The 144,179-nt window shown below is 40.9% G+C and overlaps 3 protein-coding genes and 1 long non-coding RNA gene across 8 annotated transcripts in view; 1 reads left to right on the top strand and 3 right to left on the bottom strand.

Moving 5' to 3' along the window:
* Positions 1-11,955: 11,955 nt before the first annotated feature.
* Positions 11,956-19,943, bottom strand: LOC124869943. The gene is made up of 2 exons (XR_007038692.1): positions 19,806-19,943; positions 11,956-19,673 (listed from the first exon to the last, which is right to left on the bottom strand). It is a non-coding gene; the product is annotated as an uncharacterized LOC124869943 (long non-coding RNA).
* Positions 19,844-85,710, top strand: zswim5 (zinc finger, SWIM-type containing 5). Of its 2 annotated transcripts, none has more exons than XM_047368208.1 (16): positions 19,844-20,506; positions 65,043-65,230; positions 65,752-65,920; positions 67,271-67,419; positions 68,947-69,097; positions 70,539-70,715; positions 70,845-71,021; positions 71,465-71,611; positions 71,714-71,851; positions 76,442-76,593; positions 78,308-78,410; positions 78,503-78,638; positions 79,271-79,428; positions 80,512-80,675; positions 82,549-82,630; positions 84,108-85,710. In XM_047368208.1, exons 1-16 carry the CDS (start codon positions 19,987-19,989, stop codon positions 84,968-84,970), a joined length of 3,474 nt encoding a protein of 1,157 aa, XP_047224164.1. In that variant the 5' UTR covers positions 19,844-19,986; the 3' UTR covers positions 84,971-85,710. The 2 variants fall into 2 exon arrangements, with proteins under 2 accessions (XP_047224164.1, XP_047224165.1); XM_047368209.1 differs by having other exon boundaries at positions 76,445-76,593.
* An 18,822-nt stretch (positions 85,711-104,532) lies between these two features.
* On the bottom strand, positions 104,533-115,620 carry urod (uroporphyrinogen decarboxylase). 2 transcript variants are annotated; one of them, XM_047367341.1, is made up of 11 exons: positions 115,432-115,620; positions 113,557-113,669; positions 113,324-113,403; positions 113,092-113,154; positions 111,201-111,398; positions 110,950-111,111; positions 108,920-109,054; positions 108,498-108,598; positions 108,142-108,208; positions 106,799-106,979; positions 104,533-106,278 (listed from the first exon to the last, which is right to left on the bottom strand). In XM_047367341.1, exons 1-10 carry the CDS (start codon positions 115,452-115,454, stop codon positions 106,815-106,817), a joined length of 1,107 nt encoding a protein of 368 aa, XP_047223297.1. In that variant the 5' UTR covers positions 115,455-115,620; the 3' UTR covers positions 104,533-106,278; positions 106,799-106,814. The 2 variants fall into 2 exon arrangements, with proteins under 2 accessions (XP_047223297.1, XP_047223296.1); XM_047367340.1 differs by lacking the exon at positions 104,533-106,278 and having other exon boundaries at positions 106,728-106,979; positions 115,432-115,619.
* Positions 115,621-119,238: 3,618 nt separating this feature from the next.
* lyn (LYN proto-oncogene, Src family tyrosine kinase) overlaps positions 119,239-144,179 on the bottom strand; it is a 39,721-nt gene continuing 14,780 nt past the window's right edge. For all 3 annotated transcript variants that reach the window (XM_047368044.1, XM_047368045.1, XM_047368043.1), the window contains 6 exons: positions 143,711-143,863; positions 133,788-133,970; positions 129,664-129,740; positions 122,069-122,222; positions 120,850-120,981; positions 119,239-119,912 (listed from right to left, as the gene is read on the bottom strand). In XM_047368044.1, coding sequence (XP_047224000.1) covers positions 119,710-119,912; positions 120,850-120,981; positions 122,069-122,222; positions 129,664-129,740; positions 133,788-133,970; positions 143,711-143,863 — 902 coding nt within the window. In that variant the 3' untranslated portion in view covers positions 119,239-119,709. The remainder of the gene's footprint in view (positions 119,913-120,849; positions 120,982-122,068; positions 122,223-129,663; positions 129,741-133,787; positions 133,971-143,710; positions 143,864-144,179) is intronic.

Consider the following 144,179-nt stretch of genomic DNA (forward strand, 5'->3'; position numbering starts at 1 on the left):
TGCTGGTCTTGTTATAAATGTCATTTATAACTCACAGTCATGCCCTTACTATTACTGGTCTCACAGATTCATATGATCTGTTCACAGTAATTCATCGCTTCACAGGACTTATAGTATGTGCTTTGTGTATTATTACATCTGTAATCTGGTTTTATCGAGGCAGAACTCGCATAAAACACAGCATTCACACCCTTTTGTTTTTTGCCTGGTCTCAGCGTATAATCTTGGCTTATATTTCACACAGCATTTGCAGCTCCCAAGACTACGGGCCTCAAACCCAGCACAATCATGAATTTTCGTCAAAAAACATGTGGAGTTGCCAAACTCAGGAAAAAGATCTTCAACCTCTTTTAGAACATTATTGTTATTATTGACCTCGTTCACTTTTTCTTACATTTCCTCTTATTAATAAATTTTGCAGAGTTTTCCACTTACTTGGACATAAGACAACATTTAATTTAGGCATTTCGAAAAATGCCAAAAGCAGAGTTTGATTAAACAGGTTCTGCTTACCTTATTTTGTAGTTTAGATGGGTACCCGGTGTCAGATGTCCATTGGTGGATCTCTGTTTTATCCGAATCTCTCTGCTTTTCCCAAAATCACGTCGGGGTCACCAAATTGCTGGTGTTTGTCAGAGAGAAACACTGCAGCCCCATTGCTGCTCACCACGAATGCCTCTGACCTCCTCTCCAGCTTCAGCAGTTTTTATTCAAAAGCAAGGCGTGTATATGCAAAGAAAAAACATACACTTTATCAGATGTCAGTTGAACTGTCTGATATATCTTCACTGTTGCCGGGCAAATTTGATCTAAGTCAAACACACACAGAGGCCTGTTTAGGCAGGCCACTAAGTTACACAATACATTTTATTTCACACATTATTAAACATAACTTGAGCATAGCAATTCAGACCCTATTAAGTATTTTAAATGTTTCCAACAGATGACATAGAATAACATCCATTAAGTCCTTTGCTGCGTCCTCATGGGGACTCCGTACTCCAAGTAATTCCACATCTCCTAGGTCAGTCTTTTGCATTAAAATAAAAAAAAATGGATATATTTATGCTTTTATAGCCTCCCTTTTCTTGGAATTAATATTAAACATAAAGAAAACACCGGAGAACTCCCTGTTTAAATAGAAAACATTAAACATGATTTGATTATTTTCTGACAGAGTTGAAACAATATACTAATAATAAACTAATAAATCATTACCAATATCAGTATAACTCTCTACACTTTTATGTAGCTCAACTTAAGACCTGCCTTTCATTTCAATTCATAAACCTACTTTAGGTAGTTAATGTTAACATATGCTAATAAAATCAGATAGCTAAGCAAAAATCTTTCTATTTATTCATCCATTTGTGTTTGCTGCTCTATATCATAGAACATTATATTCAACCTTCAGCACATATTAGTCTATAATGTTAACTAGCTAGAAAATTTATTCCTCAACTGTTTGAGTAGAAATGCTTGCATGAAAAGAGCTCATTGAGTTAAAGTGATTTTTACCTACACAGAACAGAATTTGGCCAGCATGTTTGTTTCTATTCTCAACACTTTATTGTGAGACCTAGGCTACTAGACATTAAGAAAAAGGGTCGTGGTCATGCTTTTTCTTTTCTTCTTCAGACCTTACCATCAAAGTAATTAAGTAAAATTAGTGAAATGGTCTAATTTGTCTTTTTGGTTGTATATCTCCCTCTCTGTCTCTTCATTAAACCTGAAAAACATCAGTCAACAGCTGGATTTTAAGAGTACAAAACATGTAGGCAATGCATTATGCATGGTTGCTGATTGGAAGACAATGCAAGCGTTTTTCAGCAGGTGTGGTGCCAAAATGCCCCCCTCTCCTGCCCTTTCTCTAAAGAAACTTCGGGCCAGAAGCCACGTAATGTTTTCAGCAGCGCTATAATGTTAAGCATTACATCGCGTGCGCGGTTGTGGAAATTGAGCTTTGTGCGGACATGTCCGCGGAGTCAAGTAAGTGCGACTGTGTTTTGCCCTTAATTGTAGGAAGAGGAGGGAGAGGCAAAGCGGGGGTTTGTGCTTGTGTGATTGAGAACTGATTTGAGGGTGGCAGGCATTTCTTCTTTTGGGGGGGCAATTCATGGTTCTCCCCCTATGCCCACAAGGCCAATTGTCCCACACCCCGAGGCACTCCCCAGAAATCCCCAAAGACACTATAAAGAAGCCCCTCACCCACCCCTGTCCGGTCCACTACGCGAAGGGAGCACACCACCGGCAGCCCAAGACCCAGAGATCCACCAGACCAACCAGGACCGTAGGCACCATGCAGGCCCCTACTGTTCACCCAAACACAGCCAAATCCCTCAAACCCCTCCCAGCCCCAGACCTTATTCTGACGCACCCATGGCCTCACAACCCCAGTCCACCAAGCCTTCTCAGTACCCATGCGTTGGGCCAGGGACACCAAGGAGACACCCCCCACCCGACTCACAGGCAACCACACCACTGGGAGCGACAGCGGACCCCAAGCTGCCTGGGGACCCAGGCCCAGACCCACCCACATAAGCCAGGAGTGGAGGCAGGCCAGACAAGAGGGCATAGTGGCCCACAGCTCAGCCCCACCTCCATGCGGGCAGCCGCAGCATCCCCACCACCTACACCTCCATGCCAGACCCACCGCCATCTCCAGGTACCACCCAAATGCCAAGTCTTACTAGGGACAGCCCCAGCTCCAGCATCCCCATACCCTTATACCCCCAAAGCCACTAGGTGATGTATTCAATTATTTGGAGACCAAACCGAATGTAGTTATTCTGTTGTTTTTTCTTACAAGCAGACATTCTCTCCATAGAAACAAATCCTAATTACATGTTTTTAAAACGCATTATATTTAAATTCCTTTTATCCCTCCAGTTCTTAAGTATTGTTTTGTTTTGTAATGGTTAGAACTGCAAGAAGGATGTGGCATTTATTTGTTTCCAAATATATTTGTGAGATGTCACCAAGAAGGCAAAGTGACAGGCAGACTGGAAATGTCTACTCTTGGCATTTTGATAGGTCTTCAAATACTTTCAGGCAGAAGCCACAGACAGGCAGAGCCTTTAGATAGTTAGGTAAATCTCCAATGCAGTTTGGACAGTGAAAACCCCATTTGAAAAATCCTTTTTTTCTGTGTAGTGTGTTCTATGAAAGATTTTGTATTTTGAGTCATTCTAAAAGCATAGTTAATAGTTAATATCTGTACTGATAGATAAATAAGCATCCCATTTACTGATAGCAAGTGAGACTGTTGAATCTACTTCTGAATGTTTTCTGTAGGTTTTGGAGAGAAGCTTTGGGGTTGAAGTTAAAATAAGCTAGAGGATGTTCTATGTTAATTTGTCAGTCAGTGATTCTCTACCGCTTCTTCCATAGTGGGTCACGGGGAAGCTAGTGCCTATCTCCAGCAATCTTTGAGCTGGAGGCGGTGTGCACCCTGGACGGTTGCCAATCTATCGCAGGGCAACACAGACACACACTCATTTACACCTAAGGGCAATTTAGAGAAACCCGGAGTACCCTGAGAGAACCCATGCATCCACAGGCAGACTCCATGCAGAAAGACTCCCGGGAGTTGAACACGTGACCTTCTTGCTCCAAGACAACAGTGCTACCAACTGTGCCACTGTGCAGCCCAAGAGTTTATTGTTATCAAGATAAACTCGATTTGTCTAAAAGATTAAAGAGTATGAAATCTTTTCCATCAAATTTGTCCTCTAAATTATTTATTCCTTTACTGTTCTATGTTGCAAAGTCAAGAGCCCTTTTATTTTGCAGGATGTCTTGGTTGTTCCAAATGGGTGTTCGTCTACATGGGAGAATTGAAAACCAAATTATTTTAAGATATTCCCACCAGGCTATCAGAGATGTTTTGAAATTGATGCTTTTAAAACAGCTGAGCTATTTAATTAAAGGTCTGGTAAATTGAATATCTGAGATACCGATTTCCTTACATGGCATTTCTTCACTTTCTATCCATAGAATGTCAGATGGATTTCTCCAAATCCACTTTAAGATTCAGGGGGTGGACAATGAAACTGAAACACCTGTCATTTTAGAGTGGGAGGTTTCATGGCTAAAATGGACCAGCCTGGCTGCCAGTCTTCATTGATTGGACATTGCACCAGTAAGAGCAGAGTGTGAAGGTTCAATTACCAGGGTAAGAACACAGTTTTGCTCAAAATATTGAAAGGCACACAACATTATGGGTGACATACCAGAGTTCAAAAGAGGACAAATTGTTGGTGCACGTCTTGCTGGCGCATCTGTGACCAAGACAGCAAGTCTTTGTGATGTATCAAGAGCCACGGTACCCAGGGTAATGTCAGCATACCAACAAGAAGGACGAACCACATCCAACAGGATTAACTGTGGACGCAAGAGGAAGCTGTCTGAAAGGGATGTTCGGGTGCTAACCCGGATTGTATCCAAAAAACATAAAACCACCGCTGCCCAAATCACGGCAGAATTAAATGTGCACCTCAACTCTCCTGTTTCCACCAGAACTGTCCGTCGGGAGCTCCACAGGGTCAATATACACGGCCGGGCTGCTATAGCCAAACCTTTGGTCACTCATGCCAATACCAAATGTCGGTTTCAATGGTGCAAGGAGCACAAATCTTGGGCTGTGAACAATGTGAAACATGTATTGTTCTCTGATGAGTCCACCTTTTCTGTTTTCACCACATCCGGGAGAGTTACGGTGTGGAGAAGCCCCAAAGAAACGTACCACCCAGACTGTTGCATGCCCAGAGTGAAGCATGGGGTTGAATCAGTGATTGTTTGGGCTGCCATATCATGGCATTCCCTTGGCCCAATACTTGTGCTAGATGGGCACGTCACTGCCAAGGACTACCGAATTATTCTTGAGGACCATGTGCATCCTATGGTTCAAACATTGTATCCTGAAGGCGGTGCCGTGTATCAGGATGACAAAGCACCAATACACACAGCATGACTGGTGAAAGATTGGTTTGATGAACATGAAAGTGAAGTTGAACATCTCCCATGGCCTGCACAGTCACCAGATCTAAATATTATTGAGCCACATTGGGGTGTTTTGGAGGAGCAAGTCCGGAAACGTTTTCCTTCACTAGTTTCACATAGTGACCTTATGACATTCTTGGTTTGGATCGGACCAAAGTGCAGATAAGAGCTTTGCAGCCGCATGATGAGAGGAAGACTTTTCTTTAATTAAAGGTCTCCAAAACGTAACATAATCCAACAAGTACAAACATGAGTCGAGCCAAAAACTTACATGTGTACATAGTTCTGTAACATAGCAAAACTGAGCATAAACAGGGGTAGTGAACGAGGAATAGTGACGGAGGAACCAGCGGGGAACAAAGAACACAGACCAACTAATATACAGGGAGAAAACAAAGGCAGGTAATCACAGGAACTATGAACAGGTGTGGCAAGGAGACATGGAGGCATAAGGGACAGGTGGAACTAATTAACAATAAAGGAAACCATAGACCTAAGAACAGTTAATACAAAAACACAAACCAAGTCCAAGGATGTCATACCATGACAGACCTGGCCACTATCCTGCAAGAAGAATGGCTCAAATTCCCTCTGACCACTCAAAAAAATAAAGGGAACACTCAAATAACACATCCTAGATCTGAATGAATGAAATACTCTCATTGAATACTTTGTTCTGTACAAAGTTGAATGTGCTGACAACAAAATCATACAAAAATCATCAATGGAAATCAAATTTATTAACCAATGGAGGCCTGGATTTGGAGTCAAACACAAAATTAAAGTGGAAAAACACACTACAGGCCGATCCAACTTTGATGTAATGTCTTTAAAACAAGTCAAAATGAGGCTCAGTATTGTGTGTGGCCTCCACGTGCCTGTATGACCTCCTTACAACACCTGGGCTTGCTCCTGATGAGACAGTGGATGGTCTCCTGAGGGATCTCCTCCCAGACATGGACTAAAGCATCCGCCAACTCCTGGACAGTCTGTGGTGCATGGAGCGAGACATGATGTCCCAGATGTGCTCAATCGGATTCAGGTCTGGGGAACGAGCGGGCCAGTCCATAGCTTCAATGTCTTCATCTTGCAGGAACTGCTGACACACTCCAGCCACATGAGGTCTAGCATTGTCCTGCAATGGGAGGAATCCAGGGCCAACCGCACCAGCATATGGTCTCACAAGGGGTCTGAGGATCTCATCTCGGTACCTCATGGCAGTCAGGCTACCTCTGGTGAGCACATGGAGGGCCGTGCAGCCCTCCAAAGAAATGCCACCCCACACCATTACTGCTGGAGGACATTTTGCAGGGCTCTGGCAGTGCTCCTCCAGTTCCTCCTTGCACAAAGGCGGAGGTAGCGGTCCTGCTGCTGGGTTCTTGCCCTCCTATGGCCTCCTTCCACGTCTCCTGGTGTACTGGCCTGTCTCCTGGTAACGGCTCCAGGCTCTGGACACTACACTGTGTTGAGGTGAAATAATGCTATCACTGATATCCTTAATTTGGAAGATAATAAGTCCAATGATTTCCAATGCAAAATGAATACTCAAAGAAAGAAAATTTACGTAAGGCCTTATGGAGAGATTGTAGGTTTCAGCAAAGCATGGCTGTCTCTACCCAGATGTCTACCTCATTACAAATGCCAGCCCATCTTATACCCTCAACTTCAAAGCTTACTGACTGTGCCTCCCCCTTATGCAGTCTGATGCTGTAAATCAGCCAAGCTCCCTTGTGGTATCTATACCATGCCCAAAAGTCAAGATTTATTGCTTTATTGTCCATACAGCCAGCATTTACTGCTTGCAATTGTTGAGAACTTCCTAACCTCTGTTTCACCCTTGTTCCATCCTGACTCCTGCTGTAATCTGTGATTCCTCCTCAAGGCTCACTCATGTTAAATCTCAGTTTAATGTTCCCACATGCAAACTAAACTAATAGCATGAAAGTACATGATTTTAATTCTCAACAATTGACAGACACAGCAAACCTTCTTGCCACAGCTCGCATTGATGTGCCATCCTGGATGAACTGCACTACCTGAGCCACTTGTGTGGGTTGTAGAGTCCGTCTCGTGCTACCACGAGCGTGAAAGCACCACCAATATTCAAAAGTGACCAAAACATCAGCCAGAAAGCATAGGTACTGAGAAGTGGTCTGTGGTCCCCACCTGCAGAACCACTCCTTTATTGAGTGTGGTTTGCTAATCGCCAAAGATTTGCCTCTGTTGTCTATTCCATTTGCACAACAGCATGTAAAATTGATTGTCAATCAGTGTTGCTTCCTAAGTGGACAGTTTGATTTCACAGAAGTTTGATTTACTCGGAGTTATATTGTGTTGTTTAAGTGTTTCCTTTAGTTTTTGAGCAGTGTAGTTTATTTTAGGGAGTATCATCATTTCAATTGCAGATACTCTTCCCATGAGTGGGAACAGAGTAATATGAAAGAACTGATTTATTAGAGTTATTGTCTCTCTTAGAGAGGGGTTTGCATTTTCCAGAAAGAGCAATACATGATCAGCATTGTTGGGACCCACAGCCATGGTTACAACAGGAAATGCGGTACGGACTTTTCTGGAACTTTCACAATAAATTGCAATAACCGACTTCCAGCAATTTAGGAAGGGGGGCTTAACAGCGGACTTCCCATGATGCCACTGCCCGTATGAAACCCCCACCTTCCCAAGGAACCGATCTCTTCCATCCGGACCCCACTGCGGAGCTGGCAGGAGAGACAGCCCGCTAATGTCTCTTTGCTGGCAAACAGACACAACTCTTCAACTGGATCCAAGAGTGTCATACGATCACCGATCATATGCACACAGTTAAGTACGAATGAATTACTGTTTGTGTATCCAGTATTTCATTCATGAACGGGATAATTAAGGTACAAGTGTTGCTTGACTTTCTCTCTGAGGCCTGCCGAAGCAAACTGTGTTCCAGAGTTCCCAGCAGAGACGCTGTCTCTACAACACCAAGTGAAGCAGTTTCCCGGTCTGAAAGGAGGACAACAGGGACGACAGGGAAGCTCTGAGAAATCCAGTCATTTGTTTTTATACAAGCATTAGGTGAGTTGGGGGAGGGATGGGGGGAACAGGAGAGATGCCGCTATCTTAAATGTACCAAAGTTTGCCTAAGGAATTATGAATTTATGAGGTTTTTGTCTCAGCCATGGCAATAATGAGGACAAGGATTTTAAAACTCAAAACCACAGACTTTTGACCACAGTGAAGTTAGTATTAGATGGGACATTGGATACTAGTGCTCCGCAGATTTAGTGAGGTCTTCCTCCTGTTTGATCCGATGCAGATAGTCTGATTACAGGGAGCTGCTCTCTGCTTGCTCCCTCCTCCTGCAGACGTTAGTTCGGTTAAGGACTGAACCAGTGTTCAGTTTAATTTCCCAACCAAACACTTGTTGGTATATTGTTTTAGCTGAAATATAAAGTTTCATATGTAGATGTGTCAGATATTATTATTTAGTTGCAATGGTTACTGTTATCAACAAAAAAGGGGGTTTCTTGGCAACACCTGTCGAGTCATGTCAGATGCAAAATTTTAAATAAGATTGTAAGTAATGTCCAATGTGTCAGGGTCTGGGAGTTTTTGTTTGTTTTTGTGTTTGTTTGCTATTTACTTTACTTAGTCCATAGATGGAGCTGAAGCTCATGGGTGTGGAGGTGACAGGTGTTCCACATCTACTGATTGCAACTGGGAGTATTTAAGCAGGAAGCTGCCAGCACCTGATCGCCTGAGTGTTAACCATAAGTGGTAAACTCTAGCCCTCTGTAGCACTTGTTATTATCTTGAGAAAAGTACTTAGGTTCTTGTGTACTCCTCTTCAGGTGACTGCTGTGTATTTTCCTTCCAGTTTGCTACCTGGTTTCCAGCTGACTGCAAGTATTCCAGAAAACCTTCAGACACACTTCAAGCTGGCAGCTTCCTGGCTCCTCGATCAAACAGCCCCAGTCATAAGTGAACCCTGTTCACCCTCCAACGTGCTCTCGTGCAAATACCTCCTCCCTGTGCTCCACATCTCCATCTCACACACCTTGGATGGTGCTAGACCTGACTCCCTGAGAACCACCTTCAAGTATCTGAAAACCAACTTACCTTGGATAAACTTACCTCCTCAAGACGTCTCTGGTGCAGTGCTCCCAGACTCCACATCTCTCTTTCCCCCTTGGCGGTTCAGTCATCTCTCCCTGTAAGCATCATATACAACTTAAGTAACAGTATTCATATTATCAGTCTGGACTTACCTGTTCTTCCCTTCTCTGTACAGTTGGTGATCTACCGGTCCTGGATCTCTTGCCATAACCACTCCTGTGAAAATGAAACCCTTAAAATCTGTCAACTTCTCCTGATTGTATTTCTGCATGTGGGTCAGATCTGTACCTAAAATCATGACACACTGTCTTTGTCACAACAAACATAGGGATTAATGCAAAATTGGAGGACATGAAACATTTTACCATGTTTATAATAGTTCTAATGACCCAAGTAATGTCAATATTTTCATAAAGTGTCCTGTAATTTTCCTCATAATATGCCATTATTCAAAGCTTAGAAGTAATCACCTCTTTATTTTGTTTAGTCTCAACTCTCATATCTGATGGAAATTTAAAAAAAATTAAACGTTTGGTTCACTTTTAGTTAACAAGTATAAAGCTGAAAATCCCTCATGTTTTCTGAGTACTGTTACTTTGCTGTTTGATGTTTTTCTCCCACCACCTGTCCAGTCAACTTCTTCTACATCTTTAGCCACCATGCAGTCATGTGACCACTGTTACATTCAGGACACAGGCTGATCTGGGAACTGTTGCAGGGGTAATGTATGTGACATTATCAGTCTTTGAAACATCATTGTTTTTGATGCAACATATTCTAGAACCCTATAGTCTAGATCTGTAGACATTCCAGTCAATTTCCCTCGTGAACTGTTTGAGAGAACATTTGCACTGAGCGAAAATTTTGTAAATTCTGTAAATTCAAGACAATGGAGAATATTGGAGCTTATGAATCATCTAACATCTTCCAATGGTGAAACAGGTGCTAAGCCAAAAGAATGAGGCTTTGCAACAGGAAATCAGCTATCTGAAGGACAAACTTCAGCAAGCTGAGGCCAAGATCCAAGAACAGGTGAGATCAGCCTGCTGCCACACAATGCGAGAACACCAACAGGAACTTAACAACTTGAAGAAGAAACATGAGGCTGAAACTCACCGGCTCAATATTAACTACGAATTTGAAATGGATCTGGGTGAACGGAAGCTGAAGCAAGCCCAGAAAGAGCTCCGGGAAGAAAAATACCTTAGATTTGTATGAAAAAATGGAAGGTATGGAGATCGCACAGACATTTCATCACAAACTCAAAAAAAGTGAGATGTCAACAAGGCGTTCAGCAAATCATGAAACGCCTTGCGAAATCGCAAAGCTGCAAAAAATGCTTCGAAAAGAAAGAAAGCTGAGGGTCCTGGCAGAAACTGAAAACATTAAACAGTTTCGAGCATTGGAGGCTTTGTCTGAAGAAATGGACCAATAAATTAAGAGAGAACAAGATCTTAGAAACAATGCAGAGTCAGGCAAACAGAAGGCTGAGGAGATCGCACAGACCTTCCTCCAGAAACTAAAAGATATGGACAAAACATTGAAGGAGACTTCAGCTGCCACCAAACTGGATGACTGGGACATCATAACACCAGACATCCAACAGCTGGAAGAAATGCTCCAAGGACAGAAAAAACTGGGGCTCCAGGCAGGGACTGTAAACCTCAACCAGTTGCAAACAGTTGAGGCTGTCCATGCAGAGATGGACCAAGAACTGAAAAAAGAACGGAAACTTAGAGCTCCAACCGAGGCAGAAAAACAGGAGGCAGTGAAAATTGCAGAGACCCTTCTCCGGGAACTGGAAGAAATTGAGGAAACATCCAAGGAGAGCTCAGCTGAGGTCAAAGTGGATGATCAAGAAAAAGTTCAACATGACATCCAGCAGCTGGAAGACCTGCTCCAAGAAGAGAGAAGGTTGAGGCTTCAGGCAGAAACTGAAATCTCTAATCATGTTGAAAGCGTCAGCACTTTCTGTCGGGAAATTTACCAAGAAATTAAAAGAGTACGAGACTCTTTAGCCCAAACCGAGGCAGAAAGACAGAAGGCTGTGGAGAAAGCCCAGACCCTCCTCAAAAAACTAGAAGAAATCCAGAAATCATCCAAGGAGCGTTCACCTGAGATCAAAGTGGATGATCATGAAAACCCTCAACATGACATTACGCAGCAGCAAGAACTGCTCCAAAAGGATAAAGGGCTCAGGACCAAGGCAAGCTCCTGAGTAGGACACTGAGCAGGAAAAACACAGCTTGCCTGCCAGGACAAATATTCCCTGGGTTGGAGCTATTTATTAAGGCCTTAGTTGATGTTTGGTTTAAAGGTTCAAAAACAAAACAAAACAAAAAACACTAAAAGATAACAACAACAAAAAATGCAAAATGTTGATGTTTTAAATGTTTATTTCGAATGTTAATGTGTTATGTGCAATTTGTTTGTATTTCTGTTGTCTGTTTAAATGTTTTAAAAGCTTAAAAAACACGAAACAAAATCTAAAAAAAAGCTATCAAAAACAAATTAAATAAATAAAAACCAAAGAAACAACTAAAACAACAACAAAAAGTGGCTGTTTTAAATCTCATTTGTCCTAAATGTTAGTGTGTGCAGTTTAATGTTTCTTCTATGTTCTGTTTGTATAAAAAGCTTAAAACAAAAAACAAAACAAAAACAATCAAAAAGATTTTGTTGTGGAATTATTTTTTCTAAGGCCTTGTTTACAGGACAACGTTCTTTGATAAAAAACTTAAAAGTTTTGCTGTGTTTCTACTGTTCGTTTACATGAAAACTGCACGTCTTTTCTGAAAATGATTTAATCCGCGTCTGAACAATGGAGCAACTGTTCCAATTGCAAAAAGGGCTAATGAAGTAAAACTGCTTAGATAATAAAGACTGCCCAATAGAGCTGAGATGACCCCATACCTGTGATGTGATTAACTAACTGTCTAACTGATACTTTTACTGTCAGGTGTTTCCTTAAATTGAAGAAAGCCATGGTTGTTTTTTGTTTTTTTTCATTGAGTCTATTTTATGAATCCTTCATGTTTTCATTGGTAATGCTGTTTAATGTTTGTCTCCCACCACCTGTCCCGTTAACTTCTTCTGCATCTTTAGCCACCATGCAGTCATGCGACCACAGTTACATTCAGGACACAGGCTGATCTGGGACCCGGAACTGTTGCCGGGGTCATGTATGTGACATCATCGGTCTTTGACGCAACATATTCTAGAACCCTAGTCTAGATCTTTCAACATTCCAGTTACTTTCCCTCATGAATTGTTTGAGAGAACATTTGCACTGAATGAAAATGTTGTAAATTCAAAACAATGGAGAATATTGGAGCCTGTGAACCTTCTAGCATTTTCCAAAGGTTGAACAAGGTGCTGAGCCAAAAGAATGAGGCTTTGCAGCAGGAAATCAGCGAGCTGAAGAACAAACTTTAGCAACCTGAAGCCAAGATCCAAGAACCGGTGAGATCAGCCTGCTGCCACAAAATGCAAGAACACCTTATTTTATGTTATGTTAAATATTCATAAAGAAAAAAAATCAGAAAACAAGAATATTTTGTTTATTCCTGTTATGTGCAGTTTATTGTTGCATCTGTGTTATTTTTATTTAAGCTCAAAATCAAACACAAAAATATAAAAAACAATTAAACAATTGTGTTTTTAACATTGTTAATTCAAAATGTTGATGTGTTGTGTGCAGTTTATTGTTACTTCCGTGTTCTGTTTAAATGTTAAAAAGCAAAAAAAAAGAAAACAATACAAAAGAAACTAAAAAAAAACTCATTATAACAAGGATGTTTGATTCATTTGTTTTATATATTGTAAATTGCAAATGTTTATTTCAACGTGTTTTGGTACTAGATATTGATCGCTATACTCCGGTTGATCCTAAAAGGAGTTTTTCTTTGTTAATATAGCTTTAAACATTGTAAATTATAAATCATTACATTGATGTGTTGTTTGGCATGTTAAATGTTAGTTTTCTTGTTTAACTTTTAAAAGTTAGAAAAAGGAAACAAGACAGAAAATAAATCATAAAAAGGGTGTTTAAGCATTCTATTAAATGCATATCTTTTATATATTGTAACTGTTTATTTCAAGTGTTATAAACTAGAACAGCTTTGGTTCTAGAAAATGATTGTTATTGTCAGGTTGATACCAGCAGCAGTACCCAAAACACTAAGAGGAGACAGCGACTAAGCTCCTGCTTTAGTGCTTAATTTGTGTTGTTTAAAGTATTGCAAATTCTAAATGCTTACATCAAAATATGGTTTTGCATTTTAAAAATTCATTCTCAGTTCTTTTTATTTTTAAAAAGGTTGAAAAAGATGAAAACAAAACAGAAAAGAAATCACAACAAGGATGTTTAAGAGTCTTGTTAGATTGTTTTGCCTTAAAAATTGTAAATGCTAATTGTTTATGCTTAAGTGTTGTGATCCAAAAATGTTGTGATACTAGAAATTGATAGGTACAGTCAGCTCGGCCCCAGCAGGAGTTTCCAGAACACTAAACAGAGACGGAGACAAAACCCCTGCTTCAGGCTTACAATGCTACTTTTCTGTTCTTTGTTCTGCTTTTATTTTTGAAACATAAAAACACCCCTCCCTGGGCTGCCACCTTACCGTGGTGAAGGGGTTTGAGTGTCCCAATGATCCTAGGAGCTATGTTGTCAGGGGCTTTATGCTTTATGGGTGGCGGCCGAAGGCGGAGACCTTGGCGGTCTGATCCTCGGCGGCAGAAGCTGGCTCTTGGGACGTAGAATGTCACTTCTCTGGTGGGGAAGGAGCCTGAGTTGGTGTGCGAGGTAGAGAGGTTCCGGCTAGAAATAGTTGGGCTCACCTCGACGCACGGCTCTGGCTCTGGAACCAGTCTCCTTGAGAGGGGTTGGACACTCTTCCACTCTGGAGTTGCCCTTGGTGAGAAGTGCCAACCTGGGGTGGACATACTTATTGCCCCCCATCTTGTCGCCTGTACGTTGGGGTTCACCCCGGTGAACGAGAGGGTGGCCTCCCTGTCCAGGCTGTTCAGGCTCCCTGACTGTTGTTTGTGCTTATGCACCAAATGGCAGTTCAGACTACCCATCCTTTTTGGAGTCCTTGAAGGGGGTGTTAGAGAGCGGCCCTCCGGGGGGCTCCCTTGTTCTGCTGGGGGACTTCAACGCTCATGTTGGATTTGACAGTGGAATTGACAGCGCCCTCCTGTTCTGAACCTGAGTGGTGTTTTGTTATTGGACTTCTGTTCTCGTCATGCATTGTCCATAACTAACACCATGTTCAAGCATAAGGGTGTCCATATCTACTCTTGGCACCAGGACACCCTAGGCTGCAGTTCGACAATCGACTTTGTTGTTGTGTCATGTGATCTGCGGCCGCATGTCTTGGACACTTGGGTGAAGAGGGGAGGGGAGGGGAGCGGAGCTGTCCACTGACCACTACCTCGTGGTGAGTTGGCTCCAATGGTGGGGGAGGATGCCAGTCAGACTTGGCAGACCCAAACGAACCTTGAGGGTCTGCTGGGAACGCCTGGCGAAGTCTCCCGTGAGGGGGAACTTCAAGTCCCACCTCCGGGAGAGCGTCAAACACATTCCGGGTGAGGTGGGAGATATTGAGGCCGAGTGGGCCTTTAGGCACCAGCTCCCCCGTGACCCACTATGGAATAAGTGGTAGAAAATGACTGACTGACTGATGTTTGCAGGGCTGTATCTAGTATTGTGGGGTCTCTATGCATGATGGAGTTTGGATGCTCCTAGTTTGTCAAACTACAATGGAGAGATTCCTGATCCATTAGATAATCCATGCCACAATCTGTTACACTTTACACAAGATAACTGATAAACAATTATATTACAAGAAAAACAACAGCCCTCCACATGTTAATGAATAAAACAAATAAGTATTTTCAGGAGGAGCAGCATAGTTTTGGTGCCAGCCGTGGAACACTGGACCACCACTTCACCCTCCACAGGGTGAACAAGGGTTTATGGAAGTTTGCACAACGGGTCCCTATGTGTTTTGTTGACATGGAGAAGGCCTTGTGTCCCTCGAGGTGCCTTGTGGGGGATACTCCAGGAGTACGGAGTCGAGGGCCCTTTATTAGGGGCCATCCGGATTCTGTACAAGCAGAGCAGGAGTTTGGTTCGGATTGCTACCCAGTGCATGTTGGACTCCTGCAGGGCTGCCCTTTGTCCCCGGTCCTATTCATAACTTTCATAGACAGGATTTCTAGGCGCAGCAAAGGGCCAGAGGGGGTCTGGTTTGGTGATTTCTCCTTTGTGCAGATGAGGTGGTATTTGCTGGTCCCCTCTAGCCCAGACCTTGAGCATGCACTGGGGTGGTTTTCAGCAGAATGTGAAGCAGTGGGAATAGGGATCCAAGTCTGAGGCTACAGTTCTTGGGCTCTCTGGGTTGGAGGGGAGCTCCTGCCTCAAGTGGAGGAGTTCCAGTATCTCGGCGTCTTGTTCATGAGTGAAGGCAGTGCGGCTGCTGCAGTAATAAGGACACTGTCCATTGTGGTGAAGAGAGAGCTGAGCCGAAAGATGAAGCTCTCAATTTACTGGTCGGTCTACAATCCTACCTTCACTTATGAGCATGAACTTTGGGTCATGATCGAAATAATGAGATCCCAGATACAAACAGCTGAAATGAGCTTCCTCCCCAGGTTGGCCGGGCACACCCTTAGAGATAGGGTGAGAAGTGAGGCCATCCGGGAGGAGCTCATAGTAGACCTGCTGCTCCTCCACATCGAGAAGAGTCAGTTGAGGTGGCTCGGGCATCTGTTATGGAAGCCTCCAAGAAACCTCCCCCGGGAGTTGTTCCAGGCACCTACTGCCGGGAGGAGACACGAGGGACAACTTGGGACACGCCGTTCTCTCGGCTGACCTAGGAACGCCTCAGGCTTCCCCCAGAGGAGCTGAAGGTGTCTGGGGAGAGGAAAGTCTGGGTGTCTCTGCTTAGACTGTTGCCCCTGCGACCTGGTCCTGGATAAGTGGAAGACAACGAATACAAATGTTTTCTAAAATATGCACTTTAAAGTCTGAAAGGAAGAGGATAACTGAAGTTGTAACAGCAACAACAAGTTACCAGCCAACACAATAAATAAATAAATAGAGCAGGGGTGCTACTTACACATCAATTTGCAAACAAAATCCTCTCATCCACCCACATTACAGACAAACTGAATTCACTTTATCCTTTGATTGTCCTCCGTTTTCTTCTATATATGTTTTCCACCCAACTGTCTCCAGCTGTGTGGAGTGATGTATCTGAGTGATGTACCTGCCTCTCTCTAATGTTTTTTCTTTAAAATGTAGGTTCACGGCACTTTTTGGGTCTGGATGTACATTGCAGACGATAAAAGACAACTTGGGGACTGTTCCAAAAAGATTGGCAAATCCAACAAGATTGGCAATTAAGCCAGGATTTCCCTGTAATTCCTGTTTAGTCAACACACTGTTTTTAACTTCACCAAAACAGTGGAAAATAGGTTACTGTGGAAATTATTTTAAATGTATTAAACCTGCTCCAATAGCTTGGCAGAGTTAATACTGAAGTGTTTTTATTATTACCCAGTTTGGCTTCATCCTGATCTGTATTGGAAGTTTTTGCATGAATAACACTCTGGGTAAGTGTTTCTTGTTGGTGCCTGCTATAAGGTTTCCCTGATTCAATTAATACACAATAATTTATTCTAGGTTTGATATTCTAGACGTTGCTGTTTTTTATGATTTTGTCAATATAAAGTTTGCTAAAAAGTATAGAAAAATGCCCTTCCTTTGTTTTTTCATAATCATAATAAAGGTTAAAAAAATATTAGGCTTTATTTTAAATAATTTTTCTTCAGTGAGGAATAATACAGTTTAGGTTTGATTAGTCAACCCAGTTTAGATTTTAAAGTACAAATGATACATTGCATCCAGTCCCAGTTCAAAGCTTTGATGCCTTCTTTACTCCTCACAACCCAGTCATGGTTGACAGGCATACTTTTTTTACGTTACTCCCCATTGACTGGATATGCAACTGAGTAATAGGAAAGATGTTCAACCAGATCTAAAATGAAGCTTTTTTCTTTCCACTTTGAGCATTTGTGTCATTCCCTGGCAGAAGAACGCCTTGAGGGGAGAGCCATATCACCCATATCACTGCTGATCTTAAATGTTTTTTGCACAGTTGTCACATAGCCAAAGTTTTTAATTACTTTATATATGTGGTGTTGCATTAAACATGTAACATTTTACTACAGTCACTATTTTCATGACTTTCACAGCTGTAGGGATGTTCTAAATGCAGGTTTTCTCTCATCATTCATTTTCTATTGCATTTAAAAGTTGTCTGACCGACAGCTTTTGCTCAAGTCATGGCAAAAATTATTATTTTGCTTCAGTTGAAGGAAAGTTATGCAGGGATAAAGCAATATGCCACAGTTCAAGCATTTCTGTAAACCCATTTGCTTTTTGACCTTTGCTCCACAGAATTGCTTAATTAGATTAAAAGTCTTTAACATTCAGATATAGCCTCAGGTAAATGAGCTGTGGGTTCCAGTCTGATGGGGGGAAAAAGCTGTAGCCTGGCTATTAGATTAAACCCTCTGTGTCCTGCTGTGGGAAGCAGACTCAAAATTGCATGCTGCAGCCATTCATGTCAATGTGTATTTGCTGAGCAGATGTAATTGATATTTATAGGCCACATAATGGTGTGAATTAAATTAGCAAAACAATAACTATGTTATTCATGAGGAGAAGCTTACTCCATAAGTGCTTTTGCTCATGTCAAAGACTGCCAAGAGGAGTTAAGTAAGAGTTTTAATTTTAAACATGAGAGCTGCAGACCCTATAAGACATTTTTATAGAACATTTACAGAAAAAACTCACTCTGACCTATCGCTTTTATCGTCGGCCTTCCTTGGATCCTGTGATTTTTTGCATTGCGTGATTCTCTGGCTCTTTATTGCTCATAGCCATTACTGTCATCTACAGAAAACACTGGGGAAAGTGAGAACAAATCTGAGTTTTACCTGGCATTCATGCTGATTTGATTATAAAGAGGTTTGGTTTTGTGATAGTCAGTGTCAAGCATCATTCTCGACCTCCTTTCAGTCCACAGAGTTCCTGTTCTCTCTCTCTCTCAGCTCTAGACTGTGGTTCTCTCCACCTGCTCAGTGCCATTAAGTCACAGGCATGAAGACAGGGGGACAGGAAATACAGACAAAGACATTTGAAAATAAAAGATAAAAAGAAATATGCACCATTTAACCAGGGGTGTGCAAACTTTTTGACACAAGGGCCAAAATCAAGTCAAAAGTGCTTGCGGGCCAAAAAACATATAATAAAAAAAGAATATCACAAAAAATGTAATAATGAATTTTTTACCAGCTCAACAATAAATTAGGGATGCAACATTTTAAATATAAAAAAAGTAGTCTGATTTTTTTGTAGTAAAGGGATGTGTAAATCATTGTATCTCCAAAACCTAAAAAAGGGTTTTGCACGTTTGCCCTATTCAAAGACAGGCATCCACTTTGCAAATTTGGGCATGACGGAAATTTTTTTTTTTTTTAAAGTTTAGTCAATTCTCAGCAATAAGAACAGGATAGGATTTGGGTCACTTTTTTTGAGTCACATTTGTTGCAATTAGCCAAGGTTAATGAATAAAATAACAGCAGATTTGGGTGAAGTCTGCTTTTGAGTAAAACTCAACTCACTGGCTATAGTGGTCCTGTCTACTTGGAAATAAAAGTGCAATGAGTGGGATAATTAAAAGACAAATACAGTGTGTTGTACCTAACATGATCCCTTATAAGGTTTTAATTGGTCAGTAATAATATTGCCCTGATTCATAAAATGTCTTTGTCTGCATCAACCACCAGTGCAAACAAGCCAAATTTGTATCATTCCTGAATTAAAGTCGGAGGCCACTCAAAATCAGGTGCTGCAAATGGCCATCGGGCCGCACTTTGGACACCAGTGTTCTAAACAGTATTCAGAGATCTATCGTTAACAGAAATTGTATGACACACACATTTTATGGGGGTACTGAAGTTGTATTTCTATAGAGAAAATCTATAGTCAATATAGGTGTAATTCTCCAGCAAGCTCCAACAGATTTAAACAAAAACAGTTGTGGTTTCTGTGTAAACCAAAGTATTTGGCACAATTAGATGTGTAAATATTCAACTCAAATATAAAGTTTCAAACTCAGCATCACAAAAAGAACCTTTAACAGAATTTTCATTATGTTTTCATGTCTAATGTTGCAACTACAAGTCCCTTTTGCAGTTTGCTTTAAGCCATGTAGGGAGCACAGCAAGTATTTGGAAGAAAGCTTTCTGGTCAGATGAGAGAAAAATTTAACTTTTTGACCTAAAGAGAAAATATATATATATGTGAGGCGGATCACTGGTAACACACAATTCCCACAGTAATTAATGGTGGTGGCGACATCATGCTTTGGATAAGTTTTTATTCATCTGGGACAGGGAAGATGATCAGAGTTGATAAGGCGATGGATGGAGCTAAATATCCACAAAGAAAACTGGCTTGGCTAGATGTTCACCCTCCAAACTGGACAACGGCCCTAAACAAGGGTAGGAGAATTGCAGGACAATTACTCTCTATCCAATCTGACAGACTTGGAGAGAGATCTTTTGCAAGGAAGAGCGCGTATAAAATGTAGATTTATAGTACTTGTTTCTACTAAAACACGTACTTTTGCAAGGGACTGCAGATAGAAACAGCAACCGCGTTTTATTTTGAAGGCTGGGATCGGAGGTCCTCCTTAAAACCCAGTCTGCCTGGTGTGACAGTGAAACACTCAGTATGTGTGTGTGTTTCGGCTTCCTGCGCGGTGTCCGCACACCGTCCGTCTCTTCAGTTTAGATCGGCTCACCATGGCGGAAGGACGCAGAGAACCACCGCCTCATCCTCCTCTCTCCTTACCACCGGCCAGCAAGCGACCCTGCCTTCGTCCCGCACCCCGAGGTCCCGGTCCGGGGCCCGGCCACGGCAGCGGCTTGCGGTATCGCTCCCCGGAGTCCCTCCTGGACTGCGCCGCTAAGGCGGTAGCGGAAAAGTGGGCCTTTGAGAGAGTGGAGGAGCGCTTCGAGCGGATTCCGGAGCCCGTCCAGCGCCGTATCGTGTATTGGTCTTTTCCTCGCAACGAAAAGGAGATATGCATGTACTCTTCGTTTCAGTGCAGGGTAGCCAGCGAGGAAGTTCCGTCGGCGGCTGCCACTGGAACTGTGGGAACGGGGTCCGGAGCAACAAACGCTGGTTGCGGCGGAGGATCTACCGCTGGTGCATCGGCTGCTGTGGGGGCAGTCGGAGTAGTGGGGTCGGGAGACGGACTCCCTTTCCGACGGGGAATCAGGCTCTTGGAAACCGGCTGTGTGGAAAACGTTTTACAAGTTGGTAAGTGGAGTATAAGTATTTAGTCAACGAAAAAGCTATGTGTTGGCACAGAAACCGAGGACTGTTTCCGAGTTCCTGCCGCCGCTGCTGGGTCTGCTCTGGGGATGATTGATGGAAGTTTTTCCGCTATCACAGAAAGTATGCAAAGCGTCTACTTTCAGCGCATTTCAGACCACAGATGCTTTTTCTTATGGTTTTGGCTTGGCAGACTTAAATTGAGACATCTATGGTCGATGTTTAAACCTGTGTTGGGAAAAATGAAACGAAGATATTGTCGGGGGCTAGCTTAGCCGACCAGCCGCTGTTTAAGAATTAAAGGGGCTACCTTTAGAGATTATGTGGATGATCTGCTCGCTTTGGCGTTTTTCTCCACTTTTGTGTGAAATGGACGCGCTTTTCTAGCAGCGGAGGGTGTTTTCCACCTTCCTTCCTCTTTGGGTCTTCTCGACCGGAGCTGTCCGGAGCCGTAACCCCGGCATTGAGGCGGGGGAGGCGGCGAGGAGGAAGGCTGACAGACGCGGATACAAAGCAACCGACGTAAGAGCGTCGGGGCTTTATTTTTTCGTTGCACAAATTACTTTTTCTCAACTCAACTTCGGTTGAGAGTGGCTTAGGAAGGAAACAAAGGCGGTCATTGGGTCTCGTTATTATGATTTAATCCAACGTTAATCCGAAAAAATCCCCCGCAGGATTTTTTTTTTTTTTTTTTTTTTGGGGTTGTTGTTTATTTGCTGGACAAAGAGCGCTTCTTCGCCAGCATGTAAAAACAACACTGGGAGTTATTCTGATGTTATAATTAAAGTTAACCTAGTTGTTGGATGGATATATACACATTTCCTAATCGGTGCGTTCGCCCGCAGCGCTCCGAGCCTCTCGCAACACAAAGGCTTGCCAGTTGAAATGATCGATAAGCGTCTCGCATTTCCAGCGCTGCAGAGAGAGAGAGAGAGAGAGAGAGACTGCTTTCAAACAAAGGCCCATTCCGCCAAGCTTCAGCTCCTTCCTTCCCCCTCATCACGCTCAGCAACAAACACAAACTGAAACCCGGGCATCAGGGAAATTGGTGGCATGAAACCGACGGATAGCCTAAAACAGTCTTTATATGTTACCAGGAGGATTTCTTCCCCCCTTCTTCTCTCTGGCCATATGGTGAGAGAGCCACTGGAGCTTTTCTGGGGTTTCATGTTGCTCTGAGGTATCAGGGGGGAAGCAATGCTTTAAACTGTGCCCACTTCTCTCCACAAATCCTGTATCTAATTGCATCTTATAGCTGCTCATCGATTTCAGCCCCAAAAGAAAAAAACAAAACAGGGGCTTAAGAATATTACCTGAAGGTTTGTTTTGGAATGAAGTTGTTGCAGTCTGGCTTGATAGTTATTGCACGTTTGAGCCTTTTGAGTGTTGCGCAAGAATTGAAGTGAAGCAAAGCTAAGGTTGCCAGTAGTAATTGCTTACATAACCACTTCCTGTGCCTAAACCAGGTGAGGGAGTGTGGATAAATCTACATTAAAAAGGTCCAAGAAGAAAGAGAGGACATGCTCCCCAAAGCAGCTTTAACCAACTGGGTTTAAGCACAGCTTCAAAGTCAGGAGCACGGAACGCATTTAGTTTTCCTTGCCATTTCGGTAAATTATTTCCTTTCTCCTGATGATTTTTGTTATTTTGTAATTGTTTCTACCAGTGGGAAACTACAGCGTGCCTGTGACATCAGGAGAAGGCAATTCGGTGGGAAAGTATTTTTGAGTTTTTTCTATTTTGCAAGCTGAAACTGTTACTGTTTTAAAAAGTTACAGTCTTAAAGCCACAAAAAATGTGTGTTATTCCATTACTACGGTTTAGGTTGAGTTCTTTCAGCAAACCGCCTGAGAAAATACTGTAGTCACCATTCGTTTACTCTAGCTGTATGGAGCATAGAGTAATGTAGTTTCCCCACCGATTGCTGTTGCTACACACTGCCAATCCGCTGGCTTGAACATTTCCACGCAGTTTTCCCTCTCATATGAGAGAGACATTTTCTTCTCTTGTGAATTATTTCTGGTTATTCAAACCAAGGACAATAAGAGCGTGGAAACTAAAGAAGCGCCACAGATCACTCTTATTAAGGCCAAATTCTTTTTAAACTACAGCTGGTAAGCTTTAAGAGATATATCTATTAAGAAGCGGACTGCAGGCTAGCTAGCTGAAAAATAGCCCAACAATCAGAACAACAGTCTGTACGTGGCATGAAGGCTGGAAGTGGTGGTTGGTTACTTAGTAAAACATGGGAAGCAAGTTGTGGGGATGGTTTGCACTCTGTTTTATTTTTGTCTTCATCTTGAGTTCTTACTACCAGTAAATTGAACAAATAAGCAGTTTACACACGCTACTTGTTAACTGTTTTCATGGCTGCAAATCAAATCTTTTAAGGTTGCTTCAGGTGACCAAGCATAAAGGCTCAATGCAGTAAAAGTAAATCTTGTTTTCAGAACAATGTTGTCAGACCAATTGGGGGTCATTTGACCCCTTTGCCGTTTTAGTACCTGCATAGAATTTGAACCAAGTGAAGCTAAAGCTATTCCACTGAATAGAGCATGTTTACAGACAAAGAAGGATTTCTATTTTAAATGCAAAATGTACATTTACATATGTATGTACAGGTCCTTCTCAAAATATTAGCATATTGTGATAAAGTTCATTATTTTCCATAATGTCATGATGAAAATTTAACATTCATATATTTTAGATTCATTGCACACTAACTGAAATATTTCAGGTCTTTTATTGTCTTAATACGGATGATTTTGGCATACAGCTCATGAAAACCCAAAATTCCTATCTTACAAAATTAGCATATTAAAAGGGTCTCTAAACGAGCTATGAACCTAATCATCTGAATCAACGAGTTAACTCTAAACACCTGCAAAAGATTCCTGAGGCCTTTAAAACTCCCAGCCTGGTTCATCACTCAAAACCCCAATCATGGGTAAGACTGCCGACCTGACTGCTGTCCAGAAGGCCACTATTGACACCCTCAAGCAAGAGGGTAAGACACAGAAAGAAATTTCTGAACGAATAGGCTGTTCCCAGAGTGCTGTATCAAGGCACCTCAGTGGGAAGTCTGTGGGAAGGAAAAAGTGTGGCAGAAAACGCTGCACAACGAGAAGAGGTGACCGGACCCTGAGGAAGATTGTGGAGAAGGGCCGATTCCAGACCTTGGGGGACCTGCGGAAGCAGTGGACTGAGTCTGGAGTAGAAACATCCAGAGCCACCGTGCACAGGCGTGTACAGGAAATGGGCTACAGGTGCCGCATTCCCCAGGTCAAGCCACTTTTGAACCAGAAACAGCGGCAGAAGCGCCTGACCTGGGCTACAGAGAAGCAGCACTGGACTGTTGCTCAGTGGTCTAAAGTACTTTTTTCGGATGAAAGCAAATTCTGCATGTCATTCGGAAATCAAGGTGCCAGAGTCTGGAGGAAGACTGGGGAGAAGGAAATGCCAAAATGCCAGAAGTCCAGTGTCAAGTACCCACAGTCAGTGATGGTGTGGGGTGCCGTGTCAGCTGCTGGTGTTGGTCCACTGTGTTTTATCAAGGGCAGGGTCAATGCAGCTAGCTATCAGGAGATTTTGGAGCACTTCATGCTTCCATCTGCTGAAAAGCTTTATGGAGATGAAGATTTCATTTTTCAGCATGACCTGGCACCTGCTCACAGTGCCAAAACCACTGGTAAATGGTTTACTGACCATGGTATCACTGTGCTCAATTGACCTGCCAACTCTACTGACCTGAACCCCATAGAGAATCTGTGGGATATTGTGAAGAGAACGTTGAGAGACTCAAGACCCAACACTCTGGATGAGCTAAAGGCTGCTATCGAAGCATCCTGGGCCTCCATAAGACCTCAGCAGTGCCACAGGCTGATTGCCTCCATGCCACGCTGCATTGAAGCAGTCATTTCTGCCAAAGGATTCCCGACCAAGTATTGAGTGCATAACTGTACATGATTATTTGAAGGTTGACGTTTTTTGTATTAAAAACACTTTTCTTTTGTTGGTCGGATGAAATATGCTAATTTTGTGAGATAGGAATTTTGGGTTTTCATGAGCTGTATGCCAAAATCATCCGTATTAAGACAATAAAAGACCTGAAATATTTCAGTTAGTGTGCAATGAATCTAAAATATATGAATGTTAAATTTTCATCATGACATTATGAAAAATAATTAACTTTATCACAATATGCTAATATTTTGAGAAGGACCTGTATATGTACAGTTTTGGCTTGGTTACTGCTCTGATTGGGCTGTTCATCTGCAAATGGCATATTTTTAGAGTCAACAATTATTCGATTAATTTTTTCAGTTCTAAAAGTAGATTAAGTGATATGCATTAATTTGAGTGCATGTGTACAAAATTGTTTGTTTATTGGAACAATGAAGTTCAGGCAGGTGAATACAAAGTAATTTTAGATCTTGTTAGTTTTTAGTTTGCTTTGGAAAAATTATTTGCTTTGAAACTGGCCCAGTGATGACATATGGGAAAGGAAATACACTTAAGAAGTGTGGCCTTCAGTTGTTACACCTAATGGTTTGCATAATATTGAAGTAGACCTAGCTGTAATTTATAACTAAACCTCTAATATGTTCATGGAAGATCTGGACTTGTCTCGATTTATTTTTTTATAGAAAAATGGCTTTATCTCCCACAGGAGCCAAAATGTGGGGATGATAGATCCGATGAGCCCACAGGGTTGTCTATCATGAGTTCATTTAGTTGTTTTTGTGTTGCTCCTCACAGCTATCACGAGCAGAGCAGGAGCTCCAGTTCCTGCAAACTCATGCTCATCTTTTGACGTTCCTTTTGACCAGTTTCTCAGAACTACTGAGCCTGCAGCCAGGTTCAGAGTCTGTTTTGATTTTTAGCAGGTTTTACTAAACAGAACTAGCTCTTAAAACAACCTCGAGAGATGGTGGTTAGCTGCTCGTCTGCCTCTAGCAGCTCGGCTCCTTTGGCTTTAAAGTCTGCACCTTAGCCTAGATGAGTAATAATGAAATGAAAGAGTCATATAAAAGTCTTTATCATCAAAGGCATCTTTGTATGTGTCAGCCTGAAAGAAATGAGTTGACTAGCATGTTTCTTATTGCTGCCCTCCGCCCTCGCTGCATTCTGGGCAAAGGTCCCCATACGTCGGCCTCTTTTAACAGTGATACAGATGGATTGTAAGCCCATCAACAACTCATTGGCCCATGTGTTCTTAATAATCCACCCTTACCCCCAAGTCATAATTAGAATAATCAAAGCAAAGCATGATTGTTTTTGTCTCACACACACACACACACACACACACACAGAGTGCCCTTATAAAGTCCTCTGAGACCAAGAGGAAGGGATATAACTGGAAGGAGGGTGGGGTGAAGGGGGTTCCTTAGCTTTGAGTCAAGCGTTGGGATTATTGGGTCATGCTTTGTTACCCAGCTGTAGAAAAACCCCTTGTTCACAGACAGAGATGAGGGTGGGGGTCGGCGGGGGCGTGAGGTGTACACATACGAGCTTGTCGCCGTCTCTAAGACGTTAAAGCTGTTCTGGTTGTCTGAAGCTTCGGTGACTTTAACAAAATGAGGTGAAGAAGTTTTAATGTCGTCCAATGTTGCCTTTAAGTTGCAAAGTGCAAAAGAAAGAGGCTCACAAAACAGTTTTAAACCAAGAGAGGCAGAAAATATCATCGAATAATATCCCCTCTTTAAAAATAAATTTTTTCTACATTGTGCAGCGATGTTATTGAGAAACCTTGCTGCAAAGTCTTTGAACCTTTCCATCAAAGATCTTTGTTGCTGTTATGTTTACTCAGTATAAGTTGGCATGTTTTTTGTGTAAAGAAGTGTTTGGGGACTGGCCTGTCTTGCTAATATTTGCTCAGATGTAATTTCCTGGCAGAATGGCCGCAGGGTTCCTCATTGCGGGAAGGCTTCCAAACCTCTGGGGTACTTCTGCCTTTTGGTTATTCGAGAGTGTCTTTTGATAAGACCCACACCGAAGGCAGGAGGAGGCAGCGAGCTCATCCTCTGTTGCCTCATCTCCCATCGTTCCTCATCTCTGGAGTCTCCGCAACTGAATCTGCTAACCCTGCTTACTTTTCATCTCAGCTGCGTAAACTTTGGTATCTTCTTACGAAATGTGTGTCTCTGTATATTTGTTGTATCCACTGGGCTCTTCGATGTTTGTTTGGCCTACTCTCATCACTGAAAGATCACTCAAACCTAGCTCAAATGTCAACCTTGACCATTTTTGTTGCAAAGGCCTGTGAGTCAGTTCAAATGCTGCTTTTTAAAGGTTTCCTCTGCTCTCTGATGCTTCTGCACTGCTGGTTGAGACTGTGTTAGTGGTTTTACCAGGAGGAAGGTGGGAAACTGGGAACAGTCAGTCATGACTCTGAGGTCAACCAGTTGTGGGCTGGAACTCAGCAGTGTTTCCACACTGTCGGGATGTTGGCTCATGTTCTTTGGGTAAACATGAGTAACTTCTGTTTAAAGTTGACCTACTATGTGTGGGGGATTAAGAGCGGTTTGTAGCTGCCCCTTTATTTATTTTTTCCATAGTTTTCTTTCACATAAAAATAAGTGAAAATGTAAAATGAGCACTTGATAAATGTAGTGGCTTTTAAAGGCTGATGCATGCTCTGCAAGAACAGGGAGATGTGTTCTCTTTCCCAGGACTGTCTGAACAAAGTGACATTATTGGGGTCTTGCAGCCCTTGTCTGGGAGCTCTTGGAGTTTTCTGACGTGCATCTGAATCGTACTTGACTTTGGTGCGACGTAGTTTCTAGATCTGAATGCCTTCTTCACACTATACGCAGCAGAAGTTGTACGAAGTTTCGGTGTAGAGTTTCTTTCCTTTGACAACAAAATTTGCATGTTTGAAGTTACTTAAAAAGGTTAGAAAACAAACTATGAAGAAGTAACAATGGTATTTTTGGCTTTTAAAGCTAGTTGGCAACAATTAAACCCAGGTGTGTTTTTGTTTTCTGGTCAGAAGATTAATGTTTTCAGTTCGAGTGAAATACAATTTTTAACCCGGGATACGGTTCTAAACCAGTGTAGAAAATTACAGCATAAGAGAGTATAAGTATTTTTAAAGGTTGAAAACAAACTGGTCAAACTACAGGGGTTGGACAATGAAACTGAAACACCTGGTTTTAGATCACAATAATTTATTAGTATGGTGTAGGGCCTCCTTTTGCCGCCAATACAGTGTCAATTCGTCTTGGGAATGACATATACAAGTCCTGCACAATGGTCAGAGGGATTTTAAGCCATTCTTCTTGCAGGATAGTGGCCAGGTCACTACGTGATACTGGTGGAGGAAAACGTTTCCTGACTCGCTCCTCCAAAACACCCCAAAGTGGCTCAATAATATTTAGATCTGGTGACTGTGCAGGCCATGGGAGATGTTCAACTTCACTTTCATGTTCATCAAACCAATCTTTCACCAGTCTTGCTGTGTGTATTGGTGCATTGTCATCCTGATACACGGCACCGCCTTCAGGATACAATGTTTGAACCATTGGATGCACAATGGTCCTCAAGAATGGTTTGGCAGTCCTTGGCAGTGACGCGCCCATCTAGCACAAGTATTGGGCCATGGGAATGCCATGATATGGCAGCCCAAACCATCACTGATCCACCCCCATGCTTCACTCTGGGCATGCAACAGTCTGGGTGGTACGCTTCTTTGGGGCGTCTCCACACCGCAACTCTCCCGGATGTGGGGAAAACAGTAACAGAACAATACATGTTTCACATTGTTCACAGCCCAAGATTTGCGCTCCTTGCACCATTGAAACCGACGTTTGGCATTGGCATGAGTGACCAAAGGTTTGGCTATAGCAGCCCGGCCGTGTATATTGACCCTGTGGAGCTCCCAACGGACAGTTCTGGTGGAAACAGGAGAGTTGAGGTGCACATTTAATTCTGCCGTGATTTGGGCAGCTGTGGTTTTATGTTTTTTGGATACAATCCGGGTTAGCACCCGAACATCCCTTTCAGACAGCTTCCTCTTGCGTCCACAGTTGGATGTGGTTTGTCCTTCTTGGTGGTATGCTGACATTACCCCGGATACTTGCTGTCTTGGTCACAGATGCGCCAGCAAGACGTGCACCAACAATTTGTCCTCTTTTGAACTCTGGTATGTCACCCATAATGTTGTGTGCCTTTCAATATTTTGAGCAAAACTGTGCTCTTACCCTGCTAATTGAACCTTCACACTGTGCTCTTACTGGTGCAATGTGCAATCAATGAAGATTGGCTACCAGGCTGGTCCAATTTAGCCATGAAACCTCCCACACTAAAATGACAGGTGTTTCAGTGTCCAAACCCTGTATTTGTTGGTGTTCTTTCTCAAAACCTTGTGTATCTTGCTAATCCAGCCATTTGTGAAGAAGCTTTCATTATTCTTTTATTATCATCCTCACCGACTCATCTGTACCAAGAAGTGACACTTTTTGAACTGACAAGTGCCTTAAGCATCACGGTTGTTGTATCTGTACCTGAGCACAAAACAGTAAAGCACTCCTGAGGGGTGTTTCCTTCTCCTCTATACGTTCACTGGAATGTTGGTGGTGCCTACATTTTACCCACTTAGTACTCAGCCACACTCCAGTGGTCAGCTGCTCTACCGACTCACAGAACAGGGAACAGATATTTAATCAGCGTAATTAATTCCACGCCGGGCGAGCTCAAAAAGAGGCAATCGGCTAAACAAATCATCCCTGCATTCTTGTTAGCTCTTAGAGGACCGTGAGAGATGAGCCCATTAAGAAGACGCACTGACTTTTAGACTCATCAAAGGCGGCCGCACCTGCACACACACAACGATAGGTCTGCACCGTTATCTCATTATGTAAAATTATGAATCCAAAATTCTTGTCTAGTGATCAGATTCACTCATCTGAGACACAAAAAGGATGAGGCATTGTTTCATTCTCATTTATTGGACCTGGTTCTCTGCTGGTGAAAAAGCTCAACAGGATCTCCTTTTGTTGTATGAATTTTCCCAGAACAATTCACTTCTTCCTATCTCTATTTCATACCCGAGCATTGATATTTTATCTCTTCCTACTTGCATTTCAAACCCACAAACAAACCCATTTGCTTAAAGCACTGTGTATTACTATATTTCTCTTGTTGGTTACAGGGTTCATATAGGTGCTTGAAATCCTTGAATTTTAACAAGGTGTTTTCAAGGGTTGGAAAGTGCTTGATTTCTGTATAAAATCGTCTGCGGTGAGCACAATAAAACAGCCAGGCAATTGCTGTTCTAATGACCACTGGCTCAAAACGCTAGATACAAATCATGATTGAAACGAGGACCAAATCTTCCAGTACCTTCCTGCAACATATGCAAGAAGGAGCCATAGTAGTGGGAGGGAATCTAAAATTTAAACTTGCTTGCAACTTTGCAGGTAAATTGCAAATTGTTAATTGAATGATGGGACGAGCTAGGGTTTTATGTCATCCACTGCACTTGAAAATGTCATACTGAATATTTTAATTGAAATTGCTAGTAAAGGTGGTTAGTTAATGGTTTAATTACACAAAAAGTATCTGTCGCTTGGCAATATCTGTCATGCATGCTGTGTTTCTGATGTCTTTGAGCTCCTTATGCCTGAATGTCCATTTCATATTAATACTATAACTTGCAGAATTTTAATCAGCTGCACAGTATTTGACTTGTTGATGGTCTCCCTTCACATAGGAAACGCTGTGTGTGCCTTGGTTATGAGGCTCAATGAAGAAAAGGCGCACAGAGATACAGACTGTTCTGAAGTTTGGTGCAGGAAAAGTTTGAAAATTTACCTTGAAAATGCTTGAAAAATCCTTGAATTTTACTGTAAGAAAAGTGTACGAACCCTGTGGTTAAGAATTTTTGAATAATTGAGGGCATATATGGTCATAAAGTTTCCCAAATCTTACACTTAGTCTTATATTTGTGAATGTTATTTTCTGAAATCATTTATTACTACCTACTTTGATTTGTTTTGATTTTGATCCATGTTTGTCTGACCACTGATCAACCACAAAGAGAAAACTGAAAGTCCTTTCCTTACAGTAGACTATGGGTGGTATATAAGAAATTACCTTAGATCATGAGCTGTCAAAGTGGGTAATAAAATGTACCTCTTACACTTGTGGGGTTGGTTTATTTCTAGTTAGGTAAAAATTAAACAAATTCCCCAAATTGTTTTTTTCACTTTGAATTTAAGAAACTGCGTTCTGTGGGCTATGAGTATTTTTCATCCAAGCGGTTTTGCCACGCATGGCAAAAGGATGGGGCACCATTGCTTTAGTTGCCACATAGGAAAACGCAGCAAACCAGAGCTCTTCCTTTTTAGTTTTTCCTGTTGATCTGTGTTTTTAGTTTGTTCAGTCGGATCTTTGCTTCTGGTTTTAAGTACGCATACTTCCCATTGCAGTTACTATAGAAAAGTGAACATAATTATGCTTTCTAAAACTACAACCTTTATGCTTTACACACTGACTTAATGAGTCCTCTTCTATTGCTGTGTGATTCAGGTTTTCCTCTGCTGTTCTTAGTTTTTTAATAGTGGTGCTTTTTGATAAGACCTGACCTCAGGTGTTTCGCCCACCGTTGCTGTCTCAACTACAGCCTTGTTTGTTGCAGCAAGTAGAAACGCCATTCCCCTGCTGGTACAGTTTTAGAGCACCTTTCATTTTTCTTGAGCCTATTTATCTTCTACGTTTGTCTGTGTGTGGATGGGCAATTATTAGCAAAGATCAAAGATCCTTGTTCTTTTAGGTCTTGAAGTTGACGGTCTCCTGTGTTCAGTTATTGCGCTGCTCCACACCTGTTTTTTATTAGCTTTTTGAGTGTGTATATGTGTGTGTGTGTTTACTGTGGTTGTTGTACACCTTTGGCCCCCGACCACGTCTCTGAGACAGGCCGGACTGGGGCGGGAACATGGAGGCTTTCAGACTGGACTATTATGTCCTTGTTTGGTTGTAATTGCCTAACAAATGTTGGAAGAAAGAAGAGAAATAAACAAACATGGCGGGGAAGAGGAGGGGTAATTTAAAATGCAAAGCGCCACACAAGCAAAGGCGGACATGTGATATGATCAGAAAAATTGTGGACGAGAAATGCAAAATTAAAACACCACTTATTTTTGTTATTAAATAAAATTTCATCAAGTATTTTTTTTTTATATAAAAGCACCCCCTAGTGCAACAGGGGAATCTTAAGATGGCCTAAAAGGTGGAAATGAAATGCTAATTAAGACAGACTTGTTATTTTATTCATGTTTTTACCAATCTGAGCTGAGGTTCTAGTCTCTTGAATAAATAATAACAGCTAAATTGTCTTGCAAATAGGAGGTCACCCCGAATGAAAATTCATCTTTTGTTGTTCAGGGCTGAATGTTATTACCATTTTGCCATCTTTTAATGGGGAGAAAACTAAATTTAGCCTGTTGTCCTTTGCTATACAGTTTAAGTGACAGCTGTATAGAACCAGAGCATAATTTATTTTCATCAACTTCAGAACACCGTCGGATTTCCCTCTTTACAGTTAAGGAATCCAGGTTTATTTGATCAACTGAAAATATCATTTAAATTTTCAGTTTACTCTATGTGGTCCATGGGCTGAAATGTGTGGTTTCAGTAGACCAGGGTCCCAGAAATCATCTTTGCTTATGCCTGTACTTTTCATTTTCAAGATGATGCCAAAATATTCATCTTAGTTTCTTATCATAATTCTTGTTAATTACTATAGAAACTTTTCAACTCTGCATAGTTTTGGAATTTTGCCACCCGACTGTCCATTCAGTTGTTTCTTTAGAACCCATTGATAAAGGTTTACACATCTCGGTGTTGTCAGAACATGACTGTAGCTCTCTTGACCCCATGGTGGAGGAGTTTATTAAGGCTCCCCTCCAAAACTCTAGCCTGGATGTTAAGAAAAGCTGTATGGCAGAACAAGAGTGGGGCTTTGTATCGGCAAATACCTAATCTATTATGTGTTAATCATTAAATCTGGTTTGAGAAAAAACTAAATCCTGTTCAATTTATGCAGTAATATAAAAGTGCACAGATATTCCTGGCGTAGTCACTAGAATCTAAAATCAATTCAGCTTTTTCCAGGTGAAATTGAAAAGAAACCTTTACAACATTTGAGTTAACATTTTCTTTCAGATCTTGCTTTCTTTATTGTAGATGTTGTTGTAAAGACCCCACGCCACTTTAATGTTAAAAACAAGGCAACCACCTCCACTTGTGTAGCCCAGTATTACTAGAATGATACTTTAAAACCAGAAAATTCCTTTTATGTCTGCATTGATCAAACCGCACTTGTGCTGGCCTGTCCTGGTTGGTTCTTGATCTGTATGCTAATGCTTTCCGTCCTTCCTCTGAATGCTGTAAATCTGGTGCTTTAATGTGTGTTGCTCATCTTGCGTTCGAATGGGCAGTCATAGATCATAGATTTTAAGCACAGATAGTCATCACTCTTTTGTTCACTGTCCTTTTTAGTACACACAAGGTTGTGTATTGCAGGGAGTGTGTGTATTGTGTTATTTTCTAATCTCCGCAGCATCGATAGGCCTTTACAACGGCAGAGCTATTACTGTCAGCGAAACGGATGAGGAGCCCTGTGTGTGAGAAGTGCGAGTTATATCTGGATTTGAAACTGTTTCCATACATTTAGTTGAATTTGATCTCAGGGAATCTGACAAAAAAACAAAATATTTTTGTCTCTTTTAGAATCTGTTGTGAATATCATTGTGCATAGATGTTTTTTATATTGCTGACATTTCAGGTTGCTGCATTTGAGAGTAAAAAATAATAGATTCACCAACAGTGATCTCTTAAAACAATCTAAATTTTCAGGTGCCAAAGGTTTTTCTGTTTTTGGTGCTATTCGCCTCTCTTAACCTCTGCCATTTTCTCTCCCCAAATGTGTGAATAAGGTTTAAAAGGAAGCACTTGGTGCTAAAAGTATGAATAATCATATCAATTGAAGACCAAGTTGCCTATTATAGTGATTCAGACTGTCAATGTGCATTAGCAAATGGACCTGATAGTCCTGTGTGGCTGAATAATTCAAAGTCCTTCTTTGTGTAAGGCTAAAACGTGACCAGTGCATGCGCTTTTTTTTTTTTTTTTCCACCATCAAATGTCCTTAAACGTCTCAGCCATTACCATTTTCCTTTACGGAAGTGGTCATTACGACTTAGTCAATTGCAATAAGCACACATTGAACAGCCGCTAATGTTCTATTGTACCCTGAAGCACTGCTGTTCTTTTTGTTGAATGTGCAGAGTGTGTTCTTTAGGTCATATCTTTTGAGTTACGTTGACTGGGAAGGAAACTGGATTGGATTTTCACATTTATCTAGCAGTACTGTAGTTGAACACTTGACTGTTTTCCTCACATCTGCATTCTATGCATTTGTTTTTGTTTGGGGCGAAGAGAAATGTATACTCCATATATGGGGCTGTATTGATATTTCATTCAACGATATTACTTGTAAAAGTAAAGTCTGACTCACAAAGCTCTAAGTACAGTGAACTAATATTATGAGCCCGGTTTACTTTTATCTAAACACCTTGTGTTTATTTCTGAGACCCTTATTTTCAGGAAAGAAAGGAAGTTGTTCCTGATTTTCCCCTTTTGTTTTTGACTTCTCCTAGCTGCCAACAATCTGCTACATAAACTCTGAAGAAGTCTCCACCTCATTTTTAAATTGTTTGTGTAGCAACACTTTTATATAACTCGTAACTTAAAAGTGATTTGTATACACTGACAATACCCTGATTGGCTAACACTTAGCTAGTAGCAGTTATTTAGTTAGCATTAGGTTCATAGCTAGTTGCACTAAAGTGCTATTTTACAAATATTTGGAGTTTGTACAGCATTTGACCTTCCCAAAATCTGAATTACTTGTCTTAACCAAACCTGAAGTGGGTTATTCTACACTGGGCAAACATTCTTTAAAACAAAGTTGTTTTTTGTTTTTTTCTGTTTGTAAAAACATAAAAGTAAGCATATTCTTTTCTGGCATTGGGACCGCCTTCAATTTAGAGATCTGATTAACACTGATTACAGATTCTTTAAAACATTTTGTAATGTGGACACTGACTTTTCCCAAAACTATTCTTATTATTTCTACTCGTTCCATGAAGCCAACATTTCGTGCTGTCTTGTGCTGTCGCTTTGTAATGCCAATAGGTAAAGTTTTTGGGGTTTTTTTGTCTTCAGTTGTGATTTATCATTTGAAGTTTAATATTTATTGCCTTAACTGTATATTTGAACTTTTAACATCTTATTGTTCAAACTGATTGATTTTTTTTTTATCATGAATGCTGTTTAGTCATATTTCCTGTTTGATTGTACGTTTTTATTTGAGTCAGGTAACTCACTGGCTTTCCTCTTATTCTGACTCGCCTATCGGTTCTGAGAAGGCCTGCTTGGGTCATGCTGTTCTATTGATGGCCTCTTCTTCTATAAACTATCAACCCTGCAGTTGGTAAAGTGGAGATATAACTAATCTCATTGGATTGGATCATGAACTTTTGAAGCAAATATCTCCAGTTTCTCATTTCAGGGTACACCGTTCTGCCTCATTTTCCGCAATTTACCTCCCTTTTTCTTTGCTTGTCCCCTCGCATCCCTCCTCTCTGTCCCTCCCCTGCTGCTAATAACCGCACTCTGTGTGGTTTCTTTAGTGGAGAGGGCCTGCTATGGCCCATTAGGCCGGCGTCTCACCGCCAAATGAATGGTGAGATGACTGCAGAGGGAAGAGGGATATGAGAGCAGGAGACAAGGATGAAAAAGGGACGGGTGAGAAGAGGGAGCAAAAGGAGAAGGAGGGGAGGAAGAGGATGGTGTGTGGGACTGGAGGGAAAGGGTGGGGCGGGAGGATGTGTGAAGTAAGGAAGACGTGACAGGAGGGAGGAAAGAGGAGAGCTGGAAGGAAAATTTAAGAAGTACATAACCAACCTGTCACCTCTGGCTCTCCCTTCCCCCAACACACACACACACACACACACACCCACTTCACAGTCACCAAAAGCCAAAGGGGTGGGAGGGACCTCATTAGGCTCTCAGCAGTCCATCACACACACAGAGAGAGCGAGCCTACAGAGCTCTGTGGTAGGGGGATGGGGTGCCTGCAGAAAAGAGGGGAGTTGAGGGAGAAAAGAAATTGAATTGATAGGAGCAGTCAAGTGCAGCAACACACACATGCACTCGGGGGAAGTCATAAGAGACCAGCTCCCACCACACACACACACAGCCTCTCTCCTACACCAACATGATTAATGTGGTCAACAGCCGTGGGGATCAGTCTGGTCGAGACCTCTCACCCTCTTACATGTGTGCACACACACGCTCATGCACAGAAACCTTCTATCGGCTTCCATTCTCTCTCTCTCTCACTCTCTCACACACACACACACACACACACACACACACACACACACACACACATACACACACTCCTCAACCCAGCCAGCCATCTCTAGTCTAATCGCACCCAAACAAAGATGGCGGAGGTAGATCTGCCACACAGGACCTTTTTTCTTAATTGTTACAGAATTATATCTCATTGTTATATTATACCATTCACATCATGTGGATCAGCGGGTTACGTAGTAAGTAGCAACCAAGTATATATTTGGAATGTGCTGTTTTCTGCTGCTTTGACCTCATTTTAAAACACCAAACAGATATTGAAACTAGCTAAATAAGTATTCAAACACCATTAACAATCCTGGACCATCGAGTGTTGTCAGTAAGACATCTTAGTATGATGCATTCATGATTTGGAAAAAGGATTGTATTTTGTATCCCACCAACTAGTCGCCTATTACAGCCTGATTGGCATAAAATCTCTCAGTGCATCTGTTCCCAGCGTAGAATGGAAAGAAAAGTTGAGACTATTTTGCTTTGCTTGGAAATGTCCCTGCACTGTAAAGTGACATTTTGAGCCATCTGAAAATTATTCAGATGACTAAAGCAGTCTTGCACTGCAAGCATGCAAACGTTACTACTCATTTTAAGGCTGTAAATTATATATTCTGTAGTTAATTTTTTGCAAGATTTTGAGTTGTGTGTGCTTGGTCAAAAGAGGGTATTTGTCAGTGACTGTAGTTATTCTAGTAGTTGTCATGGCATAAAAGGATTAGGGGACTTTACCACTGCCTTACACAACATTCCCATTGTATGGTGTGGATGTGTGTGCAGGGGCCCATCCGTGGACTAAGATTCAAATGTCTACACCCAGTTGCCTGATCAAATTTAACCTCGTTTTGATTTTAAATATATTTTTCCACATAGTTAAATATTGCCTCAGAAAGAGGGCATAAGGCGTGCTAAGCACTTTTTCTGCCACAGCACCAGAAAAATTGTATTTTTTGTGAAAGTACTGTGCACTATATACTGTGTGCATAAATCAATGTTTAAAGTATTGCCTTATCAGTAGGATGAAACACCACCACAGTAACAATAGGATTAAAGCTGCTCTTATGAAAGAAGCAATTAAATGCTATCTTATCTCATCTGCTTTTAATGCCAAAAAGCACTTTCATAGTTTTGAAGTTTAGTCCTCTTCTTTTTTGGAGTCATCTGCAGGTTCCTGCACACAGATTTGTGGACAGCAGGAAACTGCTACGATAGCTCAGTGGTTTTGTTGTCTATAAACATAGGCTGACATGACTCTCCTGGTATAATAACCTTGAATGGAAATGGCTTCATGATATTCACTCTAAAAAAAAGAGTAATCTAACTGTTGTTTTTTTTTTTTTACAGGCAAAAAGTAAAAGTTCTTCCCAGTGCTGCTAAAATAATACAGCCTATTGCAGTTACGGTAAAACTCTTTAAATCCCTGGCATACATTCATATTGCTAACCGAAGCTTCTGTTTAGCCTCAACTTGACTCCTTTTTTAGTTGTCCATTCCTTACTCATCTCTTTGTCTTCCTCTGTCCATTGAGGCCTGACATTAAATAATTAAAGGTATTCAGCATTTCTAAGATAACCTATTTGTGTCTGACCACTTTGGTTGTCTCTAAAAGAAGATGGCTGATCTTCTCAGTATGGTTTTTATGGGAACTATTTTCCACTTCTCTAGTTTGTCTTATGCCTGTGATTTATTTTTGAACAATTGAAGAGAAAACTGCTTTTAACTGAGCTTGGATTAGAATACCTTCTTTCATTAAAAATTATATTGGGTTTAAAAGAAAGCAAATGCTAAGCAAAAGATAGAAGCTAGAAAGTTATCAATGATTTAGTATTTTTAGGCATTTTTCCATTACTTTTAATCTATTAATCCTTTTTCAGTGGCTCTTTGGCCACTGAAAATATATATTTTTTTATTATTAAAACTTTTGTTTAAAAACATGTTTGAGAAATTTTATTTAAATGAAAATAGCCACAGACGTTGTTTGTCACTTTAACAAACAAACCATGTTAAATAGCAGCTTTGGCCATGTTCATGATTACTAGCTACTTTCCCTGTAGGTACAACAATGTTCACCTATTAGTTCATATTTCCAGCACACCACATGCATCCAGCCTCCCACACCTGAACAGTTTTCCACTTACGTTAAACTGGCAGAAAAATCTCAATTATACGACATGGTGGTTCCCATTCTGTTTAACCACTGCCTTTGTTGTGGAGGTCTATAGCCTATAAGGTGGTACACCTTAGCATGTACAAAGACTGTTTCATGCAGATAGCCTAAATAAACTGAGCTTGCTCTTTTCCCTTTTTCACTCCCTTCTCTTCACCTCTAACTAAAAATAAATTCAGAAGAGAATATCCTTCAGTTTTGGTGGTTGCATTCATGCTTTTTCAGGTGGTCTGCATCCTCATTGAATCTCTGAGGTGAAACCAGGCACTTTTTACTGTGTTGCCAGGTGATTCAGCTGGCTCAATAGACAGCAAGGAAATGGTGAGCTCAAGGGTAGATAATGCTTTTGACAGCAAAAATCTGCGAAGCCAGGTTGGAGTTGTTTTCCAAAAGCTAAGAAAGGCCATAGCAGGCCTGCTAGGAGGGGCTTTAATGCTGCTGACACTTGGTGAAAAGCTGCTGCTTTATCATTAAGGGAGCTACATTTCCCATGGCAACAAGATACAGAAATTAATCTCTTAAATGAGGTATGTTCTTTTGAAATCCAGAGGTATGACACTTCCAGCAATCCAGACTGAAGAACAAAGGGCTGATGTCCTCGTGTGCAAGAAATCAAAGCAGCAGGGCTCTTACTGATGGCCTCAGTAAATAGTGAGGCTAAATCTACTATTGATAATCTTGATCATCACTTTTTAAAGGAAAAAGTGCCACAGAGACTACAGTAGAAGTACATGCACTGATGACTGATTACTAGTAATTCATAATCTGCTTTACTTGAAACTAAAAAAATAAAACCCCAGAGTGGCTGACTAATTAAAAAGCCAGTATTTTCCCCTTTCTTACAGTAAAGTTAGTCAGTTAAGCATTAAATTGGGGTCTGACAGTACTTTGTTCGGTGCATTGTTCATTCTGTATTATACATTTAAAAACACCAGCTGAAGCAATAAGCGGTAAGGGGTTAGGATTTGGAATAAAGGGATAACAGAAGCCATGTTGATGGGAATGGTCATAATTGCATTGCTAATGAAAATGATTGTTTTAAGTTGATGCACAAATAATTCAAGTCCTAAGCAACATGTGCATATGTCAGCTTGGTCCAGAGCAGCAACTACAGTGTATTATACGCACGTATATTCTTACTGCCTTTTGGCCCTTTTTGTCTTTTGAGGTCGGATCAGTTTCTGGTATCCGATGTATTGTGTCAGGGTTCTCTGCTAACTAAAGGGGAATTTCCCTTGTTTGGCTGAATTGGAATCCTTTTTGGTCTTAAATTCGAAAGGACATTTTGTTTTGTCATAAACTGTGAACTGGCATGGAAAAGCCAGTAGCTTTTAAAAGCTATAATGTATCTTTCTGTTTAGTTTGTTGCATAAATGGGTAGTGTTTATGCCTACACATATGCTACATACATACACACCTGTTGTATACCTTGCCTTAAAGCTTGAAAACATAGAACTTGTCCACAATTCTTTTCCCGACTTCTTGATTTGTGTTTTATTTTTTTGTTATGGGGGGTTGTATATTATCTGGTTTTCACTGTATTTGGGTAAATATAGAAAAATGTGTATGGGTTCAAGAGACAGTTTTTTTTTTTCTCCGGTGGCACAAAGGTTTTCTGGAAATAATGGCTGCTGCCCAACTATTCCAATACTGGACTTTGTTACTCATTAGAAGTTTCTTCACTTTTAACACAGTTCCTCTTGGTCACCATAAAAAAGAAATAACATCTGCCTGTGTGATCTTATAAAATTCTTGAGAATTGCTTAAAGCAGATCTGCTCCTAGAACTAACATGGTAAAGCTCTGTACACCCTAGAAGACCTAGAACTCTGAAAGTCATCTTTGTGTTTTTCTGTCTGAAAGCTTCCTGTAATATCCGTTAAGAGCCTGATTAGATCAAACTTAAGTGCCCCAGGCAAGAAATTGGGTCTGATCAAACTAACCCTGGACCTCGAGCTACTTTATAATTGGAGGTGTTTGTAGATGTTCATACAAGGAGTCCGTACTTTTTTCCCCTAAACTCCAAAAGTATGTTCATATTCTTTGATTTCGAAATAAGATCAATACTACATGTGAGTTTTCTACTAATTGAAGGAGAGCAGGCAGAAACATAAGAGCTCACAGGCCCACATGCAGTGCTGTCGCCGAGGACTCTGCTCTGTCTCTCCAAGCTCTATTCATTAATTCATTTCTTATTGGGACAGAGTTAACCGGATTAGTCTTCCAACCATCCAGGAGTCTGCAGGGAGGAAGGGGACCCTTTAACCCCCTTCCCTCCTGCAGACAATGGCTCTGTGTGTGCACGTGATTGTATTTGATTGTGACTTTGTGATTGTGTGAGTTTGTGTCCTTGCCAGATGGGACCAGTGCCTCTTCAAACTCTCGAGCTCTCATCTTTCTTCTTTTTGGTTGGTGGCCAGTCATGTAGTTTTTTTTCTTTCTAGTGTTTGCTGGCTTCCAGCAGGGCTTTTAGCAAAACCAGGCAAAGGAACAATTTTAACCAACGACTTCTTTTACGTCATGTTTTTGGGCATACTTTTCAGATTAGTTCTTTCTGTGCAAATATATGGCTGTGAAGTACTTTTTTAAGTGCAATGTTTATGGAGATGCACCGATCGGTGAACTGTGGCTGATTTGTAATCTGTTTTTTGTAAAGCTGCAGATACCGATTTTAGCTTATTTGATTTCTCTTTAAACTTTCTAAGCTCTCTCTGGTCATTCATAAGCCACAAAACGAGCTAGCAAGATTCTACACCAGACTTTTAAAAGCTAAACAGGCTAAGACAATGTTAAGCTGTAGTTTATTTAGTAGGTATTTCTTCTATGTTTTTGCTTAAGTCAGTGTATCAAAATAACTTTTAATTTGTTTATTAATATGTCAATAATTGTTGGTTTTTGGTTCTCATACTAACCACTGCCTAGTCTGTAATCAGACTTGTTTAGAGGAATATGGTCTTTAACCAATCAGAAGCTGCCATACACACATGTAGATGGTCAATTAAAGCTATGTTACAGCAACGTCATGATGAGACTTGTTGCACAGTTAAACCTGAACGTAAATCTCCAGGTGGTAGTTTGTTCCATCTTCCAGTTTGCTCTCAGATTCCTTCCCTCTTGCTGCAGCACTCCCCCTCCTCTCACCCTAACTCTACACCACTCTCTCAGCCCTTCCCTGTGTCAGTTGAGACACTCAATTGCTTCTTCTCCATGTCACTGTAAGCATGCATCCCAGGAATGTAATTGCATATTGCATTCCAACACACACACACACACACACACACACTCTTTCTCACAACCACCCAGTGCCCTGCCAGCTTTGTGGGTCATTGTATTTGGCACGTGGCCACTATCTTCCCTATATTACACACACACTTGTACACACTCACACAGAGAACATGCACTCGCCCCCTGCCTGACTCCAAGTTTGGCAGACATCTCCTGCTGAGTAAGGAAGCCCTCCCTCTCTCCCTGTTGCTCGTCTGTTTTTGTCTCTCCTGCTCCTTTTAGCACCCTTTCCCTCTTTGTCCATGCTGTAGGCTCAGTTTTGTCTGTTCTTTCTTGCAAGTCCTGAACCTGCAGAGAATGAGTAAACCCCAGGCACTCCCATGTTCTCCTCATTTCCCGATTCCAGTTGCAGTCCTATCAGATCCCTCCAAAGGTGCCGTCAGCTGTATGGCCGCACCGCTAAGCCCCACTGCGTGCTTTTGAATTGACATGTCGTAACTGGATGTGCCAACTTAAACCTGGCCATTAGTCATGTTTTATTCTCCTGTCGGCAGTAATGTCTCAACAAATAAGAATTAGAGGTGGGGCACGACAATTCATGACGCCGCTTTTAGCTTTAAGCCTAAGATGATGTTTCACAATGGAGGTAGTACATGGGCAGAGGCCCAATGTCCTTTCTATGATTCGGATTTTAATAATTGCCTTAGGCTGCCCTCATGAAATGGGACCTGTGCTTAGGAGCGATGAGTAAAATTTGCAAAGAATAGTAGGGTTAGAATTGACCAAGCATACAGTTGATTACGGGATATTGACACCAAAGATATCTGAGTCAGCAGGACAGTTTTTAAGCAGCTCTCTTTCTGTAAAATATATAACTGTTTTAAGGCTTATAAAAAGTAGGGCAGACAGTGATGATTCCTTTTTTTTTAATGTAGTATTGTTCCATCTAGGCCATTTACTAGATATAGCTAGGCTTTCAAAAGTTATTGTCTCACTATCGATGATTTCCGAAGTCCTTCTTCATAAGATGCTAGAAAAGGTCATCATGAAAAATAAATTCCAGTTAACTTTAGTTAACTTGGTTACAATATTACCTTAAGTTGACCAAATTTGATTAAATTAAAAATTGTTTCAGCTCGGGCATATAACTTCAGTTCAGTTTTCACAACTTCAATACCATTTTAGTGCGAACACACAAGGCTAGCTGTAGACATTCTTCAGTTTTCTCTAGACTTCATCCTTAGGTATTTTTTTCCCCCCAGAAAATTCAACATCTGAAAAAAGAATTGTGCCATGAAGGATTACTGTATGCTGTACTTTAGAGCAGCATCTGGTGTCCAGACCTTTCTGGTTTTGATTATATTCATTTAAATCTCCTGGTGGCATATGTTAATGATAACTGGTTTTAATCAACTACTAAATTCCCTGTTTTCAAGCGAGATCTTGTTAAACCATGTACAGTGCCATGAATGAGGAGCTGGTGGTGGATAACATGACAAGAACATTGTAATTTGAATTCTTTAAACAAACTGCAAAAGGCCAGATTCAGGAGCAGAATCCTCTTGAGGCTTTTACGGAAACGGGTGAATGTCCCAGTTTTGCGCCTTGGTCATGGTGGAGTGAAACCTTTTTAATATCCAGCAGTAACCCTGGTTCATCTTAATTTCGTTGATTAAAAACGTTCTCTATGGTTATTGTCAACAACCATTTTCAGGATCAGTGCTTCTCCTTGACCACCTATTGCTACATATTGCTGGTCAGCTGGCTTAACAAAAGCTATTACACATTTCTGTCATCTTAAAAGAAATACAAATTTATCTGTTTGGAAGTATTTGCACTCAGGAAAAACATGTATAGTTTTGGTGTGGAAACTACTGGCACATCACACATCACTGTTATTTTAGTGAATCCATTTTAAAACTGCATTTGGCAACCAACAAGCAACATTTCTGTTAAGCAGATAATTGCAAGATCTTCCTGAGCATTTAACCTGATTAGTCACACTAAAAGGGTTTTTTGACTTATGTTTTTATGTTTTTCTTCGTAAGATGAAAACTTCCCAGGCTTTTGTTCACATCATCAAACCAGCTCCCTAAGCAATACTTAATATGGAAAGACATTGCCAAATATCGGCCCAGCTTCTGTATGGTAGTCAGCAGTTGTTAAAAGTCGTTCATCTCCGTTTCTTACCACAGTGTTTAGATGAAAGTGGATCCTTTTGGGTTTTTTGAGTTGCAGCCTGTCTGTCTTCACTTGTATCTGATGGTCTCAACTCATTTTAAGTGCTAACGTTTGCTAAAGCTACAGTTTGCTTTATACCTGAGAAGAAAAAAAACCCACAAAGCATGCGTGTGTGTGTTTCATTGTCATGCCAAGGACAAGCAGGCTTATTCAGTGCCAAGTGGTGCCAAGCCAACTGGCTGTCGTTCAGGTTTTTGTTTTGTGCAGTGCTCTGTATTCAGTCTGTAACACACATTGTTGTGAAGAGTTTTCAGTCAGTCACCCCCCACCCCTGCTGCCTTGGTGTGTCTGTTTGTATGTCTGTGCTTTTGTGTGACAATGACCTTGATGTTGCAAGAAAACCAGAAACACAAGTGGGCCGAGAGAGAGAATTAGAAATTAAACCCTGCGGTGTGTAATTACCTCCTTAACCGTCTGTGGTGTTAAACTTTGGACTGTCTGTGGTTTTCACCTGTGCATACAGCAAAGAGGTGCATGGGCACTGCTGTGGTTTATTTCAGACTGCTGTTGTCTGATGTCACTTCTCTGTAGACACAAAACAAGGAACTGAAAATGTCATTTATCAGTTTTGTTTCAGATGCCAGCCCATGTCCATCTTTAGGCCTTTCAGAAGCTTGTCCCGGGTAACTGAAGCACACATGTAAAGAGTTCACTCCTGTAAGGATCAAACCCATTTACCTGAATGAATGTAAAAGACTGAAACGTAGCTATGTTCAATATCTGTGAGATGAGACTAGCCTGTTACTTTTTCAAGAGGAGGGAGATTTCAGCCAATTACACGAACGCTAATTGTATTACATTAAGGACTATACATTGTTTAGGGAATACACATGGAGGCTGCTGTTTACATTCAGTAATGCTTAGTTTGCAAACTGTGCTAATTGCTAAAAAATCTTTTAAAATCGGTTACTAATAGTTCTTAAAGAGAAATTAAGCTCATATTGGAAATTGGCTTCAGAACTGTGATCGGTGCATCTTTAATTTTGTTTCAAGAAATGAAGGCTTTGTGAGCCTTTTATTGTGATGAACTGGTTGATTATTAGGTACAATAAAGCTATCATAAAACATCCTTCTCATTTAACTGTAAATAACTGCTTTGCCAGCTCTTTTTTAACGCTGTTGCTAAGAAAACTGCCCAGCTGGACAAACTTGACCTGCATTAGCAGAAAGACTATCTCAAAAGAAGTTGATTGGCTGGTTCTGTCCATGTGGTGACCCTTGAAGAGGATTTGTTTGAAGTGTCTATTCATCAATATTCATGAGCAGAATACAACCCCACAGCCCCACGTCCACCCTCCCACCTTCTGCTGCCCCATGTGTCCAAAGCTGTTTTAAAATCTACATAATTTGAGTTTGAAGTGCCTTTCAGATGGCCTTCCCTGTTGTAACACTTTCTGGAAACAAGGGACACTTATTAATCAGGCTCTCAATGTGTGTGTGTGTGTGTGTGTGTGTGTGTGTGTGTGTGTGTGTGTGTGTGTGTGTGTGTGTGTGTGTGTGTGTGTGTGTGTGGAAGAGCCAGACAGACAGTGATGCACTGAAGAGGACAGACAGGTGACTAAATGAGAAAGAGCCAGTGAGGAAGTACCACAGAGATAATGTGCAATATTTATACAGTAAAACTGGACAAAATTGTGCAGCTTTTGAATTGTGGCCTAAAAAAGCAAAACCATCTGTCTGGGTGAGATTTGGTCAACCACAAACTGAAAGTGCCACATGTTTTCTGAAAACAAGATGTTCAGAGATTACCTTGCTACTTAAGGCTCATTTCTAACCATGTTCCCAGATGTTGTTTGGGTGCTTTATCTGGTGGCATACATCAGGACAGCAGTAGTCTTTGTTTTGCAGGGGGTTCATCTACAGTTTATCTTGATGTTCTTTTTCTAAATCTGCACTTTCAGAGTTCTGCAACGTGTCCAGGTTGGCTCCCATTGACTATGCGTTAAGCGTTTCTATGTATCCACGCTAATCTACTGTCAATCATTTAAAATGTCTTTACTATGCACTTTAAGGGATAATTTTGAAAGCCAGTTTGAAGCCCTTTTCATTGATTTTTAGTGTCACCCTGGTAACAAACACAATACAATGATACCCAGACCTGTTTGTCCAAAAAAAACTAAAGGTTTTTTGAGCATCTATTGGACTTCCTAAAGGTATGAAGACATGGCTGATTTTGAAACTCTTTTCATTACCAGACTTAGGTCATCCTTTATGAATGGTCATGATTCTGATGTTTTTTTTTTGGTTTCAAATTATCCATCTTTATAAAACAATGTTTTGTTTTTTGTTTTTTTTCCTACATTTTATTTTGAGATGCACTGAGAAATTGGTTTGATTTCAGCTGGACTGGCCCTGAGCACTGGCCGGCTGTTTGGAAATTTATTCTCCCTCCTGTCTGCGCTGAGAACACCACTCTTTGGTGTGTAGGTGTTACAGTGGGAAGAAGACTAAAAGGTAGTTAATTTTAGTATCAGTGAGGTGTTTAAAATTAATATCAGGGGAAGCACACAGATGTGGAAAGCTGTTTTAAAAGGAAAAAGTATTTTCTACAACATATTAAGGCATATCTCTGGTTCATACAGGGTGCAAGAGACCAAGACTTTCAGCAGATAACAGGAAGGCTAAATATGTTAAAGTGAAGTTGTTATTTATTATCCCGTTTTTGCTTTCAATCTCTGTCTGTTATGGATCATGCTGGATTTGGAAGTGTAGGCAGAGTTAAGATCACTGTGTACATCCTTCAGGCATTACACATGGAGCACCTTTTTTTAATGCTAGCAATGTTAAATGTGCTAATGGATAATTTAAGAAGCTAAATCCACTGTAAGACATAAACTCTTTTTTGCCTTTGTTTAAAAAACATGTTGCACAAAGCTGTTATATTGCAACTCTTCGTTTCACACACAGCTTGAGGTTACCTCTGCTCCCGAAATGAAAAAATGTAGATTGCCCACAGTAGGAAAGTTGGAAAAAACATTTTGAGTGCTATGAAAATCTAACTCGATACCAAAACTAAGAAAAATACTCGATGCCATTTTTGCTGGTGCTGCAACATTTTTTGAAGGAACAGGGTTCTTTCTAGTTAGAAGCGAAAACATGATTCATTAAGGATCATTCTATACTAAAATAAAGACACACGGATCTGGTCCGTGCAAATGTATTCAGCAACAGAGCTGCACAATCTCGGTCTTTCTGGTAATTTTGGTGAATATTTTCTTTAGTGCTCAACTACAGCAGCAGGGTAGGTCACTATGGGTTCCTACTTTTTCATCCTCTAATTGTGAGCTTCGGTCTGTTTCCACCATAACGTGTTATGCCACATCCAATGCCTTTACAATTAAATGGAGGAATAATGGAGGGGGTGCACTGGTTTCTAGCCGACTGAGCAGTCAGCTGATTAACATTTTCCTGCACTATTTTGTACTGCAGTAGAACGAGTGAAAGCTAATCTCGATGGAGGAGTACCAACAGAAACACTATCACTGGGTTGTCTGTGTCTGTGAAGCTAATATTTAAATGTTAGCTGGCGTTGTCTGGGTTGCATCAGTGTCGTAACTTTAGCTTTTAGCTAAAGCTACGACATGCAGTTCGCATTTGGCATTGCTTAGCATTTCATTTTTTTTTTTCTGTCAGTCTGCCTCATAAGGAAGTTACCTCTGAACAAAGCTTTTAAGAGCCATGCATGTGTTATTTTTCTGGATGTACTCGCCATGTTAGCAAAGATTAAAACAGCAGCAGCAGCTCATTGTTTTGGTGAGGTTGAGACAGTGCAGGGAGGGGAGGGACTGGATGTGTCTGTTGTTGCAGCGCTGCTGCAGGAAGACGTGTATCAATTTGGGCAAATGATGAATTGGTCAGTTGATTGGTGATTCTATAATTCCTTTTAACCTTTACTAGTCTACAAGGTATGAAGATGCAGATTAGTTATAAAGTCTTTGATCTCAATGAATATCAGACTGAGGTCATTGTCTTTGGATGGAGACTTTTAGGTAATCCAGAGTTTGTTTTCTTTTAGGCTTTAGGTTTCAAATAACCAATCTTTGTAAAACATTTGTTCACTTTTTATTTAAAAAAATAACATATATGAATAGTTTTTCTGTTTGTCTTTTGCATTATTTGTAGAATAATTAACCAGGAAAAAACTGAATCAACACAAAACAGAGAACTTCCCATTGCTTTTAAAGAGCTTAGTAAACGCTGCAGATGGATGACCTCCTCAGGATGATCAGGTTCTGAAGATTATTTTTCTCTTTGCTGCCTTGTCGCTTGTAAAAGTCATGGATGAAGGTTATCCAGCTCTGCTCTACTAAAAACCTTTTAAATAGGAGGCCTGAATACTTGCTCATCAAGCTCTTTTCATCTAAGTACTTTGCAGACAAAACTCTAGCGTATGCGTGGAAGTAAAGGTAGAAATCATGTGCAATAACATAGAGCTTCATGAGGAAGCACATAATGAGCACACAAAGGGCTCAAAGATCCCTATAGAAGCTCATCTGGATCACAAACTGACATCAAGCCTTTTTAGTTTTGAACTTGATATTTTATGCTAGACATATAAGCTTTTTGGGATTTGCTATAAAGCTGTGTCCCGTATAGTATTAAAAATGTAATCTTCATCCAGTTTCGGTTTGTTGTTGTCAGTGTATTGTCAAATCACAGGCTGCAGAAATATGTGTGTGGATAAAAATCCCAGATACAGCATGGGGAGTGTATTTTTAAACTACACAGAAATAAACACAGACCCTTAAGGGAGGCATGATTCAGCAGCACTAAAAGAAAATTGCATAAAAGTGCCAAAAGTCAAACCTATCATTTTTTTGATGGTCATAAAAGTCGTGCACCGGGCGCCTGAGGAAACATAAAGCAATTTGTACGTTCACCTTCAGCAAAGTGCAGGTAAAATCATGCCAAGTTTTACTTGTCTTTCAGCGGTTTTTCCTGAAAGAAATCGCTGAGGCGTAAAAGAATGCAAGTCCAGGTTGCTTGTCTGTAAGGGGTTTCACAATAGCAGCCTCCAGGGCCATAGGGAACATACCAGCAGGTTGAGAATAGCTGAGGGATGCTGGTGCCTCCTTCTGTTGACAGGCTGAATGCTGGTTCAGGGTCAGATCAGAGGGCGGAGGTTTAGAGCTGAGCCAATTTTGTAGATTCTTGGTCTCATAGAACAAAACAAACCTGCTGATTGTCCTGTTTTCTGCTGTGTTTGGTCATGATTCAGGCACACTGCTTAGAGAAACTGTTTTTTCAATTTAGCTTTATGTTTCTGAAATCATGAAATGCAAACATGTACCTACAGTAAGCCAGGGGTGGAAATGAAAATGATTCAAATTTGCACCAGTAGGTCAAACATTCCACAGATTTCTGTTTGTTTCACATCCTCTTCTGTATAACACTACAAAAACATGCCAAACATTGTTTATTGAAAAAAAAAAACACAAACTGATGCTGGTTCCCTGTCATGTTACCACTTCATCCCTTACCATTTCTATTTCATACTGGTAAGCAAATCATTTTCAACAAATTGACTTAACCATTGCATAATAATCTTTTTTATCTTTGCTAGGTAACTATTTTGGATGAATTATTGAGACAACTCATCATAGAAATACTGAAATCACACATAATAAAAATCAGCTTGTGACCCCTGATCAAACCACAGCAACTCCGAATGACCTCTTGCTGATAGATGTTGCTCATTCGAGTGTCATGACCACATTTCCACACAGTAGGCATAAATAGATTATAGAAAATTAATTTGAAATCATCGTCTTGCAAAGTGGTTGCAAGGAGACAACTAATACAAAATGGAGTTGTCTGGTGAAGGATGCTTCATTCATGCGTCTTTTCATACCTGCTTCGACAGCAGACGATTTAAAGTAGCTTCCTGTATTTGACTTATAGACTATTGTGAGGGAATGTGGTTATCTTAGTCCAAATAAATAATATATACCAGCAGATCAAATGTTTTTTTTTTTTTTAGTTTGATCAGGGGTCATAATCCATCATACCCATTTGGGCCATTTGATTAGGATTAAATATAAGAAGCAAAAAAAAAAAGCAACTGGTTTGTAATACAAAGGAAAATATTTGTGATATTTTGATCATTTTCATGACTATCTTCCTCCAGAATTGGTGAAAATGCTTCATTACAAACAGGAATAAATTGAAATATGATGGTTTTGTTTGCAAGTACTAAATAGTTGTAGAAAGTTATTCAATGGCGTCACGTATGTACAAAATTACAGGAAGGAAATGGCCAAGCTACAAATTGACCCGGGGCCGGGTTCAGTTCTTCTACTGATAATGGAATCTGCTGCAGTGTAGCGGCAACTCGGCTGCATTACCGCCCCCAACTGGCCAGTTGTACAAATTGAGCGCTTTTCTTCTGTTCGGATTTCAAACCCACCAGTAGGGTTTCACCCCATTTGGCCAGAAGTGGGTGTTGATTTCCACCACTGAAATTTTCCAGAGTTGCTGCTACTGAACCCTCATTGTCCATACGGAGGTCAATGAAAGGCTTGCATCACTGTTGGTTCAACCTTAAGCCATCACTGTGAGAATCCAGGCTATTGTCACTGCTGTTGATTTGTATGCGAGTTTGTGTGTATGCAATACAATACACTAAGCCAGGCCAGTGTGTAGAGCCTATCCGTCCCAGCTGTCCTGCATAAGCAACTTCATGAAAAATGAATGCTATTCTCATATTGAGGCTAGTAGAGGATAGAAAAACACGTCCTGGAAAATAGTTTATTTGACATTGCGCTGATGAAAAAGAGGAACAAGTCAGTGCGAAAAGGAGCAATTGAATAAGTGAATTGAGCCAGTGGGGAGAATTGTTGCCTGGCTTTGTGTGTCCCCCAATGCATGTCGTAAAGGTCTCTCTCCCTCACTCTCACCCCTGCTGTGTGTCTGTGAGTGAGAGAGTGAATAAATGTCTAGTGATTGGAAACCTCTTTTTTTCTTTTGTAAGCTCAAGCCTCTGCCATAGAGCATTGTGCACCATTGTTTACCAGTCCTTTCCTTGCTGGTTGTGTCTCTGTGCCTGTGTGTGTAGATGTGTATTTAGTGTGTGTGACAGTTGACATTATCAGTTGAATGCTTCCAAGACTAGTCTTTGTGTGAGCTTACGCACGCACACGGATGGCTGTGTGGGGTTATGTATATGACAGCTGACATTATTGGATTGCCACCAGTGTGTGTGTGTGTGTGTGAGACAGCTGGCATTATTGGATGATTGCTTGTGCGCTTCTGTGCTTGCCCACATGTGGTTGTTTTCTATTCAAACATGGTGTGTGGTTTGACAACACGGTGATGTAAGGCCTGTAAGAGCTGCCCTGTGTGTCACGTCTGTATTCAACATGTGACCAAGTCAAGCTAACGTGTTGGTAGGTTCCCAGAGTGCAGGTCAGTCAGTTTTTCCTTCAAACACTTCAGCTGAGATCTGAGCTTTTACTGATGAAGGCCGTTATTGCGTGACCTTTTTATAGGGAAGCAAAAGTCATACTTAACTTATTGACAAAATCCCGTTACAGAGGCGACAGTGGATTAGTGAGAAGAGTGGTCGTCTAGCAATCTGAGGGTTGTGTGTTCAATTCCAGCTTCCTTCTGCCACATGTCGATGTGCAAGGCACTTAACCTTAAATTGCCTACCGATCTGTGTATCGGTGCATGAATGTGTACGTGTTAGTGAGTGCACTAGGGTGAATGTGGCTCTAGTCTAAAGCGTATTGAGTGGTTAGTATGACTGGAAAGGCACTATGAGTTGAGTACATTTACAATTTATAACTTTACATTATATACATTTCCATATCAACGTTTGGAAAAAACTTTTGGAACAAAACGTGACAAAATAAGCTGAAAAGTAATGACATTACAAATGAAACACTGAACTCTTGTTTTAATGCATATTGCAGTGTCCATCCAAGAAGAATGTTGTGATAGCAACGCTTTCAGCTTGAATGTGAGCTCAAACTGTGAAGATTTATTGGGTAATTTGACAAAAGAGAAGAAAGTCAACAGACAATTCAAGAGCAGTTGCTTGGAGGCCTTACAAAATGACACCTTATGCAGGGATTTAAAGTCACTTTGTGACAAGCCCAGTTTTAATGTAATTCACTACAGAGGTGAAATGGCTGCTCATGACAAAATTTATAATTAAAGAAAGAAAACGTCTTGCAGCTTTCAGGTTTACAGCTTTTCTGTTCGGTTTCTGACCAGAAGTTTTTACGTTTTTGCAAACACTCCGTTTTCTCTAACTGTGTAACTGTGTCACCAGATAGCCATATACTCCAGTAAGGTCCAGTGAATGTGTACAACGTGGCAGCAGTGAATGGAAGCAGATGAAAGTCTTTTTTTTTTTTTTTTTTTTTTTACTGAATCCATCCAAGAGTGCTTACTCATCCTCCACTGTATTGCCATTAAGCCACTGAACAGTTTCATCTCCAAAACAACCATTTTTCTGCTTGTAGGAATAAGCCGTCCTCCTCTAATGACCCAAACAAGACCCCGATGTTTCATATATGGCGGTGCAGATTCTGTTTTATAAACATCTACCCTCCAAAGCCTCATTCAAACTACAGGAAAGTAACCATGCAAATTAGGCATATTTTAATTTGGAATCAAAAGTAATGAAAGGGTATCTCTTTTCGACACAGTGATTGTGTAGATCGGAGAATGACCTTACTGTAAACTTTCATGATTTAACCTAGCCGAAGTGACAGATGTTTAAAGTCAGCCTGAACTGGGGAATAAAGCTCATTGTTAGGCTTGATCTGAGCTTTGGATGGCAGATTCATTGGAAAAGACAGCCTGTGTCCTTTCATAAGTTTTGTATTTGTACTTCTGTCCATTTTGGTAATATAGCAGTCCACATATGGCCAATTCTGTTTTAAGAAAGTTTTGTCTACCTTACATCTATTTCAGTATTATATTTTCTGGAGTAATTTGTTTTGACAATGCAGTCTGTGCTGTCTATCCTCCCCCCTTCCCTAGCTCTCTCCCTTGGCCTCCTCCACAAGGCCTCCTGGCTGCCGCCTGCCTGCCAGCCGCCTCTCACCCATTGTGGGCTAACAATGGCAGGCGAGGCCCCAGCCTCAAGGCCTGCAGCCTGGACCTTAAAGGGGGTCGCAGGGATTGGTAGTGCTTTGGGAAAAGGGGTGTGCTTAGCAGTGAAAGGCAGGCAGAAGGAGAGGGAAGCCAAAAGAACAGGTCACACTCAGATTAAAATTCAATGTATGTGATTGAATGCATCAGCAAGCTGGCCTCAGTACACAAAGTGTGAGAAAAGAGGCAAGATGTGGGTGCTGGAAGCTGAGATTTTTAAGATATTCTGAGTACCATATTGGCTTTGGCCTTAACAGGCATAGTAGTTGGCGTGTGTCCCTATTCAACATCTCGCTTCAGCTGTTTTTGCTCAACACACCTTCGGGGTGTGTTGCCGGGGTCCCCCTAATGGGGCAGCAGTAGCGTCATAATGCATGCAAGACAAAGATGATTTGGTGATGCATGCTTTCTTTTGTTACGTTTGCATTTAGGGATGCAGGGTGCTCTGTGGAAAACGCACGCATGCACACACACAATCCAGTCCCCCTCTGTTTTGGGCCCCATCCCCATATGGTAGCTTGGCTTGATGAGAGCTTTATGAAGTCAACCAGAAGCTTCCCAACCCTGTTTTTTTGTTTTTGTTTATGTGTGTGTGTGTGTGTGTGTGTATTCTGTGCATATGCATGTGATTGCTTTTCAGCTAATGGATAAATGAGAGTTTCACCCTTGCCTAGCTATTGTGTATGTGTAAGAGATTTGGAAAAAATGTGCAATTCGCCAGCTTGTGTAGTAGCTTTGCAAGCTGTTTTTAATTATATTTCATTATTCATGTTTCATACATGATCCTGCAAGAGGAACACTGATCAGGGTTAATGGGGTAGGGGCTAATCGGGGGGGGGTATGAGTCAGACAAGCAGACAGTCCAAAAAACCCAAACAAGAACAGAATTCTTGATTCTAGCTTGAGACAAAATCTTCCCTTTAAAGAACATTTGGCAAAAAAGGCCAACTGATGAATCGAATAAAACTTTTGCGGCCAGTCTTTGTAAAGCTTTGAACTACACAGTATTGCCAAAAGTGTTCACTTGCAAATCGAAATAATTGAAATCAGGTGTTCCAATCACCTCCATGGCCACATGTGTATAAACTCAAGCACCTATGCATGCAGACAGTCTCTGCAAACATCTGTGAAAGAATGGGTCACTCTGCGAAGCTCAGTGAATTCCAGTGTGGTACAGTGACAGGATGCCACCTGTCCAACAAGTCCAGTCATGAAATTTCCTCCTCCTAAATATTCCACCATCAACTATTAGTGGTATTATGAGAAAGAGGAATTGGCTGGAAATGACAACAACTCATTAGCGAAGTGGTAGGCCATGGCAGTGGATGCCGACACGCATAGTGCGCAGTAGTCGGCAACTTTCCGCAGTCAATTGAAGCCATACATGACTGAGCATTGGATGCAGTGGTGTAAAGCAAGCCGCCACAGGACTCCAGAGTAGTTAAGGCGCGTTCCGTGGAGTGACGAAAACCCACTTATTCCAGTCACCAGCCAATTTCTATGTGCATCTAATAAAACTTCAGGGATGTTAATGAGTCTGTCTCAAATGTATTCTGTTCGTTTTGAAGACCATTGAGACTAGCTGTTACTATGGTGAACAGACAACCAGATTAACCTATAAACCTACAGCAGTTACTTTTACTTCACTGGGCTTGGTGGGATCTTAACCACTATTCAGTCTGTAAATTTTAACAGCTAAAATTAATTGAGTTTATTGCTTGTAAAAGGAGTAGTGAGTCAGTGTTCCTGCACATTAGCCTAAAAAAACAGACACATCAGTTTTAGGGATGAAATACATGCGACATCCTGCACTTAAGCCGTATTCAATCACAGCAAAACATAAAGTAGTTGTTTAATCATTTCTGTTGTGTGTATTTTTTGCAACTTTTGTAAGCTTGGTTGGCACTGTTTATCTCGGAAGCCTGACTAAATTGTGTCACATTGACAAGTTTAGGTCATTATTCACTTCTTTAAAGTTTCTGCCAGCTTTTATCACACATTGGCTTTCAGATGTACAGTACAAAACAAAACTAAAAAGCACTGATTAATAAAGCTGGATTTGTATTTCAAATATTCTGCTTTGTGCTCAGTTGTTTGTGCAAGAGCTACAAATGCTCGGCTCGGTGCCTCTTTCTTTTGTGTGTGTGTGTGTGAGAGAGAGAGAGAGAGTGTGTGTGTGTGTGTGTGAGAGTGTGTGCGTGCAAATGGCATCACAGCAAGCTTTTTTTTCCATTCTGCTTGTGTTGCTACCTTGCTGTTTCTTGTGTTGTGTTCGCCAACCAGAATGGAGCCATTTTGTCTCCTTCAGTTCCTGAAATGAAATATAAGCCTCTTAAATGCAAACTTATCTGGCCCTGCAGACCGCGCTTGAAGAACAAACACACACACATACAAGCGTACACATTAACTAAAGAGGTATTGTGATGCCAGCCCTTGTTGTTCCTTAGGCCACGGCTGTATGCATACGGCAGATGGTTGCTCCCTTGCTTTGCAAGCCACCATATTAAGCATGAACCATGGCTAAGGCCACGACTGGTTTAGGAAAAGGGCAAAGTGTGAGAGAGACAGAGAGGGAAGAGACAAAAGAGCAACAAAGGAAGGGATGAAGACAACGGGCTGGGCATTCTTGTTCAAGAAGGATATCCAAGTGTGTGCATAACCATGTTAAGTTTCCATGCATATCTTACTTGGATGCATGCAGACATGGAAGTATGCATACAATCTTCAAACGGGCGGTTTACTTTAGATAAAAATCTGTTTACGCTATGTTGCAGATATTAAATATATTGTGTGTTGTCATGTGCATGACACCAACAGGGTGCATTGTGTTTTCTATGTCCCCAAGACTGATCATTTGTTGTGTTGTTAATTACACAATAAACCCGGTGACCTTTTAGCAGCTGTTGAATTGCATTTGGCTGTTTTCTTTTTTCTTTTTAAAAGCAGCAATTTTTGAAAAAGCCAAACTTCCAGAGTATCCACATTGCTGTACTTTAATGGGTTCATGTCTGACAATCAAGTCCTCCTGCTTCGTTGATCTAAAAGTTTGAAGTTGGTTGCCATCAGCAACAGAGGGATGCTTCAGTCCCTTGCTGGTAATTTCTGAAATTGCCTGCCCTTTTCTGAATGGTTTCTACAGAGGACCTTAGGTGGTTCTGCGTAGCAATCCATCTGGTATGACACACTATCTTGTTGATATTTGCTTGTCTAATTCGTGCTATTACCTGAACTATTAGCAAGGAAGTTGGTTATAAACTGACTTTGGAGTTTGGTTCCAACAATGATTGACAACTTTAATAAAGTCTGATTCTGCAAATCTTCACCGAGATAGAAAATAAAATGTTTGTTAGTGCAAACTGTGTTTAAAGTTTAAGGTGGCAGTTTAGTTTATGCTTGTGCCAAATGCTAGAGCAGTCCTGTATAGTAGCACATCTAATGTTGTGGTTAATATTTATTAACTCCTTTAATATTTTTCCACATAGCTTTTATTGTCTGTTTTCAGTTTGTTTCAAAACAGACTAAACGACACACTGTTACCAGGTTAGCTAGTCAGATTAGCCTGTTACATTCTTTGTATTTTTTGAGTTGCTGAACTACTTGGTAAAATGTATTAAGTCAGTCATCTTCTACCGCTTATTCCATAGTGGGTCGTGGGGAAGCTGGTACCTATCTCCAGCAGTCTATGGGCGAGAGGCTGGATACACCCTGGACAGGTCGCCAGTCCATAGCAGGGCAACACACTAACAACCATGCACACACTCATTCATACACCTAAGGGCAATTTAGAGTGACCAATTAACCTAACAATAGTTAATGTAGCAAATATTACTTAAAAGCCAATTTTTTTTCACTGTCTAAAGATCTTAACGTTACTCAGTGGCTAAATGCTAACTGTACTAAGAGGCTCAAAAGACAACTTTTCTAAGGCCCATAAGCTAGCATTACTCAAAGGTTAAAAGTGTCATACAGTGGTTTGTTGCAATTAGCAAATGAAAGCTGGGGGTAATGAGATAAAAAGCTTTTAATCACTGTTTGTTTGGCAGATAACAAAGCTTTTTGTCACTGGTTTTCTGGATATCATAAATACACTTCAAAAATTCCACTTCATTTTCTAAGTCTTTTTTTTTTGTGTAAATGTAATAGTCCCCAAAATTCAAACAGTGGTACCATAAATGTTAACATAACAGTGTATAAAAAGAATTGGCCCTTCTTAATATTTTAGTTTACATCCACTATTTGAAGAACTTTTCAAACAGGTTTTGTAACCAAAATGTAATGCACTAACTTGATTATACTTCATATATTCCCTCTTGCTGTGAAATGTGCTAAATTATTTTTGAAGGACTGTTCTTGCTTTTATAGCAGATTGGCATGCTGTTTATAGATTTAGCTTTGATTGGCTTGTTGGTTATAAGTGTGCTTTTTTTCAGCCTTTGCACTTCATATGGTTTGCGTGCACTAATAAAAAACAAAGTCAAAACTGGAAGTGCATGTTTTTAATGAATGGAAGCCTTTATCATATAGAAGGGAGTGACACAAGATCCTCCGAATGTCTCCAGCATGGTAAATTGCTTTTCCTCACCCCTTTGTAAACGTGGCCAGACAAGGCTGCAGAACAATAATGCCTCGACACTGAAAACACAGCAAAGAACCCACTGGAACAAAGACCACGGCCTTCTTATGTCCAATTTAGCTCTGGGTGAACACAACTCACACACTCTCAGAAGAAGGACAACTTCTGCATGTAGCAAAAGCACACCAAGGGCCTTCAAGCCTGATGCATCCCAGCTCCACTTCAGCTTCTAAGCCTCCACTGTGGTGGGGGCTTTTTTTTGTACTTCTGAATGAATACTTCTGCTCTTGGCACTGTCAAACTTCTAGTTCTTTTTTTATATTAATTTGCAAACCTGAAAGGTAAATTTACGGCTGTTCTATGCTCAAAGTGTAACTTTCAATCTAGTGTTAAGGCATGTATCAGGAAGGGGGATGGGGGGATGGGGGCTACATGTACACAGAAGTTTAAAAGGACTTACTATCGGATTTAACAGATAAAGTCCTTTCTCTGAATTTTAAGCCTATTCAGTAAATGATGGCATCTTTTCATCCATCCATCCATCCATACCTAAACCTCAGCTAAGATGCCTTTGTTTTAGTATGAGGAAGAGGTTTTCATAAACTGTATTGTCCTTCCTCATTCTGATGAATATGTTGTTGATTCTTGGTCCATCTTGATCTTTCTTCGTCTAACATTTTTCTGAACGGAAACATCGTTTCGGAGTAAGCTGGTTTCCCCAAACGGCTCCCTTCCTTTTCTGAAATACTTGAAAGCATTTTCTCAATTTTTGAGTTTTTCAGGGATTTTTTTCCCTTACCTATTGCTCAATCAGGTCGGGGATTCAGGGCAGACGCATCAGCTGATTTTTCACCTGCACCAGCTCCTGGCTTCTTGTTGTTTTCTTAGTGTCACATCAGCTGAAAGGAACTTGATTAAACCTTTCTCTCTCAAACGTTTCTCGCGCTTCCTCTTTCGCTGTCTCGTCCTTCTCCCGTTACCGTTTGCAAAGAATGGAGCAAATCAGGGAATCAATTCAGTGTAATCATGACAAATGAGTCCCGGCGGTTAGCAAGGATTTCTTTTCCTTTTCTTTTTTCAGTGTGTATGTGTTTGGGATAGAGCTGCTGGGAAATCACAAATGAATCAATCAGCTGTTATCGCATCAGCAAACACCGCTGGATGGATGGATAGGCAGAGATTAGAAGAGTCAGTGCACTTTGTGTGTATGTGCGTGCATATGCAGTGTCTGCTGTGCAGAGATAGACGGCTGATTGAATACAGGGCCAAGTGGGTGTCTGTGTGTGCGGGGGGGTGATGTGTTAACCTTGGAGCTGTCAGAACAGATGGGAGATGGGAAGGGCCACAGGCTGCGAGGGATGTCATGGCTGCTGGAGGAGGATGAAGCCTCAGCTCCTTTTGGAAATGAGGAAGTGAGATACGGGAGGAAAAGAAAGCAGCAGCTAGATTTTTTTTATTTTCTGGCTGGTAGTATTTCTGCTGAGATGCAGATTCCTTATAAAAGTACAAGAAGCTGTGTGCTATCGCATGCTGGATGGTGGAGCAGGGTAAAAAATTGTCGACACAACAGGGGGCTATTGGCATGAAGTAGCAATGAGTTTGTGGGTGGCTGAGGAAGAACGTTGGTGTCTAAATGTGTTCATGTGGTTTTCTTGCAGACTTATCATTAAAAAGATTTGTGTGAAAAAATGTTTTTAAGAAATAGATCAACTATAAAAACAGCTCTTATTAAAAAGGATCCCTGCTCACTATTCATTAGTTTAATCAAAACTAAGAACGCTCAACATCTTCAGCCGGTAAATGCATCAACCAACCGCTATATTTTGTCACTTTTTTGAGTTTATAAAGAAGTGGAAAAGGTTAAAGATGTGGTTCAATGCATCATAATCTTGTAATTCCTTCATTTCTTTTTGGGTTCAAAATTGCTACCTCTTTATAACACCTGCAAGACAGTCTGTCAAAATTGGAATCTGCCAATCTAACCTCAAAGAAAACTGGTTAACAGATTTGAAGCCAGGTCAGTGCATACCAGATCTGCATATCAAGGTCAGCAAGGGTCCATCCACCTGCCCAAATATATTATTGGCATGCAGAGCATGAGTGCATAACACTTTTAAATATTATATTTAACCATATATTGAGTCCAAGCAGTCCTTTGCAATGAAGTTTTGTTTACAAAGAATTCTTCACTTACAGCGGATTAACATTGATGATATGAAGTAAATTTGGTAAAATAATATTAAGGGTTAACTGTAGGCCTTGGGCGATGCAGGTCAATATATGTGCAGCACAATACCGACAAAGAAAAGAGAAAAGATTGTTGAGAATCTCTGCATATGCAGACGATAATGTACTTCACTATGCTACTTGAGTTTGAATGGAATCTTTTGATTTCTGTAGACACCAGAGCTCAACACCTTAACACTTTTGGCAGAATTTTGCATCTGATCCATTGCAAGTCACTAATGAGAGGAAGACCTGAAATGCCAAACTATGCCATTTAGTTTTGGTTTGTCACTTATGTGTACTGTATAATGCCTTATTAAACAGGGAATAAAATGATTCCCGCGTGGGCAACGAACTGAAAAGAGAGGCTTTGGGCAGAGTGTGTGCATTGTGGGCAAAGAGCTGGGTGGAAATTAGTTGAAAGTAATCACAGCCACTCTGTTACATAGCGTTAAAGTCTGGAGGGAGGGGGTAGGCAGGATTTGCCTGTCTGCTTGCGCTTACGCTTTGGTTGAATAAGAAGACCCATAAATTGTCTTTGTGTGAGTGTCCACACACACTTTGGCTCTCCGCCCAGCTCTTTCTCCCCAGCTGATTAGGGGTTAATGGTGTACGGGGAGCTCTCCGGCTTCTGATTGGCCAATGGGCTTCTGTGTGGGCGGAGTTGTCGCCGAGTGACAGATGGCGTACAAACAGACAAGAACGACACTGGTGTGTGTATGCATGTATATACATTTAATTACAATAGAAGGATGCACAATAGCTGCCTGTCCTGTAACTTGAGGCTCGTTGTTGGTTTCTCCCACGCACCAACCACCCCGACTGTATTTAAAAAAAAAAAAAGAAAAATACTGATCCATGTGCAAAACCACACTAGAGTTATTCGGCATGTGAGACAAGAAAACCACAGCGGTACTTTGCATTTCCTCTTTCAATAAAGGACATCAGAATGTGGATTTTATCAGGGCTCTGAATTCAAGCTGCTTTATATATAAATCAAATCAGATGAAATGTATTTATATAGCACATTTAAGAACAACTGCCGTTGGCAAAAGTGCTGCACACAAAAAACAAATGATAATTCAATACAAACACTATACAAGAAAGAGAAAAAAAATAAAAAATATATATATATATTGTTAAAAACCACAAACACCACACGCAGGCACACACTGTTGTAGGTATAGACAATATCAGCGCTGGTGGCAGGTTGGCTGTGTGTGGTTTTGCAGGGGAGGCCTTCCTACCTGTATTCAGAACAGATTAAACACACAAACACACCAAAGGGCCCTGTTTTTTGTTTTTCTTAAACTCTCTCTCTTCCCTACGGATTAGGCCAGAGCGTTGTACTTGGCAACCCTCCCAGTTTACACACATCACACCCCTAATTCATCTTTGTTAGAAATTCATCTGTTTTGCCCGACCAAAGTGTGCCTGGTGTGTATGTGAGAGAGTGAGAGAGAGATTAGTGATATCTACTGTGAATATCACTGACTACATTCGGCACTGTCCCTTCTTTATGTTCGCTGTGGCATCAAGAACAAAAGCAGACAGGCTCTGAAAAGGTTGTTTTGTTTTTCATGTTTTTGTGCCTAAGTATATATGAATGTGTGAGTGTGTGTTCTCTGAGTGTCTGATGCCACGTCTTTTATTATCAAGTGTCATTGCCTTTCCATCTGCTGAAGACACGCTGTCTACCTCAGCCTTGACGTGCACACACACACAAACACACAGGAGCAGGAAGAACAGGCAGTGTTTGATGAAAGGGATAAGGTTAAGAGAAACAATCCTTCTCATAATCACAGCTACAGTGATTGGAGTATTATCTGTTAATATTATTATTATTTTTTTTAAATTAGGCTACTCACATCCCTCTAGCTTAAAAAAGTCTTAGCCTGCGATGAAGGCCAAAAGAGGACAGGAAGTATGTTTTGATTTCTTGCCTGACGTCAGATTAAGAGGATTGTTTTTCCACATATTCGTGCTATAAATGAAAGCCTGGATAGGTGGTGGTTGTTAAAACATGAAAACCTGCCTATCACAGTAGAAGTAAAGTTGAGAGAGCATGCCTAGCTACAAAAGCAGAGCTCCCTGATGAATTCCGGGACCAAAATGTAAACTCAGACTTGCCCCTTTTAACAAATGAGTAAATTAAAATTAAAAATAGCCAAGCGATCAAGGTTTAAGAGTATAATGTAATCTGCCAGGATTGCTCTTGCTGTCTCTGCTGAGGTGCAAATCCTTAAAACATCTAACTAACCCGGGTAATTAAAGCCTGGAGGGATGAGGTTTCTCTTTATGTGGAAAAACAGCAGAGCCAGAGGGGAGGGGTGCCAGACAGACAGACTGTGAACTGTGAGTGAGCCATTTTAGACTTGATTGAAACTGAAAAGAGCAGCGGTGTCACCCTCACATTCATCCCAGTGACTTGAACAACAATGGGCTTTAACCTAACAGGCGCAGGCGGAAAGAAAAGGGGTCGACGGCTCTGAAGGCATATGAGCACAAGCAATGTCAGCTGTGGGAAAGGCTTGACGCTGACCATCACCTGAAAGCAAAACTTCAGAAATGTCCTGCTGGAGTTTGGAGACAAGCGCAGAAGTGACTGATGGGTGACAGGATGTTATTCAAACTGCTGTGAGGGGAGGTAGCAGCTTTCAAATGTCCCCCACATGCTTTTAGGAATACACTCTTGATTTCTGCATGCTCTTTAGCTCTCTGATGTGATAATTTGAGTGAGATGAAATTTGGGGACCCTACATTAAGCCAGTGGTTAGCACAAACGGGCTCTAAAAGTATAGATATCAGAAAGTAGGAGAAACCTGGAAGCAATGTCTGACATTTACAATATTGCTGTGCGGGAACAGAGTATTTCTGTGCTGCAAAAGAGTCTTTCAGCTGGAGGACTAAGTGGGAGGTTGTAACACTTTGGAGAACTCCTTGTGTCTATCACTGGCAGATGCATCAGCCTCTTTCTCCCTCTCCAGTTTTTTCCTCCACAGCTTTTCACTCATCCATCCTGTCATGCTCAGATGTCTTGTTTGGTGCAAAGGACAGACTGTTTTATTCAGCAGTGTATGATTGCTCATTGTTTGTTGGTTTGTGAAAAGTATTAACGTGAAATATTAATTCACCGCAAGAATCATCCTGTGACCAGGATTGTGTGAATCTTCTGCTTGGTTGGTAGTTTATGGTTACTGGCAGGTTAAAAATATAAAAATTGTGTCCTTTTTTTGATAGTAAATAAACAATTTGTAAGCGCTACCACATTGCATTTATCGGTTTTTGGTGTGGAAGTTGTTACTGTGTGAAGACATTTGCCATTTTCTGTACAAGTTAAAGTCAGAGGAAGCCCAAAAGCTGTTAGGAGCTTTTGGAAAAGAAACAATTTACTACAAAGATATGTTGGGGGATCAGTTTGGCTGCTACAACAGAGACCGAGACTTTGTTTTGCTCCTCTAACATTTGCAGTTTAGCTCATGTCCTAGCAGACTTTTTCAGGCAAGGATAATTAAGCGTAGCCTATCAGATACCAGGATAGCTGTCATATTACAACAAAGTTGCTCTGTTTAATCTTTCTAAGCTTTCAGCCTCTGCCTGTTTTGGAGGATGCTGGATTTAGAAACAATAGTAGCCATTTGGAAAATTACAGAAAAAAACTGAACTCACTTAATTATCATTCCTGAAGAATAAAATGTTATATACTAAAGTCAGCATCAACAGATCAGAACCTTTTATGTTTTTAAATTAACATAAAGGACTAAGACATTTAGGAACCCTGTACAATCAAATGAGACATCGGGTCTGATTTTAAGAGTGACCTACATGTCCCTGTCAGGTCATTCTGTTAGAATGTCAGCCCACAGATCAGCCAATGGCATGCCTGTGGTTTCGTTTGCAGCATTTTCAGTTGGCACGTTGACACATCTGTCTATTCAGATGGTTTTGCAGATGGCAGACTAAGAAGATAGACCTTTATGGCAAATACCGAAAAGGCACAAGGGTGTAGTCAAATTAAATCCAGGAACATTAATACGCATTTTTGCAGGTCTCCTTGTTTCTTTGCTCTTGGTTATGGCATTGATCCACACTGTGCTGAATCAGGTCATGCTTCCTGAATGCTGTAGACGGTCGTTCCCCTGCATGTGAAAATCCCCAGCTACGGCATACACGTTGACAGAAACTCTGAAGTTGGGATTGACTTGCCTTTAGATCTCCTGAACATTGCTGGCTGTAGTGTGACAGTAGTTGTATGCTTGTTGGGATGTTTCTTCTTGGCTCTTGAACTTTTCGTATTAATCAAAGCACTTTGCAGTAGGTTGGATCCTGCAGTTTGTGTGGGTTTGTGAGCGTTCATGTGCATGATTTATAAAAGCTTATTTTTGGATTTTGCTATGGTGACTGGTTGAAACACGCTTATTAGGCAGCCCTACCATGCAAGAACAGAAGACCATAGAGCTGATGTATTAATGCCTGTGAGGGCATGTGGCAGTAAGTCAGTGTTTGCGGCTTCATCAGGACTTTAGGTCTATACCTCTCCTGTGCCCAAAATGCACCTATGTTGGCTTTTTTGTGGGCTTGAGTGACCTTCCTTGTCTTTTTAGCTGGGGAAGCAGTAGTGGGCTTGCTATGTTTAGGTTAGATTCAGTGATCTATTTTGGATACACTCCTCACCTCATAAATAATTGACCTGTCAGAATTGGATGACATGGCATAACTGATACTTTTCTCCCCTCCTCGATTCTTTCTTTCTGCTCTTCCATTTCTCATCCTGTCTTCATCCAATGTTTCTTCATTCACACTTCTTTTTTCAGTGACATTTTTGTTCCACTCTGCTGAAATCTTTGTTCAGTTTGTCCTTTCTTGTCACAAGAATCCCTTTTAGAACTAGATCTGTAAAAGGTCAGCTTAGTAGGTGGTACAAGTTTTTTTTTTTTTCCTTGAAAAATTGTCATCAAATGCCAATGAATTCCAATTTTTGTAAACAGAGACTGAGTCACTCGACTTTTTGAAGCCTTTTTGATCCCAGCATTCAGTGGGGGAAACGCATAGTATACTCTGGACATGTCCTTCACACTCTGAGACAAGAAACAAATAGTTAACATGCATGGCTTGGAATGCTGTAGGACACCAGGGTACCCCAGAAAAACCTGCTCGGGCAGTTTCCAGTGTTCAGACTGGAAAATGGGAAAATGTTTTACAGATAATCTATCAAATGGGAGAATATAGGTCAAGAATTGGTGGAACCCAAGGTCAGAGGCTTGAGGTACTCCAGTTTGCACTGCACCTTTTTGGCAAGCTGTCATTAAGAAGTTTGCTTTGTTCTGATGGTTCACATTGTTTGTTTGTAGATCTCTGGTTACCTTGTATTATTTATTACCTTTATTTGGGCTTTGAATAGTGTACATGATGGAAAGTAGGTAGAACTACGTTGGTTTAAAATGGCTTCAACATAAATATTTTTGTGTTATGAGCAGAATTTTGATTTTGTTTTTTTATAATGTTTTGGTTTTTGTCTCATGTTGTGCCTTTTTCTCTGGCCTGTGCCTCCAGGGTTTCACCTCAGCGGGACTGTGACTGAGCCGGCCACAGCCTCAGAACCAGAGGTTACCCACAAGGTGGCGATCAGCTTCGATCGCTGCAAGATTACCTCAGTCACCTGTGGTTGCGGGAACCGAGACATTTTCTACTGCTCGCATGTGGTCGCACTCTCTCTCTATAGGATCCGCAAACCTGAACAGGTAAGAAGTTCAGGATGTTCAGCACTGATTTACAGCGACTTACAAAAGTGTTTAAACCCCTTGAGCTGTTTTCATTTTGTCACACAATAACCTCAGACTTGAATTTCTTTTAGTTGATAGACCAACACAAAGCAAAACCAAACTTTTAAGGGGAAGGAAAATGACGCAGGGCTTCGTACAATTACAAATCTGAACAGTGTGACATTTATTTGTATTCGGCTCTGTTTATTCAGATTTCAAATTAAATCCACTGCGAAGCTGGTTCTGCAAAGTATTGACTCAGGTGCTGAATAAAAATGTCCATAACACATTTGGATATTTAACTAAACAATTATGCTCTCCTTTGTGTTGGTTTGTCACAAAAATATAACTGAAATAAATAAAGCTTGTTGTATTAATGTAACAAAATGAGAGTAAAGGTTTAAGGGGTATACATTTTTTAAGGCATTTTATCTCTGATTTTCCTGTTTATAAACTGTATGTATTATTCATGCCATCTGGCTTTTATGTATTTTCTGCAGGTGAAGCTCAGGTTGCCTATATCAGAAACGCTGTTCCAAATGAACAGAGATCAGTTGCAGAAGCTGGTCCAGTATCTGATCACTGCCCACCACACCGAGGTGCTGCCCACAGCACAGAAACTGGCTGATGAGATCCTCTCCTCCAACTCCGAGATCAACCAGGTTCATGGTGAGACTCCAACTGCTTAGTTCCAAACGCTCACTGAAGTTGTCTCTTAGGTCAACTTCACCATCTTGCTTTTGGATCAAATCCATCAGCGACAGTCGGTGCAGCGCTTTTCCAAACCCTTGAAAAGTAGGTTCTTTGCAGCAGTCCAAACCATCGCTGTGCAGAGGTATCTTCGTAGCTACAGGCCAGACATGAAAGCCTTCGGACTTAAAAAATGCAGCTTGCTAGCCCACAGTCTGCCACAGTCCAGGCACCTGATTACTGTGGCGGCGCAGCAACCTGGGGCTTCAAATGGCTCATTTGATTTCTCAGTTTCATCTGTGCAGCCACCACCCCCTCCCACTGAAAGAGGCGGGTGGGATAAATCAGAGAAAAAGGGACTTGATTGATGAAATGGAAGCTGGAGACGACACAGGCAAAGACATGGGAATAGGAAGAGGATGCTGAGGGGGAAGTGACCGAGGAAATGGCTTTCAGGGAATTGAGAGAAAGCAGATGAGGGAAGAGGAAAGATGAAAGGGTCGGAGAAAGAATTGAGATTAAACAAAAGAGGAGAACCGTAGCAGCTCCACATCACGTGAACAACAAACCAGACACATCCTTTCGCCAAACAAATGTCTTTATCTCCTTCTGTGTTTCATCCTCCTCACTAAATGTTGACATTCTCCAACACTTGCGTCCAGGAAGCCCCATGATGTGCTTCCTGTCTGTGTTTGACAAGGGGGATCATGGGGGTTGGAGTTCAGTTATTCCAGGAGCGAGAGCGCCTTTGATGGAGGAATGTTGCTTGTTTGCTGCTTTTTGCTTTCCCGGACAGTTTTGGAAACACATCTCTGGGCTTTCCACAGCTCGCTTCCTGCAAGATCAAAGCAGCTTTTCCCCCACCGGAGTATATCTACATTTCTCCACGGTGTTATGCAGACATACATACGCACACAGTCAACCAGAAGAAAAAATAAAGATGGCCCCAAGTCCCCCCAAGTAGATGATTAACCTAACTCGAGAAGCATTTTTATCTGGGAGCTATGTGCGCTGTAAGTTGAATCTAAAGGTTTTGATGCAGCAGGATGATATTAAATGACTCCTCACCAGCATTGTGAGATTGTATGTTAAACGACGTGTCAGTATTTAGATCAAGACTTACTAATCCAGTTAATTAAAGGGGGTAGAATATAAACAGGCCCTTGGGTCAGTTTGGTCTGAAAAGTTAGAATTCTGAATAGAAGATGTCTATGTTAATATACTTTATTCTACGAACACCAGCTTTAATACAAGGCTAATGCCTCATGCGGTACTTGCACTTTCCGAATTTCTGAGCTTGTCATTCAATGCCTGTGTTCATTTTCTCAGGTGCTCCAGACCCGACTGCAGGCGCTAGCATTGATGATGATAACTGCTGGCATCTGGACGAGGATCAAGTCAGGGAGCAGGTCAAACAGTTTTTGTCCCAGGGAGGATACTACGGCTCTGGAAAGCAGCTCAACTCCATGTTTGCAAAGGTTCACATCACCAGTTTATACATGTGAATCAGAATGAGATTTACAGTGTATTTCCCCATGACAGAGTGATTACTTGTGTTTGGAAACTTGAAGGTAAACCTAGCAACAAGAACCGTTTGGATAATGCAGAGCCTGAACTTCATCAAGCTCATTTGATTTAAATTTGTTTGATTATTGTTTCTGAAATAATTTGTTCTGCCTGAATGAACCGTATCGAAGTGAAGACACCTCACATAACTATCATGAGCTGGACCAGTCATCAAAGTATACCAACGTTTTAAAAACGTATGTCTTTTAAAACCTCTAACACAGGGGTTACCAAACTTGTTCAGCCTGTGACCCCCAAAATAACAGTGCCAGAGACTAGCCACCCCATAAAAATACAAATAATTTTTACACTCTATATTAAAATATAGAGTGAAATAATTGTAGGTATTTTTAAACCATTTGTTTTTATTTTAAATGACATGATTATTTCATTTCATCATATATTTATATTTAGTTTCTTTTGGCCCTCCATACATTTCAGCTGGGGTAGTCTGGTCACCCTAGCTTATATATTATTCCCCAAACTTGTCAGTAACCATCCAAATTGCTCATGTAATCTTTTTAGTTAGATTATTATTTATAGGTTTTGTGCAAATCTCATGGTGCCATGACACCAGGGTATTTTATGCTACCATCACACTATTGCACATCTGCCATACATTTTAATGGTGTAGGAAGCTATGCTGCCTTAGGTAAGTAAAGCTCCAGCATCTCTGCAAATCTGTTTACGGTTATTTCCTTACTTATAGACTGACATAAAAAGTGTTTTTCAGTACTCCAACATACATTGCAAGATAGGAATCAGTGCGACAGCAGCTTTACTCAACATTTTTATACCGCAAGAACTTTTTCTGGCCTATGTATAAATTTAACACACTTCTGTAACATTGGGCTTTCTGTTTTACTGCTGAACTACTTATTTTCTGTAATATTCAATGGAATTTAGAAGAATATACAATCTTAAATGCTTAGTTTGGTGTTCTATTCATTCTCATTTTAAATTACAGTTAAATTACGTTTCCATCTGCCTTTCAATCATGCTCCGATTTGGACAGGCTTCTTTTTTCTTTTTTGACTATAGAACTCTCTTATTGCTTTGATTAGCAAACTTGCTTTTGAGAAATACTGTAAAATAATTTCTCTTCTTTAAAGGAAGTAAAGATTTCTTCAGTCAGTGGTCAGGTTTCCTCTGCAGCCTGACGTTCGGTGAAGATTAGGCAATAATCAACTGGCCTAGGAACTAACATTTGTTGCTGATACAGAGAATGGCATTTTGGTTGCATTTCCAAATCTATCAATTGGTTTCAGTGTTTTCGCTAACCAAAGTTATAAAAAGTAGATAATGTTTTGAAATGTAAATGTTTTGGCCTATATCTGCTCTTATACAGCTACTTTGACTTGTTAGAAGCATAGAACATATTAAAAGATTGATGTTGTTCAGAAGCTCGTGTATTTCTTATAAGCTGATGATCTTTTCAGGTGCGAGAGATGCTCCGAATGCGAGACTCCAACGGTGCTCGGATGCTTACATTGATAACAGAGCAATTTATGGCGGACCCCCGATTGTCACTATGGAGACAGCAAGGCACAGGGATGACAGACAAGTGCCGGCAGCTCTGGGATGAGCTGGGTAAGAACTCAGAGAAAAAATTGACAGTACAAACTAACAGTAAGCCATATTTTAATTTTTTCTACATTATTTAGACTGCTTGATACCAAGTTCATCGGTCACTGCAGTTCAGACAGCACAGACGGCAGAATCATTTAGCGACTCAGAGTCTGGGACAAATATGCATTCACCTGGTTGACCAGGCTTTTTTTCAGTAGGCTGCTGTTCACCTCCTTCCTCCTCAGCTTCTCCCCCTGCTCTCGCCATGCGGCGAATGATAAAGGCTTCCAGATCAATACTGCTGCTCAACTTCTCTGCAATCAATCTCAGCATTTAGGAGGTCAATAAGAACACTTCCCGAGTGAGCAAGTGAGATCATGACACAGACAGAAATAAAAGCCAGACTGTCAGATCATTTTTCTCTGGGATGCCGGCATCTGACAGGTGGCCGAGAGTTTGGAGTTACTGTGTGTCTAAAAAACATTTTAAATAATTAAACAATTTTATATCTACAATCTACTAAATTAATGTTATGTTAATTGATTTAAAGCGAAATCAAAAATTACCTAAAACCTCTATTTTGTTCACACTGTTAAAAATGAATCCTGTCTTTGATTACAAATTGAACTATGAACAGCTTCTGTTTCTGAGAACTAGGAAGAGTAGGTCTGCATTGTCTCTCTGTTGTTGTACACTATAAAAGTATTTGTCTTTGAAACTTTTTATATTATCACAGGTGAAAAAGGATCCATACTTAAAAAAGAAAAATTATGGACTGCTAATTTCTTCTCCAGTCTCAGTTCTTTTGCAACCTTCCCAGACTGGCCTATAGCTTAGCTCCATCTACTTTCCTGTCAACTCTGACCAGCTTCCTTGTCTCTGCTAATATAAATCACTCCAACAACATGATCATCATGCTGCGGCAAACATTTTTTATGGTGTAGTAATGGTGTGATGTGCAGTGCCTTCTTGCCACACAGAACACTTTTCGTCCACATGTCTCTGTGCCATGTGACCTACAGGTTTTTTTGGGTTTTTTTTGCAATGACTTTCTTCTTGCCATCTTTCCATAAAGGCAATGTTTGTGGAGTGCATGGCTGATGGTTGCCCTGTCAACAGTTTATCTCACCTGAGCTATGGAAATATGCATCTCCTCCAGTTACCATGGGCCTCTTGGCTGCTTCTCTGGTCATTACTGTCCTTGCCCAGCCTGTCAGTTTAAGTGAACAGCAATATCTTGGTAGGATTGCTGTTCTGCCTTACTGTTTTGGTTAGGCTGGATTTTATTTAAAGAAAAGTGAATGAACAGTTTTCACCAATTTCAGATTTTTATTGTGAAAACTGTGAATTGTTTGCCTTCCATTTCACAAGGTGTCACTACTGCGTTTTTTGATAACATAAAATTCTTATAAAATATAGTGAAGTTTGTGGTACACGGTAAATGGCCTAACCCCATCCCCAGGTGCATTGTGGGTGTGTGTGGTGCTGAATCCACACTGTAAAAGCGAGGAAAAGAGCAGCTGGTTAAAGCAGCTGAAGAAGTGGGGAGACATGGACGTTTGCCCGCTTGAGGACGGAAACTACGGCAGTGAGCTTCCAAACATCACCAACGCCCTACCGCAAAGTAACCTTGCACAAGGTCTGCATAAATGCACACACCCATTATTTTAAAGTTTAATTTTAAGGGTGCTTCTCTAAATAATGGTCTTCTTGCTTACATCAATGTGTATTAGTGATGATGTCAATAATGCTGCTCGTGTTATGTCAGACTCTCTGTCCAGACCGAGACGGACGGTGTTCAGTCGAGCCGTTGAGGCCTGCGACCTCCACTGGCAGGACAGCCACCTGCAGAGGATCATCAGCAGCGACTACTACATGTCTCCGTCCTATCAGAGAGAAGGGGAAAGCTTGCTGTTCAACCCACAGGGGCTGCCGCTGTGGCTAGGTGCTATTTCAATACACATTCCCAATAATACAAACAGTATTTTCTTGATTTTGAATTTGTATAGGGTTATTATGTATTAATTTCCTCTTTATGCAGATAATTTCTGTTGTATTTATCAGTCTAGGGAGCTGAATGAAAACATATTTTTCCTAGAATGACAGCACATCTGTGATTGTTCCACCCACATTCTTTACTTTTTCTGAAGCTAACCCAGTACACTTGCGCACCCACATCCACACACACACAGTAATTCTGCTGATATTCACGCCAGTATCTGCAGTAAGCAGCTTTCCAGCTCAGATCTGTCAGATTCTGCAACTTAAGCCACCTATCAGACACACACTGGCTTTCTGCTGAGGCTGCACCATGTGTGTGTGTATTCGCTGCCTGGTTCTGTGAAGCTGTCCTGACCTTACCTCATTTCTCCCCCATCCGACACACAGACCACGTCCCAACGGCTTGCGCTCGTGTTGATGCCCTGCGATCCCACGGCTACACCAGAGAAGCCCTACGATTGGCCGTCGCCATCATCAACACGCTCCGCCTCCAGCAGCAGAGACAGATGGACATCTACAAACACCAAAAGAAAGGTTTGACTATTAGAAGCTTTAGGGTGCCCTGTCTATTTTCCAGAGGGAGTACATTATTGCAGTCTATTAAATATTTGCTGTTTTTTTTCTTTGTACTTTTAGAGCTTCTCCAGAGAAATGTTACTTCCACCACCAACCTGGAAGGCTGGGTGGGTCATCCCTTAGATCCGATTGGTTGTCTTTTCATCACGCTCACAGAAACGTGCCGCATGGATGACGACAGCACTATGGACACTGGAGGTATTAACAAACAAAAATACAATTTGGTTTTTCTCATTTTACCTTAAAGTACTTCAGATCTTTCAAAGAACTGAAACAAATTTCAAGGATTTAAAAGCTTTCATACGTTATTTGTTTTTTACATAAATGGGACTGTTTTTTGCTTATTTTAAGTTTTATTATTATTATTATTATTATTTGCCGGCGTTATTCCATCGATATGTTGGGTTCAAAACACAAGTACTGCATTTAAAACACTCTGTACACCTAAATAATCACTGCTAACATTCGCTTCAGCTAATGCATGTTTACATCTTCAGTCTGCAAAGTTTAAGAAATTACTTGAAGAAGGTGTAATTCCTAGCATACTTCAGCCATTGTTATATATATTGCCATTATGCTGCCCTACACCGATATAATTACCCATAATCCTCATTTTCCCCTGCGCTGTCTGGTGTGTGTTTTCACTGCCGTTTCTGTTAACGTAAATAAAGTCCACTGATGCCTAGTGTCGCTCTTCTTCATTAATGATCGCAATTAAGTTTGGAGAGCATGTTAGACAGAGAGGTAAAAAATTGGCTCCCTTTACAATAATAAAAACCTGGGCCTTTTTAGCAATAATTAAATACTCTTACCCTGCAGCTTCTGTCTGTAACTGAAGTTGCAGGGATGTTTATAGAAGGCTTGTGATGGAGGAGAAATTATTTGACCAACTGTTGAGGAGGCAGCCACATGAACGAGCCGACTGAGTCTGGACCCACAGAATTTGGTGTGCTTGGAGACAGAGGACATTCAGCAGAGCCATTAGCTGGACGCTTCGTAGAGCTGACCAGCAAGACGCAACTTCCCCACTGCTGTTCTCGCTATCGTTTGTCGCCTGTGTAGCAGGACGGATTATTTACAGCTGCAAGTGAAGAGTGTTGTGGTTGACCATCTCCATAGAAACATCTCTGACTCAAACTGGACATGCTAGCTGGCAGGCAGCTAGCCTCCTTACATTCAAACGACAAAGCGATGTGTTTGCCTCGAAACCTATATTCTGACTCTGTGGTGAATACAAACCCAATGTAGTGGGGAAGGTGGAGACTGCCACTGCCTATCGCCCATGACAACAGTTACCATGGAGACCGAACACAGGCTGAAGAAGAAACATTGCTTACAAAAAGTCCTACTGATTTTGTAGGCAACTGCCCTTGCTGGTGGGAGATGAATAGATGCTGCTTTCCTCCCAGTGAACTTCTACATCTGGATTATTTTATATTGCTTTTATAGAAAAAATAGCAAAACACTTCTTGTTATTCACTTGCTAAAGTCCCTTCGAACACCACATGCAGCAGAGAATATTGTTTTCGAGTTTTTTTCATATGTACCTTGGTCTATAACATTGTAAAACATTCTAGCAAAAAGGTTTGCAACTCAGAAACATTACTTTTAGAAAGTAAGTTTGAGTCCTATATAAGCCTACAGTGGGCCAATAATAAAAGATACATAAAACTATCTGCTTTGTGCTTGACATGTATGATCTAAACTATAGCTAGCACCAGTTTGTTGATTTTTATAGAGGCAGGGTTGGAGAAGAGTAGCAATTTACTCAACATTTGTGTTTTGATGTTCAATAAAAGAAAAGTTAGCCCTAACATTTTACTTCCTCTGTCTCCATAGCAATTAAATCCATCATAGCTTAAAGTAAGGCTTAAGTCAGTAGGAGTTGACCCAAATATAATGCTGTGGATATTCTTTCCATCTAAACACAAAGCTCCACCCCAATGGTTCAAGGGAACATAAAAATAATGATTAAGGGGTACATTTTGATCTGGGTAATCCACTTTTACTAACGGCCGTAAGGCTGCGTGCAGCCATAAAGTAGTGGTGACTGAATGGGCTGGACTGCAGCGGCCTTCCCATTTACAACACAACCATGTGGTTGTTATGTGTGTGGTATGTATAGATTCTCTCCCTATTTGAATTTCTTGTCCTGCCCAGCGATATTTTATTTATTTATTTATTTTCCTTCTTTTTACCAATGGCCGTAACAATAGATCAGAATAGGGGTTGGGTTTTTTCATTGTCACAAAGCAATAGGGAACTATTGTCAAATCAGACAATGCTGACTGACCACTGGCACAGCCATCTGTGTCTGTCTTGCTCATGTTACTGATTGCATGGCTCTGTGCTGTGTTTGGAATATGAAGTCAGTGGTACATTGTTTAATTCTTAGCTATTTAGTTATGTTGTTATAACACATAGAGAACAGCTGGAAACATCTGTTAATATGGTGGGTGGACTTAGCCTCTGTGTCGTCCAATCAAAACACACGTCCCCCCACAGCCTTATCAAATCAACTATTGACTTGCTGGTTTGAAAGAAACAAATTGATTATACCAGAGGGGTAAAGTCAGTAAAATCTGTTTTCATTTTTTCCCTTCTGAGTTGGAGGGGGAAATACAAAGGCTCCCTACCCATATATCCCTGGAATAAACAGGACTTAGGGAGATCTGTTGCTCAGAGGGGATTTAAGCTGAATGATGGGGGCAGGGGGAGCAGGAGAGAACAAATCAACAGCTGAGGCTCTCTGGGCATCTGTTCTCACTTATACTTTGTACAGCAGTAGTGCCGGGTAAGCAGCCAATTCACAAAACAAGCTCAAATTAAGTTACAGACTTGTTTTATTCCTCATTTAATTAAAATATATAATTTTTTAAGCGATTAATACAGAACTCGAACACAGTTCAATTCAATTCAGTTTATTTATATAGTGCCAATTCACAACACATGTCGTATCAAGGCACTTCACAAAAGTCAGGTACATACATTCCAATTAATCCTAACCATTGAACAGTGCAGTCAGATTCAGTTATTTATTCAAATTGGATACAAAGTTTTTCTATCTAAGGAAACCCAGCAGATTGCATCCAGTCAGTGACTTGCAGCATTCCCTCCTCCTGGATGAGCATGTAGAGACAGTGGACAGTCACTGGCATTGACTTTGCAGCAATCCCTCATACTGAGCATGCATGTAGCGACAGTGGAGAGGAAAAACTCCCTTTTAACAGGAAGAAACCTCCAGCAGAACCAGGCTCAGTGTGAGCGGCCATCTGCCACGACCGACTGGAGGTTAGAGAGAACAGAGCAGAGATACAAAGAGAAGAAAGAAGCACTGATCCAGGAGTCCTTTCTATGGGAAGGAAAAGTAAATGTTAATGGATGTAGCTCCTTTAGTTGTTTCATCTAGAAAGAAAGAACAGATAAACTCTGAGCCAGTTTTCAAGGTTAGAATCTGAAAAAGAGCACATAGAGTTAGTCACAGTAAAGTTCAGTCAATTACTATGTCTAGGAGAGAGAAAGGGTTAAACACTGAAAGACAGGGCTATGTGGATCATCGGTAGAGGGTGAGCGTTAAGTTGTTGCCAGCAGAAGCTTGGACGATGCCCCTCTCCAGAAAGGTGTCACAGGTAGACACAGAGTCAGGCCAGGTGTAGCTTCTAGGAAGAGAAAAGAGAGAACAAAGTTAAAAGCTGAAATAACAGCAAATAATGCAAAATTGGAGAGTAGTGTGAGAATGTAGCGAAGAGGGTGAAAGTGGTTGTTATGTCCTCCAGCAGCCTAAGCCTATAGCAGCATAATTACAGAGATAGTTTCAGTTCAGATTATTTAGTTAAACGGCGCTTAATTACAACAATGTTGTCTCAAGGCATCTCACAAAGGGTCCCACTGATGGTCATTGTTATACTAAAAACCACAAGGATTGGGATACCTGTCTCTGTCAGACTGATTATAACCATTGGAAAAGAGAAGGGGTCATACAGGTAGCAGAAATGGAGGGTGTGTTTGCACCTCAACCATGACTGAGCCGGTTTAGGCTAAACCTGACTCCGTGACCTGACTTGACCTTAGGGGATGTAATATGCTACAAACATGTTTGAATTGGGCTGCACGGTGGCACAGTTGGTAGCACTGTTGCCTTGCAGCAAGAAGGTCCCGGGTTCGATTCCCGGCCCGGGGTCTTTCTGCATGGAGTTTGCATGTTCTCCCTGTGCATGCGTGGGTTCTCACCGGGTACTCCGGCTTCCTCCCACAGTCCAAAGACATGCCTGTTAGGTTAATTGGTCACTCTAAATTGACCTTAGGTGTATGAATGAGTGTGTGCATGGTTGTTTGTGTGTTGCCCTGCGATGGACTGGCGATCTGTCCAGGGTGTACCCTGCCTCTCGCCCATAGACTGCTGGAGATAGGCACCAGCTCCCCCGCGACCCACTATGGAATAAGCGGTAGAAAATGACTGACTGACTGACATGTTTGAATTCAGGAGGGCTTTGTGTGTGTTCCTCTGTCCCAGCAGTTCTTTTTCTATTGTTTGCATAGTAGTCTGAGTGACTGATTCAACTGAACCCCTAATAACTGGTTAGACGAATTGCCATTTCAGTTTTAGAGAGGTAAACTGAAGAACATTAAAATAAAACCGATGAACAGAAAACCTGAAGAATTGAAAATGTTTGAGTAGAACAAAAGCAGTGTGTGCTTCTAGTGTTGATATAAGTGTTTTTCTCTTTTTTTCCTGTTATTGATGTAAATGTTTGGACTTCATTGTGTTCTCTTCCTGTTTTCTCCAAGAAGGTGACCCCAGACCTCCAGTCTACCATCATGTGCCAGTGTGGGGCTGTCCAGATGGGGGCGAGTCCTACCTCACTCTGGCCTTAGAGGTGGCCCTGATGGGTATGGGCCAGCAGAGGATAATGCCAGAGGGACTGTATGCCCAGGATAAGGTAATTGCTTATGTATCCGTTAGCAGTAAAGGTACAATGCCTCCAAAAATTATTCATATCTCTTGAGCCTTACCACATTTTGTCAGATTTCCTCCACAAACTTCAATGCACTGTACATTGTAAATAAAGTTTTGAAAAGTGTTTATTTTCACCAAGTTAACACTTTGTAGAACAGTCTGGCTGAAACTTGAGCTTATTCTTCTTTATTAAATAGAAAAGATTTGGTATTTCAAAACACAACATCACTCTGCCACCAACGTATTTTACCGTGGGGGTAGGGTAATTTCCAGTGTTAGTTTTTGACCACATGTAGTTGGGCAAAAAGCTTAGTTTTGACTTTTTTACAGCGTGCTGGTCTATCACATAAAATACAAATAAACTACACAGAAGATTGTGGTCATAACATGACAAAATGTGAACAAGTTCTAATGAAATATAATTACCTTTGAACTTTGCCTTAAAGAGAACACATTGAGGTTTAAATGTTTTATTTCCTGGTTCATATTAGTTGTGTTTTATTAAAAAAATATATTCGCCGCATATTTAGAAAAACATTCTTTTTGAAGACAGTGTTTCCCTGATAGAAAATCACTATAATTTAACATCAGTTGGAAGTAAATGTCAGCCAAAAAAAGTATAGAAAAGGTCATGGCATTTTTTTTTTCTTGAAAAACAAGCAGAAAGTCGCAGCACTTAAGTTCTCAGTGCACCGGAATAAATCCAGGGAGCATTTCTTTGTGTAAATGGTAATCTGCTTCTGAGGGCTTAACGTGGCTGCTGTAGACCTTTCTTAATGTCACTGGAATTAGCAACAATATTAATGTTTTAGGCAAGAATTGCATTTAAAACCAATCACATGTTTGAAAGAACCCTGCTGTAGCTCTTTGTCTGGAATTAAACCACTTCTGTTACAAAATGTATGGAAAATACATGAAGGAGATGTATTAAAGTATCCCTGCTGGGTTTTTTAAATATCTCTAACTACTTGGCCTCACAAAAGTTTTCCTATCCCCTTTAAACTTTGTCACATTTCACAAAATTTCAACCACAAACCTCTCTGTATTTCACTGGGATTTTGCGAGATGAAGCAACACAAAGCTTGGCATGTTTGTGAAGTGGAAGGAAGATGATAAATGCTGTAAGTTTATTAGAGTATGTCTCTACCAGCTTGGAACATTTAGGGAATGGGATGTTTGCCCATTCATTTTTGCTCCATAATAGCTTAAATTCAGTCAGACTGGATGGATTCTAAGTGTCTGTGACCAATCAGTTTTCAAGTTTTGCCAGATATTCTCAATTTAATTCAAGTCTGTCCATTTTAACACATGAATATGCTCTGATCAAAACCATTCCACTACAAGTCTGGTTGTGTGTATACAGTAACTGGAGCGTAAATCTCTTGATAGTGTTGAGCTCATCTGACCAGAACACCTTCTTTCACAAGAAAACTTAATATGATGCAAATACTTATGCAAGGCTCTGTAAATGCTTCCGTAAAGACGTATTAAAACTTCAAAAATATATAACGTTGCCTTTAAATATATACAAGGTTAAAGTTGTATCTGACTGCTATGTGTCTAAGTATATTTTTTATTTTATGCTCTAGATTAATATGGCTAGAGTCTGTTTCCTAAGAGTTATTTTCCTGTTTTATCAGATAGGAGTTTGACTGTGTATTGCAGTTAGAACTGTTTGTCTCCTCACCTCTATTCAGGTGTGTCGTAATGAAGAGCAGATCGTTTCCAAACTGCAAGAGTTGGAGCTGGACGATCTCCTGGTTCAGACGCTTCGGAAGCAGGCCATACAGTTGCTGGAGGGTACATTCACCATGCTGCAGATATGTTTATGGACCAGATTATTGAAGACAGTAGAAACATGCCCTATTAATTTCTCTCCCTCTTGGTTTCAGCTGGTCCGTTTAGCGGCCTCGGAGAAATCATCCACAGAGAAAGTGTGCCCATGCACACCTTTGCCAAGTATGTCTTCTCGGCTCTGCTGCCACATGATGCAGACCTGGCTTATAAGGTGGCTCTCCGTGCCATGAGGTCAGATATTCTCTCAGTGCAACATAAAAGAAAAGACTGAAGTGTAGACATGGGCGGGTTAGGAGATTCTCACAGGTTGATAAATAAATATCAATTTTTCTCTGTTTTCACACAAAAACTTTAAACAAAAATGAATAACATGATATAGTTGTTTTTATTTAAATTTTAAAAGGCTACAAAAAGGCTGAAATAATAGAACATATTGATTCTTACAATTATAATATATATGTTTATTTATGGTTGTTTTGAGATATTGACAAACGCAAAGATTTAGAAAAAGAACGCCGCTAAATGTAAATATTTTGTTAGTGGTGGGACCAGTAATATTTACTAATGGCTAATTCCATCTCTTTCTTGTGAGTGACAAGCCTTCTTTTAGCCAGCTGACCAGCAGTGAGTAGCTACAGGTGGAGGAGGGGATGTGCCGTGGGAAAATTCTGACACTTTTTCTGGCATCTCATTAAACAAACTTTAAATCGTAGAATAACCATAATGAAAGATTTTTGCGCTTTTAGAACAAGCTTTTTATACCAGTAACCCACCCATCCCCCATCATTTAATATACTAATAACCTCTGCATTAATTGTCTTCTGTTTGTCCAAATTAAATCTCGTTCCTTATTTGTCTTCTAGGCTGCCGGTTCTGGAGTCGTCTGCAAGCTCTGGGGACGTGGGGCACCCTCATCACGGGATCTCCATTGTTCCTAGCAGATACCCACGCTGGTTCACTCTCGGCCACCTGGAGTCGCAGCAGTGTGAGCTGGCATCAACGATGCTCACTGCTGCTAAAGGTACGGTTTTGTCATTATACCAAGTATGCACTTAAAATCAGTATAAACAAAACCAGTTGAGAAAACCATGAAAATAAAGCGACGCCGAGATGAAAATCTGTGTATTTGAAGCACAACTGCAGGACATTTTGTCATGATAAAAAACATTTCCTTACGTTTAACCTTGTGCAATCTCAGTGAGACTTTTTTCATTATAAAAGGAATCAATTTAAACCAATCATCTATAGATGGGACATCTGTCTTTGAGCCATTTTCTTGTAATGGGTTTTCTGGCTGCAGTGATTAATGTTCCAAGCAGGTATTTTATTTTATTAATCATGTTTGACAAATGGGAGAAGCCATTAAAGGAGTTCCTTTCCATTAAAATGCTAATTTGCTTCTAATAATATAATAAATTCTTCATGAAGTTGTAGTTTTGGGCAAGAATATAATATATGAAATGTTTGGCTTCCTGTGGGCTTGAATTGTCCAGGAAAACTGTTCCTACATTGCCCAACATAATATTCGCCACTGTAAACCACAAGACTTTGTCCATTAATTCTCTGAAATGCAGCCTTCAGATTTCTTCCTACATTTGCGTGTAATGTTTGCAGTACTGACTGTATTAATTCAGCGGAGGCTCTTTTAGATTCTGGAAATTACCCTAACTCATATTTTTTGTATGATAAACACTTATGAACTATGCATAACATGATCTAAAAATGTCACTGGTTTTCAGACCACATTTTATTTTTTTACAGTGTCTGGAAAGAAAAAGTGCAACAAGTAGTTAAATCTTTATTAGCCACCCTCTTTTTGCGGTGAAGTTGTGATCACGTTCGCAACATTGCAGTATTTTTATTTCTTGATATAAACCACACTTGGTTAATATTTTTAATAATACTCTTAAGGGTACGTATGGTGAGATTCTTGTTACCAACATCACAATATATAACAAATGTTGTTTTTTGTTTTTTTTTTCCCCATCCTGCCCTGAAATATTACTGAAATATTTGAAATCTGAATCTTGGTTCTCTCCTTGGTTCTCCCAAGAGTGAACCAGTCATTAACTTCTCTTGACTCTCGCTTTTTCTTGTCCATAAGGGGACATGTTGAGATTGCGGACGGTGCTGGAGGCCATTCAGAAAAACATCCACTCGTCTTCCCTCATCTTCAAACTGGCCCAGGATGCGTTTAAGATAGCCACACCGGCAGACAGCCCACCAGATATAACCCTGCTCAATGTGGCGTTGGAGTTAGGGTTGCAGGTATTGTGTGTGTGTGTGTGTGTGTGAGAGAGTTAGCATCGTCGACGAGAAGAAACCACATAATGAAGGATCTTAGGTTCTACAGAGCAAAACACAACAGATTATCATCTTGCTGCTTCTTTCTTCTGGTATTGAGTGTTTTAAAATGTGCTCACAGATCAGTCACAATTTAAATAAGTAAAGCTAATTTATTTAGCATTTTTCACACATAAAAATCCCAAAGTGCTTCACGGCAAAGAAAACATAAAATAATTAAAATATCATATAAACCAATGAAAAATAAAATGCAGGAAACAGTAAAGTTAAATGTTGAACTAAGAGACATTTAGTTGTTTTCCCCAAAGTGTCACATAAGCAGCTGTGACTGTAGGCGAGGGCTGGACCATTGGCTGAACAAAATTATACTATATATTTAATAATAACCTGTAAATAACATGTTAAAAAGTGACACACTTTAGTGATGATTAAAACTTTAAAAAAATTAAATGTACACTTTGGAACACATCAAGTGGAAAAAATATCCTGTTGGATTTCCACACTGATACGGAGTGAGTAATGTGTTAGGGACAAAAAGTATGCCACGTCATTTCATGAAAAAGAAAATGATCAGTTCACAGATGGCCTATTTCAAACTTGCCAATTTAAACTGAAAAACTGATGCAGCAGACTGGTCCAATTTGCTGAAATGTCATTGCAACTCAAAATGGTCCTCAGTATGATCCCCACGTGCTTGTATGCATGCCTGACAATGTCGAGACATGTTCCTTATGAGATGAAGGATGGTGTCCTGCGGTATCTCCTCCCAGGTCCTGACCAGGGCATCACTGAGCTCCTGAACAGTCTGAGATGCAACCTGGTGGCATTGGATGGACCTAAACATGATGTCCCAGAGAGGTTTCATTGGATTTAGGTCAGGGGAGAGTGGATGCCAGTCAATGGTATCAATTGCTTCATCCTCCAGAAACTGCCTGCATCCTCTTGCCAGATGAGGCCGGGCATTATCATGCACCAGGAGGGTGCCCTGGGACACTGCACCAGCAAAGGGTTTAGCAATGGACCTAAAGATTTTATATCGATACTTAATGGCAGTCACGGTGCCATCGTTTATCCTGTACAGGTCTGTATTGTCCCTCTATGGATATGCCTCCCCAGACCAACACTGACCCACCACCAAACAGATTATGTTGAACAATCATAATTGACCACAGCTTTACCAGACCCTTTCACATCTGTCACATCAGCTCAGAGTGAACCTGCTCTCATCTGTGAAAAGAACAGGGCGCCAGTGCCCAACAAACCTTCAGGCGATTGCACATATAGATGTGCCATCCTGGGGGAGTTGGACTACCTGTGTAACCTCTGTAGGGTCCAGGTATCTCCTCATCCTACCAGTAGTGACAGTGACCCTGATCAAATGCAAAACTACTGAAAAGCAGTAAAAAAGAAAAAAAAAAAAAAAAAAGAGAAGGGGAAAAAATGTCTTTGACCTCCACTTGTAAAACCATTCCTGTTTTGGAGGTCGTCTTCTTGTTGCGTTTTTAGTGGCCCTGTTGTTAATTTCATTAACACCAAAACAGCCGACACTGATTTGACAACCCTACTTTGTCTCCTTCATTGTATTGTAATTTATACCTCGAATTCAAACATTTAAAATTAAGAACAAAGGTTTTAAATGTGGATTTAGAAAATGGTTTCCCTCCAAACCATATTTAATGCAATATAAAATGGTGTGAACAACATGAAGACGGGTCAAATGGATTCAATGACAAAATAGTTCTTAAAACAAATTAGCATCAGCTAAATTTCAGAGATTTCGGAATTTCCGTGGCACAAAGTAAGGATCGTAAAAGCTCCTGTTCCTGTGTGTCTACAGGTGATGAGAATGACACTGTCCACTTTGAACTGGAGAAGGAGAGAGATGGTCCGCTGGCTGGTAACCTGCGCCACAGAAGTCGGTATGTTCCACCTTCTTTTTTTTTTTGTTTTTGGCAAAGCAGAGACATAAAGCAAGTAATTACAGTCCTTGTGGTCTGTTTGGATTTTCAGCTTTAAGGCTGACTGGACTTGAATAAAAAGATAATAATCAAACATATGCTTGGTTCACCAGGGATAAACAGCAGTTTTCCACAAGGTATTTAATGTTTTGATGATGGTGCAGGAAAGAGCTTTTAGTCTGTTGGTGGAAGAAAAAAATGTATGCAGAGAAAATGCCAGATGTGCAATAAAAAGGTTAGGGTGAAGATAATATAAAGAAACAAGACTGAAGCAATGCAGATTATTACATTCTTTTTTTCAGTCTTTGTTATTCTACGTTGTCATGACATTGTTTTCACTGTTTGGATGAAACAAAGCCGGAAGCTTTACCAAAGATGACTTCCTTTTGAAAGTAACCATTGAAGTTGAGTTTTGTGTGTAGTAACCAGGGCTCAGCTTGTTCGCCCTGCCCAGCAACTAGTTTCAAGGTTCAGTTTAAATTGTGTAAAACTTGAATTCTTATGTTCATACTTGCCTACTTGAATATTCAGTCCTCCTGTAATGAACTAGGTTGTACTCATTTGATTTAAAAAAAGATAAGAAAATGGAACATAAAAAAAGCAAACTCCTTGATTTTTAACATTTCAACCATCAATATTTTGACTTACTGATTGAACGCACACCCGTTCCAAAATAAAAGAAATGGTAATTTAACTACCTGTTGGGTTTCTTGACGACTTCAAATTCAGGTTAAACTGGATCTATGGTGTTTGAACTATGTCTAAAATACCAAGCATAGCATTTAAGCTGTTAATATTTTTAACTTTACAAACCAAATAAAGGCACCAAAATAGACAAACTATGCATTCCTAACTTGCCAAGATTTTGATATATGTTTTGGTTAGCTACTATTCAACTGGTTGAATGGTAATATTTTGCACTCAAATGGCTACAATGTTATAAAAACTGCTGGAACAAAATCTAAAAATTTGAGCCTGGAAAAGGTATGGAATGTAGTGAAGGAAAATGCATAAAGCCTTAATTAATTTCCTTATTGACAGTCTTGCAGTTAACATATTTAAAGCCTGTCCATTTTAAAGACATGTGGTTAAAATGTATTAAACTTTAAAATGCATATTCTACACATTGGACTTAAGTTGACCAAGAATTATGGAAATGTTGTGTGTGTGAAAGTAAAGTAGATTAATTCCTGTTGCTAAGAGCAGCATCTCTAAACAGATGCATGTGCAGTAGATAAGCAGGTAAGATGGCAAAGGCTTTCATTTGGACATGTTTGTGTGTAAGGCTGGTAGTATTTAGTCTTTGGGATTCTACATAACTAGAGGATCCCACAAAGTGATGATTAAGTCATCATGACTGTTTTCTTCCATTCCTTTAGGAGTCTTTGAAAAACTAGCAATGCACTGAATATCCCATCCCATCTGTCTCCCCCATCAGGTCTGCGGGCATTAGTGAGCATCTTGCAGAGCTGGTACACTCTGTTCACACCGACAGAGGCCACCAGCATTGTGGCAGCCACTGTCATGTCCCATAACACCATTCTGCGCCTCAGCCTCGACTACCCGCAGCGGGAGGAGCTGGCCAGTTGTGCGAGGACGCTGGCTCTGCAGTGCGCCATGAAAGACCCTCAGAACTGCGCCCTGTCGGCTCTGACGCTCTGCGAAAAGGACCACATTGCTTTCGAGACGGCTTACCAGATCGTGATCGACGCCGCGTCTACAGGCATGACGTACTCGCAACTGTTTACCATCGCGCGGTACATGGAGCACAGAGGCTATCCACTTCGGTCATTCAAGTTGGCGTCTCTGGCCATGACCCACCTTAACCTGGCCTACAACCAGGACACACACCCCGCTATTAACGACGTGCTCTGGGCCTGTGCACTCAGCCACTCCCTGGGGAAAAATGAACTTGCAGCCATCATCCCCCTGGTGGTAAAGAGTGTGCACTGTGCCACGGTGCTGTCTGACATCTTGCGGCGGTGCACCATGACGGCACCGGGTCTCGCTGGCATTCCCGGACGAAGGAACTCTGGAAAGCTCATGTCAACGGACAAGGCGCCGCTGCGACAGCTCCTGGACGCCACTATCTCGGCATACATCAACACCACACACTCTCGACTGACCCACATCAGTCCGCGGCACTATGGGGAGTTCATAGAGTTCCTCAGCAAAGCACGGGAGACTTTCCTTTTGGCGCAGGACGGCCACATTCAGTTCGCCCAGTTCATAGACAACCTGAAACAGATCTACAAGGGTAAAAAGAAACTGATGATGTTGGTCAGGGAGCGCTTTGGCTGACCTTAAACCTGCCTCAGAGATCTTCTTCTTGAGATGTAGTTAAACTTATTTGTTTATTTAAGGGTTTTTTGGGGGATTTTTACTTTATGTTGAGCCATTTCTTGACCAAGTCTTGAGGTTTTGTTCTGTTTTGTTTCTTGAATGTGAACCAAAAAGTGTTCGCTATACTTACTCTACATAACAGTTATTGCAAAAGAGAGGACCTAAAGTGTCACAGAAGTAACAAGACATTAGATTCATCTAGTAAATATTTGAAATACTCAGAAAATCTAAAGAATGTGATTATAAAAGCAAAAGAAATGTTTGCCTCCTGGTGGCTTACAACCTTGTTGGATTGGGTGTGTCCTCTTAGTTGAGGTTAAGAAGAATTGGCTTTCAATGTGAAGGGAACTTTGCAGCAGTTGAAAACACACACGGTTACTGTCATACCTCGACTGTCAGCTTTAACTTCTCTGGTATAAATAGCCTCTTGTTATATTCAGGGCTTCTCAGAGGAGACAGGACGGACAGAACTACCTTTGTGGTTTCTCTGATTAAAAAAAAAAAAAACTCAGTAGTTGAACATTTAATTACCTTCACCTGCTGCACGGTGAGGATTACGCTTTACAGAGTGCATGTTTTGAGGGTGACGTCCTGGCTGCTTTAGTTCAAAGTTTAGCCTTCATGTGTACATCAGTATATTCTTGTATACAGTGTATCCTTCATGTCATCCTGTAAATGACAAAAATGCCATGTTTGATGGGGTAAATGTGTTCCTCATGTTCAGAGATGCCACTCTTACTGCTACTCAGCTATTTGTGGCCAAAATCTTGAATAGTGTGAAATGTCACAGCTAAGTTCAACATTTAGTTAACAAGATAATTCAGGTATCTCCTTCAGTTTCATCACTTGGTGGCATTAAGCTGGTGGTCTTAAACTTTGAAAACAATTTGGACCTCGTTGTTGGTTGTGAATCCCTTTTCCATCACAAGAACATTTACTAAAACCGATAATTTATTCCACTTGTCCTTGCTTAGCGTATTCTGAAATTCTACTAGCTATCAAACAAAGAGCCGTTGTTAGTACAGTGGAATAACAGTGAAACTATATACCTCCTTTAGGCTAAAACTAATTACAACACACGTCTTTGCATCCATTAAATGCGAGCCACTTAGAATCCATGACACTTGGCACCAGATGACACACACACACCTACAGGGGTTGGACAATGAAACTGAAACACCTGGTTTTAGACCACAATAATTTATTAGTATGGTGTAGGGCCTCCTTTTGCAGCCAATACAGCGTCAATTTGTCTTGGGAATGACATATACAAGTCCTGCACAGTGGTCAGAGGGATTTTAAGCCATTCTTCTTGCAGGATAGTAGCCAGGTCACTACGTGATACTGGTGGAGGAAAACGTTTCCTGACTCGCTCCTCCAAAACACCCCAAAGTGGCTCAATAATATTTAGATCTGGTGACTGTGCAGGCCATGGGAGATGTTCAACTTCACTTTCATGTTCATCAAACCAATCTTTCACCAGTCTTGCTGTGTGTATTGGTGCATTGTCATCCTGATACACGGCACCACCTTCAGGATACAATGTTTGAACCATTGGATGCACATGGTCCTCAAGAATGGTTCGGTAGTCCTTGGCAGTGATGTGCCCATCTAGCACAAGTATTGGGCCAAGGGAATGCCATGTTATGGCAGCCCAAACCATCACTGATCCACCTCCATGCTTCACTCTGGGCATGCAACAGTCTGGGTGGTACGCTTCTTTGGGACTTCTCCACACCGTAACTCTCCCGGATGTGGGGAAAACAGTAAAGGTGGACTCATCAGAGAACAATACATGTTTCACATTGTCCACAGCCCAAGATTTGCGCTCCTTGCACCATTGAAACCGACGTTTGGCATTGGCATGAGTGACCAAAGGTTTGGCTATAGCAGCCCGACCGTGTATATTAACCCTGTGGAGCTCCCGACGGACAGTTCTGGTGGAAACAGGAGAGTTGAGGTGCACATTTAATTCTGCCGTGATTTGGGCAGCCGTGGTTTTATGTTTTTTGGATACAATCCGCGTTAGCACCCGAACATCCCTTTCAGACAGCTTCCTCTTGCGTCCACAGTTAATCCTGTTGGATGTGGTTGGTCCTTCTTGGTGGTATGCTGACATTACCCTGGATACCGTGGCTCTTGATACATCACAAAGACTTGCTGTCTTGGTCACAGATGCGCCAGCAAGACGTGCACCAACAATTTGTCCTCTTTTGAACTCTGGTATGTCACCCATAATGTTGTGTGCATTTCAATATTTTGAGCAAAACTGTGCTCTTACCCTGCTAATTGAAACTTCACACTCTGCTCTTACTGGTGCAATGTGCAATCAATGAAGACTGGCTACCAGGCTGGTCCAATTTTGCCACGAAACCTCCCACACTAAAATGACAGGTGTTTCATTGTCCAACCCCTGTATATTCATACTATGTTTAGCTCAGTTGAACCACATCATTCCCCGAAGAAATACAGTTTTCACTACAGCTTCAAAAGGGGCAATAATGTGGCTATTTGTACACTGTACAGAGAAAAAGAAATAAAAGTCTATGCAGTTTTGTGTTCTCTTGTTCCTGAGAAATAAATTATCCAAATGGAGAAAACGTCAGAATCTCCAAACACTCTATTTCTTAAAAATAAGTGTCATTGTTTTTCTTTTCATTCATCTGGCTAGTTGTTTTCTTTTATATGCTGTGTTTAGCGACACTCTCTGAGGGCTAGTTGTATTGTTGCTGCCTTAGCTCACAGGCAGCATAGTCACATAAATCCCGGGGAGGTATTAGGCTTGAAAGTGTCTGTTTGATGCTAATAGTAGCGTTTAGCCAAATCCTGTACCTACAGTTAGCCCTCCTAAATTAACCACCAATATTAATCTTTAGCTAGTTGACAAAATGAAACTTTTCTGTGTTTTTCAAGTATTTAATGTTTAGTTACAATGAAACTACACCTCTTAAATCTGTGTTCTTATAAAAGTGTCTTCGATTAATGCTAGTGGTGATGCTGAGCAAAATTCTCTACTTCCAAACTGGCCTTTAGTTTTCCAGCCAAAATGAATCATTGCTAGTTAATACAACTGAGAGTTAAGTGTTTTTTGTTGTTGTTTTTTTTAAAGTTGTGTTGATAAAGAAGCATGTAGGCCAGAAAACATCTTTCAGTAAATGCTATGATTGCTTCGTCTCATTTGGATAATCTTTTTGGAAACAATTTGCATATTTTTGCTAAGCTTACGTTAGCTAAAACACCTTTGTGATACATCAGTGTTGGAACTTATTTTTTAAAAAGTGACCCAAAAAAACCATAAATGTGCAAAATTATTAACTTTTTCGGAGATGGCCAAGTTAGTATTAGTATGTAAAAAAAGTTTTCCTTACAACTTTTTTTTGGCATATTTTACATCTTCAAAATAGCCCAAAACGTCAGTAATAACAGAAGTCTGTGAAACAGGGAAAAACCTTACTTTCTGAAATTATTTGGACTAAAGCTAAATAAAGCCCAGTTTCTTGTTCTTGTGATAGAAAACGCTGTGAAGCTTCCTGTGAATGCTACTGGCGCTTATCGTTCTTTACTGTGAAGAAGAGGGACATTTTTCTAATGGTTTCAGAGATACACAGTGAACCCTACAAAAATTACTATATATTGTCATAACTTGATAGGTTCATTGTATTTCAGACCACACGCCTTGGCACAGGAGGTTACCTTCTCCTAAATGAGGGGCGATGATGTTCTGTTGTCCAACCCAGTGGCAAAATGTCATTTTCAGCGGCAGTCCAACAAGAGCTCGAGTCTTCAGCTGATCAGACTAAATGTACAAGCACTTCACACAGATACCTCTTCAGTACGTTCCTGCCTGCTTCAGCATTTATTTATTGATTGTTTTGTAACTTTTTTTTATCACTGAGTTTGAAATGGCAAACACACAGAATCAGAACCAGTCTGTATTTAGAAAAAATAAAATAAAAAAGGTTCTGGGACAGAAGGACATTTTCCTGTCTGCTTTGACATTCCATGAGAGCTACTTACACGTACTACCCAGGTAGTCGGTCATAATTGCGCTTTTTAGATCAGGAGAAATGCAGATAGACGAATGGAAAACTGAGGAAAAAGAGGGGAAAAAAGGCTAAACTCAGGTCTCAGGGACATCACTTAAAGAAACAAAACAAAAAAATAGTAGCATTAAGCATTTAAGATATTGTAAATAATAAAGTGTCAATTGAGAAAATTGTAAAGTTATAATAATTTATAATAAGTATGTTATGTGTTTGTTTTTCTTTGTTTTTCGGCGGGGTGTACTTGAATTGTTTTGAATGGGGAAATTTGACTCCGTTTGTTTTTTCTTTTCTTTGTAAGAGCAAAGACTTCAAGGCATTTCTCAGGTGCTCCTATGTACATTTGTTTGGTTTTTGTTTTGCTAAAAAATTATGTATCATTTTTAATCAGCTTGCATGACAAAGAATAATCTGTTTTCCAAATAGAAAGCAAGTTTTTCAGAGTTAGAGTTGAGAAAAGTGATGGAGGCATACATTTGTAAACTGATATGTACTAAACCTGACTATGCAGAACCACTTTGAGGGTCTTGTCCTGGATAGAAATTTGTAGAAGCAAGGAGAATGAGACCCCGTGGGCCGAACCACTATCAGAAAGTAGGAGTACGGAAAAGAGATGAGGAAGCGGGCTTGTAGTGGGTCATTGCGCAATCACCGGCCTGCATCTGCTGCAACTTTCTAAGGAGGCGGACATGAACCAATAGAAAATGCCTTTCTGACCGATCAATGTACAAAGTTTCTTTTTTGTGTCTTTGTTTTCTTTATTTCTGTCCTTTTTAATATCAGGACCCAAGCCTTTGGTGTCTTCTTGCGTGGTTACTCTGCAGTGAGACAGAATAACACAAACGTTTGTGTCAGCAACAGTCCCTGATGGCCTGTTCATTCATAACACCATTTTTTAAATTACCTTCTCTCCTCAGAGTTAACATTTCTATATTATTACCACTGATTATTATTTGTTTCTGTTCCCAGTCGGACGTATCTTCTATCAGTGTAGGATTTGAAGCGATGCATCGTGGTGTGTTTAGAGGCAGCTGCGTCCTCCGTCGTCTTACAGCACGGTGCCGTTAGTGTGCTGAAGCAGACTCTGTATCCACACAGTCAGCTTATGCAAAAAAAAAAAAGACAAAAAAAAGATGCAAGGTTTCAACATCGTATTGTTAAAAGATTTTCAAAAAAGTCCTTAGGTGAAACCACTTCACCAACTGCGTAACCCGGAAGTCATTCCTGAGGGTTTTCCTCCCCGTCTTTTTTTTGTTTATAGAAGATTACTGTTTGCTAGTAGAGATGTAGTTCACCTACAGATCCTGTTTTGTTTTTGTTTCAGATCCATTCTTAACTTAAGGAATAATTGAAAGTGTTTGTTGCCTCTTTGTGCTACTGATTTTGAAAAGGTATTTCCAGTATTTGTTGCCACAGAAGTATCATAGCTTATCACTTTTTTTGTACTTTTTTTTTTTTTTTTTTTTGTGCGACTTCTTGAGCTACTGTCTATAAAGCAAGATTTTATTACTATTTATGTAACGCTACTACCATTTTATATTGATTTGTGTTGAAATCTCAGTGCTTTTCTATGAATAAAGTGTGAAACACAAATAGGATCTTATAATTTTGTTGTAAACATTTGATTGCTAAATGAAGGAAAGCGGACTTAAATTAAATGTATTTAGGGGGTTCTGATAGAAATTTTATTTGGCAAACTAAACCCTGATTCTAAAGTAGACTCTTGAACCTTTTTACCTGAATTTATTTACAATTCTATAACAAATAGATTTTGGTTTTGTGGTCAAGCAGCTGCTAAATTGAGTAGATTACATGTAAATTTAGGTCTGATACAAATGACCACCTTTGACTTACCTGGGCATAACTATGACATAACTAAACTGATTTTTCAGTGTTATATTGGTATATAGAGCTTTGGAACTAAATAACATCTGCTTTTTGCAATCATTGTTCTATCGTACCAGTATTTAGAATACAACTTAATATTGCAAAAGTGCACCAGGAAGGTGTAAAAAGGGTTTAACAGCAACACCATTTTATACATCGAAATAAACTGTTGAAAATAACATGTGTACAGCTAGAACCTTAAACCCTATTCAGAATTCATTGTTTCAGGTAAAAGTTGCATTTTAATCTATCAGCAACTGGAAACATTTTTAGACATATAAATATGGCTACATTTGTGGAGCTTAATTAACATAATTCTCCAGGTGAATAAGGGAACACAAAGTCCCGCTGATTTACCAATGTCTCCCTTTGCAGACAGAAACCACAAATAAACAAAAAGGTTATTAAAAATGAGCACTTCATGAAGTTTCTCTTGCAAAATGCATGTAGTAATTGAACCTAAATCTTCTGCACAGCTGTCACATCTATTTAGCTATAGTCCTGGATGTAAAATTCTAAGAAATTCAGAAGTGGATCTTTCCATCTGGAGGTGAATGACCTCCCCTAAAAGCAGATTAATAATTTATTTTTAAAAATAAAATGTTTTTCTCCAGCCAAGCCTGGCAGAGAGTTTTATTTAGACATCAAATTTCTGCAGCATGAGCGTCACAACTGTTATATTTACTACACCTGCATTGCTGCCGAACTTATGATAAATATTGTAACAATGACCCAATAATGATTTACTCATTGATCATTATCAGAGTACGGGGCACCACAGGGGACTGTACTCTCACCATTCCTTTTCACTCTGTACACCTCAGACTTCCAGTACAAGACAGACTCCAGTCATCTGCAGAAATACTCGGATGATTCTGCAGTCGTGGGGTGGATCAGAGATGGACAAGAAGCTGAGTACAGGAAGGTGGTGGACCGCTTTGTGGCATGGTGTGGAAACAATCATCTCATTTTGAACGTGACTAAAACAAAGGAGATGATTGTAGATTTTAAGAGAAACAGGAATAAGTCAAAAACTATTTATATCATGGGAGAAGAAGTGGAGATGGTGGAGGAGTATAAATACCTCGGTGTTCACCTGGACAACAGACTAGAGTGGAGATGCAACTGTGAAGCCGTCTACAAGAAGGGACAGAGCAGACTGCTGTAAGACGGAGCGCTACAGGAGATCCTTCCTGCCCACAGCCATCAGCATCTACAACGGCTCTTTGAGGAAACCCTCATAATGAGCTACAACAACATTTAATTTCCCTTTGGGATTAATAAAGTATTTTTGAATTGAATTGAATTGTCATGCTATGCAGACACTTTGGTCTGGACTTTGACTAGACCAGGGCTTAGCAACCTTTTCAATCCAAAGAGCCACTTTGGCCCCTGATGTTGTAAAATAAAAATTATCTAGAGATGCAAAAAATAATTTTATAAATCTAAATTGACTAATTGAAATGTTTTTTTTAAATGGAATGAAATTTATATTTTCAGATTTTGCAACAAAATGAGTCATTAAACACAAAGGAAAAAATATATATTTTTTAGAATGTGGCCAACAAAATGATCTGTCACATAAAAGCTTTGTGTCAGTGTTATGCAAGGATCTGACCCACATGCAGAATGCCACTCAAGGGAAAACCAGGAAACAAATTTAAGACATTTATTTAATTGAGTAAACAGGAACGGAGTGCAGGAACAACTGTAGGAGGGGAAAGTTGATGAGGCAAAACGAAGCTGGATAAATAATTGTGCAATGTCTCTTACTAGGTGGGAAGTGGTTACCCGCCAGGAGGTGAGGCACACGGACTGGAGCAAACAATGATGACAACGAAGACGGTAAGTCCAAAGTTCACTTAGATCCAGAGACTCTTGTACTTGGCGGGTAGGCGGTGTGTTAGCGGTTCGGTGGAGGGTGGGCAGGTGGGGATGAGTGAGCACGACGAAGTTCGAGGTAAAGGAGCAGCCAGCCAGAATGAGTTCCAGGTTATGGTCAAGACTTGTAGATCCATAGGTGAATATACCCTTAGGAGATCTCAGGAACGAAGGTAGCTTAAAGGTTAGGCCAGCCTGGGTATCCTCCAAGTAGTTGCCGGTGAGTTCACTAGAAAGAGCAAAGAGTGGTAAACCTGGTCGAAGACAAAGTGTACTTAGCTTGGAACATAGGTTGGCTGAGTAGCTACCACTGTGGTTAATACTCGAGCGATGAGATGCTGACTGCCTCCTGCTTAAGTACTCCAGGCTCAATCACCGGGAATGGGTAACACCTGTCTCACCACAGCCGCAACACATCAGCACCTACTAGGAATGAAAAAACAAACAATACACAAAAAAATCTCCAGCCCCAACACCTTGTACCTTCGGTGCCTTTTATTTTGTAGATATTATATGCAGATATTGCATAAAACATACAACAGAACTGCTAAATCACCCTTTCTTATTACCTTTATAATTAAAAACTTTTCTAACTTAGCCACAGTGACGGGTACAAAGAGCGGCTGGTTGCAGACCCTTGGACTACGCCACTTCAAATCCTTCTACTTTTGGTTTTTGTTCCATTCAGGACTGAACTTTCTGATGTGTCCCCTAAACCTAATATGGGTTAGCACAACCAACTAGTTTTGACAGCTTGGGCGTCTCAAGGTCCATTGTATTTATTTATTTATTTTTTGCAGAGTATGTACATAGTTTACCAGAGGTTACACATCTATTAAAAGCTGATAAGTCCAGGCTGTTTTGGCCGAGATGTTGTCTAGCAGTCCAGAAATAGTCGTCCTGGGGTGGTCTTATCCTTGCATTTTTACCCATCCAACCAGCCCAGAATTAGTGATAAATGAAGCATGTGCAGCCTTATACAGCTCCATCAATCTCTCGCTCATTCGTCTCTAATCAGAATATTTTTCCTCTATACCCTCCTTCACCGCTTCATTCTCATTCATTACAGATTTCTGCAGAGCCATCTAACCAGACAATCAGGCTATCAAAAAGTGCAAAGAGTGCTTGTGTGCGGGATTGTAAATCTAGATTGATTGGCTGATGATAAACGAGCAGATTTATATTAATTATCCAGACAGATAGATGGAGGACTGATTGCTATGTGCTCAATCTTTTTCTCCACCAATCTGCCTCCACCTCTCTCTTTCTTCAGCTTATACAGACAAAACCACTAAGGACTCACACACGCACACACACACACACACCGGCAAACCACGTAAAGCGTGAGACTGGGGAGTTTTCAGCAACCTCTTTTTGTTCTTTGCTGTCCCATCACTCTCCTCACACTCGTGCTTTTGTGTGCTTCTGGGCTCAGACGCGACACTCTGTGGCAATTCCTGCTGCAGACAAGCTGCAGTATGTAACCCTGCAAAAAAGCAAGTAACCTTAACAAACTACATCCATTTCACAAATATATTTGAGATAATAAATATTTACTAAACACTTAGCTTAACTTTCATGCTAATAGTTTACACATGCTTGTAATTTATACACATTCAGTGGCCCTTCCTTCTTTCTGAATTGATCAAAACACTGACGACAGCTACAGTGCGTAGTAACTGCTTGTTACTGATGCTTCTAAATAATTTAGCTGTTTCTCTTTACTTTAAAGAAAGGTATAGGGGTAGACTTGTCGTCTTCTGTTATTTAGCTCTCTTGTGCCATTTCTGGACTTTTTAGGTGCCCACGTGTTAGACAGTGGACCTCCACATTGCCTGCAATATGTTTAACAGTTTGTGAATAAGGTAAAAGAAAATCGGTGTATATATAGAGAGCAAATATGCATTGTGTTGTGCATTTGGAATGAGCTTCCCTGAGTTAATACTTTGTAGAACTTCCCTTCACTCCAAATATAGCTGCAAGTATTTTGGGGTCTGTCTCTACTAGCTATCCACATTAAGTAAATAAAATGTTTGCCCCTTTCCTCTTTGCCAAATGGTTCAAAATCAGTTAGATTGGATGGATAGCATCTGTGAACAGCACATCCCAAGTAAAATTTCTTGTTGCTTTTCAGTCTGGACTTTGACTGGGACATTCTAGCACAGGGTTGTAACTCTGGCTGCTTGCTTAGGGTTGTTTTGTGCTAAAAGGTAAACATCTGCCCTACAGTGCCTCGCGAAAGTATTCGGCCCCCTTTAACTTTTCAACCTCTTTCTACATTTCAGGCTTCAAACATAGAGATATAAAAATCAAATTTTTTGTGAAGAATCAACAACAAGTGGGACACAATCGTGAAGTGGAATGAAATTTATTGGATGTGTCAAACTTTTTTAACAAATAAAAAACTGAAAAGTGTGGCAATATTATTCGCCCCCTTTACTTTCAGTGCAGCAAACTCACTCCAGAAGTTCAGTGAGGATCTCTGAATGATCCAATGTTGTCCCAAATGACTGATGATGATAAATAGAATCCAGCTGTGTGTAATCAAGTATAAATGCACCTGCTCTGTGATAGTCTCAGGGTTCTGTTCAAAGTGCAGAGAGCATCATGAAGACCAAGAAACACACCAGGCAGGTCCGAGATACTGTTGTGGAGAAGTTTAAAGCTGGATTTGGATACAAAAAGATTTCCCAAGCTTTAAACATCCCAAGGAGCACTGTGCAAGCAATCATATTGAAATGGAAGGAGTATCAGACCATTGCAAATCTACCAAGACCCGGCCGTCCCTCTAAACCTTCATCTCGAACAAGGAGAAGACTGATCAGAGATGCAGCCAAGAGGCCCATGATCACTCTGGATGAACTGCAGAGATCTACAGCTGAGGTGGGAGAATCTGTCCATAGGACAACAATCAGTTGTACACTGCACAAATCTGGCCTTTATGGAAGAGTGGCAAGAAGAAAGCCATTTCTCAAAGATATCCATAAAACGTCTCGTTTAAAATTTGCCACAAGCCACCTGGGAGACACACCAAACATGTGGAAGAAGGTGCTCTGGTCAGATGAAACCAAAATTGAACTGTTTGGCCACAATGCAAAACAATATGTTTGGCGTAAAAGCAACACAGCTCATCACCCTGAATACACCATCCCCACTGTCAAACATGGTGGTGGCTGCATCATGGTTTGGGCCTGCTTTTCGTCAGGAGGGACAGGGAAGATGGTCATATTTGATGGGAAGATGGATGGGGCCAAATACAGGACCATTCTGGAAGAAAACCTGTTGGAGTCTGCAAGAGACCTGAGACTGGGACGGAGATTTATCTTCCAACAAGACAATGATCCAAAACATAAAGCCAAATCTGCAATGGAATGGTTCACAAATAAACGTATCCAGGTGTTGGAATGGCCAAGTCAAAGTCCAGACCTGAATCCAATCGAGAATCTGTGGAAAGAGCTGAAGACTGCTGTTTAGGAACGCTCTCCATCCAACCTCACTGAGCTCGAGCTGTTTTGCAAGGAAGAAAGGACAAGAATTTCAGTTTCTCGATGTGCAAAACTGATAGAGACATACCCCAAGCGAGTTGCAGCTGTAATTGCAGCAAAGGGTGGCGCTACAAAGTAGTAACGCAAGGGGGCCGAATAATATTGCCCACCCCACTTTTCAGTTTTTGATTTTTTATAAAAGTTTGACACATCCAATAAATTTCCTTTCACTTCACGATTGTGTCCCACTTGTTGTGGATTCTTCACAAAAATTTAGAATTTTATATCTTTATGTTTGAAGCCTGAAATGTGGCAAAAGGTTGACCAGTTCAAGGGGGACGAGTACTTTCGCAAGGCACTGTATGTCTCAAGGGTTTTGTAGCCTCTAACAAGTTTTTTATTGTGGGGTTGCCCAGTGTTTTGCTCTATCCATCTTCCAACTTTGACTTGTTTCCATGTCCCTGCTGAAGAAAAGCATCCCCACAGCTGTCCCCACCATGTTCCAATGTGTTAAGGATAACATGCAGTGTTTCCTGCAACACATAACATTTGGTATCTGAAAAAAAAATTTAATTTTAGTCTCATCTGACCAGGATGTGTTCCTCCAAACGTCTGCTGTGTCCTCTAGATGATTCATGTCAAACAGCAAACCGGACCTCTTCAGGCTTTTTTCAACAATGGCTTTCTTCCTGCCACTCGTCCAGAAAGGCCAGATTTGTGGAGTGCACGACAAAGAGCAGCCTCTTGATTGCTTCTCAGTTTAAGTGGGTAGTCATGCTGGTTTGCAGCACTGCCATACTCTTTCCCCATGCATGCATGGATTCTCTCAGGTACTCTTGTTTTCTCCCAAATTCCAAAATCATGCATGTTGGGTTAAATTGGTCTCTCTAAATTGTCCTCAGTTGTGTGTATGTGTGTTTGTCCCATGTGTCTGTGATTTGCCCTGGGACAGTCTGGCGGCCTGCTTACGGTGTACCCCATCTCTCACCTATTGATTACTGGAGATTGGCAACAGTACTATAGTGTTCACCTCTTACCATTTTGTGGCCTGTTACCTGACAAAAACAAGAAAATAAATTCATCCTAAAGGATAACTTGATAATCTTTGTCATAATAGTTTTTTTTAATTAATAAATAAGTTGAACTTCTTTTTTAGTAGCATGATTCTAGACAGATGTTATTAAGAAATTAAGAAATATATGATAAGAACAATAGATCTGTTTCCCTTTCACCAATTCATACCCAACTCTGTATAGAGTATTGACTCTAAACCCTTGAATGGGGGCAGTAGCCTCTGACACCAACATATCATCAGCATATCTTGTAAGTTGTGAGTTTGTGCCTTCATTGTTCGGATTTGTTGGTCTAGCTAGTCCCACAGATGCTCGATTTAATTGAGATCTTGGGATTGTGGAGGCCAGGTTACATCAATATGACACTGTGTTGCATTGTCCTGCATACAGTGGCCATAGCCATCAGGGGTTATGACTTACGGTACATGAAACAGTGTAAACCTTCATAGGTGGCAAGTGTCACACTAATATCCACTTGGATGTCAGAACCCTAAGTTTCCCAGCAGAACACTGCCTAATGTATCACCGTGTCTCTACACTCTTTCCTTTCTCTCTGGTGCTATGCGTTTCCCAGCAAAATATACGCACCCAACTATCCACATGATGTAAGAGAAACCATGATCAACCAGACAAGGCAGTATTCTTCTATTAATCTGTGGGCCAGTTCTAATGATCTAATCTGATGAACAATGTGGCCATTGTCTGCACTTTCAGTGGTGGATAGGGATCGGCGTGGGCATCATGACTAGTCTGCAGCTTTGCATCCCCATATCCAATAAACTGGGTATTCTGACACCGTTCTATTAGAAACAACGTGTACTTCCTTAGCAATTTCAGCAGCAGTGGCTCCTTTGTTTGGTCGGACCACATGGCCAAAACCTTTTCTCGAAACATGCATTAATGAGCCTTGACTGTTACCCTGCCAATGTTCCTTCCTTTGACCACTTTTGATACTTTTTGACAACTGCAGAGCGGGAACACCCCAAAAGAGCTGCAGTTTTCAAGATGCTCTGACCCAGCCTACTCTGTATGGGTTCACTTTCTAAGTAGTGATGCCTGCTAATGAAGTACCAATGGCAGCTCTGCTATGATGACCTCACAACTTCGCTTTGCTCCAGGACCATCGCCGCAGTGTAATCTCAGTTTGATGCTATTATTCAAGCTGTTAAACATTTGCAAGCTTGCAGGTGGCAGCTGTTTTTTACGGCAACATGGCAGACTTGTTGGAATAGGAAAGTATCATCGGCAAAGGAGGATTGTCACAGTTGTCAGAACCTGTATTAGTGAGGCATCTCAGGCTCCAGCTTAGACTGAAGCCAGAGTTTCACTCCCTGCTTCTCTCAGCCCCCTGACCCCCCCCATCACACAACCACCACAGTTAATAATGCCTATCAGTCTCTGTCACAGTGAGCTGTGTACGTTCGTTCATGCATGTGGTCATTGAAAGATATGCTGTGTGTGTGTGTGTGTTTGGAGGGGGCGGTCACTGATAGAGCCCTGATAGTGTCCATCCATGACAGATGATGTACAGCTTGCTGTCTCTCCAGGCAGATTGGATTTTCAGGCCTGCTGATTTGCTGAGAGATGGAGCCTGGTCCTCCTTCAAAGACCAACCCCCCCCCACACACACACACACACACACTCACACACACACACACACACACACACACACTCACAAATGCAGAAATGCAGGCTCACCGGCATACATCCACCTGTTCATTCTCTGTGCACAAACTAAGAACGTAAAAGCCCACACACAATGAAATGATTTGTGCACATGTATGCATTGAGAGCCACAAACATGGGCAAAAACACACACAGAAAACACACACACACACACACACACACGTATATATTATTCTCCTGCCAAAGCCTTTAAAGGCAACCATGTGGAAATTGATCTCCATTTCTAAAGAGCACAGATTCATTGTTGCAACCTTCTCACTGTCTCTCTTTCTCTCACACGCGCACACACATACACTCAAACACACAGCGCCTGTCACTTTATTCCCAGATGGCCCAGTGACACACAGCCGCAGCCTCTTCAGTCTTACCTGTCGCCAATCAGCGGTGATTTTTGTTCATTTGTCTTTGCTATTTATGGGCCCACAACAAAAGCCTGTGTGTGTTCAGTTTGTGTAGGTGTGTTTGTGTGAATGTGTGCGTGTTTATTGTACTACAGCATCACAAGGACAAAGATGAATAAAAACCGCTTCTTTTTTTCACCTCTTCGGCTGCTTTGAGCTTTGTGTAGTTTTGTAAATATTAATAATACTCAGTGTTGTGCAGTCTTTAATATGTGGGAGGCTGGATTTCTACATTTCCATTTTAGGTTAAAGTGTGCTCAGCAAGCAGACAAACAAAGGATCAAAAAAAGCTCATGCATGGACACAGCACTGCATGAAGTGTATTTTGATCATCACTCACTCGCTTCTTTAAATGCTCAAAATAGTGAAAATAGTGTGGAAAACAGGCACACTGTCTGATTATTTGGGTAGCAGTTAGTTGGTAAAATCCACAATCCTCTGTACACCATTCAGACTGTAAAGCTTTCCTGCTTGATGACTGAGGCTACTTCACCATCACGTTGAAATCCACCAGAGGACCCTGGAATGTTACTTATTTTGGATATATTATGACATCCCAAACAGTCAACCAGCAGTATTGCTAAAAATAAAACAGAAAGCAGCAGAGAAAGAAGTTCTTGAGTCAGCCTCTATGAGGACCCAACCATATAGATCTAAGAATTACTGGTGTCAGTGCACATCAGGGTTGCTGTATTGGTTTAACACACTGAAGGCATCTTGCTAAAGTGTGCTGAAACTTCAGACCTGGCTAGTTTTACCAAAAGTGATGTTGCTTCTGAATGGAACAAGTTTGAAAAGGATCAATGGACACCATGCCTTGGAGCACTGGCCATCAAAACAGACACTGCAGGTTTTAGTTAATAGTAAACAGTGGGTTAACTGTGTTACCTTTAAGGTATGAATGGGTGCCCGATGACTCTGCGGACTCTCTCTGACCTGGACTTGATTTAGTTTAATTCTAGCTGAGGGTTTTGAGGTGTTAAAGTCTTTGAAAGTCATTTGTGATCTTTTAGCAGATTTGTACCTTTGTTCCTGCTGTGCTTGACTCAAAAGGGGAAAAACAAAATCTAAACCACATCCCCTGGCGAATTTAGGTGTTTTTAGCTGGACCAAATTATGAATCTTGTATAATCTGGTGACCTTTGGCTACCACTGCCTAGCAGCTCCCAGTCGTATTTACAAAGGTTCAGGATTCAATGCTGGCTTAAATTGGAGTCCAGGTTGCTACGGCCCTAAGGATCAAGGTTGTCAAATAACTTTAGAATGACAGGGCCATCTTTTGGGTTATGATGTTTTCTTGAGTTTTGGAGTTACGCTCCAACATGATCTCAGAGTCAGAGATGTAGATTGTCTTAATGCTGCAGAAAAGCATTAGGGCAATATCCAGCAGCAAAAGCATTTGAAATCCAGTTTTAGTTGATCTTTTTAGTAGAGTTAAGGCCTTTAAGCCTTGATGTTTATAGTTTTTTATCCAGTTTTTCAAAATTATTTTAATATAATTTTAACTATTGTTATTGAATCTGACTTTATTGCCTTCTCTGTCTGATTTACAAAAAAGAGCCTTAAATCACATCCTTTTACATAAGCAAATATTAAGCCTTTGCATGTATCGAATACTTTGAAATGTGTTATCTACATAGTTTGTCACCCTTGCAATGAATTAGATCTTCAAATATATTACCAAACACAAATGTATTACTCAAAATAATGCTTCTTAATGTCAGGATTTAGGTAGCTGGGTACTTTAATTTGATTTCTTCTATTATCTTAATGCTTGGACAACATCCTTTAAAATATTTAACCATATCATAAAATCAACGTGGGTTTTATTTGTACAATCTTAAAGTGAAGAAAATAACTTTGATGGTCTGTATGTTTGCAGTTTCAACAGTACAAGGGTTGGTTGTCGACAAATCTACTTTCTAATAGATTAGATTAGATCTGTACTTTATGTCCCCAAAGGAACATTTGCCTTAACAGGCTGATCCAACATTTACAAAAACATATAGTATAGTTAAATCTCCATGGTGGAGAAATTTGGTAAAAGTTCAACTTTCAGTCAAAAAGGAAACAAAAAAGATAGAAAATGAACTGAGCCAGAAGTGATAATCGAAGGTACTCCAGAGGTCCCCTCCCTTCACCCCATTCTGGTCACATGATGTTTGCCAGATTTGTCCAAAACAAAAACATCAGCAGCAGCACAAAAACAGTCGGATTTACAAGAATCTGCTTATCTGCTGTTCTTAGCCGCATCCCAGAGAAAAACAGAATTTTGGATAAACTGATCCCCTCTCTGAGCCTTTGTTATGATTACAGTAATGAAGCACACAATTTCTGTCTAATAACATGTAGCTTTGTGTTTACCCCGCATTTATTAATGCGTTGAATCCAGCAGGAATAAAAAAAAAAAAAAAGATCTGGAGATTTGAGATTGGACCCTCATCCTGGTGAGTCTGCTTTTGTTCCACCAATGTCGGCTTTCAGCATATTAAAACAGTTTTCAACTAAATTTCAGAAAATGTTACAATTGTAAACATTAATGTGACCGTTTTTCAGTGCAATGCCTTTTTCACAGTAATCGGTGAACACTTGTGTTTATGCTTCTACGTTTGACCTTCTCTACACAGAGTGTATGTGTATTTGAACAGTGTTTTTGCAGGAATACTGATTCTTATTTTGGCCTGCATTTCTGTTGAATTCTGCATTCCTGTCGAAATTGTCTAGACCACTGTTTGGATGTTGTTCATAGCTTGAATTTTTTCTTACATTTAATGAAATGACAGATAAATGGAGCTCAAGCTTCCACGTGATCATTACATTTTCAGGCTTTATTTCTAACACTATACCTTATAGTGTTCCCATGTGTTTTTTTCTTACTTTATTTCAACAAAATTGCTTTATTTTCTTGAGAATTAAATATGTTTTATTTACTTATGTTTTATTTAGTGATATTTCCAAGTTGTTGGCACCCCTTGTGAAGATTGGTACAAAGTCATAAATAAATGTATATTTTGTTGCAGTAGCATAATCTCACACTGAATTATGCTACTGAAATAAGTACATTAAAATCATACCTTTAGTATGACTCGGTTTATTTCCTGGGTAAAAAAGTCCCTGGCTCACTGCATCACAGATCCTCCACCATACTTGTATAGGACATGCAGTCCTTTCCCATATATTCATGCTTTGCTTCATGGCAAACCCACCTGGAATGCTCGATCTTAGTCTCCTCTGACTAAAGCACATGGTTCTAGTTAAAGTGCCAGTAGATCATTGGTGTCCCAACTTGTTGCCAAAAATGCCAAAATTGTAAGGTTAATAGCACTCATGGGCCATCTCTTGGTGGATTGCTTAAATTTGTTGGGTCTTGAAACATTTTCAGTCCTCAGCAACAAGAGCAGGATCTGGGTCTCTCTTTCTTCCTGTATTTGGCCAAGTTAAATAAATGGATGGGTCCAAATCTGCTTTCCAGCAAAAGTCACTGGATGCTTGTGGTCCTAATTGCTGTAAAACTAAAATAAAAGCAAAAAACAAAACATGGTTACCAAAAGGTAAATACTTTGTTTAGTCCATCATATTTTTTATTTTAAGATTTTGATTTGTCTGCATTTTGTTTAAAAGGCATAGACCCAGTGAAAATATCGCCCTCAAAAATGGAAGTGTCAATCTGTATGACCCACTTTGGCTGGTGGGTTAAATTTGTACCATTCTTGAATTGTTGTCGCGAGCAGCACAAAATCCTTCGGCTGCCAGTAGAGTTTAGCAAACCAGTTTATGTTTGTGATGGTAGAACAGAAAAGACTCCCAAACAAATGATTGGTAGATATCTGCTCATGGTTGCTATGGAGACTTAGTGAGCCCCAAGATAGCCTCTTTGCTGCAGTTCTCCAACAGAGAGCTTTGTATGTTTTCTTATAGGCCCCTGGCCATCCTGCTCGCTGTCAGTGGGCGCTCGACTGGCCTTGTGTCGTATGTTTACTCCAGGGAACCAAGATGTCATAGATCATTAATTAGTTCATAGAAACTCTGATCAAACTAAAAAAGCTAAGTATAAATTTACAGGTATCAACAATATTATTACCATGTATTTTCCTGAAATAATTATTTATAGATAAGTGGTCCCTCCAGAGTTGCGATTTGACAGAATGTGGCAGGGAGCTAAAGATTAGGGTGATGATAAGGAGGCCTTCCAACCTCTCTGGAAAATACCAGTGGGACCATGCGAAATACTAGAAATGGTCTGATTGCTGTAATGTCAATAAAGGGTTTTTAACTGATTAATGAAAAGGGTTTAATTAATTTCAAATATGCAATTTTTTAAAATAAATTGTATATAAAACATTCATTACTGTTCTATACATTGTTTTTATTATCTTCTGGTAGGGTTAAGGTTAGAGATCACTGCCTCATTTTCAATCTGAAGTAAACATCTTACTTGAATGAAAATGATTTAGTCCAAACCTGCCGGGTATATGAATCAATTTGGCCTTGTGTGGGTTTTAAAATGTTACCATTATGTTATAAGCTGCCGGAACACTGGAAGTTCTGTTAAATTGCAAGGACAAGGTGCTAACTACTCCAGAACATGCTAAGATCAGACATATGGGATTCAGTGATGTATCAGATGTACATTTTGCCAACTTGTGCATCTCTCAATGTTTCTTCAATGCATTAGTTGAAAACCCCCGACTCAGTGATGCACCACTTCAGCTGTTTATTTCTACAGCCCCTTCATTGCGAAGCATTTCTCAAAGGACTTGCTGTTAAAAACAGACTCCCACACCTTCAGGCAGGACACTGTCTCACTCCCTGTCCCAGTTTCAATCGCACCGACTGTCGCGTCTGTGCCCCATTTTCTTAACCAGGTCTCAGTGTGCAATCACACATAATCAATCAAGTTTTGTTTTTATGATTTCCTTTCATCTCAACTATAGAATAAGCCTAAGTTAATAAAAAGGTAACATTTGTGAAGCTGGGAGGATTTTCCACAGTTCCAAACCTGCCTGATGTGAGGTGCCTATCCTGTATCCTTCTGTGTATTACAGAGGTTTACATACACTCATCATCAGCATGAATCTCACCTTTATATTTTAATCATTCTTTTTTTCAGTTTGATAAGAACAAAACCCTTCAATGAAATAGGTGAGCATGCATGTTATAATTTTGTTCTGAAACACACTCCATCAAGATTTTAAAATGTAGGTTTAAATTGTTAATATTTAGCAAGATGCAGAGTTTCAGCCATCAACAAGGTGCTGTCATAGTTCTGTCTAGATGTTTGATAAATCATCTCATCAGAAATGGTGATGCTCATTTAAATTGGTTGGTTTCCAGGCTTTTATGCACAGACCATATCATTTTAGTAATGTTGAGGTCATTCCAGAATCCTAATGTTAGTCTGCTTTTTCCTTTAAAAAAAAGACCTGTTTTACATGTTTGGGATCATCTTCCTCCTGGAAAACTCAGGGTTGTCCAAGTTTCAACCATCTTACTGCTGATCCGAGGTGAACATAAAAGAATTTGTAGGTGGTCCTAACAATGTATTATCCCACCCACTTTGTAGAATGCACAAGTACTACTGGTAGCAAAACGGGCCCTCAGCATGATGCTACCACCACCATGCTCCACAGTTGGTACAGGGGTTATGATGTTTAAAAGCCTTACACCAGGCGTGGTTGATTCTTGTTTTTAGGGGACAGGATCCTGCGTGTTTTAGATGCATCTCTGCTATGACAGACCTGAATAAAATACTTGAATTCTTTCTCTAGTTTTACAGGAACTTGCTAATGACAAAGCCAATTCATTCTGCTGTGTTGACCCTGCAGGACACCAGGCCTCAAAGACAGGAATTTGCCCCCTCTGCCTTACATCTACTCCTACAAACATAGTTCTTGTGAGTGCTGCCAAATAGAGAACAGATCGTTTCTCCAGAAAGCATTTGGATCACTACAATGTTGTCCATGCTTGGGGAGGTTTTGTGAGTCAGCGCCATCTCAAATTAAACTCGCACTATCACTTTCCAGGCTGATATAGCCTTAAGCCTTGGTGGTCGCTGGGATGTTCATGAACATCTTCACTGGCTTTCTTTCGAGGGTGGTTGTTTGAGTCAAATGGTTAAACTTGGACACGGTTGGGTGATCCAACTGAAAACACTGAAAAATTGGCTTCAAAGTTGGATATATGCTAGAAAACCAACCAGTTAAAATGACCTTTACCATTTCTAAAAAGAAGAGGGGTCTAATATCCTGTCAGAATTATGACAGGACCTTGTTGGTGCCAAGATACATCTACCTACATATCGTAGATTGTGTCGCTGTGTGGACTAAAGAGGATCTAAAACAAACTTGCTTGTCGGCAGCATATGTTGGGTTTTCATGGATAACCTCGAACGTGACGACTAGTGCGATCAATAACTCACGTTTTGTCTTTGTTTCTGCTTAACAACAGCATTGGATGTTGGACGAGACACCAGGTGATGTGCCATAAAGCCGGGCGAAAGCATCACAGGCATTTTGCGAGCAATTCACTGCTATGAACGAATTGTTTCAAACAAGTGGACACTATAAAGCCCCATCTCGCAGTGCAACAGAAATCTAATAAGGCTAAAACTTTAAAGCAACAATGATTTCTTTTAAAATGTCTAACCTAAAATGGAATAACATTTCGTATCAGGCATCTGAATTTATTAAAAATGCACTCTCTGTGATGAGGAGGTGGGGGTCTTCTCATGCTGAGATCCAACGGGGGATTTGCTCAGTCAGGATGTTGGGTAGCGAAGTCATCAACATATGCTGTGTGCAGACATTTTGCCTAAAAAATGTAAAATGTTAGTTTAACAGAATATTCCCGGAGAAAACCCAGTTGCTGTTTAGCTTTTCTCTTTGACGAGCTTAGTTATAGATTCTAAATGTATTAATTTAGATGTTTCTATAGATATATTTGTAAGTGCTAGAGTAGCTGGGAAAAATACAAAAATCTTACAAATCATCCAAGCTGTTTCAGAGCTTTCCTAACAGATTGAATATGATCACTAATATGGTCGTACAGCACTTAAGATGAGCTCTACATGCACATCTACTTCCTAAAATCGTGTGATTGCTTTTCAATCCAAGCACGTAATCCACTCCTGGTCAGATAAACACATCATGGATGGAGAGGAAAATATCTCATCTTAGAGAAGCAACATGTTTATCCTGAACAGCTGCACAATACAGGAATGTGGTGTTTTTCTATCCTGGAGTAATACAGACAGTCGTTTGTTATTTTGTATTTAAAAACAGTTGATTTTTAATTAAATAACGTATTCTCTTCTACATGATCAATAACATACATTCTGTATTCTGTCTTCATGCTTGTTTGATGGCAAGTTTAGAGTGCTGGTGCACGGCGTCGACGAAGGCAGCGACGTTCTCCGGGTCCATGTCAGGGTAAAGGCCGTGGCCGAGATTAGCGATATAACCCTTCGTTCCAAAACCCTCCAACATTTTCTTGACGATGTCCGAAATCAGCTCCTGTGTGAGAAGGACGCGGAGACAGAATTGAAGTTAAGCATTAGGGGATTACTTCTTAGAAGGAGGATTGTCAGACTTAAAGACCTTTGCCAAAGTATTTACACCCCTTCTACTTTCCTCCTCTCATTTTGTTGTATTACAACCACAAACTCAAACTGTTTATTAGGATCTTGTCGACAGACCAAAAGAAAGCAGTGCATAATTGTGAAGGGAAAGAAAAACGATAAGAGTTCAAAACATTTTTACAAATAGAAACATCTGATCGTGCAGTACTAGCGTGTAGACACTGCTGATTCTTTGCCAAAAATCTTAGTGTTCGTTCAGGAATGTATTCTGCTGAAACAAAAAGCATCTCCACAGCATGACACTGCCACCACCTTGCTTTACTGTGGGGGATGGTACGTTAGTTCTTCACCACACATACAATACTGTTTGTAGGCCTACAAGGGATTTTTGGAATCATCTGACCTGAGAATCTTTTTCCACATGTTTGGTGGTTTCTCTGAGTGACTTGTAGCGCACTGCAAACAGGACGTCTTATGACTTTCTTTCGGCAATTATCTTCTTCTTTTCACTCCTCTATAAAAGCCCAGAGTTGTGGAGTACTGGATTAATAGTAGTCCAGCAAGCAGTTTCTCCCACCTGAGTAGCTAATCTCTGCAGCTCCTCCAGAGTTACCATGGGCGTCCTGGCTGCACGTCTGACTAATGCTGTTCTTGCACAGCCCCTCAGTGCAGAAGGAACATGTCTGTGTAGGTTTGTCTTTGTGCTGTACCCTTTCCATTTCTGGATGAGGGATTTAACAGAGATATTATGTTTCACAAATATGTACTACTTTGTGTTGGTCTATCCCATATCAATCCTATAAAATACACTACACTTTGTGGCTGCACCAAGACAAAAAAAAAACAAAAAAAAACGGTTCAAGAGAAATCTGTAAGGCACTGCATGAGTGGAGAGAGGACTGTTTGAACAATGAGGAAGGGTCAGATTAAACAGAATCTGACTTCATCAGTAATCTTAACTATAAATAGTAAAGGCATTTAATGTAAGGAGGCTACGCCTCACAATTTGTTTGTTTTTCTGAGGAAAAATTGCTTCATTCATCAGATTTGTACATCTGACAATATGTGAGTCTAAACAAAGAGGAAGTAGAGGTTACCTTTGGAGCATACAGAGCACAGGGGTCCATGTTTCCCTGCAGGCTGACCTTCCCTCCTGTGCGCTCCCTGAACACACACACACTTGTTAATCCTTTAACCAACAGGTTAAGTATTTGATGAGTAAAGCAGGAAACGCAAATGTTTGTTGACTTAAATCCTGCACCCAGTGACAAACTAGAAGGAGGGAGGAGGGGAGGGGGTCCACGGCTAATGGTTAACCTGCTGCTTTGTGCAACAGACCCACCATCACTGCTTCAACTGCATACATAAGCTTTCAGCTGCCTCTAATGTAACACACTACAAGAGAGGAGCCTGGTGTGCTGAAGTGTATATGAACTGTATCTGTATGTATTACCTCGCTGATCGGGGGTCAATGGTCCAGTCCAGCCCCACCACTTCATAATGAGACGCAGAAAGCTCCTCTAAAGCGTAGTGAGCATCCTTAGCAAACACGATCTGGAACAGCACAGGACAGTCAACAAAACAAAACAAAAAAACATAGGCTTTGCTGATCCAGCTTTAATGAAATGCTGCCACCTACAGGTAATCAAGGGTCATAGCATTTGGCATCATTTTTATTGATCTCATTAGGGATTAGGTGTTATTTCAGCAACACTATACCAAGAGACCTGAATTTGTTAGATCACTGGTACTAATGCCCAATGAATAAATGAGATCATGCATTTAGAGGGTGGTTGTTGTTCCTGGTTACTTATTTGCACTTCATCAGATGATGTGTAATGATATAAAAGCATCTCTGGACGTGGTGTCTCTCACCATCGGAACATCCTGTCCCTTCTCCTTAAGCCTGTCCTTGACACGACGAGCGATGTCTCGGAGGTATGGCAGGGAGAACTCCTTAAACTCCACAGGGCCCAGGATCCCGGCGTGGGACTCAAACACCTGCAGAGCCTGGAGAGCCAGGGAATCAACAATTTAATGATGGTTCAGTTAAAACCGGGTGGAAACACGAGCAGTTTACCACACGGTTTACAGTAAGATCAGCATCTTGTTTTTGCAAATACTGACAACCTCCAATAGGTAAAATTAGCCTGCAGCAGTTACTGGTAAATACTGCACTCAGTTAGTCAGGCTGCTGATGATTTCCGAGGAATTTCTACATGTGCATTAGACATAAGCATGTAGGCAGAGGACAATTGTTGCAAGTGGTTGAATAAGACCAACATAATGTGAGTCACTCTGTGGGTCATTATGACAGTTACACTGTAATACAGCTGGAGGTTTAGTCTTAGATCAGACAGATGACATAAAATTCATCCAGTGCTTGGAATGAAAAACAACCACAGTCTACACGGCCTTGCCTAACTATCCACACCCCTTGACCTTTTTCACGTTCCTATACAAATCTTTTACATATTTCATCTGAATTTGCATGACTTTGTCCATAAAGGTGAAGTTTGCAGACAAAGATCTAAAAAGTGTGACATGCATTTGTATTCTGCCTCATTTACTGTGTTTCTCCAAACTAAAATACATACAAGTCAATAATCTTGAAAAATCTCCTACTTAAGTAAAAACAGTCTTGTTTTTAATGCCAGTTGGCTTAGGTTGTTAAACAATATCCCACAACGTTGAACTGAAAGGTCAATGAACGATAACCTTGGAGGGGCTGCAGAGATCCACTGCTCAGGCAGTAGAATCTGTTGCCAGGACAACCATTAGTCGTGGCAAGAAGAAACCCAGTTTTAAGAAAGCTGTTAGAGGTCCTGCTTGCAGTTTGCTACATGCCACGCAGAAGACACAGCAACCATGTGGACGATGATGATTTTTTTTTTTTACATCTGGAGGATACCCAACACTGCCAATCCCACTGAATACACCATCCCCACAGTGAAAGACGGTGGGGGCAGCATCATGCTGTGGGGATGCCTTTATTCACCATGGGCAGGGAAGCCGGTCAGAGTAATTGGGAAGATAGATGGCGCTAAAGTCAGAGCAAGCCTGGAAGGAAACCTGTTAGACGCTGCAGAAAACCTGGGGGCTCACCTTCCAGCAGGAAGACAACCCTAAACATACAGCCAGAACTAAAAGGTTGTTGGTTTGAATCCCGGCATATTCATGTTGAGTGGCCCAGTTAAAGTTCAGAACTAAATCCAACTGAGAATCAGCGGCAAGACTTGAAAATTCTTGTTCATGTTTCAACCTGACTGAGCTTAAGAGTTATTTTTGCAAAGAAGAAAAAACTAATATTTCAGTCTCCAGATGTGCAAAGGTGTTCGAGGCGTACCTCAAAAGACTTGCAGCTAAAGCTCTGAGTCAGGAGGACTGAACACAAATGCCCACCACACTTAATAGATTTTTATTGCTTTTTGGGAACGTTTTTCTAAAGCATGTTACAATCATGCAACACTTTGTGTTTGTCCATTACTGAAAATCCAAATAAACTGAAGTCTGTGGTTGTAAGATGCCAAAATATAGAAGTTTATGGGATATAAATACTGCTGCCAGGCGCTATAGATGCTTATACCTCTAAAAAAAAAAAAAATAAATAAAACAACAAAACTGTTTTCTAGACTCAACTGTAACAACACAGTTTTGTGTTTCAAGGCTATCGTTCATTATTTAGGAAATCTAAAAGGAAAATGGTGAATCAGCCGTATTTCCTGCTGATTCTTTGTAAAACTGTTTCCCTGAAGACTGTAGGTGGGAGCTGCTGCCGCAATCAGCAAATCATTTTCCCCTGTAACTCACATCCACTGGCCTGCACAGCATGAATCATGTTCCTATTAAGGGAATTTCAACACATTGGTAAATGCATTCGGAGAACTAAAACCAAAGGGTCTGACCTGTGCTCCGGCTGCTACCTGCCCCAGCAGATACTCAACAATCACGTCCGTCAGCATCTTCAGCAACATGTGGCTGGACTCGGGGTGCTGGTACAGCCATCGCTTGGCTTTGGAGTGGGTGGTGGAGCCTCCGCCTTCGATCATGTATGACATCAGGGTCCACTGTGGAGAGATGATGGACAAAAGGTTCTGAACAGGTTTGCTTGATTTTCTGGACATCTACAAGTGATGGGTCTCGGCCCATCTCTCACCGGAGCTCCTGTGAATCCTATGAGGGGCACTTTTCCTTCAATCTTGTGTCTGGTCAGTGTGATGGCTTTGAAGACATAATCCAGCTCTTTGTTAACGTCCACGTTGGCCTTGAGGCGCTGCAGGTCCTCGGGTTCTTTCAATGGGTCAGTGAATGTTGGACCTTTACCAGTCAACATCTGGACATCCATACCCATGGCCTGAATGGAGAAAGGACAAATACAGAAACTTCTTTATATTTATTAAGAAACCTGAAAACAGATATATTTGTATTCTGAGGTGTAAATACTTTCACAGTAATATCCCACAAGACTGAACTACCCCAATTCCAATGAAATTGGGATGTTGTGTAAAATGTAAAACAGAATACAATGATCAGCAAATCCTGTTTCACCTAAATGCAACCGAAAGCACTACAAAGACAAGGCATTTAATATTCAAACTGATAAACTTTATCAGGGTTTTGTTGTTTTTTGTGTGCAAATATTCACTCATTTTGAATGTGAGGCTTGTGATACGTTCAAAAAAAGCTGGGACAGGGGCAACAAGGGACTGGGAAAGGTGAGGAACGCTCAAAAAACAGCTGCTGGGAACATTTCACAGGTGAGAGTCATGATTGGGTATAAAACGGCTTTTGGAGCAACATCTGCTGCCATCCAAGAAACGTCCTGCTTATTTCAGCAGGACAACAACAAGCCACATTCTGCACGTGTTACACCAGCGTGGCTTCGTAAAGAGTGCAGGTACTAGACTGGTCTGCCAGCAGTCCAGTCCTGTTTCCCATTGAAAATGTGTGGAGCATTATGAAGCGCAAAATCTGACCACAGAGACCTCGGACTGATGAGCAAATGAAGTTGTACATCAAGCAAGAATGGGAGAGGATTCCTCCTACAAAGCTTCAGCATCTCGTGTCCTCAGTTCCCAAACCCTTATCGAGTGTTGTTAAAAGGAAAGGTGATGTAGCACGGTGGTAAACATGCCCCTGGAACATGTTCCAAGCATCAAATTCAATATGAGTGAATATTTGCAACAAAAAAAAAAAAACTGCCAACAAAACAATAAAGTTTATCAGTCTGAACATTAAATATCTTTACGTTTTATACAATGTGTGAACTTCACTGGAATTAGGGTTGTAGATCCAAGTTTACTTCCAGCGTAACAGGAAAAACACTGAAGGTAAATGAGTTTAAAGGGAAAAAACCGGTGAGGATTTAATTGTAGCTGATATACATCACATCATTTTTTTCATTAAAAAGCTAGACTAAAACGCTAACATATGGAGGACATTCACACAGCAAGTATCCGTTTTCCATCCTAACAAACCCAAAAATACATACAATAAATGAACACCTCTTGAAACCTCATTTGGTCAGAGCATCAGGGAGCATTTTTCAAGTTCTGCCAGAAAGTCTCAACTAAATCTTGGTCTGGACTTTGACTAGACTCTTCTAATACATAAATATGCTTTTGTTCTCTGACCCAGACTCTTAAGGCTTTCTTCTTGGACTGCCCTGCTTTTACTGAGGTTGTATTTTTTCAGAGATTAAATAGCTCCAAGTGAGACTCAGCTTTCTAATTAAAGTTAACTTCATGCTGGATTTTATTTAGGGGTGTCAGAGTAAAGAGGGTGAATACAAATGTAGGCCACATTTTTCTATTTTTTTGTCTGGGAAAACTGGTGCAAACATAAATTATTTCCTTCCACTTAATGTGCTTGTGGTTGTAAATTTACAAAACTGGTAAAAATTCAACAGGTAATACTACTTTTCTAAAGCACTGTACAAACACACCAAATTTCTTTCAAGGCTGGTCAAAGATATTTTATTTGAAACTGACTCCCGGTCTCAGAAAATAGCGTTAGTTTCCATGTGAGCATGTTTCTGGGTGTGCTACCTGTGGGATGACGAGGATGTCAGAGAAGATGATGGAGGCGTCAAAGGGAAAACGTCTCAACGGCTAAAGAGAGAATGGAGGAATATTTCAGGAGAGTTAAAAAAGAAAGAAAGAAAGAACAGACAAAATTATTAATCCAAGAAAACCCAACTGAGGAAAAAAAATCTGAGTGAACCTTTCAACGAAGTGAAGAAAAATGTAAATGTAACGACTGTGAATGCTTGGGCTTTACCTGCAGGGTGAGCTCACAGCAGTCCTCGGGGGACCTGCATGTGTCAAAAAAGTCCTTCTTTGCTCTGATCTCACGGAACTCTGCAGATAAACATTCAACAGAAGAAAAGTGATCAATAAAAACAAAACTCCTGGGAGAAAACGTACAATGCCAAACCGTTCTCACAAATATAGCAACAACGTTTAGGATCTTTGTGGAAAAAAAAGAAAGACGAGCTTTACGGACATCAGTACCTGGTAGGTATCTCCCGGCCTGTCTCATGCACCAGACCGGGACATGTTCGGGTTCTTCTCCTCGCGCTGCTCGCAGGAATGTATCATTCTTCAGCTCAGGAAAGTCTTTGGGGCTGGATGGAAGAAATACAGAGGAATCAACTGATGACCTGAAACTTTGGGTTTTCAGCTTAATGGGCCCCGACTGGCAGGTCGGAACCTAAAAAAGACGGTCGTTATCGGATCATAAATGTAGCGTATCTGCTAGGTTACGATGTTAATAACACTTTTCAGTGTGGACACGGTTACCGAGTGAAGTACACTCAAAGTTAGCGGTTTTTCATTTAAAAAGGATGGAAAGCGTTCATTCAGGCTGGGAGAAAGCAAGATTTTCAGCAGATAACAGGAAGGCTAAATGTATCACAGGGAACTTGTCCTGCTTTATCCTTCTGAACTTTTGACACCTTGTCAAAATAATTATATAATATCTGCCATTCATTTAGGCTACGAGATAGCAAATAACCGGAAGGCTGAAAGCAGTACAGCAAATTTGCTCCACTTTAACCATTTGAGGTTTTAACCTCCACCTGGGTTTGGATATATCGGCAGCCTTTTACGAATCTTGCAGTTTTAATAATGCAACCGCGCTAACCGGCAGTAAAGGATGCTGAACACTAATTGTTTTGTCTTTGTTTTAAAATAGCAGCCGAGATAAAAAAAAATTGTTTCAGGTAACAGTTGAGAATAGGATGTTGCTCTAAAATTTCCACATAATCCTCTTTCCTCTGGATGCCAACTGGTTTACTAAGTGCGCTTGCAGCCAAACACCCACTTAACATGATGCTGGCACCCCCATTCTTCAGAGCTCAGATGCTGTTCTCAGTTTAAAAGCTTGCTCCTTTTTCCTCCAAATGTATGGATTTACCTATAGGACACAGAACCCGTCTCCTTCCTGAACAGTATACTGACCAGAACGTCCCACGTTGTGGGAAGATGGTGCCTTTGGACATCTGGAAATTGTACCCAAGGACGAACCAGACCTATGGAGGTCCAAAATTCTCTTCCTGATATATTTAGATTTCTACATGATGCCACACAATGTAGTGTGTGTGTTGCCCTAAAGTACATCCATAGGTGCTCCTCCAATTATCTCAGATGTTAAACAATTGACCTGATTAATCACAAGCACACGACATCATCATCTGGGCTTTCCCAGATTTTGTTACAGGTTTATTAATATCATTGTGTGTAAACGTCTGACCAGGATTAGCTCCTGAAACGGATCCTAACCTTCAGACAACACAAGAAGCATTTAAGGTCAGAAACACAGTTGGCCTGGTGTACCCCTCCCTCTCCCTCTCCCTGCAGACACACTGAGCATCCTGGGCTGACCTGCCCTCAGTGATTATGACAGATAACCCTCTTCTGCTTTCTTATCATCCGCCAACAGTAAAAGAAAACGGTTGAATCGATGGAGCAGGAGGATGGATCCCAACCGTCTTGGTAAACGAAAAAGACATATGCTCAACATGTAGGATATTCTTAAAACTCAGACCGATTGAGGTCGTGCACTTATATTTTTCCTCAAGAGTAGAGTTTGAAAGAATGAACTTTCTTCTCCGTGTTAAAAAAAAACTAACTAAAAACCATTTGTTTTCAAAATAAAATGTTTTCCACATTGGAGGAAAGCGTTTCTTAACAGGAAATACTGGCTAGTAGCCACACCGGTTTGTTTTTGGTACATTTCTGATTTCTGTAAGTAGACTCGTTGATGCTTACATAAGAATGACACATATAGGTTTCATAAAGTTTCTGTTTAGACAGCTAGCGCCTAGGAAAAACGTTAATGCTAAGCTGGGCGTTTGGAGGGGCTAACAGTAGACGTAGGTTACTTACAGGATAACGTCGTTCTTGCTCATGTCTGCGGGGCTGAAGAAGCGTCAGGTTTATCTAAAAGCTTTTCTGGCTGCGTCTCAAGTCGTCAGTTTGGATCTTCGGTTCGTCATTTAAACCGGTCCTGCTTACTGGAAGAGGGGCACGACCATGTTGGTAGATCACATGACCAGCCACGGCGCCACAGCGACGTTTCAAAATAAAAGTATTTATCTCGTTTTTTTTTGTTTTTTTGTTTTCTCCTCCTCGGTCGGTCCAAAACTATAATAACACAAAAACAAAACTATTCTGGGGCTAAAATCTGTTTTATCCTTTTCCTCTTTTCCCTCAGTTCAGGCCCTAACTATTGCTGGTTGAAGAACACAAAATGCAACTTAAACAACTTCACAATGACAAACCTGACAGCCTTAATAGGGCTACTGTGTAATTAATATATCATTGCATATAATATCATACATCGTATTTGTGTCGTGTGAAAACTATTCGAAAAATCCAGTTTTAGCCATTCTCCCTTAATCTAAGCACTATCCTTCTGCTTTAGACGTTCCTAGTAAAGGGTAGGGTATCCTAGTTGTTTCTGTGGAGAAGGGCAAAGGTGCATGGCTTTCAAACCCTTGAAGGGATGGTTCTTAAAACAGGTGTCTATTAAATGGTTAGCAGCAGTTACCTGGAACTCATTAGCCACTTGGCGTTTTTTCTAAGTATAAATCCAAATTACTTTGACCTAAATATCGAATCTATTGGTTTGTCCAAGAGGGACCAACACTAAAGCAGACTTATTCTGTATTTAAACCACTCTGATCTCAAACATTTTGTAGCAGTTTTTTTTATTATTATTTAGATTAACTTTTAAATTGACACCAAGTTTATGTTGGGTGTTTTTTTTGCTTTGTTTTTTTTTTTTACAACAAAGGGTTATTCAAACAGGAAATGGATGTAGGAGTCAGAGAGACACCAGCAATCTTCCTCTGTAAAACACACCCTGAAAAAAAGGAACAAAGTAAAGCGTTTTCCATTGACAGTGTGTGCCTCATATAAATTTAAATGTGTAAAAAGTCGAAAGCTTAGAGCGGTTAAGACAAACCCCTTTTTTTTGGTTTCACACTGCTACTCTATCCAGAAACACTTTACATGTGCCATTCAGAGTACTTGCTTTACACAGGATGATCATAGGTCAGGCAACACCTCCTCCATCTGTTTTCCCTGTAAATAATCACCAAACTTTGTGTAAATGTCAAATGCTAACATGTCAATAGTTTAAAGATTCACAAAATAACATTTGTATAAACTGGTGAGATGATTTTGAGACTAGACTTGTTTCAAGATTGTAGAAGTCCACTTTGGTCTTGGTCCCTCTCAAACTAGCTGTTAGCTTCAGTCTCTGGGACAATTATAATCTGAATTCACACATAATGAACATGCTGTGATGCTGGGGAAATAAGAACAGTTTATGACGTTTTAACAGAGCCCCATTTCAAAAAAACTGAAGTTTTTCTTTAGAACCCTCAATTTAAACAGAAGCACAAATGAAAAGAGCAGTGCATGAATAAATATTTCCAAATGTTCTCACTGACACAATCACTTCTGTAATTTCTAGCATGATGTGTTTTGATATAGTTGGTTATGGTGGTTGATTGCCTTTATACACATACAATGATAACAATAATGATGTTATACAACCAAGACAACCAATATATATGATATAATAATAAAACCAAACGTATTTTTGAGCACATCCTAAAAATGAAGCTTAAACAAAATAACATGATAAAAACTTCTGCATTTATTTATTTAATACAAAGTTTACTAATCTAATTTTATAAATACAAACATAAGCTTAATATAATAGGAACCCATGCTTTCAATTATTATATTGAAAAAAATTGATATATTCCATACAGCTAAATATTTGTTTGGAAAATCATTTTACTGTCCAATGCCTATTAGTCCTCCTTTGTGACCTACTTTCATATAGGTAACTAACCAACTAAGTGTGGGGGCTGGATTTTAAAGCAGCTTATGAATTTATTAGCTCTGTAATCACACCTTCATATATACATATTATCTACATCTCTCTTTTGCTCTCTCTACACATAAATATATATATGAATGAATACTGAAAATCAGCATATACTGGTCCTTCTCAAAATATTAGCATATTGTGATAAAGTTAATTATTTTCCATAATGTCATGAAGAAAATTTAACATTCATATATTTTAGATTCATTGCACACTAACTGAAATATTTCAGGTCTTTTATTGTCTTAATACGGATGATTTTGGCATACAGCTCATGAAAACCCAAAATTCCTATCTCACAAAATTAGCATATTTCATCCAACCAATAAAAGAAAAGTGTTTTTAATACAAAAAACGTCAACCTTCAAATAATCATGTACAGTTATGCACTCAATACTTGGTCGGGAATCCTTTGGCAGAAATGACTGCTTCAATGCGGCGTGGCATGGAGGCAATCAGCCTGTGGCACTGCTGAGGTCTTATGGAGGCCCAGGATGCTTCGATAGCGGCCTTTAGCTCATCCAGAGTGTTGGGTCTTGAGTCTCTCAACGTTCTCTTCACAATATCCCACAGATTCTCTATGGGGTTCAGGTCAGGAGAGTTGGCAGGCCAATTGAGCACAGTGATACCATGGTCAGTAAACCATTTACCAGTGGTTTTGGCACTGTGAGCAGGTGCCAGGTCGTGCTGAAAAGTGAAATCTTCATCTCCATAAAGCCTTTCAGCAGATGGAAGCATGAAGTGCTCCAAAATCTCCTGATAGCTAGCTGCATTGATCCTGCCCTTGATAAAACACAGTGGACCAACACCAGCAGCTGACACGGCACCCCAGACCATCACCGACTGTGGGTACTTGACACTGGACTTCTGGCATTTTGGCATTTCCTTCTCCCCAGTCTTCCTCTAGACTCTGGCACCTTGATTTCTGAATGACATGCAGAATTTGCTTTCATCCGAAAAAAGTACTTTGGACCACTGAGCAACAGTCCAGTGCTGCTTCTCTGTAGCCCAGGTCAGGCGCTTCTGCTGCTGTTTCTGGTTCAAAAGTGGCTTGACCTGGGGAATGCGGCACCTGTAGCCCATTTCCTGCACACGCCTGTGCACGGTGGCTCTGGATGTTTCTACTCCAGACTCAGTCCACTGCTTCCGCACGTCCCCCAAGGTCTGGAATCGGCCCTTCTCCACAATCTTCCTCAGGCTCCGGTCACCTCTTCTCGTTGTGCAGCGTTTTCTGCCACACTTTTTCCTTCCCACAGACTTCCCACTGAGGTGCCTTTATACAGCAATCTGGGAACAGCCTATTCGTTCAGAAATGTCTTTCTGTGTCTTACCCTCTTGCTTGAGGATGTCAATAGTGGCCTTCTGGACAGCAGTCAGGTCGGCAGTCTTACCCATGATTGGGGTTTTGAGTGATGAACCAGGCTGGGAGTTTTAAAGGCCTCAGGAATCTTTTGCAGGTGTTTAGAGTTAACTCGTTGATTCAGATGATTAGGTTCATAGCTCGTTTAGAGACCCTTTTAATGATATGCTAATTTTGTGAGATAGGAATTTTGGGTTTTCATGAGCTGTATGCCAAAATCATCCGTATTAAGACAATAAAAGACCTGAAATATTTCAGTTAGTGTGCAATGAATCTAAAATATATGAATGTTAAATTTTCATCATGACATTATGGAAAATAATGAACTTTATCACAATATGCTAATATTTTGAGAAGGACCTGTAGTTAATCCCAATTTTAATCTTTGCCATGGTGTTCTATTTTTCTCATAACATTCCAACACAACTTGTTTTTGTTTTTAACTACATATTTCCAAATTTATTTATGCCAGCTGTATGTTTGTCTGTGTGTAACACCTTACCACCAAATCAAACTTCTCGTACATGTGAAACACTATATTTAAGAGACCATGTGCCCAAAGATATATATATGTATTTGTAATTACAACTACAGTCAATTCTCTTTTAAATGTAGGTCTCAAAAATCTCAAACGACCCACTATAGAAGAAGTGGTAGAAAATGTTACATAATTAATAAATTTTGTTTAAAATATACTGAAGGAAAACAACTTTCATACTCATAGACTGGGTGTGAAACTACAAAATGTAATTTCTAATTAATAGTGTAATAAAACAATACATCAGAATATGGGATATGTACAATGCTATTGCATATGCGAAGAAGATAAAAAAACAATGGATGTCAAATGTCTTTATGTGTCTTCAATGTCTTTATTGGACGTCCTCCCAGCTTGGTACCGCTACGGCTGATGTTGGTACTGTCCTTCTGTTGCAGTGTAGAAGTCGTCAAGAACACTCTGTATGTAGTCAAAAGTGGGTCTGTCTTCGGGCTTGTTCTTCCAGCAGGACATCATAATGTCATAAAGCTCAGATGGACAGTTTTCGGGCTGGGGCATCCTGTAGCCGCGCTGTATGGAGGACATCACGTCTCCCTTAGTCATACCTGGAGACAATACAGACACATTTTAGGAGCTTCTTTGTCAGAGGAATAGTTTTGGTCAGTTTTTTGAGCTGATCTGATAAGGCAGAGTAAACGTTGCAGCAGAAGTTGCTGCAGGTAGGTATAAGTGTGGGAAATTAAATTAAGGCAGAGGGCAGTAGATGTCAGTGTAATGCCAGGCAATGTGCAGAGCCACAAATGTGTTTTGCTATCTAGAAGAACACAACAAGTTTACAAAGTTTGCAGCTGATGGAGTGTTCTTGTTGCTTCTATTTCCAGAGTAAAGTAATTGACAGAACTTTTGATGCATTTCATGCTGTGTACTCGCTTTTCTCTGATGTAGAATACACTGTTACAGGCTCAGAGCATCTGTGTTTAGCTGTACCTCTTGACATGAGAGAGCCACTGATTGAACTAATGGTATTATGCATGCTATTTTGGAGTTTCTTTCCAATAGCAAGTACCCATGGCTCATTGCTCACATGTTTAGCTGTGTTTCTTGCCACTGCTGCCATCATGTGTGCACTCTTTGTTTTAATTTCCTGTGAAAAGACATGTTTTGACCTGAATTTGAACCAAGTTTATATTCTGTGTAATCAGATATGAAATAAAAACTTTCAGGCTTATGAAATGCCGAATTGAATTCAATAAGTCAAAACTGCAGGTCCAGAGAATGAAACTGGTTTATCAAATTTATGTTTTTCTTCTAAACTCCACCCTGTAGAATAATAAAGATATTTATTTCTAAAGTCAACCAAAGTACCAAAACTTTAGACTGTATTTAGGAAACTTATGCGTGCACCAAAGCAGTTTTCCTATCTCTTTAAATGCAAGCGCTTAAATGCAAGCATTTAAATCAGTTGCACAAATTTTGTTGTACTGTTTGTGATCACATTAATAAATTCAGAACCAAGTGACACACACTAGACATGTGGCTTACCTGGATATGGGATTTTCCCATATGTGATAATCTCATAGAGAAGCACACCGAAAGACCACATGTCTGATTTGATGGTGAAGCTGCCGAAGTTGATAGCCTCAGGAGCAGTCCACTTGATGGGGAATTTGGCACCTGGAATATTCACACATATATTCACACACACAGAATATTACATAAATAAAGGTTATTATGGATACCAATAATTTGCCTAATCTATGTAAATAATCTACAGCACTGTTCAATCACACATAATGCACCTGTGTTGTGTGTCAAGGAGGTTTTACGTTCTATTTATGCGCACATTTCTTTTTAGATTCCTGTCTCTATGGTGTCAGTTTCTCTCGGTTCCAGGTGAGTGGTCACACAAGTTTCATTTATGAACCAGAAATACATTTAGTTATTTCAGAAAAAAATCCCAATCATTCCCTGACTGGAAAATTCAGATGTTAAACTGAATACATGGGCTATATTTGCTACACTTACCGCTCTGCTATTTTGGTTGCTTTGAAAGGTCACTTTTGAAACATTACTTGGTAAACTATAATTAGGCTTTTGTGTGTTTTCCATCAATCTGCTCCTCCCTATAGAACCAACAGATTGAATGCTGCTGAGGTAATTATAATTTTGCCTTTAGGTTTCCCAGACCCTGTGGAGAGACCTTTGGGCTCTTTCAGGGCCCTTTTACTCAGCGGCTCTGTTTGGGTGGATGGAAATTTTCATTAAGATTCCTCTTTCTAGTTAACAGGGGCTCTTTCTTGGTTCCATTCAAAGCTTAAAAATGTGTTTTTAGCCTGGTCTTTCTCTGAGTTTTTATTTTACATTTTAAAATAACATGTACTATTGTAATTTATTGTGAAAAAAGTTCATGAATACTACATAATTTCTGAAGTGGCTGAAAATTATTCCTCTATTCTCATTCTACAGCATAAATAAAAACACATAAATGCCTTGTAAAGGCATGTATGTCTTTTTATTTCCATAAACTTTTATATCAGTATGGTATTTAATACAAGAGTCTGAAAAGCAGGTTCTTACAAAGTGAAACAAAAAGTGTATTTCTTTTATTCCCCAACACTAGTCTGTCCAGCAAAGGTTTTTTTTGTTGGTTTTTTTGGCTTCTGTGTATCACAGGGAGTAAAGGAAGTGGCTCATGTGTGATCGGAAGAACAAAACAGAGAAGTAAAACACACTCATTCTCTAATTCACACACAACGCTTACCCTCCCTTGCGGAGTACTCATTGTCCTCTATGATTCTTGCCAAGCCAAAATCGGCTATTTTGCAAAGCAGGCTCTCAGACACAAGCACATTAGCAGCCCTCAGGTCTCTATGAATGTAATTCTTCTTCTCTATGTATGCCATGCCCTCTGCTATCTGAAACACAACAGAAAACATGACTGTTTGTACACAGACATTTGTTGGAAAGAGGAAAAAAAACTGAAATGTACAAAGTAAAACAAAAACAATTCAATTGAATTCAAAAATACTTTATTAATCCCAAAGGGAAATTAAATGTTGTTGTAGCTCATTATGAGGGTTTCCTCAGAGAGCCGTTGTAGATGCTGATGGCTGTGGGCAGGAAGGATCTCCTGTTGCGCTCCGTCTTACAGCAGATCTGAAGAAGCCTCTGATTGAAGACACTCTGTTGTTGTAGGACAGTCTCATGAAGAGGATGCTCAGGGTTCTCCATAATGTTCTTCATTCTATGAAGAATCCGTCTTTCCACAATGATCTCCAGAGGTTCCAGAGGAGTCCCCAGTACAGAGCCAGCCTTTTTTATCAGCTTGTTGAGCTTTTTTAAGTCCCTGGCTCTGATGCTGCTTCCCCAGCAGATGATGGCAGAAGAGATCACACTCTCCACAACAGACTTATAGAAGATATGCAGCATCTTGCTGCAAACACCAGAGGACCTAAGCTTCCTCAAGAAGTACAGTCTGCTCTGTCCCTTCTTGTAGATGGCTTCACAGTTGCATCTCCACTCTAGTCTGTTGTCCAGGTGAACACTGAGGTATTTATACTCCTCCACCACCTCCACTTTTTCTCCCATGATGGAAATAGTTTTTGACTTATTCCTGTTTCTCTTAAAATCTACAATTATCTCCTTTGTTTTAGTCACGTTCAAAATGAGATGATTGTTTCCACACCATGCCACAAAGCGGTCCACCACCTTCCTGTACTCAGCTTCTTGTCCATCTCTGATCCACCCCACGACTGCAGAATCATCCGAGTATTTCTGCAGATGACAGGAGTCTCTCTTGTGCTGGAAGTCTGAGGTGTACAGAGTGAAAAGGAATGGTGAGAGTACAGTCCCCTGTAGTGCTCCTGTGCTGCTGACTACCTGGTTAGACTCACAACCCTTCAGTCTCACAAATTGTGGTCTGTTTGTCAGGTAGTCTTTGATCCAGGAGATTGTTGAGGCCTCCACCTGAGTCTTCTGGAGTTTCTGACAAAGCAAATCAGGTTGGATTGTATTAAATGCACTGGAGAAATCAAAGAACATGATCCTCACAGTGCTACTGGCTTTGTCCAGATAACAGTGGGTTTGTTGAAGCAGGTGTATGATGGCATCTTCAACTCCAACTCCACAGCAATAAGCAAACTGAAGGGGTTCCTGATGGTTTACTGTTTGTTTACTCAGGTGGGCCAACATGAGTCTCTCTAGGACCTTCATGATGTGGGATGTCAGGGCAACAGGTCTATAGTCATTGAGGACTGATGGGTGAGTTTTCTGTGGTACCGGAACAAGACAGGAGGTCTTCCACAACACCGGAACCTTCTTCTGGGCCAGGCTAAGGTTGAAGAGGTGCTGCAGAGTCCCACAGAGCTGCTCTGCACAGGCCTTCAGGACACTAGGGCTGACATGATCTGGACCTGCAGCTTTATTCCGATTCAGTCTCTCCAGTTGCATCTTCTCTTGACTTCTTGAGACACACAGGTGGAAGGGGGAAGCAAAGGAAGCATCATCATCTTCTGATATGGTTGAAGGCAAACATGTAGAAGCAGAAGGGTCTAGGGCTGAGGTGGAAGATAAAAAATGTGAGGTGTTACTGGACAGCTGTGGGTCCTGTGGGTCAAAGGAAGGTGGAATGTCTGTTTGGCTGTGAGCAGGAGAGGAAGATGTTGAGCTTGTTTCTGAACTGAACCTATTGAAGAATGTGTTCAGTTCATTGGCTCTGTCCAGACCTTCATCGGTCTGATCATCCTTCTGCTTGAAGCCTGTGATCTTCTTCATCCCTGTCCACACATCTCTGATATTGTTTTGCTGGAGCTTGCTCTCCAACTTCTTCTTGTACACCTCCTTGCTGTCTCTTATCTTGACTTTAAGTTGCTTCTGTATACTCCTCAATAATTCTCTGTCTCCCTCTCTAAAGGCTCTTTTTTTCTTTTTAAGCAGGTCCTTCAGGTCACTGGTGATCCAAGGTTTTTTATTGGGGAAGCATCTCACGGTTCTGGTGGGGATGATGTTATCCACACAGAAGTTTATATAGTCGGTTACACACTCAGTCATGGCATTGATGTCCTCTCCATGTGGCTGGCACAGTGCGTCCCAGTCTGTAGCCTCAAAGCAACCTTGCACAGCTTCTTCAGCTTCCTGTGACCATTTTCTCACAGTCCTCTTTATTACAGGTTGCCTTTGAACAAGGGGCTTATATTTCGAGCAGAGAAAAACAAGATTGTGATCGGATTTGCTTAGAGGAGGTCTTGCTGTAGAGATGTATGAGTCCTTGACATTTGCATAAAACAAATCCAATGTTTTGTTTTCTCTGGTAGAGCAGCTGACAAACTGTTGAAATGTTGGAAGTGTAGCAGAGAGGAAACATGGTTAAAATCACCAGAAATTGCCACAAAAGCATTGGGGTTTTGTGTCTAGCTTAGCAACAACTGAGCTGATGGCATCACATGCAGTGTCGCCAACAGCGGAAGGTGGAACCTAAACTGTTACCAAAATAACACTGTTGAAATCTCTGGCTAAATAATGTGGCTGAAAACTTACTGCCAAGAGTTCAATATCTGGACTGCAGAGATGACACTTCACAGTTACATGTCCTGGATTACACCATCTGTTGTTCACAAGTACAGCCAGTCCACCTCCTTTACATTTGCCGCTCCTCTTTAAATCTCTGTCTGCTCGTATGGTTAAAAAGTCCGGCAGAGAGACGCTGGAGTCGGGGATATGATCCTGCAGCCATGTCTCAGTAAAACACATAATACTGCATGCCCGATACTCTGGCTGGGTCCTTTCTAGGGCTTGGAGTTCATCCAACTCGTTTCCCAACAATCTCACATTGCCCATCATAATCGATGGAAGAGATGGTTTGAACTTCCTCCTTCTCTCTCTTCTCTTAGCTCCTGCTCTGCATCCACGGCGTCTCCTTTTCAACTCGTCAGGGATTTGGGGTTGTAGTTGAAGTATTATTTTAGCTTTTGAGATATTAATCAGCTGCTCCCGGTTGTAGGAAACAACCCCATTGCCATGGCGATGCATCATAACAAATGTCCAAAAATAGAAAGCATTAAGAAAAATCTTCCAAGCTGCACAGCATCCGACACCGGAGTGGACAGTCGTCCAAAAAAAATCATCTGTATCCACCACAAGAGGAATAGTTCCCAAAAAAGAATAAATCAGAATCAAAAGTAACAGATCTACTCCAACCTGCTGCCACCTTGAGCAGCGCAATTCTAGAATTGGATAGCAAATTATCCCATGTTCATGTCATTGTTACACTCAGTTTTTAACAGAAATAGTTGTTCATGATTTAGATAGATTGAAAAATTTGTCTTTTTTAATCTAGGTTGGTAGCCAAATGTGTAGCCCCGTAACAAATGTAACTTTGCAACTACATATGTCACACTGTAGCTACCAGTTCGGCTTTGTAGCTAAATTACCTTTGTAACTACATCTGCAGTTTTGTAAAAAAAATTAAATTAGCTTAATCACTAAATTAGCTTAATCACAAAATTTGTAGTTTTGCTGCTAAATTAGCTGTGAAACAATATTTGTAGTTTTGCAGCCTAATTAGCTTTGCAGCTAAGTCAGATCTACAGCTAAATTAGCTTTGTAAATAAATTTGTGGTTTTGTAGCTAAATTATCTTTGTAACTAAAACTGTAGCTTTGTAGCTAACTGAGCATCAATACTACCTGTATTTGTGTCATTTTTATTACTCTTCAACAGAAACCCTTGCCTTTGAATTAGCTTGACTGAAATATTGATTGTAGATTAAGTAGCTTTGAAACTAAATTTGTAGCTTTTTAGCAGATTTAGTTGTACCTAAATTTTAAGCTTTAAACAATTATAGGTTTTAGCCAAAGGAAAAACATATTTTCTTTCTGTCTGATGATGACAGTAGGTCAGTTACGAGTATCAACGTTTACCAAGATTTAAAAAAGTTAAGGATTCAAAACCGCAACAATCTTTCTTTATTTTTACAGTTTTAAGTCATGTAAATTATATGCCAGAGAAAGTACCAGAGTGACAGTTTTTCTTATTTCTCGTAATGGTACTCGTCGTCTTCCACTTATCCGGGACCGGGTCGCGGGGGCAGCAGACTCAGCAGAGACGCCCAGACGTCCCTCTCTCCAGACACCTCCTCCAGCTCCTCCAGGGGGAGCCCAAGGCGTTCCCAGGCCAGCCGAGACACATAGTCCCCCCAGCGTGTCCTGGGCCGTCCCCTCCTAGTGGGACGTGCCTGGAACACCTCCCGAGGAAGGCGTCCGGGAGGCATCTGGTATAGATGCCCGAGCCACCTCAACTGGCTCCTCTCGATGTGGAGGAGCAGCGCCTCTACTCCGAGCCCTTCCTGGATGGCCGAGCTCCTCACCCTGTCTCTAAGGGAGTGCCCGGCCACACTACGGAGGAAGCTCATTTCAGCTGCTTGTATCCGGGATCTCGTTCTTTTGGTCATGACCCAAAGTTCATGGCCATAGAAGTTATGAACACGACTGGTGACAAAGGGCAGCCCTGCCGGAGTCCAACATGCACCAGGAACAGGTCCGACTTAGTGCCGGCAATGCGGACCAAACTCCTGCTCCGCTCGTACAGGGACCGGATGGCCCCTAATAAAGGGCCCCCGATTCCATACTCCTGGAGCACCCCCCACAGGGCATCACGAGGGACACAGTTGAATGCTTTCTCCAGGTCCACAAAACATGTGAACCGGTTGGGCAAACTCCCATGAACCCTCAAGTACCCTGTAGAGGGTATAGAGCTGGTCCAGTGTTCCACGGCCGGGACGAAAACCACACTGCTCCTCCTGAAGCCGAGGTTCGACTATCGGTTGGACTCTCCTCTCCAATACCCTGGCGTAGGCCTTACCAGGGAGGCTGAGGAGTGTGATCCCCCTGTAGTTGGAACACACCCTCCGGTCCCCCTTCTTATAAAGGGGGACCACCACCCCAGTCTGCCAGTCCAGAGGCACTGTCCCCGACCGCCACGCAATGTTGAAGAGGCGTGTCAACCATGACAGCCCTACAACATCCAGAGACTTGAGGTACTCAGGGCAGATCTCATCCACCCCCAAAGCCTTGCCACCGCGGAGCTTTTTAACCACCTCGGTGACTTCAGCCTGGGTGATGAAAGAGTCCAACCCCGAGTCCCCAGCCTCTGTTTCCACCACGGAATGCGTGATGGCAGGATTGAGGAGATCCTCGAAGTACTCCTTCCACCGCCCGATAATGTCCTCAGTCAAGGTCAGCAGTCTCCCAACCCCACTATAAACAGTGTTGGCGAAGCACTGCTTCCCCCTCCTGAGGCGCCGGATGGTTTGCCAGAATCGCTTCAAGGCCAACCAGTAGTCCTTCTCCATGGCCTCACCGAACTCCTCCCAGGCCCGAGTTTTTGCCTCTGCCACAGCCCGGGCCACAGAACGCTTGGCCTCACGGTACCTGTCAGCCGCCTCAGGAGTCCCACAAGCCAACCACAGCCGATAGGACTCCTTCTTCAGCTTGACAGCATCCCTTACTGCCGGTGTCCACCACCGGGTTCTGGGATTGCCGCCGCGACAGGCACTGCAGAGCTTACGGCCGCAGCTACGGGCAGCAGCATCGACAATAGATGCGGAGAACATGGTCCACTCGGACTCTTTGTCTCCAACATCCCCCGGGATCTGGTCGAAGCTCTCCCGGAGGTGGGAGTTGAATACATCCCTGTGCGAGGGCTCCGCCAGGCGTTCCCAGCAGACCCTCACTATGCGCTTGGACCTGCCAAGTCTGTCCGGCTTTCTCCTCCTCCAGCGGATCCAACTCACCACCAGGTGGTGATCGGTGGACAGCTCAGCCCCTCTCTTCACCCGAGTGTCCAAAACATGCGGCCGAAGGTCTGATGATACGACAACAAAGTTGATCATCGACCTCCTGCCTAGGGTGTCCTGGTGCCAAGTGCACTGATGGACACCCTTATGTTTGAACATGGTGTTCATTATGGACAATCCGTGACTAGCACAGAAGTCCAATAACAAAACACCACTCGGATTCAGATCGGGGAGGCCATTCCTCCCGATCACGCCTCTCCAGGTGTCACTGTCGTTCCCCACGTGGATGTTGAAGTCCTCCAGCAGAATAATGGAGTCCCCGGGAGGGGCACTATCCAGCACCCCCGACAGGGACGCCAAGAAGGCCGGGTACTCTGCACTACCACTCGGCCCGATAGTCAGAGACCTCTCCCCAACCCGAAGGCGCAGGGATACGACCCTCTCATCCACTGGGGTAAACCCCAACACGAGACGGCTGAGCTGGGGGGCAACAAGCAAACCCACACCAGCCCGCCGCCTCTCCCCGTGGGCCACTCCAGAGTAGAAGAGAGTCCAACCCCTCTCAAGGAGATGGGTTCCAGAGCCCACGCTGTGCGTGGAGGCGAGCCCAACTATTTCTAGTCGATATCTCTCGACCTCCCGCACAAGCTCAGGCTCCTTCCCCCCCAGCGAGGTGACATTCCACGTCCCTAGAGCCAGCCTAAGCATCCAGGGATCGGGCCGCTGAGGTCTCCACCTTCGTCCGCCACCCAATCCTCTTTGCACTGGTCCCTCGCGGTTCCCCCTGCAGGTGGTGGGCCCACTGGGGGATGGCCTCGCGTCTCTCGTTCGGGCTTGGCCTGGCTGGGTCCCCGAGGAGCAACCCGGCCACCACGTGCCTCGATATTTTGGTCCTCATGAGGGATTCTTGAACCACTCTTTGTCTGACCCATCACCTAGAACCTGTTTGCCATGGGAGACCCTACCAGGGGCATTTAGGCCCCAGACAACATAGCCTCTAGGATCATTTGAGCACTCAAACCCCTCCTCCACATTAAGGTGGCGGTTCAAGGAGGGTTTGTTTTTTTTTCTTATTTCATCTGGCTGAAATAAGGCAACTACACTCTCACCCTGCTAACTTGAGAGCCAAATTTGACAGTTTGGAAATATATGTGGTCGTGCAAACCTGAACCCTCATGCTGTGGAAACCAAAGGAGAGGCATTTGTCAAACTTATTAAGATAACCTTTTTGAAAACCTTACAGTTGGCAAACTAATAGTAGCATGACTAACTGCAGGCTGGCTACCTTAGCAAATAGCCCAGCTAATTAACCTGCTGATATCAGCTTGTTATACTTATGTTGCACTATAAAGAGCAGCAGTAGGAATAATGGGACCTTTTCAATTCTAAATGAAAGTGTATAAATTTTAGCTTACAACCTTTGTGTAAATACTGTTATACAGTGAGAAACCCGGTACTTTTACTTATAGTTATAATACAGTGAGTGTCACATACTGGCTTATACATAAAGTTTAGTAAGGAAACTTGAATATGTAAGAAGTACAAAATGAAAAACAAAAGAATTACCTGCGCTGAGAAATCGATGAGCTTTGGTAGTTGCAGTCTATTTCCTGTGTCGCTCTTTAAAAAGTCTAGAAGACTTCCTAAAGACGTAAAAGAATAGGAAGGACATAGAGTCTTTAACTGTATAACTATACAATGGAATGTCTGTTTTAATTTTTATATTATTACATATTAGCTATTGGTGTAGTCATTGATATATACAGGTCCTTCTCAAAATATTAGCTTATTGTGATAAAGTTCATTATTTTCCATAATGTAATGATGAAAATTTAACATTCATATATTTTAGATTCATTGCACACTAACTGAAATATTTCAGGTCTTTTATTGTCTTAATACGGATGATTTTGGCATACAGCTCATGAAAACCCAAAATTCCTATCTCACAAAATTAGCATATCATTAAAAGGGTCTCTAAACGAGCTATGAACCTAATCATCTGAATCAACGAGTTAAATCTAAACACCTGCAAAACACCTGCAAAAGATTGCCGACCTGACTGCTGTCCAGAAGGCCACTATTGACACCCTCAAGCAAGAGGGTAAGACACAGAAAGACATTTCTGAACGAATAGGCTGTTCCCAGAGTGCTGTATCAAGGCACCTCAGTGGGAAGTCTGTGGGAAGGAAAAAGTGTGGCAGAAAACGCTGCACAACGAGAAGAGGTGACCGGACCCTGAGGAAGATTGTGGAGAAGGGACGATTCCAGACCTTGGGGGACCTGCGGAAGCAGTGGACTGAGTCTGGAGTAGAAACATCCAGAGCCACCGTGCACAGGCGTGTGCAGGAAATGGGCTACAGGTGCCGCATTCCCCAGGTCATGCCACTTTTGAACCAGAAACTGCGGCAGAAGCGCCTGACCTGGGCTACAGAGAAGCAGCACTGGACTGTTGCTCAGTGGTCCAAAGTACTTTTTTCGGATGAAAGCAAATTCTGCATGTCATTCGGAAATCAAGGTGCCAGAGTCTGGAGGAAGACTGGGGAAAAGGAAATGCCAAAATGCCAGAAGTCCAGTGTCAAGTACCCACAGTCAGTGATGGTCTGGGGTGCCGTGTCAGCTGCTGATGTTGGTTCACTGTGTTTTATCAAGGGCAGGGTCAATGCAGCTAGCTATCAGGAGATTTTGGAGCACTTCATGCTTCCATCTGCTGAAAAGCTTTATGGAGATGAAGATTTCATTTTTCAGCACGACCTGGCACCTGCTCACAGTGCCAAAACCACTGGTAAATGGTTTACTGACCATGGTATTACTGTGCTCAATTGGTCTGCCAACTCTCCTGACCTGAACCCCATAGAGAATCTGTGGGATATTGTGAAGAGAACGTTGAGAGACTCAAGACCCAACACTCTGGATGAGCTAAAGGCCGCTATCGAAGCATCCTGGGCCTCCATAAGACCTCAGCAGTGCCACAGGCTGATTGCCTCCATGCCACGCCGCATTGAAGCAGTCATTTCTGCCAAAGGAATCCTGACCAAGTATTGAGTGCATAACTGTACATGATTATTTGAAGGTTGACGTTTTTTGTATTAAAAACACTTTTCTTTTATTGGTCGGATGACATATGCTAATTTTGTGAGAAAGGAATTTTGGGTTTTCATGAGCTGTATGCCAAAATCATCCGTATTAAGACAATAAAAGACCTGAAATATTTCAGTTAGTGTACAATGAATCTAAAATATATGAATGTTAAATTTCCATCATGACATTATGGAAAATAATGAACTTTATCACAATATGCTAATATTTTGAGAAGGACCTGTATTACCGGACTGGACATCACTTAATTAGACGCTATAGATAGTGACGTGTGCACGCTGGTGCCATTGTTATGCATTGAGTCATTGAGTCAAACAAAATCATGATGTTCTGATGTGGGATGAGCATTCATCTGTCACTAAAACCGTAGCGCCCTTATTGTTTATCCATCCATCCATCCATTCATCCATCCATCCATCCATCCATCCATCCATCCATCGTCCGGGGGAATCCCAAGGCGTTCCCGGGCCAGCCGAGAAACATAGTCCCTCCAGTGTGTCCTCGGTCTTCCTCTAGGCCTCCCCTCGTTAGGACGTGCCCGGAACACCTCACCAGGGAGGCGTCCAGGAGGCATCCTAACCAGATGCCCGAGCCACCTCAACTGGCTCCTCACGACGTGGAGAAGCAGCGGCTCTACTTTGAGTCCCTCCCGGATGACCGAGCTTCTCACCCTACCCCTAAGGGAGAGCCCAGACACCCTGCAGAGGAAACTCATTTCGGCCGCTTGTATCCGTGATCTCGTTCTTTCGGTCATGACCCAAAGCTCATGACCATAGATGAGGGTAGGAACGTAGATTGGCCGGTAAATCGAGAGATTCACTTTTTGACTCAGCTCTCTCTTCACCACGACAGACTGGTACAGCGCCGCATCACTGTTGATGCAGCACCATCTGTCTGTCGATCTCCCGCCCCATTTTTCCCTCATTCATGAACAAGACCCCAAGATACTAGAACTGGTCCAGTGTTCCACGGCCAGGACAAAACCACGGCATAGTTTAATCCGATAAAAAAAAATGTGGCTAAAATTAAAGCTGAGAAAAATGCTGATGTTATGATACATAGAAATATGTACTCTCCCTAAACATAGATCTCTAAGCAGTGTGGGAACTGTGCATTACAGTTTTGACAGGTATACCTACCTTGGTACAAAGATTGCCATGCTGTCAATTGATTTGTAACAGCTCAAGCTGCATATCATTTGTCATCTTGTTTTTTTTCCATTTTGTGAGTTTTTCCAGGTCGAAATGGAGTTTAAACGAAAATTTAAGTTGGAAGACTCACCACCCCCACCGTGTCCAATCTATCCTCACTGGCTGCTCCAATAAACGGCAGGTCCGCACTTTTCCTCGGCCAATCATCTCCCAGGGCATCGCTTTTAAGGACCTTCTGCATGGAAGACACTGCCCTTCTGCTGAGCTTCGACCCTCCTCCACCCCTTCTCCACCATAGGCTCCCAACTCCTTCCAAATATACCTACGCCTACGCCACCACCAGGATCGGGTCCCAGGAGGGAAGATGTACCTAATCATAATCCTAAGAAGGTTTATTCAAACCCACTTCATCCTCAGCGTTTACGTCTTCCTCTGGGGTCCGAGCGCCAAAGAAATAATCTTTCATTAATAAACTCTCTAACTGTCATCTTGTTGTTTCTCCATTTTGTGAATCTTTCCAGGATGAATTACATTTCATGTCAAGTGTATCTCAATTACATTCAAGTCAAACTGTTGAAGTAATATGTCATTCTGCTTATAAAACTTTATTGGCCTTTAAAAAGAACCAGTTTTGTGTACTTTTGATGCTGCTTCTGCTTCTGCAGCCATACTGACTCAATGCATAGCAATGGCGCATGTGTGTCATGCCGTAGTCACGTAATGTCCAGTCCAGTATATCAATGGGTGTAGTATCTCAGTAATCTAGTTCACCATAATCCAAGGTGCTTGGATGCCATTTTTTTTGTTTTTGTTTTTAAACTGACAGATGATGTCAAATAGCATTCCATTTCAACACATACCTCCTTTACTCTCCAAAGGCTTTTTTATATAAAAAAATGTGTTTAATGGTAAATATGCACATATCATGTCACTAATAATACACTGTAGGAGTGATTGAAATTGGATGCTGATCATTTAGCCTCTTTTTGGACATTTTGTACCAAACCTACAGCCACCTTGAAGATATATTTCACACTTGAGAGCCAATTCTTTTAATAGATTTTAAATCTACTGATTGTCTATTTTTTTATTGGCTATGTTACCCCAGTATTTATTATCAAGCAGGAGTAGATTCCATTTAAGCATCGTTTATAATATGATGTGTTTCATGACAGCTGAAATATGAAATATTCAGAAAATACTACACAAATTACATTTCCTGAAATTTGAGCATTTTATTATTATTCATCTCCATGGTTCATCAGAATACTTAAATAAGAAGAGAAATAAATTATTAGGCAATGGGCATGAAATACTTGTTTTATTTGTTCAAAACAGATTTAGGTCAGGATTAAATGGCGATGTGTGGGTACGAAGAAGCGAAGCATTAAAATGCTCACTTTGATAATGTCTGCAGAAAGTAAAAAAGGGTGTAGTTACCATTTGCCATATATTCAGTGATGATGTAGATTGGCTCTGTCTTGGTGACGACGGCGTAGAGCCGCACCAGTCTGTCGTGGTGTAGCGTCTTCATAACGTTGGCTTCATCCAAGAAAGCCTCAACTGTCATAGTGCCAGGCTTTAGGGTCTTTACCGCTACTTTGGTTGTGTTGTTGTAGTAAGCTGTAAGTGCATAGCATGAAAACAAGACATGGGGAATAGGGAACACTATTACAGATCCATAAAAACAAGAGCATGGTTGTTTATTCACACATGGCTTCATGTGTTTTGGTTCCACAATGAGACTTTGGTAGTCTGGAAAAGGCAAACCGTTTTCATATTGAGTACTGAACTGCACACAATTTATTGTTTCTTTTCTTTGGCCATGGGCTAGTTTTGAACTTCTACCGTGTTAAGTGCAACAGCAGGAAGGAACATTATGATTAATGCTAAGGGTGACAACTGAGAAAAATATCTCAAGGGAACACTTGTGTGTGGCTCTAAAAACTGAGCACATGAATAAGTGACATGAATAAGATTCTTTTAACGTATGATTCTGTGTCTCACAACGACAAAATATTACCATAGAGAACTATACTTCATTATAAGCTTTATAACAGGCAATTTCAAGGGTTTTGGTCAAGTGTTTGTGTCTGATGGTGATCAAATTCTCTAATAAATATTTTTAGTTATACCTGAACAAAATGTTGTGCTGAATGACAGTGAGGTTTGCAGTGTGCTTAATTTCCTTTCATAACAATGTAATAATGAAGTTATAGCCATTTGTCAGGTAGACAATGCTATTGCACTGCAAAAAAGTCTTCAGTTTAGGTGTTACATTCATTATCATAAAAGCTCATGTGACATATTTACATGTACCATATACTGTTTAGTTTTATTCTTTTGCTGGTTTATATTGCAATAGTGGGTCCCACAATAACTTGTTATTCCACAGTACAAAAATAAAAACAAAACAGAAGAAACATTTAAAAGCATTGTTAGATGAAGACATTTATAAACAACGTTCTGGTTCTGAGTAGGTAATCCAACATAGACCCTACAGTAACTTTATGTCCCCTGAACTTCAATGTAAGACTGTGATCAATCTTGTCTGTATAACTCTGACATGCTTAGAGGACAAGACAAGGGAGGTTTACCTGTATTGCAGCATTCATACGCAAGGTAATCTCAGAATGCTTTACGTAAAAATAAACAAATAGGCAATATATGACAAAAATAGGTTTGAAAGGGCTAATTAAAAAAATTAGAGGCTAAGACATAATAAAAAATAAACAAAGAAAATATGGCTAATTTAATGACAATGTCATTACCTTTATGGAGTGCAGCTGAGAGCTAATCTCTAATCTTTCACTTTTGGGACAAAAAACTGTAATTTCTGTTTTTCCTACATGAAGCAGCAGGAAACTGACCCGTCCACGTTCTGACATTATTGACAAATCTACTCATTGACTATAAGCGATTGTGGTCATTTGGTGACACACAGTACAGACCAAAGGTTTGGACACACCTTCTCATTCAAAGAGTTTTCTTTATTTTCATGAATATGAATATTGTAGCTTCACACTGAAGGCATCAAAACTATGAATTAACACATGTGGAATTATATACTGAACAAAAAAGTGTGAAACAACTGAAAATATGTCTTATATTCTAGGTTCTTCAAAGTAGCCACCTTTTGCTTTGATTACTGCTCTTCACACTCTTGGCATTCTGTTGATGAGCTTCAAGAGGTAGTCACCTGAAATGGTTTTCCAACAGTCTTGAAGGAGTTCCCAGAGATGCTTAGTACTTGTGGGCCCTTTTGCCTTCACTCTGCGGTCCAGCTCACCCCAAACCATCTCGATTGGGTTCAGGTCCGGTGACTGCGGAGGCCAGGTCATCTGGTGCAGCACCCCATCACTTTCCTTCTTGGTCAAATAGCCCTTACACAGCCTGAAGGTGTGTTTGGGGTCATTGTCCTGTTGAAAAATAAATGATGGTCCAACTAAACGCAAACTGGATGGAATAGCATGCCGCTGCAAGATGCTGTGGTAGCCATGCTGGTTCAGTATGCCTTCAATTTTGAATAAATCCCTAACAGTATCACCAGCAAAGCACCCCCACACCATCACACCTCCTCCTCCATGCTTCATGGTGGGAACCCGGCATGTAGAGTCCATCCGTTCACCTCTTCTGCGCTGCACAAAGACATGGTGGTTGGAACCAAAGATCTCAAACTTGGACTCATCAGACCAAAGCACAGATTTCAACTGGTCTAATGTCCATTCCTTGTGTTCCTTAGCCCAAACAAGTCTCTTCTGCTTGTTGCCTGTCCTCAGCAGTGGTTTCCTAGCAGCTATTTTACCATGGAGGCCTGATTCACACAGTCTCCTCTTAACAGTTGTTCTAGAGATGTGTCTGCTGCTAGAACTCTGTGTGGCAACAATCATTCAACCCTGTATGTGTGTGTTAAACCTATATATGACCAGGTAATCTCCTTCCAGCTGTCACGTGGTCTGTGTGGCATTGACCTGTTCTCTAATCTGAGCTGCTGTTAACCTGTGATTTCTGAGGCTGGTGACTCAGATGAACTTATCGTCCGCAGCAGAGGTGACTCTTGGTCTTCCTTTCCTGGGGCGGTCCTCATGTGAGCCAGTTTCTTTGTAGCGCTTGATGGCTTTTGCAACTGCACTTGGGGACACTTTCAAAGTTTTCTCAATTGTTCGGACTGACTGACCTTCATTTCTTAAAGTAATGATGGCGACTCATTTTTCTTTACTTAGCTGCTTTTTTCTTGCCATAATACAAAACAGTCTATTCAGTAAGACTATCAGCTGTGTACTGTATCCACCTCCTGCACAACACAACTGATGGTCCCAACCCCATTTATAAGGCTTGAAATCCCACTTATTAAACCTGACAGGGCAAACCTGTGAAGTGAAAACCATTTCAGGTGACTACCTCTTGAAGCTCATCAACAGAATGCCAAGAGTGTGCATAGCAGTAATCAAAGCAAAAGGTGGCTACTTTGAAGAACCTAGAATATAAGACATATTTTCAGTTGTTTCACACTTTTTTGTTCAGTATATAATTCCACATGTGTTAATTCATAGTTTTGATGCCTTCAGTGTGAAGCTACAATATTCATATTCATGAAAATAAAAAAAACTCTTTGAATGAGAAGGTGTGTCCAAACGTTTGGTCTGTACTGTATGTGTCATCAACTTGGGTATGGTAAGAGAAGTTGTAATGCTTTAAAATCAGATCTAGGTAGGAAAAAGGAAAATGGCCCAAGAAAGGAGCCTTGATAAACCCCTCTACTCTGATTTATAACTGCATAGAAAATCTCAACCACCTTTCAAGTATTTCAGTATACAGGTCCTTCTCAAAATATTAGCATATTGTGATAAAGTTCATTATTTGTTTTGGCACTGTGAGCAGGTGCCAGGTCGTGCCAGGTCGTGCTGAAAAATGAAATCTTCATCTCCATAAAGCTTTTCAGCAGATGGAAGCATGAAGTGCTCCAAAATCTCCTGATAGCTAGCTGCATTGACCCTGCCCTTGATAAAACACAGTGGACCAACACCAGCAGCTGACACGGCACCCCAGACCATCTCTGACTGTGGGTACTTGACACTGGACCTCTGGCATTTTGGCATTTCCTTTTCCCCAGTCTTCCTCCAGACTCTGGCACCTTGATTTCTGAATGACATGCAGAATTTGCTTTCATCCGAAAAAAGTACTTTGGACCACTGAGCAACAGTCCAGTGCAGCTTCTCTGTAGCCCAGGTCAGGCGCTTCTGCCGCTGTTTCTGGTTCAAAAGTGGCTTGACCTGGGGAATGCGGCACCTGTAGCCCATTTCCTGCACACGCCTGTGCACGGTGTTCTCTGGATGTTTCTACTCCAGACTCAGTCCACTGCTTCCGCAGGTCCCCCAAGGTCTGGAATCGGCCCTTCTCCACAATCTTCCTCAGGGTCCTGTCACCTCTTCTTGTTGTGCAGCGTTTTCTGCCATACTTTTTCCTTCCCACAGACTTCCCACTGAGGTGCCTTGATACAGCACTCTGGGAACAGCCTATTCGTTCAGAAATTTCTTTCTGTGTCTTACCCTCTTGCTTGAGGGTGTCAATAGTGGCCTTCTGGACAGCAGTCAGGTCGGCAGTCTTACCCATGATTGGGGTTTTGAGTGATGAACCAGGCTGGGAGTTTTAAAGGCCTCAGGAATCTTTTGCAGGTGTTTAGAGTTAACTCGTTGATTCAGATGATTAGGTTCATAGCTTGTTTAGAGACCCTTTTAATGATATGCTAATTTTGTGAGATAGGAATTTTGGGTTTTCATGAGCTGTATGCCAAAATCAACCGTATTAAGACAATAAAAGACCTGAACTATTTCAGTTAGTGTGCAATGAATCTAAAATATATGAATGTTAAATTTTCATCATGACATTATGGAAAATAATGAACTTTATCACAATATGCTAATATTTTGAGAAGGACCTGTATATGTTACGACAGGGTATGAGGGTATGGTGAGGTTGAAAACCTATTTGGAAAACACTGAGAAAGATGTTTTTTTTTTTAACAGAACGAGGACATTTGTTGATAAACTGCCCTTTAAATGTAAAAAAAAATAACACACACATTTGATTCATTGATATTGCCTCTTAGATAGGTCCTAATAATTTAGTTGTCTATGATGTTGCTAAGGCACATAGTTTCACTGCCTAGAACATTATAACATGTGTCCTGCATTCCAAACTGAAGTAAGAAAACCTTGCTTGAGTGACATACCGGGCATTTTGCAATAATATTTAGCTGAGCTGAGCTCTGATTGACCTCTAAACTGTGTTTGTGTGTAAAATAAAAGCCGAGACTAAAGGTGTGCTGACATATGTTGAATCAATAAGATGGGTCTGGACTAAAAAACAATACCTCTGCCACATATCATAGACCTCCGCTGAAGTCAACCTGCCAGACACTTTCCTCTTCGATACAAAATGTAATGCTGAGTAAAATTATACACTGCTCAAAACATAAAGGGAACACTTAAACAACACAATATAACTCCAAGTAAATCAAACTTCTGTGAAATCAAACTGTCAACTTAGGAAGCAACACTGATTGACAATCAATTTCACATGCTGTTGTTCAAATGGAAAAGACAACAGGGGGAAATCTTTGGCGATTAGCAAGACACACTCAATGAAGTAGTGGTTCTGCAGGTGGGGACCACAGACCACTTCTCAGTAACTATGCTTTCTGGCTGATGTTTTGGTCACTTTTGAATGTTGGTGGTGCTTTCACACTCGTGGTAGCATGAGACGGACTCTACAACCCACACAAGTGGCTCAGGTAGTGCAGCTCATCCAGGATGGCACATCAATGTGAGCTGTGGCAAGAAGGTTTGCTGTGTCTGTCAGCGTAGTGTCCAGAGCTTGGAGGTGCTACCAGGAGACAGGCCAGTACACCAGGAGATGTGGAGGAGGTTGTAGGAGGGCAACAACCCAGCAGCAGGACCGCTACCTCCGCCTTTGTGCAAGGAGGAACAGTAGGAGCACTGCCAGAGCCCTGCAAAATGACCTCCAGCAGGCCACAAATGTGCATGTGTCTGCACAAACAGTTAGAAACCGACCCCATGAGGATGGTATGGGAGCCCGACGTCCACAAATGGGGGTTGTGCTCACAGTCCAACACCGTGCAGGACGCTTGGCATTTGCCAGAGAACACCAGGATTGGCAAATTCGCCACTGGTACCCTGTGCTCTTCACAGATGAAAGCAGGTTCACACTGAGCACATGTGACAGACGTGACAGAGTCTGGAGACACCGTGGAGAGCGATCTGCTGCCTGCAACATCCTTCAGCATGACCGGTTTGGCAGTGGGTCAGTAATGGTGTGGGGTGACATTTCTTTGAAGGGCCGCACGCCCCTCCATGTGCTCGCCAGAGGTAGCCTGACTGCCATTAGGTACCGAGATGAGATCCTGAGACCATTTGTGAGACCATATGCTGGTGCGGTTGGCCCTGGGTTCCTCCTAATGCAGGACAATGCTAGACCTCATGTGGCTGGAGTGTGTCAGCAGTTCCTGCAAGATGAAGACATTGAAGCTATGGACTGGCCCGCCCGTTCCCCAGACCTGAATCCGATTGAGCACATCTGGGACATCATGTCTCGCTCCATCTACCAACGTCACGTTGCACCACAGACTTTCCAGGAGTTGGCAGATGCTTTAGTCCAGATCTGGGAGGAGATCCCTCAGGAGACCATCCGCCGTCTCATCAGGAGCATGCCCAGGCGTTGTAGGGAGGTCAAACAAGCACGTGGAGGTCATACATAATACTGAGCTTCATTTTGACTTGTTTTAAGGACATTACATCAAAGTTGGATCAGCCTGTAGTGTGTTTTTCCTCTTTAATTTTGTGTGTGACTCCAAATCCAGGCCTCCATTGGTTAATAAATTTGATTTCCATGGATAATTTTTGAGTGATTTTGTTGTCAACACATTCAACTTTGTACAGAACAAAGTATTCAATGAGAGTATTTTATTCATTCAGATCTAGGATGTGTTATTTGAGTGTTCCCTTTATTTTTTTGAGCTGTGTATTATCTTTGGTCCCACAAATGACAAAATAGATTTATATGATTTTGTATGTGACACGTGTGCCTTATGAGCTGTAATCAACTTGACTAACAGGGTTCAACTGCAGTTCATGTCAGAAATATGCAACAGTGAGTCACTGGTTTTTAATTTTTCTTCAGAAAATCACAAGATGCATACAAAATGTTAAATTTGTCTCAAGTCTACAGATCAGAGCTGTAAGATATATAGCCATATTCAATAAATTCGAATATTATTGACTATGGCTATACATCCTACAGCTTTGATCTATAGCCATATTCAATAAATTTGAATATTATTGAAAAGTTCAATTCAGTAGACAGCAGGAGATAGGCACCAGCTCTTCCGTGACCCACTACGGAATAAGCGGTATAGAAGAAGATGAAAAGTTCATATATTTCAGTAAGTCATTATATAGGGCAACACAAAAATTGATATTTTTAATCCTTTATTTCTGTTAATCATGATTCTATTAATTTGCACCAATGCATCTGACACTTTGCCTTTTACTTGGTGATTTAAGTATTAGATGCAGCTGCTTGGTCATGACAACCTGTTGGATGAAACTCTTTATGCAGTGTTCATAAGGTAATCTAAAGGCACTACACTGTCAAGAGTATTCACTTACCCATCCAAATTATAGTATTCATTTGTTCCAATCACCTCTATGCCCAGAGGTCAGCACCTAGCCATTTATTGTTATGTATTTGTTACCTAAATGAACTCTTGTTAGGAAAACATAAGAATCTTGTGAGTTTCAGAAATCTCCTAATTTTATTTTAGGAAGCTTATTGCACATTGAAATATCAAGATTGTTTGTCGTTCCAAAGATTTTTTCATTATTTGGATTTTTATTTTCATTTTTTATGTTTTAAAATGTAAACATCCTGCATCTTACATTGAAATAAATCTCACAGTTATAATTTTCTTAGAACCCACAAAGAAAACACAGAAAACACAAAGTAAAAAAATACACCTTTTTACAAATGTCACATATTGTCCTTAACTTATTATTATTTTTTTTTTTTTCCCCCCACAAATCCAAACAGTTGTTGTTGCACAATTATTACAAAGGAAAAGTTTTAACTGTACTTCCAGTTTTTGTTTTTCTAAACATTGTATTGGACTATTTCATGAGCCTCTCTCAATGAAAATGTCAATGCAAATAAATCTTTGGGTTTATTTGGTCTATGATAACATTAATCTATTCTTGAATATGAACTCCTAAGCACAGATGCAGGGATAGACCCATTTCTATAGATTCTCAGACAAAACAATCAAACAGTAATGAGCAACTAGGGTCTTGCAAAAGTAATTATACCACTTGAACTTCAATGTTTGGTGTGATAGATCAACAGAAAGTAGTTCAGCATCCCTGATCAGGGGTATTTGAGAAAAGCGGGTTGAATACAAACGCACACCAAATTTTTCAGCTTATTATTTGTATTGAAAACAAGGACACCCTGTTTCCTTTTATTTCTCACTTTTGTGCGATTTTGTGTGGATCTATTGCGTAGAGTCCTAACACATTGAAAGTAGTGGTTGTAATGTGACAAAATGTGGAAAGGGTCAAGGTGTATGAGTACTTTAGCAAAGCACTTCAACAGGTAACATGAGGAGGAAGACATTACAGGAGAATAAAACTTCCCTGATCTCTTCTGATATTTTATATTTATGTTAAGGTAGAGGAAAACAAAATAATATAACAACTTTCTTCCTATGTCCTAAAAGTCCAGATTCTGTTAGGTAACATTTAAAGATGCTTTGTCAAAAAAGTATTTCACAAGACATTTAGGTTGGCTATGTATTGACACCCAGAGAATACTTGCTTGTGAAGTTGTAAAATACATGTGTTTTTGTCTTTAACTTTGATGTCTTTGACTGTAATGTCAGAGGTTTTGGACTCGTTGAAGCTTTGTGTGTTTTTTGTTGTTTTTGTAGAGTTTCAGTGAAATGATTCTCAGAAGCAAAGCAGAACTGTTTTTAGGCACAGGGTCATGAAATCATTTAACATCCTAGAGATTAACCAAAAAATAAACCATTAGCACAGCTCTCGTGCCCTTTTTATACACAAGACTTCACAATAGGAAGTTCTCTAAGGGATGAAAAAGCTAATCAGCAACAGAATCTAAACCACTACTTGTCTTACTGGTGTGCAGATCATAGAAAGCTGATCAGCAACATTGCAAAAACAGCCCAGCAATTAATAAACACAGCAAAAAGACTAAGATCTTGACCCTTGACCCTTCCTCTCAGCTTACTAATACAAACCTAGTCAGGGAACTGCATACTCTCGAACAGGGGCCTCAAACTCCAGTCCTCAAGGGCTGGTATCCTGTAACATTTAGATGTGTCTCTGCTTCAGGGCACCTAGACCAAATAATAATGACATTGGCAGAGCTCTAACCTGGTTGCCAGCTGATGAGGTGATTCAACAATTTAATTCAGGCATGTTGAACCAGGGACACATCTAAAGGTTGCAGGACACCGGCCTTCCAGGAGTAGAGTTTGAGACCCCTCCTTTCGAACAATCAGTTTCTGAGAGTCAACTGGTTTTTTTTTCTGTACAAGGATGATGCACACAATAACTGGTATGGGTGCTGATGTTGTGGTCAACTGATAAACATCTTGTCATAGAAGAACATTTAGCAATCCTCCTGGTTGCACCTACAGTACTCTCTCCAGGGTTAAAGGTATTGTTTTCAACACTACCATTTTGGTGTGTAACCTGTTGGAACCTTCTTCAGAGACCAGGTAAGTTTAATTGTCTGCTATTTCTTTCAGGGTCATAATTTAAATGCAAATGCTGTAATTGTTATTATTTACCTGAGGAGTGTCATCAATATCTAAATAATGTTGATCTGTTGTATCTCATCCAAGTAGTTGTCAAGCAACTCAGTTACCTCTGAGAGTCATAGTCTGTCTATGCTTCTTTTGACCTGGCTTGTTTTAACCTGTGCCACCAAATAAAAAAACATTTTTGCAATGTAAAAGAGTGAAATCAGCATAATGAAAATCTCCTTTCCTGCTGTTTCTATTGAAACATGTCTACAGGTGATACATAAAGTCGCTTTGAGTTGCTCAGATCACTTTGCCCTTTGGTGCTGAAATACTGCTTTTGGAAAAACAAGCACACCCAGATAATATATGATGTTTTAATATAATAGCAACGATTTACCTTAACTGTTTCAAAGTCAGGACCACATTTGCACAGAAAAAATGGCCTGGGTGAAATTCTATTCCAGAGGAAAAAATTTCCAAGTCAGATAGGTCTGATTAAGTTCAAGTTTTGCTCCTTACTTACCCATCCAGACTTCTCCAAACTGTCCCGCTCCCAGTTTCTTCACCATCTTTATTGAATCTTTGGAAATCTCCCAGGCATCCTTGTCCCACGGCCTCTGGGCTTTGGGTTTTACACATGGATTTTCCAGTTTACGACAGAGGCCATCTGCCTTGTCTGCAAGGCACAAAGGAACAATCTTTCATTTTACTGTTTCGTATTTTCCAGTGACAATTAGGACTATGCAAGTTTAAATCTAAGCTTCATTTAAACTTAATACCCATTTCTCGTCATGAAGTCCTACTGACCGGAACTAAAAACCCATTAGCCTTGCAAAACATAAAAAGGGAAAACACTTTGGATTAGCAAAACTGGTTGTTTAGGAATCTTGTCATGGTATTTTGTTTCTAGGGAAATAAAGACTTTCATGCATCATTAACCAAAAACCAGTGGTTAATGAGAGTTAATTCCTAATTTAACAAGGGAATCAAAT

The sequence above is a fragment of the Girardinichthys multiradiatus genome, chromosome 6, assembly GCF_021462225.1.
Source record: "Girardinichthys multiradiatus isolate DD_20200921_A chromosome 6, DD_fGirMul_XY1, whole genome shotgun sequence".
Taxonomy (NCBI): domain Eukaryota; kingdom Metazoa; phylum Chordata; class Actinopteri; order Cyprinodontiformes; family Goodeidae; genus Girardinichthys; species Girardinichthys multiradiatus.

What these genes read in the sequence shown, in the direction of transcription:
- zswim5 (XM_047368208.1), top strand. Translation starts at nt 19,987, where the DNA reads ATGGCGGAAGGACGCAGAGAACCACCGCCTCATCCTCCTCTCTCCTTA. An exon ending in GCAGCTCTGGGATGAGCTGG is followed by an intron (nt 69,098 to 70,538) that starts GTAAGAACTCAG and finishes CCCCATCCCCAG; the next exon opens with GTGCATTGTGGGTGTGTGTG. An exon ending in GACTGTATGCCCAGGATAAG is followed by an intron (nt 76,594 to 78,307) that starts GTAATTGCTTAT and finishes ACCTCTATTCAG; the next exon opens with GTGTGTCGTAATGAAGAGCA.
- urod (XM_047367341.1), bottom strand. Translation starts at nt 115,454, where the DNA reads ATGAGCAAGAACGACGTTATCCT. An exon ending in AGCAAGAACGACGTTATCCT is followed by an intron (nt 113,670 to 115,431) that starts GTAAGTAACCTA and finishes TCTTCCATCCAG; the next exon opens with CCCCAAAGACTTTCCTGAGC. An exon ending in ATTGACCCCCGATCAGCGAG is followed by an intron (nt 108,209 to 108,497) that starts GTAATACATACA and finishes GTGTGTGTTCAG; the next exon opens with GGAGCGCACAGGAGGGAAGG.